The 144179-nt window shown below is 35.6% G+C and overlaps 1 long non-coding RNA gene across 1 annotated transcript; it reads left to right on the top strand.

Annotated features, from left to right (window-relative positions):
• The first annotated feature begins 60458 nt into the window (after positions 1 to 60458).
• On the top strand, positions 60459 to 141785 carry LOC141507297 (uncharacterized). The gene is made up of 4 exons (XR_012474116.1): positions 60459 to 63545; positions 64029 to 64222; positions 107841 to 107872; positions 139401 to 141785. It is a non-coding gene; the product is annotated as an uncharacterized LOC141507297 (long non-coding RNA).
• The last annotated feature ends 2394 nt before the right edge of the window (positions 141786 to 144179 follow it).

Genomic DNA, 144179 nt, shown 5'->3' with positions numbered 1-144179 from the left:
TTCCTTTTAAGTTTTCCATGTGAAGTTTATATCTATCTACACCTTATCAGGTATGTTTAAATCTGTTTTTGTATGAGAAAAATAGGGAATAACTACTACCTGAATCCATTCTTGTTTTTACACTTCTTTTATGACTTAATTAAATGCTTTTGTTATTCAGTTGGTTTCATCTAGCTATCTTTCTATCAATCCATTTATTATTTATTTATTCATTCATTTGTTTGTTTATTTATTTACTTATTAAATTGGTCCCTGGCACAGTTTTATAAGAGAGTATTATACTAGATGGAGGTTCAGGCTATTGTCTGCAAAACTGATCTATAAATGGTCACACTGATCTTAGTAAAAGTAATAAGGAGCTCCAGAATCACAAAATTTTCAGGGACTCTATTACACAGGATAGTTAGAGAAATAAGAATATTGAGACTAATAAATGAGTCAACAAAAATATATTAATATAATATTCAAGTCAATGATTAATGTACAGAAAGGAATCAAGGTGATGGTCAATTCCCCCTGTAGGATAAGGGGAAAATCATCAGCTAGCTCTCAGTTTTGGGGTATAAAATCATCTCAAATGTCAAAAAAAATATATTATTCTAAGTTTAAAAATTGCCAAGATATAGGAATTCTGCCCCCCTTACCCGAGTAGAGCAAGAATTTGTTGGGGTTTTGCCCAACCTTAAGTTTAATAAAGCAGGAAGACTTCCATATTTTGTAAATAGAATTTTGCCCAGCTATTCATCTCTAATTAGCATGCCATACTGGATACATTTCCTCATTTCCTCAAATCAGACATCTTTGCAAGTGTCTTATATACATATGAAACCTGGTTTTACAAACTGTTGATTATGGCATTTCACTAAAACACCTTGATTGCCACCTGTACTTATTTGCTGAACTCCTTAAAAATTCTCTGATTGCTGCCAGAGTTATTCCTATTTTCTGTGTCTATTATAATTTAATTCCTGCTAGGAATTATGTTTTGTATATAAGGAGTATATATAGTATATGTAATACAAAGAATCCCTGTTTATAGTTTTTCTTATTTCAAATAAAATGAAAACCTCTTTTCACTTTTCCAGGCAGATTTCTCTCCCCTATTAAAATAATAAAAAAACCAACTTTCAGATCTTCACTTCAATTCTTTTGTCTTTCCTTAGATTTTCAATTCCCTGATGACAGCTCTGATTTCTCCTCTTATTTCTCTGGCTCAACACAAACAAAACAACCTTCTCTGGCATCTGTCTATTTTCCTTCATCTAGAGCCAACATTTCCTGAAAAGCTCAATAGTAAACTTGATCTTTGTCATTTTTGTCTTGATGCTTAACTCCTTTCGATGTCAACTTCTTAAATAAGAAAAACATTGTTCATTTAAGGTTTTCTATTATACTTTAAAAGGTTTATAAATCACTCTCCTTAGAAGAAATTGTGAAGTAGTTTTAAATAACTCCATTTTATAGTTTAGGAGAAGCTAGGTGGCACTGTTTTAGAGATCGAGCCTGGAGTTACATAGACCTGAATTCAAATGTGACCTGACATTTGCTAGCTGTGTGATCTGGGCAAATTTCTTAACCTCTTTTACCTCAGTTTTCTCATCTATAAGTTAGGGATAATAATTACTCTTATTTCCCAAGACTGTTGTGATGATCACATTTGTAAAGTACTCATCATCACAGTGCCTGCAGCTTAGAGAAGTTCAGTGAATCTTTAGAGATCATACAGCTAATTAGTCTCAGAAACAAAACCCATTTCTCCTGACTCTACGAATGGTATTGTTTTCAAAGTGGCTCTTAATTTGGAAAATGTCTGAATTTTTTAAAAAATATTTTGATAATTAAATGGCAATATATCTGGTTATTTTGTTATGCCTTACATTTTATCTTATATGTTTAAAAACACTATTCTGAGAAGGGGTCAATAGGATTCATCAGACTGCAAAGGGATCTAGGACACCCACAAAAGCTAACAATTCTGGGCTATGTTATGCTGTCCTTCATTTAAAAAGGAAATAAATAAACAACATTGTCTAATCCCTGCTCTAGCTGATGTGCACTGGATACAGAAGACAAGGCTATCATGAAAAAGAGTTAGCTGTGGCCCGGAGCCCAGTGAAAAGGGGTCTTTTGAAGCATGGATTACTTTGGTTCATAAGTGCCAATTGTAGGCATTACTTTTAGGCAATGTGATTGAAATTTACCTTTCTAAATCCCTTTCATTTAGATCACAGAGTATTTTTGGACAGGTGTTAGTAGTTAGAGGTAAATGGCATCTTCTTAATTTGACTTTGATTTGGGGACAAAAGGAGGCATTGTAAATATTTGACCATTAACAAAAGTTCCCTATTTTACTTCTGCAAGATTATACAAGAAAGATACAGTTACAGTGAGCTTCTCTAAAGGTGCCATCTTCACTGTGACTACATCTGGAACCAGGTGTGGTCAGAAGGCACGGTAATGTTACTAGAGTGGACTTCAAAAATACTCTAAGTGCAAAGGGCTTTGTTTCTTACTGGCTGGAATATTTTTATGCCCTGACATGGACCCTGTATGGGGGAAGCCAGGATCAATAAAATCCTCAGGATAGTTTTGTCTTAGGACTCTCCTACATTGCAGTCTAGGGATGGGGGTGGGCTGGAAGCTTAATCAGGCAAGCTGGGGTCAATTAGCTTCTGGCATCAACTTTGTCTTCTTTTAGGTAAAGCCTCTCTATATTGTGGATGGATGGAAGGAAAGAAACTGTTAGGGAAACAATGGTCCTATCACAGATGTTAGAATTCCTCACCTGTTCTCCTTGACTCCAGAGCTCAACCTTGGCTTGACTAAAACAGCATATTTCTATTTTTTAGTCTCATTCTCTAACTTTAGTTTGTATTCTTACTTAGCATTAACTGTCAACTCCCATGTCTAATTGTGTTGGCCTTAATTGGTCCTACTGCTACTAATGGTGACTAACTCTTTAGTCATGGGGTGGTCCCTGTACAACTGTGTTCAAAACATCCTTTAAGATATATTCTTATACAGTTGTGTGTGTGTGTGTGTGTGTGTGTGTGTGTGTATGTGTAAAATCTCACCTGTTTCAGAATTATTTGGAAGATGTTAGGTTGTAAAAACTCTTGGAACACTACTAACATAGTTAATAGATTAAGCAACTCAGTAGAAATTAGATTTGAAAAAAATCTGGGTTTCAAAAGGGTAGGGGATTAAGAAGGAGAGGAATAAAGTAGGCAGAAAATTTCTCCTCATTGGAAAACAATAGTCAGGGGAATACAGATGTGCAACATATACCCCAACATTCGTTATCCATAATCTTTCTTTTCCTTTAGTTCATTCAAAGCCACATGGAGCAGGGAGAAGTTTCTTTTGACTCAAAGAAGATATAGGGGAATCAGATGAGGACAATTAAATGAAGGCTTGGACAGTTAAATGAAGAGCAATTGGAAGACAAATGAATGCATTTCCAATGAGAAAGTATAAACAAATATTTAAGAATTTTAAATCTGTAACTACAAAAAAGTTCTAAAACACCAGAACCAAAAAGCCAAAAGTGTATATTAACTGCAGAAAACATTTTGGGTATAAAAAAAATTCATAGTAAGAAGGATAGTTTTCTGGTAGGTAGATAGTTTTCCTGGTAGAAAAAGCAATATCAGATTAAATAAATATAGATAACAGTTATCATTTAGTCAAGGACTAAAGTATATTTAATTGTGTTTCTTTAATTATTTCTCTAGTGTTATGCTTCTTTATTCATCTTAATTATTAAATAGGCATTTTAATTTTAATGATTTGGGGGCATAGAAAATATAATTACATTTAAATATGCTTAATAATAGTAAATCCAATTTTTCATATTCAGGGAAAGATGAATGGGTTAGTCTATATACTTATTAACTAAGATTCTACTGAATGCTTGGTGGCAGCTGCTGGAATTTCAAACCTAGTCTAGGAGTAAATAGTCAGTCTATAAGTGTCTGGGCTGGAAAATTCAAACCTATAAAATGATGGCACATGTCACAGGCTGGTATGTCTAGGGCCAATAGCTAGCTGTTGGTAGCTGCAAATGACTCTGTGGCAGTGCCAGTGATAAGTGGATATGAGAAAAGAACTGGAGGGTAGAAACTGGGATGGTAAGCAGGGAACTGGCCAGGTGGTAAATGGAGAATCCAGTTCATGGGCTATTTGGATTTTTGCTTTTTGATTTCTCATGGTCCTGACTGATCTAAATTATTAATGGTCTATTGAATAGATAATGCAAAATTTGAAATCTGAAAGTTAATTAAATAAGAATAAGGGCTTATGAAGAACAAAAGGGTAAATATAAGGTGAATCAAAAGATTCCAGCAGGGTATCTGTGTGTGTGTGAGGGAGTTAGATGGCTGTAAGCAGATTCATTTGAAAAATTCAGAATTTTGCCTTTTTATGGTTCTTAATATTTTACAAGTTATTTGAAATAGTCTTCATGCTGAACAGAATGTTGAGAGTTTTGATTAAATTATAATAATGCTTTGTTGTGGTATGAAAGTAATGCTGGGCTCTCACAAATCAGCCTGCAAGCTCTAACAGACCCTAAAAAGTAAGGATCATAGTAGCTAAATTTTGGGAAAATCATTTTCACAAGGTTGCTTACCATGTAGTGATTTTTTTGTTGTTGTTGGGAGGCAAGTGGTAGCAGATCTTAAAGACTTTTAAAACCTGGTAGATTTGCATTCTAGGCTGGTTGAGGAAGTACTCTTCACAATAATGTTGCAGGTTTTAAGTACTAGTAGTTCCCTGGTGCTTATATTTCTTTAAACCTTGTATGTATTTCTTCTTTTATTTTTCATGGATAAGTAGTTAACTGAAATCATTGAATCTTAGAGTTAGAAGAGACATTAAGAATCAACTGGCATTATACTTTTAAAGACTTTTATAGAAAAAACTCTGATTGAATTAAGTCTATATTACTCTCTGCTAAATTCTTCCATTCTTTTTTTTTCCCAAGGCAATGGGGTTAAGTGGCTTGCCCACGGCCACACAGCTAGGTAATTATTAAGTGTCTGAGGTTGGATTTGAACTCAGGTACTCCTGACTCCAGGATTGGTGCTCTACCCACTGTGCCACCTAGCTGCCCCTATTCTTCTATTCTTTATCATACTCATTGCCATTACCTTGGTACAGGTCATCACTATCTATTACCTGAATTATTTCAATTAACTCCTAAGTAATCACCATGCTTCTAGTCTCTTTCTCATTCCATTGAATGTTTTCAGATTAATATTCAGAGATTTCTTTTTATTACTCTTGTGTTCTAAAACATTCAATGGTACTTCATTGCTTATAGAATAACACTAACTTCCTCAATAAAGGTATTCAAGGGTCTTTATAATTTGACTCCTACTTATATCTCCATTTTCATGTCACAATAATGCCTTTCACATAGTCTATGCTTCAGTCAAATTAGATAATCCACCATTCCAGGAAGTGAATCTCCACTTTTCCACCTTCAGGTCATTCTCTACTGAAAAGTCTTTTTCTCAAACTCTAACTGCAAGAGACCTATTCTCTTACTTATTCTTATTTACTTATTCTTTGTCCTTCCTAAATTGGGATATTGTGTTGGGGACAGACTCCTTATGGCTCTGGAAAGACTATAAGAATTTTCTTTGGTGCTGATTTATATTATTTGGAGTCTTGCTGTCTGATTTCTTGGAGTGTTAAGTGCTGTATTTTTCAAAAATCTTATAGGCAGTGCAGGCCAGAGAACTGAAAACTTTTAGCCAACCCCAAATAGTTTGATCTAGGGTACATGTGAATTTGAAGGCTCTTGATCCTGGTTCAGGTCTGTCCACACAATTTCAGTCTTGTGTCTGTTTGTAGTTCAAGAAGATTGTGATTTGCCCTAGTCACTGGTGAGTTAGCTGAACAGGATTTGCAGGATCAGTGGGACAGAACCATAGAATTGGTCCTTGTCTTCATTCTGTATCCTGTTTACTTAGCTTCAGGCCCCTGCAGTCTTGGTATTTGGATTGAATCTGCAATCCTATTCTGAGGTGAGTGACAGAGTTCATCCATGTATTCTGACTCAGTTTTTTTTTCTTCAAATTTGCTCTGGGGTCAGAATAACACCAACTTGCCCCTGATCTGAATTATTTTGCCCTGAGACATAATTACAGGTCATTGGTCTTGGGTACAAGTCTGAGCTGCAATACTCTAGAACCCTGATCTGGATCCTGAGGTACTCAGATGCAGGTTCTCCTCCATTCCTGCTTCCTGACCCTGTACACAGTTGGAGGCTATTCATCTTTGATGGACCCAGGATCCCACTGAGACATCAGAGCTATAGAGTTATAGGGTTGCCTCCATCCTCCCACAGAAAGAAAAACCCAGCTCACCCTCTTTGTTGGAATGTAAAGTAAGTCTTTCTGGAAGGATTCTTCCCCAGGTCTTCTGGATAATTACTTAAACTGACATGGGCAGGGGGACAAAAATGACACACTGTGATTTCTCTTTGGATCTTATGATAACTTCTTGGTTATGCTCTTCCTTATTAATATTTTGAGGAATCATTGGAGAGAGCTAGATCACACAAAGAGGTGTGCTGGTAAACGTTTAACAATTGATTTTCTGGGGAGGAAAAAATAAATAAGCACACTTTTAAGCTTAATTTGCGTTATTATTATTCACTTCATTGTCTGTCTAAATCTAGACAGTCAATAAAACAATAAATCAAGCCTTTATTTTTAGCATTTGATAATTTTCATGGTATAAATATTTACACTAAAAATTTGGCAATAGGCTATACCCAACTAGTTTGAGTCAGCTCTAGAATAGCTGTGTTGTAATGTTTCCTCTAACTCTACCATCTCTGATGGTTTCCCAGTTCTACTCATTATTCAAAGACTAATTCAAATGCCACTTCTCTATGAATCCTTCTTTGATCGTTATAGTGCATTCTCTGTCCTCTGAACTGTCATGGTTTTTGTTTCATGTCCCTATTATATGTATATCATATTATATACATATTTTGCTTCATATTATAATCATTTATATCCTTATCTTCTCTGCCCTAGTAGACTATTCTTCTTGGCAGTTGTCCTTCACATTTTGCTATCTGACAATATCTTGGAAGTGGTTCTTAACAGATGTTTGCTAAATAAATGATTGATTGAATAAATAAGTCAGTGTCTTGATGTCATGTCTATCAATTGTCCAGGCACTATTGTTCAACTGGTCACTTGATGAAGGTTAACAGAATTTCAGTCCTATCAATCAGTCAATACTTATTAGCACTACTGTGCCAGATCCTGTCTTTAGTGCTAGAAACAGAAGGACAAAAATGAAATAGACTTTGACCTCAACTACTGTACAATATATAGACAGGATATTGCCAGGTAATGGAAAGTCTTGCCTGGCAATGGAGTTTGAACTTTATTCAGAAGGCTATGGGGAACCATTTCAGGATTTTGAGTAGCAGTGGATATGGATAAGTTAGTTTGATTTGGCAAAAATATGAAGGATAGATTTGAGGGAGCAGAGCTGTTTAGTAGTTTTGGTGATTGGGCCAAGCAGCACCAATTGAAACAAGGAGGAAATGTGTTCAAATTAATTTTTAAATTCATGATGTAAAAATAATATAAAAAATAATTAGGACAAATTTAGTGGAATGGGAAGGAGAATTAGTTATTAGTCACTAAAGACAGAGGTGACAAAAGCACTCTGCCTGCCAGAAGCAGTCTTCAGGGCCTCTGAATCAGATTTCAATGTAATTGGGAATTATTTGATGAAATAAATAAAATAGAACAGTAATGTTAATGTGTAGTTTTCTAAGGCAATATGTACTTAGCAGGAATTCTTATGGGGTAACTATATGTTATAGTGGATAAAACATTGGGCCTGGAGTCAGGAAGATTCATCTGAGCTGGAGGAAGAAATGACAAATTACTCCATTATTTTTGCCAAGAAAACCCCAAATGTGGACATGAAGAATTGGACAACTGAATGACTGAACAAAGGGATCATTATGAATAGTTTAATGTAAACTGTTTCTATTTGAGTTTGGCACTGCCTTAAGAAGAATCCAAGAGTTGGAAAAGACATGGTGGTTATTATCTAACCTATAGAATCTGGATTCTTCTGCCTTCTCTATTCTCCCAGAGTAGAGCTCTTCCCAGAAAGACCTCACTTGAGTTCCCTACTATAGAGTGAACTGAATGAAAAGAAATACTGTTATCATCATTACTCCCTCTCATTGGGAAATAAGGGTTTACTACTTTTAGTAAAAATGTTGGTCTCTCAGAAAGAACAGCTGGAATAGGGAAGGTTTGTGATTTCTTTATGAGAAAGAAGAAAGAATGCAGAGAGTTAAAAGGCTCTAGCCTATGTTTCTGGAGAATATTAACCTCTTCTTCCTTAGTCCTTGATTGGCGTCTGAGCTTATGCTTCACTGAACTACTTCTGCTTTGTGAAGGAGGGCATATATTAATTTGTTGAACTGATTGATTCATTGTTTGCATTTCCATTCCAATAGTATGGTGTCTGATATAATTTATTTGCTTAATAAATTCCTAATGATTACCTCTGGGATTGATGTTGCATGTCTGTGATCCTTGTTTCTGGAGAGGATGAGACTGGTGGATCTCTCTAGTTTGAGAGTTCTGAGATGAATTGAATTTTACTGATCCAGAGGCCACACAGATTTTGGCATTAATTCAGAGTATGGGGGAGCATACCAGGTTACTCAGGGTGGAGTAAACTGATTCAAGTTGAAAATGAAATAGGTCTGGGGGTGGAGCCAAGATGGCAGCAAGGAGAATAGCCTGTCAGGTGCTCTCTCCAAACTATTTCAAAAATCTTAAAATTATGACTCTAAATAAATTTTTGAGAGACAGAACCCACAGAAATATCCAGTGAGATTTCCAGTAACCTGGAAAATAGTGGGAAGGCTTTGTTCCACAGGGTTGGAAGGGGCAGCAGCAGGCAGAAGGGAAGGAGCTTCAGCCTTCCAGGAACAGCCATGGGATGCCTAGGTCCCTGGGAGTGAGGGCTCCTGGCAGGAGAAGCAGTTTTCTGAACTGCCACCCCAGGGAGCACCAAGCACAACTTGGAAGATCAGCAGGGTGACCTCTGCCAGAGCAAGCATGAATCCCAGGCCAGTGTGGCTCTCCTCAGCATGCCGAGGCCTTTAGTACAGCCCAGATCCCAAGAAATGGAAGCAGGCCTGTGGAGCCACCTAGCAGGAGCTACCTGTCAGCTGCTCCCCGATTACTCAGACTACAGAAGGTAAGGGATGGAGGGAGACTGCTGAGGTCTGTCCTCAGTTCTTGGAACAGGACTCTGGAGCTTTGATCAGATTCCAACCCTGATTGCAGTCTAGGGCCCCAGAGTGGTGAGCTTGTGGTCATACAACAGACCAGGAGAGCAGTCAGAGCTGCACATACTGAGGTCCATGTGGGGGTGTCCCAATAATACACAAAAACTCAGAAAGTACCCCCAAACCAGGCACAGGCTGGGGAAATGAGTAAACAGAATAATAAAAGGAACTTGACCATAGACAGTTACTTTGGTCCCATGGAGGACCTAAATACACAATCTGAAGATGAGCAAGTACAAGATTCTACATCTAAAGACTCCAAGAAATATATAATTTGGGCTCAAGCTATGATAGAGCTCAAAAAACATTTTGAAAATCAAGTAAGGGAGGTAGACGAAAAATTGGGAAAAGAAATGAGAGAGATGCAGGAAAAACGCGAAAATGAAGTCAGCAGCTTAGTCAAGGAGATCCAAAAAAATGTTGAAGAAAATAACATGTTAAAATCCAGTTTAGGTCAAATGGATGAAACAATGCAAAAAATTAATGAGAAGCAGAATGCCTTAAGAAGCAGAACTGGCCAAATGGAAAAGGAGATAAGAAAGTTCTCTGAGGAAAACAAATCCTTCAGATGTAGAATGGAGCTAAAGGAAGATGATGACTTTGAAAGAAATCAAGACACATTAATTCAACACCCAAAGAATGAAAAACTAGAAGAAAATGTGAAATATCTCATTGAAAAAAAGATCTGGAAAACAGATCCAGGAAAGATAATTTAAAAATTATTGGGTTATCTAAAAGTCATGATCAATAAAAATGTTGACCTCATTTTTTAAAGAATCTCTACAGGAAAATTGCCCTGATATCCTAGAAGCAGAGGACAAAATAGAAATTGAGAGAATTCACTGATCTGTCCCAGAAAGTGATCCCCTCAACACCCCCCCCCCCAGGAATATTATAGCCAAGTTCCAGAACTCCCAAGTCAAAGAGGAAATATTACAAGCAGCCAGAAGGAAACAATTCAAATATCTTGGAGTTACAGTCTGGATCACACAGGACTTAGAAGCATCTGCATTAAGGACTCGTAGGACTTGGAATATAATATTCTAGAAGGCAAAAGAGCTTAGAATGCAACCAAGAATCAACTACCCATCAAAACTGAATATCCTCTTCCAAGGGAAAAGACAGACTTTCAACAAAACAGGGGAATTTCAAATGTTCCTGTTGAAATGACCAGAGCTCAACAGAAAGTTTGATCTTCAAGAACAGGACTCAGGTAAAGCATAGAGAGTGGAGGAGAAGGGGAAAATATGAGGGACTTGATGATGATGAACTGCATTTATTCCTGCATGGAAAGATGATACTGATAATACTTATATGAACCTTCTCATTTAATAGAGCAGGTAGAAGGAGCTTTTATAGATGAGACACAGGAGAGACCTGACTTTGAAGATACAATATATTGTGTAATGGAGTCAATGGGTGAAAGGGAAATGTACTTGGAGAAAGAGAAAGGAGAGGTAGAATAGGCTAAGATATTTCATATAACTTTTGCAATGGTATGGAAGGGTGGAAGGCAAGGGGGAAATAAAGGAGCCTTCATTCTCACTGGAAATGGCTCAGAGAGGAAACAGCATACACACTCAATAGGGTATAGACATCTAGAAGAAAAAGGAGAGAAGGGGATGGGGGAGGGGAGGGGAGATATGGGTGATAGAGGAGAGGGTAGATCATAGGATAGGATAGTCAGATATAACACATTTTCTTTTTTACTTTTTGCAAGGTGGTTGGATTGGGTGGTCTGTCAGGTACCATGGGGTCAGGTGGTTGCTGGGTGGGGTATAAGTTTGGGGCCTCGACCCCAGGACCAGTGCTCTGTCCACTGTGCCAATTGGCTGCCCCACAGAATATTTCTGAAGTGGGACAGAATGAAAGGAGAGAGAAAATATGTTAGATGGTAGTGTGGAGGAATGGATGGAGGGAATTACAATCAGGAACAGCAACTGTGGAAAAATATGGAAGTAACTTCTATGATAGACTTATGATAAAGAATGTGATCTATCCAAGACAGCTGATGGTATCAGAACACAGACTGAAATACATTTTTTCCTCTTTCTTTCACTTTATGTCTCATGAGTTTTTATATTTTTGTGGGGGAGGGGGTATTATATTACTCCTAAACAAGAATATTTTAGTAATGTGTAAATAAATTAAGGAAAATTAAAAAAAAAAGAAAATGGAATAAGTCAAAATTGTCATACTGATCAGAGTGGAATCTGCCAATAAGTGACTCCTGAATTTCCACCTTGGGTAAAATAGGGACAACTAGGGTTAAATTTTTGGTTATTGTTGTTATCCAAAGTCAATGTTCTTTCCACTATCCTCTCTTTCAGCAAATACCTGGAGATTGAGACAAAGGTTGGATCAAGCCACAGAGATTTGGGAAGGATTGGCATTAGGCTATCTTAGGGTATTGAAACTATGGGAATACATGAGATTTATTCATTTTCTTAGCAACCATTAAGTACCCCCTAAGCAGAAAGTACTGTCAAGGATGCTGAAGATGAATGAGAGTGCTTTTTCTACCAACCTATTTAAAATCAAAAGATTTCTTGTAGGAACTTGTCTTTCTGCTTTCAAATAGAGCAACCTCTACTGAGCCATGATATCTCACTTGAGATTTCAGTTCTGGAGTCTCTGACTCTTTAAAAGTAGAATGAAATCAGTGCCATGTTTGCCTGCTTACTTCCCAGTTGTTGCCTGTGTCTGGAGTTCTTTCTCTCTTTTTCTCTCTCTGAACTTTAATATATGTTTAATGTGAATCTTAATGATTTGATTACAATGGCATAATTACATAATTGGAATGTATTGTGTATGCTGGTGGGAAGGAGTCCGGAAGGTACTTGGTGAGTGACGTTACATAAACAGAATAATAACAATGGAGAGATTGAGAATAAGCTTAATGTGAAAATAATTAGGGATATTTGTAAGAAATGGACACTCATAAAAATGAGAGGCAATATCTTCCCTTCTTTTAAGAAAAGACTGGGATGCACTTCTTCTCATGCTGTAGTATCAGCAAAAATAGATTTCAAGAAATGAATTTTTACAAAAGATTTTTAGAAGGATAGTCTCATAGGATCATAGGATTTCAAATATGAAAGGAGTTCAGAGGTCAATTAGTTTAACCCTTTGGTTGTTTGATGAATTGACTCTAAAACCTCTGAATATTTCTAGGGAGAAAGGATATACTTCTTCTTCATGATCTTTATTCCATTTTTATACCACTCAAATTATCAGGAATTTCTTTCTTAGATAGCTCTATGTCTGGTTCCTTATAGCTTCTATTAATGAATGAGGCTTAGCCCTATCCTCTAGGGACAACTTAAATAAAATCCCACCCTTCTTCCACAAGACTACTCTGTCCTCCCAAAAATTTCTCTTTTGCTAAACCTCTTGATATCCTTCAATCAATCCTCCCATGTAACATGATTTAAGTCTTACCATCTAGGTCACAGTACTAAGTCTAGACTACAGCTTGTTCATACCTTCCCTGTTAAATAGTGTTTAGAATTTAACATAGACCCCCAGATATTGTCCACCCAGGATGGAATGCATTAAATCTGTTTGGAATCATTATTTGAGGTGGTTCTCAATCTTATCTCTCAGGAAATAATGCAAATTAGACTCATTTATAAACCAGAATACTCTGTATCTCGGGGTGCATCAAAGCAGATTGCTAGATTTTTCCTTTTTTTATACAAAAAAACCCATCATCATTGCTTCAACATGTTTTATGAGACTTATTTACATATCTTCTGAACACTGAGTGCATCATTAATTTGGAGGGAACATTGTGAAAACTTCCCTCCCCAGTGCAAATTGCACTGTCTATATCTGTTATGTATCATTATAACAAAGAAAAGATATCAAGTCAACAACCATGATTACTGGGTCATTTGGATTCAAGAAAAAAAGTCTATCTCTGTGGTAACTTTCTGGATTAATTGACCTGTCAGATTTCATCCTTACTTGACATTTAGCATAACCATTCCCAAAATTTATTTGTATTATATATTATTGAATTATATATGAACAGATTCCTTCCTCCCTCCCTCCCTGCCTCCCTCATTTCCTTCCTTCCTTCCTTCCTTCCTTCCTTCCTTCCTTCCTTCCTTCCTTCCTTCCTTCCTTCCTTCCATCCCTCCTTCCTCCCTCCCTCTCTTCCTCCTTCCCTTCCTCCCTCTCTCCTTCTTTCTCTCCCTTCTTCCTTTCATCTCTTCCACCCTCCCTTTCTCCTTTCCTCCCTCCCTCCCTCTTTCCCTCCCTCCCTTTTATCCTTCCTTCCTTTTTTCCTTCCTTCCTCTCTTTTTTCACCCTCTTCTTTCCTCCTTCCTTTACTTTTTTCTTCCTTCCTTCCCTTCTTCCCTGTATACTGTGGTAACTCTGATTTGCTTGCTCAGATTACACCTGGCTTGTTTTCTCTGGTTTAGCCTGAAAACTTGCTACCTATAGATTCATGGCCTTCATCTCTTCACTCTTCCTGATTTGTATTCATTGACTCAGCATTGAACTCCTGCATTGGTCCTATAGTACTGTCCCAGCTCCTACACTTAGGCTCTCCTTGCCTGTCCTATTTCAATGTTGCCCCTAATTTTGTACCAACATCATGGAATTACTTTTTTCCTAATAAGAAGAATTTTCTTATTAGATATAGAAGGTACCTTAGGAATAACCTAATAATCCATTTCTTTTATATTAGAAGACCAGGAGACTCAGAGATAGGAAAGACTTAACCAAACATATAATTTTTGTATAACAAAGCACAAGTTTTCTTGCATTTTTACACTTATACCTAACAATTTCCTCTTTTTCTTTTTTTTATAAAATCTTAATTCTCTCTTTAATCATCTATTAGCATAGTTAACAGAGCACTAAGCCTGGAGTCAGGAAGACCTGAGTTCAAATCCAGGCTTTGATACTTAACTATCTGTGTGACCTGAACAAATCACCGAACCTCAGTTTCAGTTGTAATTTCCTCAGTTGTAAAATGGGGATAATAGTTCCTACTTCCAAGGATTTTTGTGAAGATAGTTATTAAAAAAACTTAGCACAGTGACTAAGCTCCAGCACACCCCTGATCACTTCCCACATTTACATGTTCAGACCATCTCTCTTCCAAGCTCCAGTTCAGGATCTCCAACTTCTGACTGACATCTCCATCATATCCCAAAGATATCTTAAACTAAACATGTCCAAAATGGAATTCACTATCCATGATCCTTCCCCAGTCCATCTCTTTCCCTAACTTCCCTATTTATGTAAAGGTCAATAAAATCCTCTATTCATCCAGTTTACCAATCTTGGAGTTAACTTCTACTCTTCACTTTCCATTACTGCTGCTCTCTCTCATGTCTAATCAGCTAACAAACCTTGTAGTTCATACCTCCAAAATACCTTTTGCTTCTATCCTCTTCTCTTGACTCACATAGAAAACATGAGTTCAGGGGCTCATCTTCTTTTGCAAAGAAGACTATAAAAGTTTCCTAAATGTGTTTCCTGCTTCCAGGCTCTCTCTTTTCTATATGACAATCTTAATTGACATTCCAAAAGCACAAATCTGAACACATCTCTCTCCTGCTTAAGAAGTTCCAATTGCTTCCTATTTCCTCTGGGATATACTTCTTGGCATTATGTTACATAATTTCAGTAACATTACTCTCCCTCATTAAGGGAGCCAACCAGACTTAACTACCTACTTCCTATCTGCCATGATCCTATCACCCTAAACAGACTGCCTCCATGTCTGGGAAACTCTTCCTACTCACTTCTTTCTCTTAGAATCTGTAGCTTTAAACAAGCCTTAGCTCAAGTGGCTTTCCTGATGCCTCCTGAATATTTTGGTGCATTTATTTTGTACATATTTTATGTTTTCTTCCCTCTATACATATTGTTCCCCCCACCCCAAGAATAAGCTTCCTGAGGGCAAAAAAACTATTATCCTTCTTGTCTTTGTATCCTTAGCACTGAACACAGCATCTAGTATATAGGAGATTTTAATAAACACTTGTTGAACTGAATTGCTCATTCAGTTTGATGAGTTTGATCCTATAGGTATAACCATATTCAAACTCTTTCATCATTCTGTACAGATCATGTAAAATGACAGCATTCAGAATTTCATCAAATGTGATTTCAGATGGAATCTTCTGATATATTTAAGCCAATTTCCTGTCAAATCTCAGCTTACCAAAGTAAGTCCATGGTCTGAATCATATCCTGGTGTGCCCATTTGTCTTTGTCCTCCCATAAGCTGAGGGAGTCCCACAGTACTGGCTGGAATTTCTCAAATAAGGGAGAAGAAAAAAATCTGTGATTAGGAAGTACCAGCTTAGGGGGAGGTAGGAAGCTATGATCTAGCCTAGAGGGATGGTATGTAGGGGCAAGGCTGCTGTTCTCCCCAAACTCCTCATCTGGTCAAGAATCATAAGAGTATAGAATAATAACAATAATAGTTAATAAATTTATAGAATACTTAGAAGAGCTTTCTTAATACCAGTCCTGTGGGAGTTGTGCTATAATACTATCATCATTTTTCACATGGAAAAACTGAGGATTTACTTGGCAAAGATACTGGAGTGGTTTGTCATTTCCTTCACCAGCTCATATCATAGATGAGGAAACTGAGGCAAACAGGGTTAAGAGACTTGCTCAAGTTCACAGAGCTAGTAAATGTCTGAGGTCAGGAAGATGAGCCTTCCTGACTACAGGCCCAATGCTCTATTTACTATTTTACCTAGTTGCCCAGTTCATACACATTCCTAGATACTAGTTACTGCTCAGGTACACCAGCCTTACTTGGAATTAAATCAGCTCTTTATTTATTTGTACACTTGTTTGTTTAAACTTTCATCCTTTACAGATTATTAATTTTGAAATATTTCTTGCTTCATATCTTAGGATACATGGCTGAGGAACAGCTCCAAGAACATAAAAGAAAAGTAAAGTGAGATCAAGATCAGTATGAATAGATTGATTCTAGTTCAGTTGTAGTGAATCCAAGACTAGAAGGTTTCCTCTTGACCTACTATGGGCTTCTTGCTAACAGCTTAGACAGTTCAGTTTCCTATTGAAATATTCAAGACATTAAGAAACTTATTTGGGAGAGAATAAGAATTTTTGCCACTGTGAGCTCTAAAGTTTGACTTTCAGGAATCAGGCCACACACTCATAGTAACTGAAGAAGTCATAATCAAATGAAAACAGTAAAAAATATATTAATGTGAAAAGGTATTTTTTTTGAACTTAGGATTTCCTGGAAATCTTTGTCTAGACAGGGTCTCTGCCTCCTGTATATACAAACTCATCAGTTAAATGGTTTTAGAGATTTTAATGACCTTAGAATAGGTGATTGATGAGAGGGTCACTCCTTTTTCTATTTCCAGATGTCTCCTTTGGATAATAGGGTCCTGTTGTTTCTACTTGCTGTCTTCCCAGTCTAGGAAAGTCTTTATTCATGGATCCCTGCAGTATTATCCCCTCCAAAGAAATCTTAGTTAACAAGTCATGTTGGAATTCTACCTCTTTGGGTGCTGTCAGAGGGAATTGGAGATATTAAGTAGGAGAGGAGGATATGATCTTCTTGCCTTCACCACCCTACTCATTCATCACTACTATTGTCTACCACTCTCCTTCCTTTCATTTGGATCAGAGCCATTTTTTACTTTGTTTTATGTCTTCCCTACTTGTTTGCCTTTTGGGGGGGCTCTATCCTTGGATCAGCCTCAAAGGAACCTGAGCAATCTTGTCAGTAACTGTTCTACTCTGATTTCATTGATCCTCTTTGAGTCTTTTGGCTGTTATCTCTGCTTTCTATTGACCACTCATCAAAAAGGTGTTACCACATATAGTCTTGGTCATTATATGGCATATAGTGGAAATACTTCAATATGGTTTGAATTCCAACCTTTTGAGTCTCAGTTTCCCATGTGGAAAGTGGGGATAGCAATACTTACTATATTTTAGGTATTAGGAAGGGCAGTACTAATAGAGATAGATGACCATAAAACCCTGACAGAACTAGGTATGGTTAAGAGCTTCAAAATTCATTGAGGTTAGAAATCAGGTCTTGGAGAAGAAATGAGCTAACCCACAAAGTTGCTGTTAGGAAAGCTATTTGCATTGTTTTAATTAATGTTTCTGGGTATGTATGTATGTGTGTATGTATACATGTGGGTATCTCCATTTGTGTATATATTCCAGAGGATTGATGATAAGACACACTATCCATTATAGAGTGATGATGGATTTAGAGTACAGAGTGAGAATATATACCCATATACATGCATATATTATATATATGCACCAAAATATATGAATTTATTACCTGTATGTACACAATGTACATATAGGCATGCATATAAGAATACATATATGTAAACATACATGTACATACTATATGTGTGTATATACATTTATATGTGTATATACACACACAAACAATGAATATCTGCATACATTTATGCTTGTATACAGTCACTAAGGAAATTTTCTTTTCTTTTATTGGTGAGGGTGAGGAGAGAAAATAGATTTCTAATTTTTTTAAAGAGAATTTGGCAAGCATGGAAGATTGAATGCATCTGGACTATTATCATTCTTTTTAGCTCTTAAGATTCTTGGTCAGATGTGGCATCTTTGGAAAATATCAGACTTGCCCACACCTACCACTGAAATCCTCTCCTGGATCAAAGAGACAGATTTTGGTATCTTAAAAATTGTCTTAACTAGTCCACTGTCTGTCCCAAGAAAGATCTCATAGTCTTTTAGCTCAGCCTCTTTCCTAAAGCTTTCTTTTTATCCCTAATATGCCCCTGAAGCTCCCAACTGTATCCAGTTCCCATGGGCCATTTACAGAATCTAGATTCATACCCATGTCCTTTTCACTCTGTGCTTTATGTTCATCTATATTAATGCAGAACTTCCCTAGTATCTTGCACTCATTTCTTTGACAGAGTCCTACATGATAACCTCCAAATTTGAATCATCATCCTTTCCATGGTTCCTGATCTAAGATAGCTGATTTTTTTTAGGTTTTTTCAAGGCAAATGGGTTTAAGTGGCTTGCCCAAGGCCACAAGTATTAAGTGTCTGAGGTCAGATTTGAACTCAAGTACTCCTGACTCCAGGGCTGGTGCTCTATCCACTGCACCACCTAGCCACCCAAGATAGCTGATTTGAGATGCCATAACAGGAAGCAGAAATTTCAATAAAGATCTGCAAGACAACAGTCAGTGATTAAGGTTTAAGTCATATTAAGTCAGGGTCAGAAATAAGGAGTTGAAGGGGGCATCAGGAAACGAGAGGTGAGCAAGGTCAGGTAAATCCCTGAATAGGGTAATCATGGGAACCAACTTGTAAGGGGAAATCCAATGAAAATCAGAATCTAAATCTGGGATCACAATTTGGAACAAAAGTCAAGGCAGGAAAAAATATGAGGAAAAAGCAAACAAACAAACAAAAATCAATGAGCCTACTCTGCCATTCTCTGGGCTTGGATGACCCTGAATTACTTTTATGCCTATACAGTTCAAAGGGCAGGTGGTGAGATTCTCCTTAATTCTCCTTCATTAATTCCCCTTCAAGCAGAACCTGAATTAATATTAGTTGGATGTGTTATAATGGGGATAATTTTAGGATAGAAGTTAGTCTAAATGGACATTTAAGATCCTTTCCAATTGTGCAGTTCTGTGAGCCTATGAGAACAAGAAAATAGAACATGATCTAGAACTGACTGCTTCCTTAACTTGTCCTACCTCACCCTCCATTCTTGGTAAGGGAAAAGTTTTGTAAATCAGCATGCTTATTCATTTCTACTACTGGGATCTTACCTCCCTGTGCCCAGGTAATTGCTTAGGATTTTCTCTAAAGGAAATGAGACTGATTGAGAACCAGGTGGACTGAAAACTTAGCATTTTTTTTTTCCTAGCCCAGACTTCAAATTCAGATTATTTCTGTGAACCTGTTAAAGATCACAGAAACCAACCAATACTAGGACATTGCTGTTGACATTTTCTATATTTAGTTTTTCCAATTCAACCTTGAAGATAAGTGTTTCCAATTGAAAAAAAACCTAATCCTATAATTATGGTATACTGATTCGAGATGGAAGCAGGAGCATTAGTTTCATGGGCACAATCTCCATGGATAAATCTGGAGCATTTTTTTTGTTTTTGTTTTTAATCTGAACCTAATATATCACTGGTGGGGAGGTTCTTCCTCATTGAAGCAAATGAATATTTTTGAATTACTCATTAATAGCTTATAGTCTTAGAATTGCCTGGAGCATTTAAAGAGTAATTGACTTGTTCACAGTTACACAGAGAGGATCATCTTTCCCAGTGGATAGAGAACAAACTTTGGAGCTAGGGAGATTCGGGTTCAAGTCTTAGCTCTTACATATTCTGGCTGTGACCAGGACTTGATCCCCTCAAAGCTCCAGACAATTCTCTACAGCTACAGATGGGGTAACCAAGTGGCACAATGAATAAAGCACTGAAAATAGAGTCAGGAACACTCATCTTCCTATGTTCAAATCTGGACTCAGACACTTACTAGCTCTGTAACTCTGGGCAAGTCACTTATCCTTATTTGCCTCAGTTTCCTCTTCTATATAATGAGCTAGAGAAGGAAATAGCAAACCACCCCCTTAACTTTCTCTTTTTAGAAAGATTTTATTTTTTTTGAATTTTATAATTTCCCCCCAATCTTGCTTCCTTCTCCCCAACCCCACAGAAGGCAGTCTGTTAATCTTTACATTGTTTCCATGGTATGCATTGATCTAAGTTGGATATGATGAGAGAGGAATCATATCCTTAAGGAAGAAACATAAATTATGAGATATAGCAAAATTACACACAAAAAAAACACTTTTTTAAAAAAAATTGAAGGTAATAGTCTTTGCTTTTGTTCAAATTCCACAATTCTTTCTCTGGATACAGATGGCATTCTTCATCACAGATACCCCCAAATTATGCCTGATTGTTGCACTGGTGGAATGAGCAAGTCCATTAAGGTTGACCATCACCCCCATGTTGTTGTTAGGGTGTACAGTGTTCTTCTGGTTCTGCTCATCTTGCTCAGCATCAGTTCATGCAAATCCCTCCAGACTTCCCTGAAATCCTGTCCCTCATGGTTTCTAATAGAACAATAGTGTTCCATGACATACATATACCACAGTTTGCTAAGCCATTCCCCAATTGAAGGACATTTACTTGATTTCCAATTCTTTGCCACCACAAACAGGGCTGGTATAAATATTTTTGTACAAGTGATGTTCATGCATATCCTCCCAGCCTTCCCTGAATTCCCATCTCTCCTGGTTTCTAATAGAACAATAGTGTTCCATGACATACATATACCACAGTTTATTAAGCCATTCCCCAAATGATGGACATTTGCTCAATTTCCAATCTTTGCCACCACAAATAGTGCTGCTATGAATATTTTTGTTCAAGTGATGTTTTTACCCTTTATCATAATTTCTTCAGGGTATAGACCCAGTAGTGGCATTGATGGATCAAAGGGTATGCATATTTTTGTTGCCTTTGGGCATAATTCCAAATTGATTTCCAGGAAGGCTGGATGAGTTCACAGCTCCACCAACATTGTATTAGTGTCCCAGTTTTACCACATCCCTTCCAACATTGATCATTGTCCTTTCTGGTCATATTGGTCAGTCTGAGAGGTGTGAGGTAGTACCCCAGAGATGCTTTAATTTGCATTTCTCTAATAAGTACTGATTTAGAGCAATTTTTCATATGGCTATGGATTGATTTGATTTCCTCATCTGTAAATCGCCTTTGCATATCCTTTGACCATTTGTCAATTGTGGGATGGCTTGTCTTTTTTTAAAAAAATTTGACTCAATTCTCTGTATATTTTAGAAATGAGTCCTTTGTCAGAAATACTAGTTGTGAAAATTGTTTCCCAATTTACTACTTTTCTTTTGATCTTGGTTACAGTAAGAAAACCCCAAAAGGGGTTGTGAATAATTGGACACACTGGGAAAGGACTGAACAACAACTAACGGCAGAGAAGATAATGAACTGAATTAGTAGAGGGAACTTACTTTAACACTGGAGTTCCTTGGGTGAAATCATGGGTCTATGTACTCACAGAGCTAACAAGTTCCAGAGGTAGCATTTAATCTAATACTGCTTCTGAAGTCAACTCTCTCCTATTCTAGTTTTCTTTTTCCAAAGGGATTGGCTAACAGATGGGCTAGCATATATTCCTAACTTAGAAATGGTGGCTTTTATTAGATCAAGTTCTACTTACTATCCTAGTGTTCAAGGCTATTTCTGTTTATTACCAACTTTCTCCAAACTGAGTTTCCTGCTCCATTTAAATGGTGTCCTGTGGCTTCACATTCATGCTTCTTCTCACTCCACCTGTCTAATTAGAATGTAAACTCCTTGAGGTCAGGAACCTTCAGTCATTTTTGTTTGTCTTTTATATCTCCAGGATTTAGCACAAAGTCTGATACATCATAAGTGCTCCATAAATGCTTATTGACTTAACTATAATTTAAGTTAAGTTATAAAATTTAAAAAAGTATCACTTGGACCTGACCTAACTTAGTTATTTAATATTCTGGTTATTCTTGAAGGAGAGATTATGATCAAAGTTTAGTTGCCTATATACCAACAATATTTTGTTCAGACCAGTTATTTGCAAATGATTTTGTTTTAAATTCCTCACTACTTTTCATTTTACAAATGAGAATTTTGCAAATTAAATGACCACTAAAAGGGAGCAGCTATCACAGGATGAAGAAATGTAAAAAAAAAGTCATTTTCCTGTGTTGAAAGTTAGACTTTGTATAACTATTAATCCATCCCTTGCTCTTCTAGTCTCATAGAGAAACCAAAAATTAAAACTTCAAACATGGTTAAATACACATCAAAAATTCATTTGGAAATAGTAGCAACCCTCTCTCTCTAATCTCTCACCCACCAATTTAATCAGACTGGGAGAGAGGTTATAAAAGCCCAGTCCTACCAACATTGTTCCAATACATAGTACACATCAGAGATTATTTTTTCTGAGTATTCACATCTTCTGCTCTTCAGCTCACTCTCTATCTTTCAGGAGCCACACTTAGGCTGCCTGTACATTGCAAATTATATGGATGAAAACTGAAAAAAAAATGATAGTCATTTTGATGCATCTGACTGTTTTGTCTATGGTACAGCAGGGCTCAAGACATCAAGCATCTGGTACTGAGGAAACAACCAAATGATAGCCTGCATTTCAATATTTGATATTCTGTGTTAACTAATCTTCAGATTTTCTAATAGATAAAAGAAACTATAATCTCAACCTAACATCCCACCTGAATGTTGTGCATTATAATTATTAATTTTTTTTATGATATTGCTCATAACACTGCCATGGACCTGGGAGGTGTTGTTAAATGTTTATTAAATGGATTAATTAATAAAAATAAGTAAGAGTTTAATTACTGCAAATCAGAATTGGAAGAAATCTTAGAAAAATCACCTGAAATAATCCTGCCATTTTACAAAGAAGAAAAATGAGGTCCAGAGATTTAAAAAAAACCCCCCAACTTTCCATATTTAGTAAGCAGTACTGCCTAAACTTGAATATGGGACTTTCAACTTTGATCCCAATGCTTTCTCTATTATATCCATTGTTTTCAACTTCTTTTTTATGTTCTTCAAATTCCTTTCAATAAGAACAACAACAATAGTGTTATGAATACCCAGGATAATATAATGTACTACTCATAATATTCTTTTACACTTAATTAAGTACTTACAATAAGTACAATAAAAACTTTTGCTCAAAAACTCCAATTAAAATGTACATTATATAATTATGAACTATAAATTTTTATTCTATTTATAATTATTAACAGTCTAAATATAAAATTATAAAACTAATTATAAAACAATTACATAAATACTAATGGCTATACCATGTTAATTTCATTTGCATCTACCACTTGAATTCTTTTAGGCCTTAGGCAGAATGGTATATTTAATTAAGTAACATGAACTTCATATTGTTGGTACCTGGAAGTGCTTCTGGGAAGAAGTCAAAAGTGAAAAGCAGATAAATCTTGCTACTGGGACTCAAAATATGCCCCGCTGGCAGCATGCAGAGGTGGTAAGAGGAAGCAAAAGATAATTTTGTAAAGGATGGATAAATCCACAGCAACCACACCCAAACATAGTGCTAGGTGGGAGTATAGCACATAAGGCAGTCCTGGAACGTTTTGTCAGAAGGTGATGAACTATATAGCCCTGATTTTATCATGCAGAAGTAGTAATGAATCAGCAATCTCCCTCCATCAAATGCATTGTGGACATGTTTTGAGATTGTCAGAGACATCAGGGGAATCCTATAGATACTTGGAAGAACTCAGGTATGATACAATGCAGAAGTAAAGACCTACAGGGGGAACCATGGGGAAACAAAATATCAGGAAAATGATTTTCTGTGTTGATGTGAAATGCTCCATCTAGGTGATGGAAGCAAAGAAACAAATCTTGATTTATCTGTTACCAGGATGAAAAAAATATGTATCTCCTTAATCTCTCTTAACCCATATTTTTCTTTACTATGCTTCTTTTGTCTGGAATCACAAGTTTGTCATTATTTTCTTCATCCTTTATGTCTTCCATCTTTCATGAACATTCTGGCCTCCTCTAGGCATCTCTTTCTTAATAGCTGGCTTGTATTTTTGTTGAACTTGTGAAAAACGATCCATCCAGAAGTATTTATTATATATATTCATAAGATTGCCAACTTCTTTAGGTCAGGAGCATTCAAGCTTCTTCAATCATGGTCCATATGACAAGAAATTTATGCTCATATGAGGGGAATACATGATTTAAAGCATTATAATCACTGATGCGGAGAAGTAATATGATATAAAGGTTGGAGATCTTGACTTTGTTACCCTAGGTAAGTTACTTAATGTCTTAGTGTCCTAAGTAACACTTAGAATTTAAATCTAACACTTAGACTCTAAATGCCAGAAAATGTGACAGCTTGCATCGGTTGAAGGATTTTCTCACATAGTGGTTTTCCACATCAATGAATTTTCAGTTCTGGTCTCTAAATACATATGTATAAATATGAATTCTAAGAACACATTATCTAACTATCTGTCTGTCTATCTATCTATCTATCTACCTATCTATCTATCTATCTATCTATCTATCTATCTATCTATTTATCTATCTTTTCTAAAAATCTAGGCCAGTTACACTCCATGGTTAGATGGACCTGTGGACTGGACTCCCTTTTGGATGTTTTAAATGTAGGAGATGCAATAGAACTATTATTATCCCTCACTTAAAGGGTTGTATAATCTATAAAGCAACTCAAAATTAACAGATAGACTAACAACAAATACTTGGTTAGGTCAAGTAAATTTTAAAAATTATGGGCTACTGATTATTATATTCATTAAATGCAGGTCTTCTAAATTATTGGCCTTATTTCTAAAAAGCAATCCCTTTGAAGGGCAAAAATAATGCATAGGTATAAACTGGAAAATTACACTGCTTATAGGTCATACTATTACAAAGTAGATTTTAGGGAAAATGTGGCTTCTTTTTAGATCAATAGAGTAAAAGTTTAAGCAAATTTTAGAGAAAGAAAAGTGAAAGTTTCATGGGAGAAGTTGGTTTAGGATTCTACTTTGAAAGATATTTGGATTTTGATAACTATAAAAAAGGAAAGAAAATATTTTAAAAGGAGTAAGAGTATATTTACAGAAATGAAGGGGAAGGAAGGGAGGATGATCATGGCATATGATAGAGTAAGATTGACTTAATTTAAGGGTACATTCTAGAGATGTATGAATTCAAGATTAATTATATTATATTGGATCAGATTAGGAAGAACCTTTTAAAGATAGTCAATGGATTTTTGACTTGATATGAAAAAGCAATAAGGAATCACTTAAAGTTCTTGCATGGAGCAGTTAAAGTCTCCCATCATCCATCCATTCATCCATCCATCCATCTAATCCATCCATCTATCCATTTATCAGAGTGCACAAAGTATTCACCTCCAAGGAACTTAAAAGCTAATAAAAAGACACAGTGAATTAAAGTGGTTTAGTTAGTTCTACAGGACAGTGATGAATTGTGCAGCTCTAAATTTATCCAGTAGGAAATACATATGATACAGCTGTCCAGAAAGCTAATTTAGTTTTAGGCTTCCTCGGTCTAGGACCTATGGAGATGATACTATTTTTATAATTTTCCCTGGTGAGTCCCTATCTGGAGTGTTCAGTTCTTTGGGTCATACTTTAGGAAGGTTAAATCAATGGATTTAGTCAGAAAGTTTCTAGAGGAAGGCAATTAGGATAATGGAAGGCCTTGAGATCATGCCATTTTAGGATCAGTTGAAAGAAATGGGGAAAGAAAATAATTCGAGGGGACACAATAGATGTCTCCTTTGTGTTGAAGTATTGAAGGACTGTCTATTGGAGGAGAGATTAGGTTTTTTCTGCATAGCTTAGGAGGAAAGAACTAGTCATTCTGAATGGAAGTTGCCAAAAGGCAAATTAAAGCTTGATTTAAGGAAAAGACAGCAACTTTCCAACAATTAAGGCTATTCAAAACAGTTACAGGCTACTTTAGGAGGCTGTAGTTTCCCCATCACTGGACATAAAGAAGGAAAAAAAAAGACTGTGATTGTATCAGGTAAACTAGGGGGGGGGGTCTTTTTTCAGATATAGGCTAGATTCATTGAATTCTTAGTTTCTGTAAATTTATTCTTAGATTTATATAATATTAAATATTAAAAACACATGTTGTGCTCTACCTGGTATTGTTTATTCTTTTGTGTCTTGATGTATTGTCCCTGCAAGGAAACTGAGGCTCTCTTAAGTGGGAAGGAATTGTGTCTTTTTTAGCCTTCTTTCTAGATAGTTAATAAGCACTTGTTGACCAACAATATAGTACAATACTAGAAAGTTTCATAAAAAGGCATAAAAGCAAACTTTTAGAAAGGTTAGCATGCCTCTTCCTTTACTCCAAAAAATCTAGAACTGTTTCAAACCAATTTTATTCTGTACCAGATTGCGTCTGGCTAGTTAAAGAATTAGTCTAAGGTGGCATATCCTTAAAGGATCTGGAGGCTAGGACAAATCATATAATGATTTTTTTCTGCCTTTCTGATAAGGAGTCATATAAAATAAGACTGGAAAAATGTGTAGGAACCAGATGATAGACTCATGGATTTAGAACTAGAAGGGACTTCAAAAATAATCAAGTCCAAGCTTTTCCTTTTATAGATAAGGAAAACTGTTACCCTTAGAGGTGAGGTGCCTTCCCTAAGGTTGTTGCAGGTAATATGCAAAGTCAGATTTGAATTTAGGTCAATCTGTCTTATTCTCTCTGTTTTAGAGAGTATAGAGTTGCTCTATATAGCCTAGGGGAAGATATTTTCCTGAATTCATGGGGATGATATTTTAAATTCTGGAGAATCATGTTTCTTTTTTAGTAGGGGGAAAAAAAACAAAGCTCTTCAGTTTTTGGAAGGCCTAAGGGGAAGAGTGGATTTTATCATAAAGCAAGAAGTAAAAGTTTTTGAGTTGTGTTGTGATATGATCAGATCTGTGCCTTAGGTTTATTAGAAATTAGGAATACTTAGGAATTTTGGCAGGTGTACGTACAACATTTTGGAGAAAAAAGAGAATGGAAGTAGGAAGATAAATTAAGAAGCTATTTTTGGTTGTTCAGTCATGTCTAGCTCTTTGTGATCCCATTTGGGGTTTTCATGCCAATGATACTGGAGGTGTTTCCTATTTCCTTTTCCAACTCATTTTTACAGATAAGGAAACTGAGACAGACAAAAGTCACATAGTAAGTATTTGCAATCAGTTTGATTTCATGAAGATGAGGCTTCCTAATCCTAAACTGAGTGCTCAATCTATGGCACCACCTAGCTTTTCCTAGGCTATTAAACTAATTTGAAAAGAAAGGAAGAAGGATAAAATTAGAATGGTGGTTATGTGAGTGGGAGGATGATAAAGAATAGTTGAGGTATTCTGTATATAAAAATAAAGTCTTGCCAATTGATTGAATATGTATGTTTAGAGAAAGAGGAATCAAGTCTATCCCTAATCTCAAGATAAAAAAACCCATACTAGATTAGAAACAGATTTTATCCCAAACAATATTGTAACTAGATAATATTGTGCATATTCTATATTATCTAGTTGCACATTGAGATTAAGAGCATACACCTAAGTGGTTATTGAAAGGATTATAGGGCCAGTTTTGCCAAAATTATCTTGCTCTGGGTCACTCCTTTCACTCTACTCTCATTTCTCTATAACTTGTCCTGAAAATACTGTCTCATGGTCCGGTGGAAAAAATCTGGCCCTTGAAGACTGGAGTGAACCCTTTTTCTCTGATATTTGCTACTTATATGAATTTGAGCAGCTCCCTCTGCTTTCCTAAACCTTGGTTTCCTTATCTACAGTATGAGAGGGTTGATGGCTTCTGAGGTCCTTTTCTGTTTTTTCTAGCTATATAATCCTTACTAAATCAGGAAATTTTTTTTTAATATTTCTTATATGGAAGTGGACATCAAATACATTTATAGGACTCTGTGCTCAAAAATTGCCTGGTTCTTCAGTACGGAATTGGTGGACTCATGCCCTCATCCTCTTTATCCCTTTTTCAGTTTCTCTAATGCCATTTCTATTCTATACCATTTTTTTTATCATTTCACAAAGTAATTTGCCATTGATAAAATGAAGGGTGTCCAGAGGAAGGCAACCTGGATGATAAAAGGCTTTGAGTTCATGTCAATGATGATTTGTTGAAAGTACTGATGATATTTAGTCTAGAGGAGAAAAGACTTTAGGATAGAAGGGCAATGTTTTTAAGTATTTAAAGGGTGTCATGTGGAGAAGGGATTGAACTCATTTCCTTTGGTTAGAGTGGTCAGTACCATGAACAATAAGCTAAAGTTTTAAGAGGGTCATTATAGGCTTTGTGTCAGGCAAGCTTCCTAACAATCAGATCTGTTTCAGACTGGAAAGATTTGCCTTGATAGGTGGAAGCTTCCCCCTCCTTGGACATTTTTCAAGTAGAGCCCACACAGCCATTGGTCAGGAATGTTATAGGGATTCCTTTTGGATATAGGTTTAACTAAATGGCTACTATGATTCCATCTCTAGTGGGAGCCTGCAACTTTGTAAGACCTGTCTATTTTCATTTTGCCACATGGAGGCCCCTACCAGATGCTGACAAACGTTTCTTAAAACTAAATACTTTATTATTCTTTTTTGAAGAATGACCATTGACATATTTTATTTTTATATCACCTGCTATTTTTGAATTCATCCTTTTCCCCCTCCTAACCTGGCAAACCAATCCTTTGTAACAAATATTTTTTTTAAAAAAGAGGGAGGAGGGGCGGAGCCAAGATGGTGACATGAAGGGATGGAGTTTTAGGAGCTCTCTGATAAAAACTCATAAAGGACTCTAACTAAACATTCGAGAGACAGAACCCACAGAGGGACCCAGTGAGGCAGTTCTCCTACTCAAGGTAACCTGGAAAACAGCAGAAAGGCTCTGCTCCCCGGGCTGGAGGGGCGGCCTGCCAGAGGGGTGGCCCGCCAGAGCCAAAGAACTTCAGCCTCCCGGAGGCAGCCCCAGGGTGCTGGGAGCCTCAGGGTACACAGCCAGCAGCCTGGTCTTTCCCCAGCCTAGACCTGGAAACAGAAGCAGGTGGAGCCAGTAAGCAGGAGCCCCCAGGGCATGAGCCCATTGAGCTGAGGGAGGGTAGTGAAGAGAGACTGCAGAGCTCTGTCCTCTGCCCTTGGAACAGGACTCTGGAGCTCTGACCACATTCAGATCCTGATCGGAGTCTAGGCCCCCCCACAGAACAGCAGGGCCCCCCCCACCTCAGCCCCGTGGCAGAGGGGGGGCACATATGGTCATTCACAGACCAGGAGGGAGCACAGAACCTCACACACTGAGACCCTTGTGGGAGTGACCCAAAAGCTCAGGAAGCACCCCTAAAAAACAGGCTTAGGCTGGGAAAATGAACAAACAAAGAAACAAGAGGAAGACCATTGAGAAATATTTTGCAAATGAGCCCAAGAAGGATCAAAATACTCAGTCTTAAGATGAGGAAGCACAAGCTCCTGCATCTAAAGACTCCAAGAAAAACAGAAATTGGGCTCAGGCTATGATAGAGCTCAAAAAAGACTTTGAAAATCAAATGAGGGAGTTGGAAGAAAAACTGGGAAAAGAAAGGAGAGAGATGCAGGAAAAACATGAAAATGAAGTCAGCAGCTTAGTCAAGGAAATCCAAAAAAATGCTGAAGAAAATAGCATGCTAAAAAACAGCTTAGGTCAAATGGATAAAACAGTTCAAAAAGTTATTGAGGAGAAGAATGCTTTAAAAAGCAAAATTGGCCAGATGGAAAAAAGAGATAAGAAAACTCTCTGAGGAGAATAAATCCTTCAGACAAAGAATAAAATTCAGGGAGATTGATGAATTTACCAGAAATCAGGAATCAATACTTCAAAACCAAAGAAATGAAAAATTAGAAAAAATGTGAAATATCTCATTGAAAAAACAACTGATATGGAAAACAGACTTAGGAAAGATAATTTGAAAATTATTGGAATACCTGAAAGTCATGATCAGGAAAAGAGCCTTGACATCATTTTCAAAGAATTACTACAGGAAAATTGCCCTGATATTCTAGAAGCAGAGGGCAAAATAGAAATGGAGAGAATCTACCGATCCCCCCGAGAAAGAGATCCCAAAAAACCAACCCCCAGGAATATTATAGCCAAGTTCCAGAACTCCCAAGTCAAAGAGAAAATATTACAAGCAGCCAGAAGGACACAGTTCAAATATCATGGAGCTGCAGTCAGGATCACACAGGACTTAGCAGCAGCTACATTGGAAGCTCGTAGGGCTTGGAATACAATATACTGGAAGGCAAAAGAGCTTAGAATGCAGCCAAGAAGGAACTACCCAGCAAGGCTGAATGTCCTCTTCCAGGGAAAAAGATGGACTTTCAATGAACCAAGGGAATTTCAAAGGTTCCTTTTGGAATGGCCAGAGCTGAACAGAAGGTTTGATCTTCAGATACAGGACTCAGGTGAAACATGGAGATTGGAGGAGAAGGGGGAAATATGAGGGACTTAATGAGAATGAACTGCATGTATAGAAAAATGATAGTGATAATATCCATATGAACCATCTCAGTTAATAGAGCATGTAGAGGGAGCTTTTATAGTTGAAGCACAGGAGAAAGCTGAATTCGAAGATAAAATATGGTGTAAAAATGAGTCAATAAGAAAAAAAGGGAAATGGAATGAGAGAAAGAAAAAGGAGAGGGGGAATAGTCTAAGCTATTTCACATAATAAGATTTTTTTATTACAATGAGCTATTGCAATGATATGGAAGTGGGGACATAAGGGGAATGAGGGAACCTTTGCTCTCATCAGAGATGGCTAGGAGAGGAAACAGCAAATATACTCAATGGGTTATAAACAACTGGAGTAAGAAGGAGGGGGGAGCAGAGGGAAGGGGTGGGGATGTGAATAAAGGAGGAGAGGATGGACCATGGGGGGACAGTGGTCAGATATAACACATTTTCTTTTTTTACTTCTTGCAAGGGGCTGGGATTGGATGGCCTGCCCAGGACCATAGGGCCAGGTGGATTCTGGGCCTAAGGGGTGGTATGGGGGATCAGGGCTTCTTGGCCCCAGGACCAGTGATCTGTTGGCTGCGCCACTCAGCAACCCTACAGCAGAGTCAGAGTGAAAGGAGAGAGAAAATAGAGTACATGGTAGTAGAGAAATAAGAAAGGAGGGAGTTGCGATCAGCAATGGCAACGTTGGATAAATATGGAAGTAACTTTTGTGATGTATTTATCATAAAGAATGTGATCCACTCATGACAGAGTTCATGGTGTTGGAACAAAGACTGAAACACATTTTTTTGTTATTATTATTTGGGGGGGAGGGTGCAGGGCAAGTGGGGCTGGGTGGCCTGCCTGGGGCCACCATAGCAGGGTGATCATTGGGTGTATGGGGCCAGATTCGGACCCAGGTGCTCCTGGGTCAAGGGCCAATGCTCTGTCTGCCACCCAGCCATTCCTACTATTATTACTATTTTATTTTATTTTGGGTCTTTTTTTTTCCTTCTTTTTGGTTTTTGCAAGGCAGTGGGGATCGGGTGGCTTGCATGTCACATGGCTGGGTGATTATTGAGTTTACGAGGCTGGATATGGACTCAGGTGCTCGTGGCTCCAGGGCTGGTGCCTCATCCATTGCACCACCTGGCCATACCTACAATTATTACTATTATTTTTTTTAATTTTAATTTTTTTCTCCCCCCTTTACTTTTTTGCTCAAGCAAGTCTATCTATATTCATGGGGGGAGGGGTATTTTGTTTACTTGTAAACAAGTGTATTTTATTAATGTAAAGAAAAACATTTGTACAAAATGAGAATAAAAAATAAATTTAAAAAAGAGAGAGAGGAAAAGGCAGTTCTTCAAATATAACAAATTAAATTATCAACTAAATTCAACAGCATAAGTAATATAATATACTTATAACAATCTACTTCCCCACTATCCCACCTCAACCAGGAAAGAACGAAGGTATATTTTCCCCCTTCTTCTTTTCTTCAGGGATAACTTTAGTTGTCATGATTATATAGTATTTGGTTTCCCAAAACAGGTTATTTGTTCAAGTGATCAGAAAATGACCTACTCAGAAGTGAATTATCTAAAGAAACTACCAAGTGCTTCTGTAATATTGTGATTTGTTGGTTGTTTTTTCACCTGATCCTTAGAGCATTCCAATTCTGCACCTCACTTGGGAAATTCAAAGACCACCAAGAAACAATGAACAAGGTTCAATCAAATGTATTTGTTCAAAAAATTCTTTAGCCTTGTCAGTTATCCTTAGAGAAATTACAAGATTATTCTTTAATCTTACTTCTAAGAATTATCTACTTAAAACACAATGTAAGTGATTTAGTTTTACATAAAATTAGGATCTCAATTGCTAAATTTGACTAAGAATTTTAAAAGAATCTGACCAACTTTCTTTTCTGATCATGGATGTTAAATAAAAGGGTAGCTAGTTGGTACAGTGAATAGAAAGCCAGTCCTACAGTCAGGAAGACTCATTGTCCTGAGTTCAAATCTGACCTCTGACACTACTCATTGTATAATTCTGAGTCAATTAACTCAGTTTCCTTATGTTTGTATTGAGTTGGAGAAGGAAATGGCAAACTACTCAATATCTTTGCAAAGAATACCCCATATGGGGTCACAGAAAGTCAGACATGACTGCACAACAACAAAGACACTGAACTAGTTTGCTCCTTATATGATCAAAAAAATTTCATATAATTAGAGATAGACAAGAGTTCAATGACCCTGTCTCAGCAGGTAATGGATTTCCTAGTTTGGAAATCTGGAAGTAAAATCTGTTTTTTTGGTAAGAGAAGTTTTTTTTTTTTTTGATCTTGATTACTTTGTTGAACTTGAGTTTCCTTTAGATTCTAAAGTGCTGTGATTCTACGAATGAAAGAAGAGAATTCATAAAGGTAGGAAAATAACTCTAGTGTCAAGGACAATAAAGGATTAAAGATTTCTATTGGAGGGATTTGCCATTAATGGGAAATGCTGAAGAGAGGTCTGTAGAATGAGGATTGAATAAAAGTCACTGAATTTAGTCATTGGTGACAGAAATGTCCCTCTTCTCACCCATTTCGAGGGAAGTAATATTCTCCATTTTTTCTCTTTAAAGGCTAGCATAAGTTTTTCTTCCTTTCTCCTTTTACCTTGGTAGAAATTTAAAATCTCTGATGAAAGACAGCTTTTTGGATACTTATTGTTTTACTTGTATTTGTGCTACAGAGCAGGTTAGAGTGCTTGGATGTGTCATGGCTTTATCACTGTCAGGCATATTCCTCTTAAATCACTTTGCATTTAGTATATCACTATTCAACATTATTGTATTTACTCAGAAATGCAAAGCTAAATTCATTTCAATTCAGCAAACATAAATTAAAAATCGAATATGTGCAAAGCACTGTACTAGAAACTTGAGAAAAACAAAATAAAGACAAAAAATTACAGTACTTGTTCCCAAGTAATTTATGTTTACTGAGGACTCTAGTATATAAAGACATAAATAAATATCAGGAAATTTGGAAAGAAGAAAGGATTACCAAACAGAGGGAGAATGTTGAGAAAGGTCTTAACTAGGAACTGATACCTGTGATGAACCTTATAGGAAGGTAAGGATAAAAAGAGGTAAAGATGAAGATTTAGGATATTCTAAGTTTTGAGACATGCATATTTCCCCCTCTCTTTCCTACCCCTAATAATCATAGGTTAACACAGATATTCATAATTGCTGGTCTACTTGTCTAAGACCATGCATACATTCTAATTCTCTCCAAGTCCCAAAGATAACCCTTTTGAGGGGGAATATAATCTTCAATTCGTCTTTGGGATGCACTGATACTCTGGACTTTCTTTACCATGCCACAGCAATCTCTACTCTCTGGAAGTTCATTTAACCCCTGTATTTCTCCCACTGAAAGTGTTACACTTCATGGTTCCTTCTTTTGTTTGGTTGTTTTTAGGAAAGTGTTCAAATCAGTCATATCTTCATTCCTATCTATGCTCTACTTCTGACTATTTGGACTTTCTATCATGTCTTTCCCCCCCTTAATCCCCTGGGATACTTTCTCATTATCCCATATTCAGCTTGTGTGTGTGTGTGTGTGTGTGTGTGTGTGTGTGTGTGTGTCTCTGTGTGTGTGTGTGTGCTATCTTCTCCCCATGAAATGTAAAAACCTTGAAGACAGGGAATTTCTGTTTTTATTAATATTCCCAGTGCTTATTATAGAGCCTGATATACAGTATGTATTTAATAAAAGCTTATTATTTCACTTCTTATTTACCATTTTGGTTCTTGAGCCCCCACTAATGTATTTCTATTAATATTAATTAAGAACAATAATGACACCTTTCTATCTTAAACATAACCATTTTCCTGGCAGTAATTTAAGAAAAATATCTGTACTATCACAGATATTTATATATTAAAACCAGTACATGAATAATAAAATATATCAAACTCTATACATGTCCCTCTGTTGTACTCAGTTTCTATGGGAGAGAAGAGGTAGATACTCAGAGGGATCTAGCAGGAAAATAGACTTTTGTGTCATTGGTCCATCAAAGAAAATCTATACCATACAAACCAAAACAAAGCAACCCCCCCGCCCCGGAAAACTCACTTATTTGCTGACTGCTTCTCTGCTGGTCCCCAATGGGTGGGCAAATGATCTTCCCTTTGACACTTGAATTGATGTAGTATTTTCAAACTCTTTCAATCACTCTTTTTGCTTTTGTTGTTGCTATTGTTGTTGCGTATAAGGCAATGATGTTTCAAGTATTTGAGGCAGGATTTGAACTCAGGACCTCCAGACTGCAGGACCAGTACTCTATCCACTGTGCCACCTAGCTGCCCTCAATCACTCTTAACAATTCTGGAAAGGACACTGAAAAAATATTACCTCTTAATTTGGATAGAAGTTTCCTTTAAGTCAGAGAACTGAAACTCTTCTGGAAGGCTATCTCTGGGCTATACAGGGTAGCTAGTCCAGGTCTTTACTCACCAGGATGTTATCTCATCTAGTTAGAACACAGTAAAGAGTTCAGTTTGACTTTCTGAGAAAGGCAAACCAGCATAGTTAGCTCTTTTTATTCAGCAAAGTAGTAGCATTTATCCTTTTTTTGCTTTTCCCCAGATGAGTACAAAGGGGCAATACTTCTGAGATTCATTGCAGTTTAGCTCTAGGGGGAGGGTCACCAAAGAGCAAAGTTTCAAACTCAGACTTTTGTTCAATGAAGTTTGCCTTCCTCTATCAATCAACAAGTTTCCTGTCAACCAACAGCTCTTGTTGCTTATCTTTTCAAACATCTTAGAGAAAATTGCTATTTCTTCAATCTTCGCTTTCTAGAGCCCATATCTCTTATTCCATACATTTCAGTGGCTTGAATTAGTCTTTTGGCAGTCAATGACTCACCTTTCACTTAAAAGGTACCAGCTTCCAAAATATTCCCCAAGAAAATGACAGTTCTATTAAAATAATATTTCAGCTTTCAAATAGTTGTATGGTTCCTCTGTTTTCAGTTTTATCTTCTTATGTCTTAAAAAGACAATATGGAAATGAATTGAGGAACCATAATGCCTTGTAAGCTCCCAGTTTTCAACGTGATTCTTATGTCATTTTTTGATTTTGAAACTGTTTATTTGAGCTCTCAATTTTTTGTTTTTAATAAAAGTTAAATCTTTGTTCCCTTTAAACCATCATAATGTTTCTATACATCATTCAACATACACTATAATGTCATAAATTATTTTTAAAATGTTTTTAAAAAATAAAAATACTTTATATTCATGCCAGTTTGTTTTATGCCCCAAACATTTCAAATAACATCTGAAAAATCAATTTCTTCATACATATATTTGACCAATTTTTATTAGATCAAAATTTTTCTCCTTCCCCTACTCACTTTTGGCATGTTCATCTAATAGCAAAATATCTTCTATTCTTTAACAATTGATTTTGTTATATTCTTTTATGTTAAAATGCCCCCCCCATTCATTTTTAGCACTAAACACATGAAGAGGGCCTTAAAGGTATAGGATCTTAAGTAAGCATAATGAATAGGTAAAATTAGGTAAAAAAAATTAGGTAAATACAGGGAGGCAGGAGATGGAGTACTGTCCAGTTTGACTGAAATTAGAGTGTGAAGGGAAGCAGTGTAAAGATAGGAAGGGAGGTAGGAGCTAGATCATAGACTTCAACATCAGGTTGTATACTTTGTATTTATTGCAGGAGCTCTAAGAAGAGTAGGACAGTTGATATGCTTAAGTCTTGTAGCTTTAAAAAGATGATTCTGGCAGTTATGCCAAGGATGGATTGTGGAGGGAAGTTTGGATAAGCAGTGGGTGACAGAAAATTATTGAAGTAATTCAAGAAAGAGACAAGGGACTTAACTAGAGGGAGACTGTTTGAATAGAAAGGAGACTGTGAATATGAGATTGATAAGACCTGTGGGACTTATTGAATGTGAAAGTGAGGGAGAGAGAAGGGTTTAAGACCCTTATGAGGGTATGAATTTGGATGACTAGGAGTTTGATAGTGCTCTCAATAGAAATGGAGACATTCAGAAATGGGATAGATTTAGGAAGAGTAATGATGAAAGTGCTTCAAATATATTTGTGCTCATCTGATAACACCAAATCTGTGAGGTATATTTCCTGAAGATTAGTTCTTTTCTTTTTAGGTTTTTGCAAGGCAAATGGGGTTAAGTGGCTTGCCCAAGGCCACACAGCTAGGTAATTATTAAGTGTCTGAGACCGGATTTGAACCCAGGTACTCCTGACGCCAGGGCCAGTGCTTTATCCACTGTGCCACCTAGCTGCCCCTAGATTAGTTCTTCTTAAACAATGTTTTTGACAATTTGGGTAGGTAACTGGACTGAAATAAGAACCACAAGAGAAACTATTCTTAAGCATGATTACTCAGGAAGATAAGAAATCGATGTAGTACATGTTAATCTTGTATAATATTTTGTATAAATAATTAAATGAATACTATAAATATTACTATCATATTATACTGTATTTTTTGTTTTATGGTGTACTTATGGTATACTTTCCTCACAACAACCCAATTATTATTCATATTTAACAGATTAAAAAACTGTGGCTTAGAATATAAAAGTGATTTGTCTTTGATTACAGATTTAAAGCTATCCAGCAAAATTTAGGGGATCTACAATACCAGAAGGTTTTAGTAAATGCTTATTGAATGGCTGAATAAGGACAAAAGTTTAATTATAGAATATTAGAAGATCCTTACATCTAAATACCAAACATTTCATTTTGCAAAAGAGGAAAATGAGGTCCAGAGAGATGAAGTAAATTGCCCAAAGTCATACTATTAGTAAATGACTGAGATGGATCTTTGGACTCCAAGTTTAGCGTTATGTCGACTAAATCAACTTAATTCAATTCAGCACACATTTATTAATGAGAGTAATTCTAGGAATTGAAGATACCAAGAAAGAGATGACAGTCCCTTCTCTTAAAGAACTTGCAATTTTCTTTGGAGAGAGGCATACAATAACTATATTATAAGGATAGCAAAACCTGGGAAAAGAAGGTTAGGCAAAGTGTTATGAGAAATTTGAAGAACAGAGATTACATTTTCTGCAGGTGAGAGAGAGACTGGATTCAGAGGTTTTTATCCAGATAGTGGCATAAAATAGAAGATATAGGTGGGGCTAGGGAGCGTGCTCTTTGAGAAAACACAGGGAAGAAAAAATAAACATGAAGAGCACAGAGAAAGTTCATACTCCATGAGAATATTGATCATGTTATTATCAAAAGAACTGAATAAAAGCTGGAGTCATTATCCAAACACCGCTTGAAAATCTATTTAACTAACATGATATCTAGGCATATGTTGTTGTCATCTCTTCAGTTGTAACCATATGCAACCTATGTTTAATTTACCTGACTCAGGATTTTGCTTTCTATTCTAAGTAATAACTGTTCTCAACTCACTCTGAAATATTTTCTTATGTCAGAGCTGTTTAGAACACATATACTGCTTGTATACTCCTACTTTGGACTAGAGATAAGCTCGATTTTAAATCATAGACTGCCACTGCTTCTCACTACTTCATGCAACCTGCAGCAGTCCACAGAATCTGAGGCACCATCAAAGCTTTTCTTTCTAGTCTTGTCAATGAAGAGTTGTTAACTGCCTGGTGCTACCTTATATTACTTATCCAGGAAGTGTGACCCCCTAATAAAAGCTTCCTGCTCTCTGTCTGGATTTCTCAAATTATTCCTTAGCTGTGATTTTTCCGATTTCAGGTCAGAACAAGAAGATATACACAAAAAAATCATTTCTGATCTTCCTCCCTGCCTTCCCCCTCTTTGCCCTCCCCCCACACCTGTGAAGATCTGCTTCTGACCAGGAGAGATAATCTGAATGTTCTGTCAGTCACCCAATCCTATTTCTATCAAGCTCATTATTCAAGATTTTATAAGGAATTCATTCTTGTTTTCATTAAATTGTTTTTTTATTAAAGATATTATTTGAGTTTTACAATTTTCCCCCCAATCTTACTTCCCTCCCCCCCACGGAAAGCAATCTGTCAGTCTTTACTTTGTTTCCATGTTGTACATTGATCCAAATTGAGTGTGATGAGAGAGAAATCATATCCTTAAGGAAGAGAGAGACAAGAAGTCTAAGAGGTAACAAGATCAGACGATAAGATATGTTTTTTCCTAAATTAAGGGGAATAGTCCTTGAAATTTGTTCAAACTCCATGACTCTTTATCTGGATACAGATGGCACTCTGCTTTGCAGACAGCCCAAAATTGTTCCTGATTGTTGCACTGATGGAATTAGCAAGTCCTTCAAGGTTGAACATCACCCCCATGTTGCTGTTAGGGTATACAGTGTTTTTCTGGTTCTGCTCATCTCACTCAGCATCAGTTCATGCAAATCCCTCCAGACTTCCCTGAAATCCTGTCCCTCATGGTTTCTAATAGAACAATAGTGTTCCATGACATACATATACCACAGTTTGCTAAGCCATTCCCCAATTGAAGGACATTTACTTGATTTCCAATTCTTTGCCACCACAAGCAGGGCTGCTATAAATATTTTTATACAAGTGATGTTTTTACCCTTTTTTATCATCTCTTCAGGGTATAGACCCAGTAGTGGTATTGCTGGATCAAAGGGTATGCACATTTTTTGTTGCCCTTTGGGCATAGTTCCAAATAGCTCTCCAGAAAGGTTGGATGAGTTCACAGCTCCACCAACAATGTAATAGTGTCCCAGATTTCCCACAACCCTTCCAACAGTGATCATTAACCTTTCTGGTCATATTAGCCAATCTGAGAGGTGTGAGGTGGGACCTCAGAGAAGCTTTAATTTGCATTTCTCTAATAATTAATGATTTAGAGCAATTTTTCATATGGCTATGGATTGCTTTGATCTCCTCATCTGTAAATTGCCTTTGCATATCCTTTGACAATTTGTCAATTGGGGAATGGCTTTTTGTTTTAAAAATATGACTCAGTTCTCTGTATATTTTAGAAATGAGTCTTTTGTCAGAATCATTAGTTGTAAAGATTGTCTCCCAATTTACTACATTTCTTTTGATCTTGGTTATTTTGCTACATTTCTTTTGATCTTTTCTTTTGATCTTGGTTACAGTAGTTTTATCTGTGCAAAAGCTTTTTAATTTAATGTAATTGAAATCATCTAGGTAGTTTTGGTAATGTTCTCCAACTCTTCCTTAGTCATAAACTGCTCCCCCTTTCCATAGATCTGACAGGTAAACTAGTCCTTGATCTTCTAATTTGCTTAGAGTATTCTTTTTTATGTCTAAGTCCTGTAACCATTTGGATCTTATCTTGGTAAAGGGTGTTAGGTGTTGGGCTAATCTAAGTTTCTTCCATACTAACTTCCATTTATCCCAGCAGTTTTTATCAAAGAGGGAGTTTTTATCCCAATAGCTGGACTCTTTGTTTATCAAACAGAAGATTACTATAATCATCTCCTGCTTTTGCACCTAGTCTATTCCACTGGTCCACCACTATATTTCTTAGCCAGTACTAAGTAGTTTTGATGACTGATGCTTTATAATATAATTTTAGATCAGGTAGGGCTAAGCCCCCATCTTTTGCACTTTTTTTCATTAAGATCCTAGAAATTCTTGACTTTTTATTTCTCCATATGAATTTACTTACAATTTTTTCTAACTCATTAAAGTAATTTTTTTGGAATTTTGATTGGTAGGGCACTAAACAGGTAGTTTAGTTTTGGTAGAATTGTCATTTTTATTATATTAGCTCTACCTGTCCATGAGCATTTGATATTTGTCCAGTTATTTCAATCTGATTTAATTTCTGTGAGAAGTGTTTTATAACTGTTTTCAAAAAGATTCTGAGTCTGTCTTGGCAAATGGACTCCCAGGTATCTTATATTTTCTGAGGTTACTTTGAATGGGATTTCTCTTTTTAGCTCTTCCTGCTGTATCTTGCTAGACATATATAGAAAACTTGAGGATTTATGAGGGTTTATTTTATAACCTGCAACTTTGCTAAAATTGATAATTGTTTCCAGTAGTTTTTTGGATGATTTCTTGGGATTCTTTTGGTAGACCATCATGTCATCTGCAAAGAGTGAGAGTTTTGCTTCTTCCTTTCCAATTCTAATTCCTTCAATTTCTTTTTCTTCTCTAATTGCTGAAGCTAACATTTCTAATACGATATTGAATAGTAGTGGTGATAATGGACACCCTTGTTTCACCCCTGATCTTATTGGGAATGCCTCTAGCCTCTCCCCATTGAATATAATGCTTGTTGATGGTTTCAGATAGATACTGCTAATTATTATAAGGACCAGTCCATTTATTCCTACACTCTCTAGTGTTTTTAGTAGGAATGTATTTTGTCAAAAGCTTTTTCAGCATCTATTGGTATGATTATATGATTTCTGACAGGTTTGTTGTTGATATAATTGAGTATACTAACAGTTTTCCTAATATTGAACCAATCCTGCATTCCTGGGATAAATCCCAGTTGATCATAATTTATTATCCTAGTGACTACTTGTTGTAATCATTTTGCTAATATTTTATTTAAGATTTTTGTGTCTATATTCTTCAGGGAGATAGATCTATAATTTTCTTTCTCTGTTTTAATTCTTCCTGGTTTAGGTAACAGCACCATATTAGTTTCATAGAAAGAGTTAGGCAGAGTCCCATCTTTACCTATTTTTCAAAGAGTTTATGTAGAATTGGAACCAATTGTTCCTTAAATGTTTGGTAGAATTCACTTGTGAATCAATCAGGCCCTGTAGATTTTTTCTTGGAGTGTTCAATGACGGTTTGTTGAATTTCTTTTTCTGAGATAGGGTTGTTTAGGTATTTAATCTCCTCTTCATTTAATGTAGGCAACTTATATTTTTTGTAAATATTCATCCACTTCACTTAGATTATCAAATTTATTGGCATAGAGTTGGGTAAAATAATTTCAAATTATTACTTTAATTTCCTCCTCATCGGTGGTGAGTTCACCTTTTTCAATTATGATACTAGCAATTTGGTTTTTCTTCTTTCTTTTTTTTAAAATCAAATTGACCAAGGGTTTTATCAATTTTATTTTTTTTCATAATACCAACTTTTGGTTTTATTTATTAATTCAATAGTTTTTTTTGCTTTTGATTTTATTAATTTCTCCCTTAATTTTTTAGAATTTCTAATTTGGTATTTAATTGGGGATTTTTAATTTGTTCTTTCTCTAATTTTTTTTAGTTGTATGTTTAGTTCATTGATTTTCTCTTTCTCCAATTTATTCATGTAAGCATTTAAAGCTATAATATATTCTCCTGAGAGCTGCTCTGAGTGAATCCCATAGGTTTTGGTATGTTGCTTCATTATTATCATTATCTAGGATAAAATGGTTAATACTTTCTATAATTTGTTTTTTGGTCCACTCATTCTTTAAAATAAGGTTATTCAGTTTCCAATTGCTTCTGGGTCTATATCTCCTTGGCCCAATATTGCATATGACTTTTATTGTATTGTGATCTGAGAAAGATGTATTCACTATTTCTGCCTTTCTGCAGTTGATTAGGTTTTTATGTCCCAGTACTTGGTCAATTTTTGTATAAGTTCCATGTACTACAGAGAAAAAGGTATATTCCTTTTCTATCTCCATTCTGTTTCCTCCATAAGTCTACCATATCTAATTTTTCTAACAATCTATTTACCTCCTTAACTTCTTTCTTGTTTATTTTATGATTTGATTTATCTAGATCTGAGAGTGGGAGGTTGAGGTCTCTCACTAGTAGAGTTTTGCAGTCTATGTGTTCCTGTAGTTCTTGCAGCTTCTCCTCTAAGAGTTTGGATGCTGTTCCATTGGGTGCATATACATTCAGAATTGAAATAGCTTTATTGTCTATGGTACACTTTAGGAGGATAAAGTTTCCTTCCTTATCTCTTTTAACACTATCTATTTTTTGCTGCTACTTTGTCTGAGATAAGGATTGCTACCCCTGCTTTTTTACTTCAGTTGAAGCAAAATATATTTTGCTCCAACCTTTTACCTTTACTCTATATGTATCTGTCTGCTTTAAATGAGTTTCTTGTAAGCAGCATATTGTAGGATTGTGGTTTTTAATCCATTCTGCTATTCGCTTACATTTTAAGGGAGAGTTCATACCATTCACATTCAAGGTTATTATGACTAAATCTTTAGTGCCCTCCATACTTTCTTCCCTCTGTTTGTATTTTCCCCCTTCCCCCCCTTATCTGTATTCCCCAGTATTTTGTTTCTGAATCCCACCCCCTTCAGTGTGTTTGCCCTCCTATATCACATGCTCCCCTTTCTTTCCCCTTTCTCTTTTTCCCTTTGTTAGTTCCCCCTTTTCCCCCACTCCCCCTCTATTTCTCTGTCCCCCCTCCCCTTTTCACCTTTTAATCCTTGAAAGGTTAGATGTTTTTAAATTAACTAAATTTGTGTAAATTGACTTTAAGCCAAGTCTGATGAGAAGAAGATTCAGGTGTTTCTCCTCTGCTCCCCTCTTCCCCTCTATTACCATAGGTATTTTGTACCTCTTAGTGTAATGAGATTTACCCCATTCAATTCCCTCCCTCCTCCCATCTCCTTCCTCTCCTCCTTTTTAAGGAGGTAGTGTTTTTTAGATCATTCTGAGTCATAGAAAATTATGAGTATTTGTCACTTCTAGCTAAGTACATTCTGTCAAATAGAGTTAAAATTCTTGAGAGTTATTAGAGTCTTTCTCCCAAGTGGGGTGAAAGCCAGTTACATCCCATTGGATAGCAGTCTCATGAATAGATCATGAATGTCCATCACTTCTGGCTAGCTATATTCTCTCTGTTAGAGTTACAATTCCCAAGATTTATGAGAATCTTTTTCCCTATGATGGAATATAGCCAGTTTCGACTTATTGGATTGAAATTTTTTTTTACCACCCCCTCTTTTTTTTTTTTTACCTTTTCATGTGTCTCTTGAACCTCCTGTTTGATGTCCAAATTTTCTATTTAGCTCTGGTCTTTTCATCAGGAATTTTTGGAATTCTGCCATTTTTTTAAATGTCCCTCTTTTTAACCTGGAAGAGAAGGCTCAGCTTTGGGGGAAAGTAGATTCTTGGCTGCATTCCAAACTCCCTTGTTCTTCGAAATATCTCATTCCAGGCACTTCGATCCCTTAATGTTGATGCAGCCAGGTCCTGAGTAATCCTTACTTGGCTCCTTGATATTTAAATAATTTAAATTGTTTCTTTCTGGCTGCTTGCATGATTTTCTCTTTTAACTTATAGTTCTGGAATTTGGCCACAACATTCCTTGGTGTTTTCATTTTAGGATCTTTTTCTGGAGGGGATCAATGTATTCTTTCAATAACTACTTTGCCCTCTGGTTCCATGATATTGGGGCAGTTTTCCATCACTAGATCCTGTAATATTAAGTCCAGGCTTTTTTTTCTCTTCAATGTTTTCAGGAAGTCCAATAATTTTCAGGTTGCCCCTCCTCGACCTATTCTCAAGTGCAGTGGTTTTGCTGATGAGGTATTTTACATTTTCTTCTATTTTTTTCTATTTTTTGGTTTTATTTAAATGGCTCTTGCTGTTTCATGGAGTCATTAGTTTCTGCAGATGCCATTTTTTTTAGAGAGGAGTTTTCTTTATTAACCTTTTGCAACTCCTTTTCCAATTGGTCCATTCTTCTTTTGAAAGAGCTTTCTATTTGACCAATTGAGGTTTTGAGAGAATATTTTCTTTTTGCATTTGCCTAATTGATGATCTTAGAGAATTATTCTCATTTTGTATTTATCCAATTGAGGATCTGACAGATTTATTCTCATTTTATTTGTCCAATTGTATTTTTTAAGATTTGTTTTCTTGTTGCAAGGTATTGTTTCTCCAAGATTTTCCAGTTGATTTTTAAACTCCTTCCTTATTTCTTCAAGGAAGTCTTTCTGTGTTGAAGACCAGGTCATATTCTCCTCAGAGGTTCTAGGTCTCTCTGAGTTAGGGTCTTTCCCTTCCAAGAATTTTTTTATGGATTCACCTTTCTGCTGACCCTTCTTCATTTTGGTAAGACCTTGAGTTGGGGAGGGGATGGTTCCTAGGGGCTTGGGATCAATAGAGGCTTCACTCACTGAGTGCAATTTCTCTGGATGGCCAGTAGGAGGTGCTGGTTGCTTTCTTTGAAGTGTCTGTGACCTTGATTGAGGCCTTCTCCCTTAGCTTGAAGGGAGGAATTGGAGCTAATGAATCTTTTTGCCTTCAATCAGTGGTGGGCTTTGCCCTGCCCTGAGGTCATCCCTCTCCCTCTTGTCAGTTGGGTTGGTTCTTCTGCTCACATACCTGTGCCTGAGGCAGAAGTAGTCTTCAATTGTTCTGGGAAGAGGCCTCAGAAGCAATGGAGGCGTGGACTCAGAGTTCCTCAGACCAGAGGAACCCAGTGATGGTATGTCTGCAGCTCTCCTGCCCTGGAACTCTCCCCCCCAGCCCTTTTGGCAAGCTCCAGAGGGTCAGCGCACCCCTGCTCCCTAGTTGACTCAAGCCCCTGCCATCTAGCCCCACTGGTGATCCAGTGGGTCCAACTCTTGGGCCCTCAGACTCCCCGGCTCCAATTCAGCTGGTAACCTGACTGACCCGGGGCTGATCCGTCCTCTGTGCCCAGACTCATCCACCTGAATACATCCAGTCCTGCTGAGGGACACAAATCCAGAGGGAGATATTCTTTCTCCTGGCTTTTCTTTCTGGGTTTTGTGGGTCAGATTTCTTTTAAGAGGTTTGTTTTATATGATAGATGGGGGAAAGATAAGGAGACTTGAGAATTGTGCCTGTCTTCTCTCTGCCATCTTGGCCAGAAGTCCTAAGGAATTCATTCTGATACCTTCTGTAGTCTCACCTTTTCTATCACTAGATTCTTAAAGGGGATTTATTGTTTTCTTATTCTGAACATTTAAAAACATTTAAAAATGTAATAGAAACCTTTAAAGAATACACTTCTCTGCCCCACCCCCTTTTCATAACAGGCCCAACTGAAGAGTATAGGATTTAGTTTTTAAATAGTTTTTTATTTTAAAACTGATTATCTCTAGGGAAAAGGCATTTTTTAGTTGAATTAGCACAGGATCTGGAATCAGGAGACCTGGGTTCAAGTCCTGAATTGATACCTACTAAATGTGTGATCCTGATCAAGTTGCTTCTACTTTCTAAACCTTAGTTTTCTGATCTATAAAATGTGATAAATAATATACCACCTACCTCAGAGACTTGTAGGGAGAACACTTGGAAAACCTTAAAGTGTTTACTGTCATTTCTCTCTGACATTCATTTATCTGCTCCTTATAAGACCCCCTTTTAAAAAAAAACTACTCTGGGATCAAACTGCCTAAACTATTCATTATTTTAGTCTAGTTACCTTAAAAATATTTTTCTTTCCCCTGTCATTTGCTTATTGTTCTTTCCAAGACTTTGACACTAAGAGACTTTGTTTTTTTATCGACCTGGTCAGACAAAGAGAGTGATCCTTTCCTTCTCTGATGTAATCTAACCAATCCCACCATATCATCTACAACCTTTGTAGGCTTTGATCTTTTAAAATATATTTTGTGTTTTTTTTAAAGTTGTGTTCTAAATTCTATTCCTCGTTCTTTCCCCTTCCCATTCTCTGAGTTAGTAAACAGTTATAGGTTATGTGTGTACTATCATGTAAACATTTCCAAATTAGTCATTTTGAAAAATAACACTAATAAAAGAAATAGAATGAAAGAAAATTATGAATATTATGCTTTAATCTCTATTCAAATATCAGTTCTTTCTCTGGAGATGGATATATGCTTCATTATTATTAGTTCTTTGGGATTGTCTTGAATATTGTATGACTGAAAATAGTTCATTCATTCATAATTCTTCATCAAAACTATTGCTGATTTTTTCATTTCCCTTTGCTTCAGTTCAACTTAGTCTTCACAAGTTTTTCTGAAATCATCCTGCTTGTCATTTCTTATAGCATAATAATATTCTATTGCAATCATATTCCACAGCTGTTTAGTCATTCCTGAATTGATGAGCGTCACTTTGATTTTGAACTCTTAACTATCACAAAAAGAACTGCTATAAATATTTTTGTACAAATAGACTCTCCCTTTCCCCTTTTCTGGGGTATTTTTGGAGTACAGACCTAGCAATAGCATTGATGGATCAAATATTTTGTACTTTTTATAGCCCTTTAAGTATAGTTCTAAATTGTTCTCCAGAATGGTTGAATCAGTTCAAGACTACATCAATAGTGGTAAGCCTCGATGTTATTAACCATTTCTCAGAGTTTAGACTCAGATTCTATTTTAAAGTTACTTTCAAGTTTGCAGCCTCACCTCCTACTACATACTTTATCTGTGATTCACAAGCTTTGGCTAAACATAATAATGAGAAGGAAATCTAGTTTTCTGGGAGATTTATACCAGGTTATCTTTCTATTTATCTTGACATAGTTAGAAAGGGTAATTTTTAAGTACTTGAACTAACAATGAAAACTAGACTTTGCAAGCTTGTTCCTGTTGGTTTAACAGTGGCAGACTGAGTTCATCAAGGAGCCCTTGGAGTTCACCAATGGTATCAGGGTTGATACCAGTGTAGGATAAAAGCACTGAATCTGGAGGCTGATATGGCAATTTTTGGTAGTTGCTCAGACACTTTTCAGTTGCATCTGGATCTTCATGATCCCACTGAAGGTTTTATTGACAAAGATAATAGAGTATTTTCCATTTCCTTTCCAGCTTATTTTGCAGATGAGGAAATTAAGGTAAGAAGGGTTTATTGATTTGCTCAGAATCACACAGCTAGTAAATGAAAGGCTAAGAATCTTCAGAAAACTGGATTTGAACTCACAATGATAAGTCTTCCTGATTCCAGGCCAAGCACCCTATCCACTATGCCATGTCCTTCCTGTGACAAATTTAGGAAAGATTAATAAGAATAGAGAAACAGAGTGGCATAAGGGCAGTGAACTAGCCTCAAAGAAAGACCTGAGATGATGAAAAAGGGTAAAAACATTACTTGTACAAAAATATTTATAGCAGCCATGTTTGTGGTGGCAAAGAATTGGAAATCAAGTAAATGCCCTTCAATTAGGAAATGGCTTAGCAAACTGTGGTATATGTATGTCATGTAACACTATTGTTCTATTAGAAACCAGGAGGGACAGGATTTCAGGGAAGCCTGGAGGGATTTGCATGAACTGATGCTGAGTGAGATGAGCAGAACCAGAAAAACACTGTATACTCTTAACAGCAACATGGGGGTGATGACCAACCTTGATGGACTTGCTCATTCCATCAGTGCAACAATCAGGGACAATTTTGGGCTGTCTGCAAAGGAGAGTGCCATCTGTATCCAGATAAGGAGCTGTGGAGTTTGAACAAAGTTCAAGGACTATTCCCTTTAATTTAGGAAAAAACAGATATCTTATTGTCTGATCTTGTTACCTCTTAGACTTCTTGTCTCTTCTCTAAGGATATGATTTCTCTCTCATAACACCCAATTTAGATCAAGGTACAACATGGAAACAAAGTAAAGACTGACAGATTGCTTTCCGTGGTGGGGAGGGAAGTAAGATTTGGGGGAAAATTGTAAAACTCAAATAATATCTTTAATAAAAATAAATTAAAAAAAAGATCTACCTCTGATACATGGTATTTTTAGACCTTGGTTCTCCCTTAATTTCCCAGTGCCCAAGGCAACTCTCTAAGATCCTAAATCGCTGAGAATGGTAAATGAAATTCCTCACAGGAACTCCTAACAGTGATTGTTATATGTACACACACTCCTCTACCATTGCTTATAATACACAGAATATCCATCATTTCAATCTTTAATTTCTTTCCTTCTCCTTCTTTCTCTCCTAGGCTAAACATTTATGAACCAAATTTGGTGACCAGCAGGATGTTTTCCCTTTCTAACATTTTATGAAGCTAACTGCTTTTCTTAATGATCTTTTGCCTAAAGTCTTGTATTTGTGGAACTAGTTAATGACCATAAATGGAATATGATTGTATTGCATGAGCATAGGAAAATGGAATCCACATATACTTCACAATTTTACTTACTCCATTGATTTTAGCCTTTCCACAGAACTAATACACAAAGTGCTAATAAGGAAAAAAAATGACCTAATTTTAGCTGCTCTTCCTTATCCCACTTGGCTTCAAGCAGAAATACTAATGAATAGGAAAAAGACCACAGGTGTCTCAGAAGAAAAGGAAAGAGGAGCAGCAAAGAGTATGGATAATGCAAAAGCTGAGTAATTTTCCTGGTAAATCTCAAAGTTGATATGCTGATTACTTAAGGTCTTTTTGATTTAAAATATCAGCCCAGGCACTTTCCTTCCAAGGATTTGCCTTATGTCCTTTCCCTCTCTTGCTTTTAAGTTAGAGATGATGATGTGACCTGCATAAATCTTCCTATACCGCCAATTAATTTCATGACCTGATTCTTTGGAGAGCAATGGAAACATTCTTCAGTGAGGTTTCTGCTCATCAACAAATGCAGGGCCTGGTTCTTTTAGCCATATGTAATCCAATCAACCTACTGATCAATGACTGGAAAAGAAATCTATTTTCTATAGGTAACTGGCTTGCTATGAAAGCATTAAATATCAATTACACAAGAAACCATGCAGTGTTTTAATTATAGCAATGAAAAACTACCCTATTAATCAAATGTCTAATCACCTAGTGCTTTGTAATATGATGGTAAGTATTATTTTATTGATTAACTCTTAGAAAGTCATTGAACAAAATCACTCTCATGTATATTTTGCAAAGGGAAAGTGTCCTCATTTTCTTCATTGCTCAACCATAAAAAAATTTCAATTTTGTTTGTTTTTCTCTTCTTCCATGTTCTACTTTTAATGCAACACACTTACAGATAATAGAAGCTGGGAAATCCTGAAAATATGGCAGAGTAAGAGATTTTCTAGGGACAAATCATATAGAACAATTGCCCAGGGAATTTTGGAAGCAAATTGCAAAATGCAAAGTTTAGATTAAGAAAATATATAGTACATCAGCATAAATCCTCAAAGTTTAAATCACAAAGAAACACTAAGTCAAATTTCAGAACTTTAACACCAAGACAAATTTTACTAACAGTAAAACAAAACCTTTGTGCTCTAAGTATATAAAAAAAATCAGAATAGCACAATTTTTATGAAATTTTGAATATCTTATTATGAAAAGCAAAAAAATTCAACTGTCAATCGTATAAAACTGAAAATAAATATCAAAGAAAATAGCTGGTATGCTCAGTAAAGAGAAGAATTTGAATGTTTTCTTCAAAAGGATCCAGAAGTGAGCATTCATCCTTCAAATTGACCAAATAGCATAAAGTTAAATATTTTCAGATAGATATGAAAGATTAAGAAATGGAATGTTTATTTTCCTGTGGTTAGGCCTAGATAAGTATAAGAATGTTGAGTTTGTTACTTGATTTTCTTTTTTAAATTATCTAACATTTTGGTCAGTGACAAAGAGAAGACAAAATGAACAGAAAGAAGATAGTGACTCTGAGGAGTAAAAGATGCAAAGAGAAAAATCAATAGGAAAGTAGACAGATGAAGAAAATATTTTATATGAAAAATTTTTATTTTTCCTAAAAAATTGATATTGCATAACATGGAACAGTGGATCCATTCTTAATGGATCATACAAAAACAGGAGGTACAGATTAGTCTGTGGGCTTAAATTAGGGAAGCAATCTTGTATAGAAAAGGAGAGGGTAGGATCAGGACCCAGATAAGGACTGATGGTAGATGAGAGATTTTGAGTTTCCTCCCTTTCTTCTGATTGATGGAGGAAGATTAAGACAGAATAAACTCATACCTGGATAAATTGAATAGGAAGATAAAGGAGAAGGAAAATATAAAGAGGAAGTAATTATTGGATAAACCCAATTTTGTAAACGTATGATTTCTTCCTTCCCTTGTTTTATATTTTTCATGATGAGTTTTTTTGAATTATGCTGGTTCATTGTGTTGATCTGAGTTACTAAGTCTTTCATATTAAAGCATTGCTCATATGGGGTATTTTGTTCTTTTTTATTCTGTTCACTTCACTTTTAATCAGTTTATAAAAGTTTTTCCAGGTTTTTCTGAAACCATCCCCTTCATCATTTCATTTTTTTGTTGTTTTTGTAAGGCATTGGGACTAAGTGACTTGCCTAAGGTCACACAGCTCAGTAATTATTAAGTGTTTGAGGTCAGATTTGAACTCAGGTCCTCCTCATTACAGAGTCAGTGCTCTATCCACTGCACCACCTAGCTGCCCTCCTTCATCATTTCTTATAGCATAACAGTATTCCATCACATTCACATAGCTTAACTTGTTGAGCCATTCTTTAACTGATGAACATTCCCTCAGTTTCTAATTCATTGACACCATAAAATAAACTATTCTAAATATTTTCATATGCATAGGTACTTTTCTTTTTTCCTTTGATCTCTTAGGGAGTTTAGCTCTAGAAGCAGTTTTATAGCCATTTGGATAGTTGGCTTATCTCAGTTCCACCAACAGTACTTTTAATGTACTCATTTTCTCATATTCATTCTGAAATTTGTCATTTTATTCTATCATTTTTATCATTTTAGCCAATATGATGAGATGAGTTGTTTTGATTTGCAATTCTCTAATTATGTGATGAATATTTTTTCATATGACTATTGATAGCTTTGATTTCTTCCTCTGAAAACTGCCTGTTATTTTCATTACCATTTATTAATTGAGAAAAGGGTTATTTTAAAACAGATTTTGCTCAGTTTCAGATATTTTTGATAAGTCATATCTTTTTTAGAGAAACTAGTTGTAAGAAAATGTTTTCCCCATTTTTAATTTCTCTTCTAATATTGGCAGCATTTTGTGCAAAAACTTTTTAATTTTATGAAATCGAAATTGTTCATTTTCTCTCCCATGACCCCCTTAATCTCTTGTTAGGTCATGAACTCTTTCCCATCCCTAGATATGACAAATGATTTTTTTTCCCTGCTCCCATAATTTGTTTATGATACCGCCCTTAATATAATAACCATTTTAACCTTATCTTGGTATATCATGTAAGATGTTGTCTGCCTAGTTTTAGCCAGTCAATTTTCTAGTTTTTTCAGCAGTTTTTAATCAAATAGACAATTCTTGCCCATCTGAGATCTTCATTTTTTTTTAAACACTGGATTTTTGTGCCTTTTACTTTCTATATCTTATATACCTATCTATTTCATTGATTATCAAGTCTGTTTCTTATCCACTACCAAATTGTTTTTTATGACTATGAGTGTAGTAGAGTTTGAGATCTGGTGCTGTTAGATCCTTTACCTTTGAATTAAAAAAAATGATTCCCTAGATATTCATGACATTTCCTTCCTTCAGGCGAATTTTGTTATTTCTAGTTCTACAGAGGAATTTTTTGGTAGTTTAATTGTTATGACACAGAATAAGTAAATTAATTTACATAATATTGCTATTTTTATTATATTGACTCACCCTACCCATGAGCAATTAATATTTCTCCAATTATTTTGATCTTTATTTATGTGGAGTGTATTTTGTATTTTTGTATTCATATAATTCCTGTGTGTGCCTTGGCAAATAGACTTCTAAGTATTTTCTATTATCTGTAGTTATTTTACATTTTCTTTCTATCTCTTCCTTTCTATCTCTTTCTATCTGGTGGGTTTTGTTGGTGATATATAAAAATGTTGCTAATTTGTGTGAATATATTTTTTATTCTGCAATTTAGTTGAAATTAATTGTTTTGATTAGTTTCTTAGTTTATTCTCTAGGTAAAACCATGCTATCATCTCCAACAAGTAACATTTTCCCTTTTCTTTGCCAATAGTCACTCTTTCAATTTCTTTTATTTTCTTACTGCTATGGTTAGCATCATCTAGTACGATATTAAATAGTTATGTTGATCATGGATATTTTTGCTTCACCAGTGATCTTACTGGAAAGGCTTCTTATTTGTATTTGATACAGATAATACTTGCTCTTGGTTTTAGCTATCATTTTAAGAAAAAAGTTCCATTTTTCCTGTACTTTCTATTGTTTTTTATAGGAATAGGTATTGTATTTTGCCAAGTTTTTTCCCCTGCATCAATTAAAATAATCATATGACTTTTGCTGTTTTGTTATTTAAAAAATCAATTATGGCAGGTGGCATAGTGGAGTAAAGAAAACCTGACTTATAATCCAATCTCAGACACTTACTAGCTACTAGACTCTAAGTCACTTTAACCCTGTTTGTCTCACTTTCCTAATCTGTAAAATGAGCTGATGAAGGAAATGATAAGCCATTCTAGTACCTTTGCCAGGAAAACCCTTATTTGGGTCATGATGTCAGATATGACTGATATGACTGAAAAACAGCCATAATCATGGTATAAGTTTAGCCTGGTCAAAATATATGATCTTTTTGACATATTACTGCAAACTCTTTGCTTGTGGTTTTTTTCTCTGTTTTGACTTTAAAACATTATTAAAACATTATTTGTGTCATAGAAAGCATTTGATAGGACTCATTTTCCTATTTTTAAAAATAGTTTCTATAAGTTTGGAATAAATTGCTCTTTAAAAACTTGGTACATGATGCTTGTAAAGTCATTTGGCACTGGCATGTTTTTTTTTAACTTGCAAATTTTAATATTTTATTTTTCAATTAAATGTAAAAATAATTTTAACATTCATTAAAAAAGAGTTCCAAATTCTCTGCCTCTATTCTCCCCTCTCCACTCTTTGAGAAGACAAGCAATTTGATACAGATTATATATATATATATGCAGACATGTGAAATATAAATATATTTCTACATTAACCTTGTTGCAAAAGAACACTGACAAAAAAAGGAAATAGAAAAAAATGAAAACCTTTTTAAAATTACTGTTTTTCCTTTCTGATGAGTTGTCTCTTTTGTTTGATTCTTCTTTCACAACATGACTAATTTGGAAATATGTTTAACATATTTGTAGATGTATAACCTATATCAGATTACTCACTTTCATGTGGAGTGAAACAGATTCATTCAGTCCTTTCTTTGTAAGATGATAGAATTTTTTATTATAAGTCCTTTGGAATTGTCTTATATCATTGCATTGCTAAAAATAACTAAATCATTTCCGAGTTGATCATATTAATATTTGTTAAGGGGAATTTTAAAAAATACACCTACTTAACATTCCAAAATATCTTTCCAAAAGTTGATCATGGTCAAAAGTATAAAAAAATGAACAAATCTCTGATAAACACATTCCTTACAGATCATAATGCAATAAAATTAATAAGGAATAAACATAACAGCAACAATAATAATGACAACTAGCATTTACATAGGGCTTATTACATGTCAAGTACTTTGCCAAGGACTTTACAATTATTATCTCACACAATGTTAGGAGGTATTTCTTATTTTATCCCCACTTTATGGAAAAGAAAATTAATGTAATATGAAGTGACTTGAGCATGGTCACACAGTTGGTATGTCTGAGTTCAAATTTGTGATCAACTGCACACTTTGTACTCTATCCCAGTCTACCATCTTCTTGCTCCTGGGTGAACTAAATAATGATATCTTGATAAATCATTAAGACAAAGGACAAATCATAGAAATAATAAACTAATTCTTAAATTTTGGATATAGTCCTTTGAGAAAAATTTGTTTCTCTGAAAATGGGAGAGCCAATAAACTGAACATATGATAAGAAGAATGGTTCAATAAATGAATTAGCAACTCTCAAATGCAAAAAAGAGAAATCTTTAAAATTGAGAAGAAATTGAGAAACTTGAATATAGAGAAATTATAAAAATTAGGTTTTCTTAAAGATCAAAAGAATCCATAAATCATCAGTCAAGCTAATTAAGAAAAAGGGAGAGGACAATTACATTTCCTTCTTTCTCCCCACCTGCAAATTAACAGATTGAATTTACAATAAAGAGAAAATAAAAAGAATGATCACAAACTACTACATACAATTAAATTCCAGAAAAACTGTGAATTCAAAGGAAGTTAATGAGTATCTATTAAAAATATAACTAAATTGGAATAGAACTCATGTAGATTCCAATATAAGAAAAATAAATTGAGCAAACCATAAATGATTCATCAAGGGAAAAAACCTCACATACCAGATGCATTCAAAATTAAATTATTTCCATCAGAAACTATATCCATCATATAAAGAGTAATTAATACTTATGTTGCAAAAATATTCTCAAAATAGACAGAAGACATTGTACAATGCTCCTATGATGAGACAAATTGGATCTCCATACTCAAATATGAAGTAAAAAGGCAGAGAAAGAGAACTATGGACCAATCTCACTAATGAATATTGATGCAAAAATTTTCAATGAAATCCTTGCAAGTGAAGTGCAAGAAATGTATTTAGAAAAATCATTCCACATTGAGCAATGTAGAATACAAGGATTGTCCTACATTAGGAAAACAATTAGCATAACTAATCACATAAACAGTAAAGATAACAAAAACAGTTGTTTATTTCAAAGTATGCAGAAAAAACTGAAAAAATGCATCACATAGAATACATAAAAAGCACTAGAAAGCTTAGACAAGGAAGTATAATTCTTTAATGTGTTTAAATTGTATGTTGAAAAGCAAAAGAAGTTAGGATAAGGATTCATAAGTATTTAGGGAGGATGTTAAAATGAAGAAAACTAAGAATTTTTCTTAAGACAGAGGGGAAAAAAGGATACCTGATGTTCCCTATTTTTGACTTAATTCTTGACATAAGATAAAAGAGGAAAATAAAAACATGAACATCAGCAAAAAGGGGAGAAAACTATTTGAATTTGCAGATGTATCTTAAAAACTCCAGAAAATCATCAAAAACCCCCCAACTGAATCAACTGATATCATAGTAGAGAAGCAAGATAAAAAATAAATCCACAAAATAATCAGCATTTCTATACCATAACAAAAAAATACAAAGGAAACATAAGATAAATACTTTATAAAATCTTTTAAATAGTAAAATACCTGTAAGTTAACTTACCATGATGCATTAAAGTCATAAATACAACTACAAAGAAGTGGGACGTTGCTCACTCTCATTGTTGGGCTGTTAATATAATAAAAATAAAAATATTGTGTAAATGAATTTGCATATCAAGCCTTATGCTAAATAAATTTCTAAGGGAATATCCTTTGTAAATGAATAAAATAATATTAAAATTCATTTGGAGGAGCAAAAGTCCTAGAAAAGTCAAGAGAAATAATAATAGAAAGTATTAAGGAAGTAGACAAAAATAAAACAATGAATATAAAGTCAAAATGTTCGTAGCAGCATTATATGTAGTGATAAGGAAAGGAAAGAAAGAGGATATTCTAACTCTGGGTAATTGGTGAAAAAATTATGATATATGAATATGATATATTATTATTTGGTAAGAAAAGATGATTATGAGAAATTATGAAAGATATGAATAAAACAATCCATAGTGAGAGTCAGCTAGGTGGTATAGTATTAGAGTTGTGGGCCTGGAGTCAGGAAGATCTGAGTTTAAATCAGACTCTAGTTATCTGACTCACTTCACCCTGTTTACCTCAGAGCTAGGAAGGAAAATCGCAAATGCTCCAGAATCTTTGCCAAAAAATTCCACAAATGGTGTCATGAAGAGTAGGATACAACTGAAATGACGGAACAACAAAATCCAGAGTGAAATATGAAAACCAAGGGAACCACAAACACAATAATTAGAACAATATAAACAATGATAATATCCAGCACTTATATGATGCTTTAAAGTTTATAAAGTGTTTTTATAAATATCATCTCATTTCATCCTAAAAATAACTCATAGAAGTGGGTACTATTATTATTCTCATTTTATAGATGAGGAAACTGAAACTTACAGAGGTTAAGTGACTTACCCAGAGTCACACAGCTGGTAAATATCTAAGGTCAAATTTGAACTCAGGACTTTCTGACTCAAAGTCCCATGCTCTATCTGCTGAAATACAAATAGTAAGTAAACTGAATAATTGAAAATAAATGAAGGTTGCAAATGAAAAAGTAATGATACATACCTTCTTCCTCATGCAAGAGATATTTTATGAATTATCAGAGATGATTTATAACATGATAGTTTGGTTTAATGTTTTCTTTTTTGTCTCAAAAGATGTTTCATTCTGGAATTGGTAGGGAATAGAAAAAGATTAAGAAAAAAATAAAAGACATTAACAATGTTTGAAATCAAACCTCACAAAAAGTGAGTAGAGAAACAGGCCAAAGGAAACTATTTAAATGTTTCTCTTGGCTCCTCTATCCCTCGCCAATTTCTAATCATAAATAAAATACATTTGCAACAATCATAATAAATTAATTTTGTTTTCCTTTAAAGTTGTAGTTTTAAATCTTTCCCCCTTGCCTACTCATTTTAGACACTCCAGAGTATGCAATCACTCTCTCTTTTGGTATTGTACATATTCCCCATTGGAGTTGAAGATATATATAGTGAAGGTTAAGTGGAATAGGAAAAGGAAGAAATAATAAAGAATAAATAAGCCAGGGTCAGACTAGCCAGAATGACCTATTAAAACTTGAGGTTTGGGTATGGGGAATTCTGTCTGTGGCGATGATTTGCAGGGTAAGAAACCCATTTTATGGACTTCAGAAGCTTTTTTTTGTTAAGAGGAATTCCTTCTTTTCATATAAATTTCATACCTATGCCTGGTAAATTTGTAGAAAAATGCAATCTGGATTTTTTTAGATAATCCTGAAGTATTTTAAATAAGGATTTCCTAATTGGTTCAGAGAATGATGACATAACTGTTCATGACTTTGTGAGGGACAGAGTTGGTGCTAGAACTTTTGAGAGGAAAGAAATTTTTCTTTTCTTCTTCTCTATTTATATATCCAAGACTTTTTTTGAGGAGAGTAGTGGAAAGAGTGGAAGACTTTGGAAGCAGGAGACAGTTACGGGAAGTCTGCTTCTCAATAATGTTTCTGGTTTCCAGCTTGACTTCCCTGAGATTTTGGAGGGTTTCTTTTTTGTTAAAAACAAGGTGTCTTTCTTGAGGTCTTGATCCAAAATGTCATCATGAGCCTTTTTAAAGAATTTGCTCATGTTTGTGCATCTTCTGCTTTGCTCTAATTTATAAAACTTCTTTAATTTCTGTTTGCCATTTACTTGGATGTATGGGGTTTCTCATAATTTATGATTGTTTTTGTGTAACTGGTGTTTGTTGGAAAGGGGTCAAGGCAGTGGATATGAGTCTAGGAAGCATCTTTCTATTGTCAGTCATAGCTCTAAGACCAGCAATAGTTTGAGGGAGAGAAGTGGAACAGATAGCTATAATTCTACTCTGCTATACTTAGAAAATATAGCACTTGGCCTTAAAGTTCTTCTGCTCTTTTTACTGTAGGAAAGACAATTTCCTTTGGAGAGAGATAAGCAAGATTCCAGATATGTCTATGAATAAGTATTTACTACATTTAATAACTCATGTGGGTAGATATATACATGTCTATCTATCTATCTATCTATCTATCTATCTATCTATCTATCTATCTATCATCTGTCTATCTATCTATCTTACCTAAGAAGCACACACCTTTTTTTTTTGTGAACAGAGGGATATAAGGAAAAAGAAAAGGAAGGAGAGCATGAAGGAAGATGGAAGCTAAGCAGGGGAAAAACGATGAAGAGGGAGGAAGAAAATAGAGGGTAGAAGGAATTGATATTCACTATTTGATGAAAGTCCATTTTGGGGAGGCAGAACCCTAAAGACTTTGACATTGGCAATAAAGAAACCATCTCTAAGTGCATTACTGGAACAGAAGAACACAGATTGATGAGAACATTAAAATATTTTCAGATTCTCTGGCCATAGAGACAGCAGGTGTGCAGAGGAAGCAGCATTAATTTTGCCAGATTGGGAAGAAAAATTTATCAGTGCTTGGGAACTGATTAGCCAGAGCATCATGCTCACCTTGCCAGCAAAGAGTATCCAGATATCCTGAGCTTCAAGCTTTAACCATTATAACCTCTACAAACCAATGCCATCAGAAAAGCAAGATGTACTCAAACCCAGGGAGGAAGAAGACTCAAGATTCCTGAAATTCAGACCAGGGAGGACTTCTTAGAACTGGTTGATATGGATTTGGGCTCTGACAAATGAGATATGGGCAGTTGAGTGAATGAAAATTTAGGTTCCATTTTATGTGTAGGGGAGAGTGAAGAATCTGGGCTGTATGACCTGAAGAAGGAAACTTCCATTTTTCATTGGCTGGAGGCAGGTACAGTGATCTGCAGCTCCTGGAAACTACCACACAGAATTTTTCTTAGCATTCCTTGTGTAGGTTTACCCATCCTGTTGGGAAGACATTCTAATTCACAATGGAGAAATGATTTGGTGGAGAATGGAAAGACCTGAGGACTTTATTAATTTCTTCCCTTGAAATAGCTCAAACTTTAATAATCTGATCACAGGACATTTATAAGAATGGAAAGACCAAAAATTATCAAGTGAAAGTGACATATCCTTTGTTCACCTTCAATTTTCCAGAGACAGAAGTTGGAAAGAATAAGAAAAGAACAGTTAAGAGGCTCTGAGAAACTCCAGCAGAAATAAAGTAATGAAAATTATCAAACCAAAGAGTCTAGAATAAGTGTATTTACTATCTTTGATTTTCTCTTTTCCCTTTCTCATCCCCACCACCTGTTATGGCTGTCTAGAAAGCTTAAGAGGTTCCCATAACAGGATAGAGAAACATTAATAGAAATCTAATATAGAAATCTAATCAGACTTCCCCCCCTCTCTAGTTTAGGGCTCCCTTCTTTTATACTTTAGTAGTCTAAACTATCTTGACCTGGAATATGATTTATAGTGTGAGGCCTTTGGTGGGAAGGGAATAAATACTTGGGAATAAATGAATCCTTTTTAGTAAGTTTTTTTTAAACTTTGGCCTTAGATCTGATTTGTTTCTTGGGCTTTAGGAGCTTCCTTTTCCTAAGACTGGGACAATTCATATTCCTGGATGTTTCTAGGGAAACACACCCCAAATTCAAACATCATTCAGGAAAGATATCTATATCTATATCTATCTAGCTATATTGATATATAGATAGATCTCTCTATATATGCATACATGTATATTTTTCTCATGGGAGTGTTAACATATTTTATACTAAATTTCCTCAGGCCATGAAATTATTTGGTAGATCAATATTCTTGTTTTGAGTTAAACATTTCCCAAAGTTATAAATTAGCATTTAAATTTTGCATATTCAATAAACACATCTACCTTATTTTGAAGGAGCAATCTGTGTGTATGTGTGTGATTTATAGGATACAACTTGCGAAAATATGTTATTGCCAAATACAAACTACCCCAAGCTCACAAAAATATTAAGTCTATTAAGGAAATGAACAGAAGAGTTTTGGCAATACTAATGGTGAAGAAAGTTGTAGAAAGGATAAATTTCTTTGGGATCACAAAACAGCCATAGCTATATCATCTCCATCTCTATCTTTATTGCATAAATAAAATTAATTTAGTTAAGATTAGAAGGGAAATAATTAACTAGAAAAACATCTAAAGCAAGCTTCTCTGATAAAAAGTCTCATTTTTAACATATGGAAGGAACTGATTAAAATGAAAAGAATAAGAGCCATATTCCACCTGATAAATGGTCAAAGGAAATGAATAAATAGTCTCAAGGGAAGAAACACAGGTTATCTAGAGCCCTATGAAAAACCCTACAAATAATTTATAGAGACATGTAAATAAAATCAAACTCTCAGGTTGTACTTTGTACTCATTAGATTGGCAGAGAGGAGCAAACATGAAAAAATAGGCAAAATTTATTCAAGGTGCAGAAAAAGGCAAATATTTTTGGATATGATCAATATCTGAATTTCTTTTGATTGGATGTCATATTTATGACCAAGGCTTTGTTTTACTTGGGAGAGAGAAAAATAGATGCTTATTAACTGAAAAATAAAACATTTAAGAATAAAATAAAATTGAGTATATCTTATGTATTGAATGAATCAAATTATACAAAACGATTTGAAGAAATTGTTTTGATACTTTGAATTTTGAAATCTTGCCTAACTTTGCCTCATTTTCCTGGTTTCTCAGTCATATTGACTATCTTCTCTATTTTACATACTTATTTTGGTGAACCTTCATGTTGTTCCCCTATAAAGTGATCTTTTATCTGTACAAAGCATACTCTTATTTCTGGTCTTTCTACAAACTAAAGCATGACTTTGTTGGACTGTGATAAACTGATCAAGTCAGCTTTACTGTGCCAGATTGATGACAGTGAGAGAGAAGAAAGTGGATCACATACAAGAGTTATTGAGAAGAAATAAATGATTGGACTTGGCAACTGATTTAATATCAGAAATATGTGAGAGAGGAGTTGAGGAATATACCTCATTTACAAGCCTGGGTGAATGGTAGGATGGGGGTACATCAGGCAATTAAGAAGAGAGGAAGATTTAGGGAAAAGATAATGAGTAACTTTGGGGTATGTTGAATTTAAGAGGTCTATGAGATATCCAATTTGAGATATCCAATAAACAGAGATACTGAAGGTCAGCAGAGAGATTAGAGCTGGACAAATAAATCTTAGAATCATATACACAGTGATCATAGTTGAATCTGATGATCTTAGATGAGATCACTAAGGGAAATAATAGAGAGGGAGAGAAGAAGGCATAAAAGTTTTTTGCATATGTTTTCAGTGAAGAACATATTGGTAAAAGGGACTTGGGTTGCTTAACATGAACACAGGAGAGTTTGGTTGAGATGATATTGGGAATGAAGTCTGTGTGTGTGTGTGTGTGTGTGTGTGTGTGTGTGTGTGTGTATGTAGGGCCTGGACTTGGCATCTCTTTGTAAGTATTTGAAAGGTTATTATCTGGAAATGGGAATTTTTTTGGTTTTCCTTTTGACTTCTCATTGCTTCTAGGAAAATTTTCCTAATAAGGATGTCTATCCAACAGTGAATTAGTATGCTTTCACAAAGACTAGGTTTCCTGATTCTTCTGCCCTCCACACCCTGAGGAGCACTTATTAGCAGTATCATATAGATTATCTAGAACTATAGAATGGATTGGTTAGTCCCTGAGAATTCTGAGCAGTATAATTCAGTGTTACAAAGTTGTCCCAATGGGTATCTAATCAATCAATAAGAGGAAGGAAGTTGAGTTGCATGCTGCATTCTTCTTGAGGTTTAATTATGGGGCTTGCTGCCCACACAATCATTCATTACTTATCACAACTTAATGTTCTCCCCCTTCATTCTCTTCTTGCTGCCATGAAAACTACTAATTTTTGTTCCCTTTTCAGAATGACATTGACCTCCCAAACTCCAAGTTGGATTATAATCTAACTCCAATTAAGGCACCCAGAGCATGCACTGCTGCCATGGGGAAAATTCTGACCCTCCCTCTCCCTTCCCTGCCTACCCACCAGTACACACACACACACACACACACACACACACACACACACACAGACACTAACTCACTTATACACATACACAATACTCTCTCACACACACATATATTCACACAGTATACACATTCACACACACACACACATATATATATATACACACACAAACACACACACACATACATACACACATATATACACACACAAACATACACACAAAAAAATTACCCAAATGAACCCATGGTTAAAAAGTTTGGAAACCACTGGCTTATTGGATAGAATATTAGACTTTGAATCCTATCTTAGACTCTTGTTCTCAGTGAGCACATGGGCCAGTCACTTAATCTGTGAAATCCTTAAATTCATTTTTGTTAACTACTATATTTCCCCCAAACTAGGGAATATAGCCCTAGTATGCTTTTTTCCCCAGGATGCTTGTAATATAAGTCCTACTCCTAAAATAAACCCCAGTTAAGTTTGTCAGTCAGATGGATGCATTTAGAACATCCATTGCAACATACATCTAATCATCACTAAGGACAAGAGAGATAAGATTGAACGTGGTTCAGGCATTTATGTTTTTGAAACCAAAAATGTCTGGTGTATACAAGCAATTCTAAGGAAGTGGGTTTCTTTAATGTGGTCATTTGCTTTGTGAGATTCCCAAAGAGGTCCACTAGTCTGGGACTCAGCCAGTCCTTACTGATGTGAAAAATTTCCTTGAAGAGAGAAGACTAGATCAAATAATGATTCCCACAGGAATGACTGACTATCTTGATATTGCAATAAACAAGCTATTCAAGAACCATTTGTGCATTGATATCAATGATTATTTTGAAAATTGAATGGAGAGAAGTCAAAGTGGAAACTTTGGGAAGTCAAGACTATAAGAGATGGTGACTTGGGTGAGGAATTCATAGGATAAAATCACTGACAGCTATCTTGCTAATGAACTATGAATGGGCTCCATGGGCAAAAAGTGCTCATTTAAGGAGAGATCTATTACTAGACATGAGAGATTAGGACCAATGGTTGTATAGGAAATTGAGTTGCAAGAAATTCAGGATAAAATTTGGGGTTTGGAGGGTTATGATGATGTTCCAGAAGATGATATGACTATATTTGGATAAATGTAAATTCTCCTACATAAAAAAATAGACATTCCCTGAAAATAAGCTCTAACGTGGCTTTTGGAGCAAAAAAATAACGTAAGAACTGATATCATAAGACCATATTTTGGAGAAATATGATATAAAGAATAGGGGACAAGAGGACAAAGAAAGCCAAGCCAGGGCATTACCTGGAACAAATCAAGATTCTTTTCCATAGTTCTATCAATCACAAGGAAGTGCAACTAAATGTGATATGCCAGGAGGAAAAGACAAGGAATATCAATTTATTTATCACAATAAGTATTGAATATAGACAAGTCATAAGGAAGCCTGGGGAAAGACAAGAGGGTAGAAGAAATTTATTAACTCCCAAATTTTCAGAAGCCATTCACTCCGTTCACTTTTCAAGCCTGTCTTATTCAAACAGGAATGGGAGTCACGCAGCTCTTGAAAGTCATTCCATCATGTTGTTTCAGGTAATTAAAAATGACTTATCTCCAGAACTTAAAAGATGTTTTTGTTTTTGTTTGACTTAAAGATTTCTGTGATAATAGGATATTTAATATTATTCATTTTGCTGTGTATGAAAAGCAAAGAATTTGACCTTTAAAAATGTACTTGTCAGTTCTGATCAGTGCTGGGATTCCAAGTGCCCAGTCCTAGTTCCTCTACTTGAATCTACACTCTCAAATATCCTTATCCCCAGTTTCACTCAGTCTCCTCACGCAGTACTCAGGGAGGTACCTTTTGGTTTGTTCTCCTGCCCTTCACTTCTGCCCATTCATTTTTGCCTGTCTAGTGCTTTTTAAGAGATTTGCCAAAGGTAAATAAAATATAGTACTAAAAGGAATCCACAGTAATTTATAGATATTTAAATTGCCATGAATCTTGCAATGTATCTTTTCCTCTCTATTGTTAAGTATAATAAGACATTTCCTTGAATAAAAATCTGCTTCTAGTGCTTGAGTCATCATGATGCTGAGATCTATAAAGCCATGCCTACCTCTGATTGGTCCTGAACCTGGAAGATGTACCCTATGAGGACCTGTGTAACAAAATTCAGAGATTTACCATTCTGCTGTCTGCAGAATGATGAATTATTTGTCACAACAACTCACAAAGGTCACCTGGACAGGTTGCAGCCAGTATCAATGTAAGTAGAAACTTATGCCCATGTTATATGTAGAAACACATGCTGATGTAACCCAGAAGAAATCATGTATAGAGTCTTGAACTGACATGCTGAAACTTATCTAAAATAAATTAATTTCTCTAAGTACATCTAATCTTTCCAAGACTGAAGATACAATAAACAACCCTCACTCTCTTCCAATCTTTCTCTTTTCTCCTCTTGACCATTTTTTCTCTTCTTTGCATTTTCTCTTCTTCCTACTCTTTTATCTTTCTCTAACAATTCCTTCTGCTCTCACTATTCTCCCTCTAATTCCATTGATCCCTCTTCTTTTTATTTCCTTTGTTCCTCAGGTAGATGTTGTAAGAATCAAATGAGATAATATACATAAAGTGCTTAGTAAACCTTAAAATACCAGACAATTGCAAATTATTTACTACCATTATTATTATTTCCCCTTTCTCTCCTTGTCTCCACATCTTATCCAACTTTCTTCACCATCTAATACTTGTCTCCCACAACTGACCTTAAATATAACTATTTTGGGGGAAAATTTGCATGGTGTAAATTTAAATTCTGAGTTTTCAAGTGATGTTTCTTAAAAGATGCCTCTTCTTTTATTAGGAATAATATGCAAAGATTGCTATGTACTTGGGTTGAAAAACAGAGACCCCTTGACTACTCTTTCCAACAAGAGCTTTTGTACTAGAGTTCATACCCAGTATTCCATTGACTGCCTAAAATAAACAGATTGGTGACATTTCTGTTAGTGCTTGCTCCATTAACACCCTTTGTAATTTCTGAAGCACTTGCCCTTGAGAATTTTTTTTGAATGATTAGTCATTGACTAAGTTTAGGTCTTAATATAAGTCATTTACCACAGTCTCATTTGTTTTCTTTTTATTATTATTATTATTCTGACTAATTCGTTGGGCTCAAAAGAAAATAACAGTGAGAGGCATTATTACCCCTTCTGTAACACCCAGAGGACCCATAATACTAATTCTTGCTCTTATTTCTTTCATAATGAAAAAAGCAGGGCAAAGAAAGGAGAATGAAGGAAAGGCAGCATGGAAATAAATTCTCCTTTTTCTGTTTAAATTCAAATGAGCATAATAAATACTCATTATTATTTATCCCTTAGAATGCCCAGAAGCTATTTTGTGACTGACAATGATATTAGTAACATTTTAGAAGTAGAAACAAAGCAAGAAACCCTCCTATTAGGATTCCCTTCCATTCTGAAGAAGGGTTCAAAAATAGAATCCTGGGTGGGGGGGGAAGGTAGATATGCTGAAGGCCACTATGGATCTATTGTCATACTATCCCCTCCGAAGTTTTCATACTCCAAAATCAGATCTAATTAAAGAAAAATGAAAAAAAAAGACTCGCAATCTTTTCAGCTCTGGAGAACATGCAGACAAATAAATTAAAAAGTGGGAGAAGTGGAACTAACCCAATAATCCGTGAAAACCTAATTTCCCTCGCTACCACCACTGACGCAACAGTGTCCTTTCTCCCTTCCCGTTCTCTAGTTCAGGGGCAGTGAGTGAAGAAATTGGCTAACAAGATCAGAAAATTTAATTACAGTTCTCCCTCCCCCTTTCAAAAAATTGGATGTCACACTTCCCTGTTGCCTATTTTCTTTGAGACGTGCTGTCTCTGATTTTCACATGATTTGATCCCCATTTTCTCCTCCCTTTTCCTCATCTCCTCCACCACGATCTCAGCTTTCCTTTTAGCATCTTTTATAGACTATAAATGCAAATACTTTCATTTGGAGCTTTAGAAAAATCCAACATGAAAACTTGAAAGGGACAGCTTTAAAATAGAAAGTCATTGTCCCTTATTTTTGTTGATATTGGTGAAGCACTGTTATTTTGTTTCATTTGGTTTCATTTCATTTGATTTGATTTTTATTGAAATAGAAGGACTGATAGTTTCAAGTGTGCCTGCATAACCAAACTTAAAGAAATCTTAATACATTTATCTAGTAACATAGTTTGGCATAATTGTTAGACTACTGGATTTGGCACTGAAATGTCTAGTATAAAATCCCACCCCTGTCTTTTAGTGATTCAGGATCATTGTTACAATGGAATAAGATAACTGACACTTTTATAATTATTTAAGTCTAAATAATACTAAGCTATTTTGTTTATTTGCTTTCTTCATATTGCTTTATATTCTCAGGTGCCCCTGAATAGTAGAGGTAAAGAGACAAAGGAAGAGAAACAGAGAAATGCTTCCTATGAGATGGAACATTGCTATTTCTCTTCAGCTTTTGCACAACTCTCTAGGTCATTTACTGCAAATCTTTACAGAGGTCCTGGTAAATTAAATAAAAAAAGAAAAATGTGCAATGGAGGTTTAACACATATTATTGATGGCATCATCCATATGGAAGGTGTGGAATTTGCTTCTGGGAGACCAAAAGACTGGGAAATAAATGCACATTCTTTGTTGAGAATCTTTCCCTAAAACTGTGATTGACTCAGCAACAAGAAACTGCAATCATGTCCGAGAGAGGACTAGTTGGGTGCCTCTTTCACCCAGTGCACAAAGTTGAGAATGGACCTAGGTCTTTGGACTTTTCATTGATTCTTTTTCATTCTACATATAAGAGCCAGGTGTTGAGCCACTGGGGGCAGAATTCCAGGTATCCAGGCTATTATTACAGCTTAACCCACTAGCTTTTGGAACTTGTATCTAGGTACTAACATTGCCAATAGGTTTGAATTTGTTGGGATTAATACTAAGAGGGAACCAAACTATGACTTCTATCTTGTCTCTCACCTCATGATATGAAGGGTGAAGTTGGGGTATTATGTCACCAAGATATTGGGAGAAGTATTTATTTGTTCTTTTATATCTTTTAAGTAAATGTTGTTTTGTAAAAAAATTATCCAACATTATGTGGTTAATTGGAATTGAATTGTTAGTCAGTGGATTCCTAAAATAGGGGAACCTATTTTCCAGTAGGAAAAATTCCTCAACCCTCTGGTGCCTGAGAAACCTGTGGTAGGTAAAATGTAAAAGGCCTGGTCTCCTGCAAGTGGGAGCCAGAGTCAGCTATGGCACACAATCCCAAATAAGCTCAAAGTACCAATATTATCAGGTTTTGGTGCAGCAAAGGCCTGGAATCAGGAAGACTCATCTTCCTAAGTTCAAATCTGGCCTCAGACTTGAATTGGTAGTGTGATCTTGGGCAAGTCACTTAACCCTGTTTACTTTAGTTTCTTCAGCTCTAAAATAAGCTGGAATAGGAAATGTCAAAACCACTCCAGGATCCTTGCCAAAAAAACACCAATAAAAAGGGTCATGAAGGACTGAACATGCCTAAAAAAAAGATGATTGAACAATAAAATAGAGATCATTATAATTTGGTACAGTTAATTTTTCTTCAATATATGGTCCTGCAGTTTCATTGGTCATACTGGAGGTAAAATTTGAACCCATGTCCTCTAATTACAGAACTAATTTTTCTTCTCATTGAACTAATTTCACATTTGCAGACTCAGAAACTAAAATTTATTAGTTATGATTAGACACTTGTGAATTAATTCAAGGTGTAAAAATATAACAAGAGACTGATTTATAGACGAGAAAGCTAATGAGTTAATTTGAAATGGGAAATATATCTGGCCCAATAATCAGAACCAGGGCATTTCCAGTAGTGGGTATTTTCCTCTCAGTGGGGTGACAGACTTAGAAAACCAAATTTTAGATTAAAAGACTGTTCCTCACATGGAATTGGAGCTAAGGGAGTGTGATGGTCTTAAAGGGTATTGTAGAGAATCAAAAATGTTAAGAATTGGGAGAGACTTTAGAGATGATCTAGTCGAACTTATTTCTTTTACAGAGGAGCTAGCCAATGACTAGAGAGTTGAAGTGGTTCTCCAAAGTTCACTATTAACATCTGGGTATTAGAGCAGCCCAGGTCTCTTGATTACTGCTGCATTATTCTAACACACCAATCTGAGTTTTATAAAATTCTCTGCTCCATGTCCATTAGTCTTGTCTCCTCAGTGATGTTGGAAGTTTTTAAATGGAAAGGGTCATGCTATATAATTCTTTTGAATCTGTACCTAGTCCCACCAAATGATGCCTGTCTGAAATATTCTCTTATTTTTAAGGCTAAAAACTGGGACTGGTCATTTGAAATCATAGCATTCTCTTGCTTGTACTGTAAAACAGAAAAACTGAAAAATTCTTATGCTACCATCTTTTTTTTTCTAAATTCCATATTGACCCATACTTTTCATTTTTTATGTCTTGACTTTATTGAGATACTTTCATGACATCTTTGTAATAAAATTTCATTTTCTTCATAGATCTAGCTGGAAGGGACTATATCAGTTTTATAGTATAAGTTCTTCATTTTGCATGTAGAAACTAGGGCTCAAAAAAATTTAAGGAAAAAACCAGAGGTTCAGAAAAGTTTAATGTATTTCCTAGGATTACTCAGGTGACCAGGGTTTTTCTCCTTCATTAGACAGTATCCTGAAGGAATGTATATCTTCTCAGGGACTATTTCCCTGTTGCAGGGAATTTTTAATTTACCCTGTAATTTCAGCCATGGCAAATAGATTCTGCTCTACTCAGTTCACAAAGATTCCCATTTTTTTTTGCTTTTTTCATAATGTTCAGCTCAGTGTCATATATGAAAAACAAGGAATGGTAAAAAGATTGGTATTCTAAGAGCTGCAAGATGTTGAGTGGATGTCCTATCAAATATTTTGGGGAAGATACAAACCAAACTTACACTGACTGAGAATCTATCAGTGGGTTGAAATATGTAAGATAGAAAATATATGACATAGAATAAACCCACATCAACAACCCATATCCCTTTGAGTACTGAAATATGTATCTGCATGTGCCTAGTGTCTATTTCTTACAAATGCATTTTTGTTAGAATTAGTTCTTTCATAAGTCCTTACCAGTCTTAGTCAGCTCTTGCTCCACTATGTTCAAAAATGATTGGAAACTCAAGGTCATTGGGGATCATAGACTTAGAGCAGAAAGGTTTCCCAGAGATCATTTGAATCAGCCCCTTTATTTCACAGATGAGAAAACTGGAACCTTAAGGAAATTGGTTGTTGTCCAAGGTTATTTTAGGTAGTAAATATCTAAGGTAGGATTTGAAGCCAAGTTCTTATACTCCAGAAGTACGTTCAAACACACTGACTGTTTCCCTAAGATGTTAAACTTCAAATAAAAGTCTTTAATTTAAGCCCACACCCCAAATGTCTTCTGAGATTCAGCTAAGTGACATTATAGTTAGATTTTGGATTTGGAGCTAAGAAGACCTCAATTCAATTCTGTCTTAGATTCTCCCTATGTCTGAAGCCTTGGGCAGGTCACTTAACCTTTCTCAGTTTCAATTTCCTCATCTGTAAAATGAGGATAATAATATTTACTTCACCAGGGTTGTTGTGAGGTTCAAATAATATAACCTATATGAAGCACTTTGTAAATCTTAAAGCTTTATATGAATACTAGCTAGCTCTGACAAAATAAGCTGGAACCTACAACAGAATTTCACTCTACAAGGGACAGAGATGAAACAATCCTATCCTGAGCCAGGGACCAGAGTGCCAGAGCTTAGATATAATCCATGAAACTCACACAATGGAGAATGAGAAATAATTCATCTGCGGTTCAAAGAGGGATGGCTTTTGAATCCTTTCTTCCTTCTGGTTAGTCACAGTACAAACATGGTCAAGGACCATTGCCAGTGTATTAAACAACCACAACAAGTTGAGATATGCAAAAAATGATAGCCAGAAATTAATGCTGTGTCTTTTTCTTAATCACCATCAGGCAACCATCAGGTGTCATCAGGTGCTTTGTTGATAATCGGAACTGCCCAGCTTATGCCTTCCACTCTATAGCACTGTAGCACTTAATTCCAGAAATGTGCATGGTCTGTGGTAGACAGCTAAATGATGAAGTGGTTAGAGTGCTCAATATGAAATCTGTAGAAATCTGGATTTATATTTTACCCCAGACACTAGCTGTGTGATTCCTGGGGGGGGGGGGTGTCACTTAATCTCTCAGACTCAGTTTCTTCTTCTATAAAATATTTATTATAATTAATTATTAATTAGTATTAATTAATAGTTAATCATAAAATGAAATATAATTAACAGAGATTTTGTAAGAATCAACTGAGAAAACATATTTAAAGTGCACTGCAAATTTTTGGCCATTATATAAATATGAGCTATTATTATTTGTCCTGCTAGGTCATCAGCAGAGCTTCAAAAACATATCAAACCCATTGCACTTGATTCAAACAGCAGAATCTCTGATGCTGGCCTTTCCCAGTGCTATTATATCTTATTTATTCTTAGTTCCAGAAAAATTCCTTTATTTTTTACTGCCTTCCTTCTTAATTCTCTTCCCTCTGAATCTGTGATCCTATGATCCTATGATCCTCCCTAGGCATTTTATCAAAGCTCATCATTCCAGTCATGTTTTGATCATGTTCTGCTATCAGACTTCTAACCTATCTCTATTACTGCTTGTTAATACCAATTCAGATAGCTATAGCTTAAAAAAAGCACTTTTAGAAAATTTGAAATTCTGAGCATTGAGAAAAGAAGGCTTCAACCAAATAATGTTAGACCAGTGATTTCCAAAATGGGAACTGTAACACTTTTGGGGACCAGGGCTAAACTCCCAAGGATGTAGGATGGACCAATTGAAGTGTTGACTTGCTCATCACAAATGTTCACTATATGTCTGTTGATTTGAATTGAACATATCTTCAGTTTTATAAGGGAAAACAATGATAGAAACAGTTACATTACAAAAATTCATTTAACAGGTAATTTTTCTGAAATGTAACTACTCTAAAATCAAGGGTGTTTGTAATTGACTGAGTACCTTAAATGTGGCCTGTCTGAAAACAGAGGAATAGGAAAAAATTTTTTAACTATCTCCCTCTTGTTCTCTGGTGCTAATATTTGAAATCTATGGATTATATTGAAATAAAAGCACAATAAACAGAAACAATACTTTGACATCCCAATTTCATATCTGAATTATAGCCTAAAGTTTGCCTTAATTTATTTTTATTAAAAAAGCCAGCCTGAAGAAACTATCATCATTTAAAAGAATATGACTAGGGTAAGAAATAGACAATTTTTATTTTGAAAATTATAAGAGAAAAAAAACTTAATTTACTATTTTCTTTGTCATTATAAACATGCCTTGTGCATTTTGGATATCCTTGTTCTGCAGTTTGGACATATTTACCCAGATTCTGAGATAAGGAGTGAATATATTTATTCACACAACATTAATTGAGGGATAATTATGTATGGCCACCACATACAGTCCTTGTCTCAAGATGTAGACATGCAAAAAATTAAATAAAACTATGTAAATATGTGATGTATCTATAGACTCATCTATGTAGGACTGACCTTTCTGTGTTGGAACTCCTTCCACCAATTCTGATCACAACCTATCTATGATAATTGCTAATTATAATAATTGCTAGTGTTGGTCTAGTGCTTTCAGGTTTACAAAAAAAGTGCATTAGAAATATTCTCATTTTATCCTCTTAACATTCCTGGGAGGTAGATTTTATTATTGTCATCCCCATTCTATAGATGGGGAAACTGAGACAAAAAGAGATCTTAATTGACAGACACCTGGACACAAAGTAAGTGAGACCAGTTTTGAACCCAGGCCTTTCTAACTCTAAGGTCTTTCTTGCCCCAGGGCATAGCCTCTATCCTCAGGATGACCTAGCAGCCAGCTAAGACCAAAAAAGTCTGAGGGAACTTGTCTGTAGCACTTACATATAATGGGAATTCTCAAAGTGACCTGAATTTTGTCAAAGATGAGGTTAGAATTCAAGTCTTCCTTACTTTAACCCCAACACTCTCCATCTTGTTAAATTACCTTCAAATTATATAAAAAAACATGAGCTAAATAGCAAGACAAATCAAGATAATGCAGGAACCAGCTCAAGGTAGTAAGCATATAATGAATGCTAAGTATATGATATAGGCAATTTGATTAGAAGAATTCACAGTAGGTTTCCAGCCAAGATGGTGGAGAGAAGACAGGCACTGTGTTAAGTGCTCCCCTTTCTCCTCAAAAGCAGCATGAAAGAAACCTCTTAATGGAAATTCGATCAACAAAAACTCAGAAAGAGAAGCTAGGAGAAGAACACTTACCAAGAAGGTCTATCTCAGGGGACTGTGGGTGAACAGGGAGATGAGAGCAGAGGGGCAGCTTGGGGACAGCAGCTGGGGGAAGCCAGAGTGCCAGCCTCAGCCTGAGAGACTTTGGTGAGTGTCAGGTGTGAGATACAACTTTAGCTGCAGAGTCTTTGGAGAGAGGAGGTATGGGAGGGTGAGTTCCAGCACAGAGTGTTTCAGAGGACACCTGGAGAAAAACGACCTGGGCCAGAGACCTGAGCTCCATACTTTCTGCAGAGCCCTTTTCCCAGAACAAACAATAAACAACCCCCCACCCTCTCAGGGCAATAGAGTTCACTCAACTGAAAGAGATTAACTCCCTCCCCCAGGGCTCAGCACATTGTTGGTCAAATCATACCCTGCTGCTGAGGAACCCAAGCACTTCAGAGAAAGCAACCAGTGCTCCCTGCAAGCTGGCCCTTGGAATTATTAAACCAAGTGAACAAAGCCTTTAGGATCTTCAAAAGCAAATCTCTGAGAGCCAGCCCCCCCTAACACAAGGTCCTAGAAATATGAAGAAAGGCCAGCAAAAAAGGGGGCCCATGGAGAAATACTTAGAAGGGACAGATTCTAACCCAGAGAGATCTAGCACTTCTGAGGAGAATGTGAATTGGTCTCCAGCACAGAAAGACTTCCTTGAAGATATCAGAAATGATTTTAAAAATCAATTGGAAAAATTGGGAAAAGAAACTCAAGAGAAAATTAAAACCTTGCAACAAAAAAAAAAATCCTTGGAAAATACAATTGGACAAATACAAAATGAGAATAATTCTCTCATATCTTCAATTAGGTAAATTCAAAAAGAAAATGATTCTCTTAAATCCTCAAATGGGTAAATGCAAAAAGAAAATGATTCTCTCAAAACTACACTTGGGCAAATGGAAAACTCCTTCAAAAATAGAATTGACCAAGACTTCTGGCCAAGATGGCAGAGAGAAGACAGGCACTGTGATAGGTGCTCTCTCTTTCCCCTCAGAAATAACATGAGAGAAACATCTTAACAGAAATTCGATCAACAAAACCCAGAAAGAGAAGCTAGGAGAAGAACACCTACCAAGAAGGTCTGTCTCCGGGGACCATGGGTGAACCAGGAGATGAGAGCAGAGGATCATCTTGGGAGAGGAGCTATGGGGAGGGTGAGTTCCAGCACAGAGTCTCAGAGCATGCCTAGAGAACAACCACTGGGCCAGAGACCTGAGCTCCATACTTTCAGCAGAGCCCTTTGCCCAGAACAAACAATAAACAACCCCCCAACCCCCTCAGGGCAACAGAGTTCACTCAACAGAAAGAGATTAGCTCCTTCCCCCCAGGGCCCAGCCCAGTGTTCAAAGTCAACTCAGACCCTGCTGCTGAGGACCTCACTCCAGAGTTCACAATCAGCACCCCCTACTGACTGACCCTTGGAATTACTAAGCTACATGAACAAAGCCTCTAGGATCTTCAAAAGCAAACCTTTGAGAACCAGCTCTCCTCCCCCCCACAACACAAGATGAGAAAAGGCCAAAGAAAATGGGGGCCCATGGAGAAATACTTAGAAGAGACAGATCCTAACCCAGAGAGATCTAGCACTGCTGAGGAGAATATGAATTGGTCTTCAGCCCAGAAAGACTTCCTTGAAGAAATCAGGAAGGCATTTAAAAATCAATTTGAAAAATTGGGGAAAGAAACTCAAGAGAAAATTAACACATTGCAAGAGAAAATTAACATCATGCAACAAGAAAAAAATCCTTGGAAAATGCAATTGGAAAAATACAAAATGAGAATAACTCTCTCAGATCTTCAAAGGGGCAAATGGAAAAAGGAAATGATTGTCTCAAATACTCAATTGGGCAAATGCAAAAAAGGAAATGATTCTCTCAAAACATTTGGTCAAATAGAAAAGTCCTTAAAAATAGAATGAACTAACTGGAAAAGGAGTTGCAAAACATAAATGAAGAAAAATCTTCTCTGATAAAAAGAATGCAATTGGCGGAAACTAACGACTTCATGAGAGAACAAGATTGTGTTAAACAAAACCAAAAGATCGAAAAAATAGAAAAAATGTAAAATAACTAATCATCAAAACCACTGATCTCAATAACAGACGAAGAAGGGAGAATCTGAGAATTATTAGCCTCCCTGAAAACACTGAAGAGAAAAAAAGCCTAGACTTAATATTAGGATTTAGTGATGAAAAATTGCTCTGATATCATGGAACCAGAGGGCAAACAAAAGAGGTATTGAAAGAATATATTGATCCCCTCCAGAAAGAGATTCTAAAATGAAAACACCAAGGAATGTTATGGCCAAATTCCAGGACTATCAGATAAAAGAAAAAAATAAATACCAAGGAGCCACAGTAAGGATTACAAAGGACCTGGCCACAGCAACATTAAGGGATTGAAAGGCCTGGAATGGGAAATTCCAAAGAGCAAGGGAGCTTGGAATGCAGCCAAGAATCCACTACCAGGCAAAACTGAGCCTTCTCTTCCAGGGAAAAAGATGTACATTTAATTAAATGGGAGACTTCCAAGATTTCATGATAAAAAGAGCAGAGCTAAATAGAAAATTTGGACATCAGACAGTAGGCTAAAGAGACACAAGAAAAGGTAAAAAAATCTGCTATCCAATAAGATGAAACTGGCTATATACCCACTTGGGAGAGTTTCATATATCTTGAGAATTGTAACTCTATTAGAGAGAATATACATAACCAGAAGTGATGGACACTCATAACATTTCTGTGACTCAGAATGATTTAAAAACAATACCTCCTTAAAAGGGGGGAGCAATAAGGAGAAGGGCGGTTGGAAGAAGACTGAAAAGGATAAATCTCATTACATCAAGAGGTACAAAAGACCTATTGTAATTGAGGGGAAGAAGGGAGGAAGTGAGAAACACCTGAATCTTCAGGTCATCAGACTTGGCTTAAAGTTAACTTAGACATACTTGAATTAAGAAACTTATCTTACCTTTCAAGCATTAAAAGGGGCAAAGGGGAGGGGGGGATGGGGAGGGGGAGGGGGAATAAAAAAGGGTAAATAATAGAAGGAAGGGAAGAAGGGGAAAGGGAAAGAGGAAAAAAGAGGAGGGGATTGATATAAGAGGGCAAACACACTGAAGATGGCAGTATTCAGAAACAAAACACCAGGGAATATGGATAAAGGGAAAAAAATGGAAAAATACAAACAGAGGGAAGATAGCATGGAGGGTAATAAAGAGTTAGTAATTACAACTTTGAATGTGAATGGGATGAATAGTCCCTTAAAATATAAGCAAATAGCAGACTGCATTTAAAAACTAGAATCCTGCAGTATGCTGTTTACAAGGAACTTGTTTGAAACAGAGAGATACATATAGAGAAAAGGTAAATGACTGGAGCAAAATATATTTTATTTCAGCTGAAGTGAAAAAAAAAGGGGTAGAAATCCTTATCTCAGACAAAGCAGCTGCATAAATAGATAGAATTAAAAGAGATAAGGAAGGAAACTATATTCTCCTAAAAAGAACCATAGACAATAAAGTAATTTCCATACTAAATATGTATACACCCAATGGGCCAGCATCCAAATTCTTAGAGGAGAAGTTGAAAGAGCTACAGAAAGACATAGAGAGCAAAACTCTACTAGTGGGAGACCTAAAGTGTCTGCTCTCAGATTTAGATAAATTAAATGATAAAATAAACAAGAAGGAAGGTAAGGAGGTAAAAAGATTGTCAGAAAACCTAGATATGATAGACCTATGGAGGAAATTGAATGGGGATAGTAAGGAATATACTTTTTTTTTTCTGAAGGACATGGCACTTACACAAAAAGTAGTCATGTACTAGGACATAAAAACCTAATAATAATTTGCAGAAAGGCAGAAATAGTAATACATCTTTCTCAGATCATAATGCAATAAAACTCATATGCAATACTGGGCCAGGGAGATATGGACCCAAAAGTAATTGGAAACTAAATAACCTCATTTTAAAGAATGAGAGGATCAAACAACAAATTACAGAAACTATTAATTATTTCAACCTAGATAATGACAATAATGATATAACATACCAAAACCTATGGGATACACTCAAAGCAGCTGTCAGGGGATACATTATATCTTTAAATGCTTACATGAATAAATTAGAGAAAGAGGAAATCAATGAACTAAATATGCAACTAAAAAAATTAGAGAAAGAACAAATTAAAACCCCCAATTAAATACCACATTAGAAATTCTAAAAATTAATGGAGAATTTAATAAAATTGAAAGCAAGAAAACTATTGAACTAATAAAACCGAGTGCTGGTTTTATAACAAAACCAATAAAATTGATAAACTTCTGGTCAATTTGATTAAAAAAATAAAGAAGAAAACCAAATTGTTAGTATCATAAAAGAAAAAATTGAACTCACCACCAATGAGGAAGAAATTAAAGTAATAATTCAGAATTATTTTGCCCAACTCTATGTCAAATTTGGCAATCTAAGTGAAATGGACAAATATTTACAAAAATATATTGCCCAGATTAAATGAAGTGGAAATTAAAAACCAAAATAACTATCTCAGAAAAAGAAATTCAACAAGCCATTATTGAACTCTCTAAGAAAAAGTCTCCAGGGCCAGATGTATTCACAAATGAATTCTATCAATCATTTAAGGAACAATTGGTTCCAATTCTATATAAACTATTTGGGAAAATAGTTGAAGATGGAACTCTGCTTAACTCTTTCTATGACACCAATATGGTGCTGATACCTAAACCAGAAAGAGTTAAAACAGAGAAAGAAAATTATAGACCTATCTGGGTAATGAATATAGATGCAAAAATCTTAAATAAAAATCTTAGCAAAATGATTATCACTAGTATAATACATTATGACCAAGTAGGATTTATACCAGGAATGCAGGGTTGGTTCAAGATTAGGAAAACTGTTAGTATAATTAATCATTTCAACAACAAACCTATCAGAAATTATATGATTAAATCATTAGGTGCTGAAAAAGTTTTTTGACAAAATACAGCACCCATTCCTCCTAAAAACACTAGAGAGTGTAAGAATAAATGGACTGTTCCTTAGAATAATATGCAGTATCTATCTGAAACCATCAACAAGCATTGCATTCAATGGGGAGAGGCTAGAGGCATTCCCAATAAGATCAAGGGTGAAACAAGGGTGCCCATTATCACCACTACTATTCAATATCAGATTAGAAATGTTAGCTTCAGCAATTAGAGAAGAAAAACAGAAATTGAAGGAAATAGAATTGGGAAGGAAGAGGCAAAACTCTCACTCTTTGCAGATGACATGATGGTCTACCTAGAGAATCCCAAGAAATCATCCAAAAAAACTACTGGAAACAATTAGCAACTTTAACAAAGTAGCAGGATATAAAATAAACCCTCTTAATTCCTCAATCATTCTATCTATGACTAGCAAGTTACAGCAGAAAGAGCTAGAAAGACAAAACCCATTCAAAGTAACCTCAGACAAAATAAAATACCTGGGAGTCTATCTGCCAAGGCAGACTCAAAAACTTTTTGAAAACAATTACAAAACTCTTCACAAGCAAATAAAATCAGATTTAAATACCTGGGTAAACATCAACTGTTCATGGATAGGTTGAGCTAATGTAAAAAAAATGACAATTCTACCAAATTAAACTACTTGTTTGGCACCTACCAATCAAAATTCCAAAAATTTACTTTAACTTGTTAGAAAATGTTGTAAATAAATTTATATGGAGATATGTATAAATTTATATGGAGATATGTAAATAAATGTTGTAAATAAATTTATATGGAGAAATAAAAAGTCAAGAATTTCCAGGGATTCAATGAAAAAAAGGCAGCTTAGCCTTACCAGATCTAAAATTATATTTTAAAGCATCAGTCATCAAAATTTTCTGGTATTAGCTAAGAAATAGAGTCGTGGATCAATGGAATAGACTAAGTGCAGTAGCAGGAAATGATTATAGTAATCTGCTGTTTGATAAACCCAAAGAGTCCAGCTATTGGGATAAAAACTCTCTCTTTGATAAACACTGTTGGGAAAAATGATAGTTAGTATGGATGAAACTTAGATTAGAAGAACACCTCACACCCTCTACCAAGATAAGATCCAAATGGATACTGGATTCAGACCTAAAAAAAACAATGCCATAAGCAAACTAGAAGATCAAGGAGTAGTTTACCAGCCAGATCTATAGGAAGGGAAACAGTTTACGACTAAGGAAAACAGTTTATGACCAAGGAATAGATGGAGAACATTCAAAACAAACTATATTGAATATTGACTATATTGACTATATTAAATTAAAAAGCTTTTGCACAGAAAAAACCACTGTAACCAGGATCAAAAGATATATAGTAAATTGGGAAACAATTTTTGTGACTAGTTTTTCTGACAAAGGACTCATTTCTAAAATATACAGAGAACTGAGTCAAATTTTTTAAAAGCTATCCCCCAATTGACAAATGGTCAAATGATAGGCAAAGGCAATTTACAGCTGAGGAAATCAAAGCAATCTATAGTCATATGAAGAGTTGCTCCAAATCATTGAGTATTAATTGAAATTAATTGCAAATTACAACTTTTCTGAGATACTACCTCACACCTCTCAGACTGGCCAATATGACCAGAAAGAACAATGATCAATGTTGGAAGGGATGTGGGAAATCTGGGACACTAATACCTTGTTGTTGGAGCTGTGAACTCATCCAACCTTTCTGGAGAGCAATTTGGAATTATGCCCAAAGGGCAAAAAAAATGTGCATACCATTTGACCCAGTCATACAAATAATGGGTCTATACTGTGAAGAGATTATGAAAAAGTGTAAAAACATCACTTGCACAAAAATATTTATAGCAGCCCTGTTTGTATGGCAAAAATTTAGAAATTAAGTGAATGTCCTTCAATTGGGGCATGGCTTAATAAATTGTGTTAAATGTATATCATGGAACACTATTGTTCTATTAGAAACCAGGAGCAATGGGAATTCAGGGAAGCCTGGAAAGATTTGCATGAACTGATATTGAGTGAGATGAGCAGAACCAGAAAAACATTGTACATCCTAACAGCACCACAGGGATGATGATCAAACTTGATGAACTTGGTCATCACTTCCTTGCAACAACCAGGGACAATTTTCAGCTATTTGCAATGGAGAATACCATCTGTATCCAGAGAAAGAATTGTGGACTTTGAACAAAAATCAAAGTCTATTACCATAAAATTAGGGAAAAAAGTTATATTATTATGCAATTTTACTATCTCATACTTTTTTATTTCTTCCTTAAGGATGTGATTTCTCTGTCACCACATTCAGCTGAGATCAATGTCTAACATGGAACCAATGGTGGAACCCAGTCATACAACATGGAACCAACAGAATTGCCTTCTATGGGGGATGGGGGGAGGGAAGCAAGAATGGGGGGGAAAATTGTAAAACTCAAAATAAATAAAGTCTTTCTTAAAAAATAGAATTGACCTACTGGAAAATGATTTGCAAAAGGTAAATGAATAAAATTCTTCTCTAAAAAAAAGAATGGAATCAATGGAAACTAACTACTTCATGAGACACCAAGATTCTTTTAAACTAAACCAAAAGAACAAAAAACCAGAAGAAAATGTAAAATACATCATTAGTAAAAGCACTGACCTAGAGAACAAATGAAGAAGGGGCAACCTGGGAATTATTGGCCTCCCTGAAAACATTGAAGAGAAAAAATGCCTGGACTTCATATTACAGGACTTAGTGATGGAAAATTGCTCTGATATCATGAAACCAGGGGGCAAAAGAGTTATTGAAAGAATACATTAATTCTCTCCAGAAAGAGAAAAAATGAAAACACCAGTGAGTGTTGTGACAAAATTCCCAAACTATCAAAGAGAAAATTCTGTAAGCAGCTAGAAAGAAACAATTTAAATTCCAAGGAGCCACAGTAAGGATTACACAGGACCTGGTGGTAACAACATTAAGGGACCGAAGGTCCTGGAATGAGATATTCTAAAGAGCAAGGGAGCTTGGAATACAGCCAAGAATCCACTTCCTGTCAAAGGTGAACCTTCACTTCCAGGGGCAAAGATGGACATTTAATGAAATGGGAGACATCCAATATTTCCTGATGAAAAGATCAGAGCTAAATAGAAAATTTGAACATCAAACGGGAGGCTCAAGAGACACATAAAAAGGTAAAAAAAAAGTGTAAAGAAAAAAGGTGTTATCCAATAAGATGAAATTCTCTATATACCCACTTGGGAGAAAGAGTCTCATAACTCATGACAATTGTAACTATTAGAGAGAATATACTTAGCCAGAAGTGATGGACGCTCATAACTTTTCACATAGAATTCTTTAAACACAATGCTTCCTTTAAAAGGGGAATACTAAGGAAAAAGGAGGATGGAGGATACTAAATGTGGTAAATCTCATTACATCAAGAGTTACAAAAGACCCATTGTAATAGAGGGGAAGAAGGGAGGAGGTGAGATGCACCCGAATCTTCATCTCATCAGACTTGGCTTAAAGTTAACTTAGACACATTCAGTTAAGTTAAGAAACTTATCTTACTTTTCAAGTATTAAAAGGGGGAAACATCAACTGTTCATGAATAGGTTGAACTAATATAATAAAAATGACAATTCTACCAAAGCTAAACTACTTGTTTAGCACCCTACCAATCAAAATTCCAACACTATTTTTCTATTAGAAACCAGGAGGGGTGGGAATTCTGGGAAACCTGGAGGGATTTGCATGAACTGATGCTGAGTGAGAGGAGAAGAACCAGAAAAACACTGTATACCCTAACAGCAACATGAGGGTGATGATCAACCTTGATTGATTTGCTCATTCCATCAGTACAACAACCAGGGACAATTTTGGACTATCTGCAATGGAGAATACCATCTATATCCAGAGAAAGTATTGTGGACTTTAAAGAAAGACCAAAGATAATTTAGATAAAACATATCTTATTATGATATTTTGCTATATTTATACTTTACTTTTCTTCCTTAAGGTATGATTTCTCTCTCATCACATTCAATTGAGATCAATGTATACCATGGAAACAATGTAAAAACTAACAGAATGCCTTCTGTGAGGGGTGGGGGGAGGGAAGCAAGACTTCGTGAAAAATTGTAAAACTCAAAATAAATAAAATCATTCTAAAAAAAAGAAAAATTCACAGAAGAGTGATCCCTGTGAATAGGGTGAACTGGAAATAGACTTGAGTGCATAGGATTTCAGCAGAAAGTTGGCAGAGTTCACATGAAAGGTAGAAAAGTGTGAAGGGGTTTAACATTGAAGAGGACTTCTGTGGATACATCTTGTTTTCCTATTAATCAACGAGTTCCATGAAGAAAGGAGGCCTTATCTAAATTTCATACCTCTACCAGTGTCTCTTTTGTCAAATTAAATAATTTATTCTTTATTCACTGGGGTACTATCAAAGATTTTTTTAAATCATAAAATGATACCGTAAAAGCCAGATTTAAGCATCTTAACTGGGTGTTAATTGTTAGGGACTGTTGTGTGTGGGAGTACTGTAAACTTTCATCACCTGGTATCCTCAAGCACTGAAGCACTATTTTAGTGGTTGATTGAAGAGTGCCATGGGAGTGGGAGTGGAACAGGGACTGGGGAGGATATTTAAGCACTTGTATTCTTTTTAATAAACAGAGATCTTGGAGATCTAGGAAATCTTGGAGAACTTTCCATCCTTGTCTCCCATACCTCAAAATTCGCCTGGGTAAGGATAAACTAGGCAGCAAGGAACCTAACACATCCTGAGCAGCTAGTCTAACAGGAATATAACAGGTGTTGTGTAGGATAGATTGTCAAGGTAATAGAGCAGGGAAGAAATATAGTAAAACATGCACATGTGGTAGAATATATTATGGCATTATATCTAGTTTCTAGTCAGAGGTGGGCAAAATATTGATCATATTCATAGAATCTTTGAGTTGGAAGGAATTACAAAGGTCATATTTTCTAACCCATACATAAATTGGAATAACCTCTACATCATTTCAGTCAAATTGTCCTCCAGACAACATTGGAAAATCCCCAGTGATGAAGAACCTGCAGCCTTCTGGAACCAGCCACTTCTTCTTTTAGGTAATTCTAATCATATGGAAGTTTTTAATCTTTTTACACACATAAAATTGTTACTTTGCAACTTGGTCCTTTGTTACTAGGTTTTTTTGTTAGCCAAGCAAATCAAAACTAATTCCCTCTTCTAGTAATTGCTTCCTCAAATATCTGAAGGCAGAAAGCATGCCCTTTTCTATATCTCATCTTCCTTAGGCTAAATATTCCCATTTCCTTCAACTGATCTTTGTATGACCTGATTTCCAATTTTCTCATAATCCTAAACAACCTCTTCTATTTCTACCCAAGTTTATCAATATTCTTTCTATAATTAGTTGCTTCAAAGTGAACAGAATGCTCCAGATATGGATAAAACATTGCAGTACACTATCATTTTCTGAGGTATGGACACCAATTAGGGCAGTCTACAATTGGGATAGCCACTTTTGGCTGCCATGTCACAGGATTGACTAATAATAAGACTGCAAAACCCTCAATCCTCAAATTCTTTTTTCTGTGAACTGTTAGCAAGTCATTCTTCTTCCATCCTATGCCTAAAAACTTGACTTTTTAAGTGTAGGATTTATATTTTTTCCTTATTAAATTTCATCTTTTTATATATAGCCTAGGCTTTTATTCCCCACTGTTGCTCAGGTAACTACTCATTTTCATTTCATTTGAAGAAAAACAGAGGATAAGCTTCCTTAACTTTGAAACCCTATCACATACCATCATCATCATCAGTATTATTATTATTATTACTATTGCTATTATTAGTATTATTATTATTATTATTCAGATATATCCAACTCTTCTTGCCTCATTTGGGGCTTTCTTGGTAGGGATATTGAAATGGTCTGCCATTTCCTTCTCTAGGACATTTGAGGAAAACAGAAGCAAACCCGAGTTAAAATAAGTTTTCCTGACTCCAGATCTAACCATTCACTGCTCTGTCTTAACACATATTTTTGACTCCCATGAATTTTACATTCTTTGTTGAACTGTTTTATGTCTACCATCATTTCAAAATACAATAATGCCTTCTCTTGCCTCTGTCTGTGAAATCAGTATCCCTTATGTCTGGAATGTTTTTCTCTCCATATGAAATTCCTTCCTATACTTTAAAGAGCAAGTTACCACATCCTACATGAAGATATTTAAAAAATTTTTTCTTCCAACATGGCCTTCTTTCTTAGACCTTACACAATAAGTTTGTCTCCCTAATATTTAATGTTTCATGAGAGCAAGAGGTCTTATCTAATTTTCACAAATTCTCAATGTTTTCTGTATACAGTAGATGTTTAAAGTTTTTAAAATTTTTGAAAATAATATTGCATTAGTATCTGATATAGCAATACAAGCACTATTTTAATATCCTATCAAAAGTTTCTTCAATAAAAAGTTTCTCTTCCACCTGTACCCTCAGAGTTGGGTTATTGACTTGAAAGATTGTTAAACTAGAGTGATTTGTTTGACAGTGTATAGCAGGTAGGGAAGTAAATAAATCAGGGCAACAGAAACAGAAATCCCACCAAAACTCCTCTTGTCATCTGTGCTCTTTTGAGTCACAAGAATTGCTAGCTTATTCATCCAAACTGATGACCTAACCTTTAAGCTCTGCCTCACTAGAATTTGGTCTTCCCCTTGCAAAGGTTAGAAGACATTCCCTGGGAGGCCCTTCCAAGGATGGCATATCTTTAATCCTTTTTCTTGCTACAGACATATCCTGTATAATAACATGTTCTTCCCATCCCTGGTTCAGAGCGGCTCAAATACCACTCAGGTTTCTGGTTGCTAAGGAGACTTGCTGCCTGAACCATGTCAAGTGTTTGTTCACAGAAAGAAAAGGCAGGTAGTGCTTTGTTTTCCAATAACTTGCAAAGAGACACAAATCTTTAAAAAGGAATTGTGGTAAAATATGCTTCCTACTCTCTTTTCAATGACACAATAGCAAAGGGTTGCCTGTTAGAGCAAAAGAAAAAAAAAAGATGACTGAACGATCAGTTAGGAAATGAGTGGTGAAAATTTAAATACTATTTTGCCTGTATTTTGCAGCTTCTTCACTTATTCAAGTTTATACTAATGATATTTTCTTTCTGAACTTTACTTATTATATTATCATGTTTTAGATATTTGCTATGTTCAATTGTGCTCCATAGATACTACATATTTATCTGTAATATTATACTTAATATTTTATATATTTTTAAAGATTTTATTTTTATTTACATATTACTAAAATATTCTTGTTTAAGAGTAAACATAATACCCCTCCCTCACAAAAATATAAAACCTCATGAGAAATAAAGTAAAAGAAAGAGAAAAAATGTCTGTGTTCTGATACCATCAGCTCTGTCTCAGGTAGATCACATTATCATAAGTCCATCATAGAAATTACTGTTGCTGTTGCTGATTGTAATTCCCTCCATCCATTCCTCCTCACTATGATCTATTATAGTTTTCTCTCTCCTTTCACTCTGTCACTCTTCAAAAATGTGCTGTAGGACAGCTTAGTGGTGCAGTGGACAGAGCACCAGCTCTGGGGCCAAAAGGCCCCAAGTTGACATCCCACCCCAGAGACCCAGCAACCACCTGGCCCTGTGGTACCTGAGAGACCACCCAATCCCAGCACCTTGCAAAAAGTAAAAAAAAAGATAATGTATTATATCTGACTATTGTCTCCTATTATCTACCCTCTCCTCTATCACCCATATCCCCACCCCTTCCTCCTGTCCCACTTCTCTCTGTTTTCCTGTAGATGTCTATAACCTATTGAGTGTGTATGCTGTTTCCTCTCTAAGCCATTTCTGGTGAGAATGAAGGCTCCCTCATTTCCCCTCTCCTTCATCCTTTCCATACCATTGCAAAAGCTACATGAAATATCTTTTATATGAAATATCCTAGCCTATTCTACTTCTCCTTTGTCTTACTCCCAGTACATTTACCTTGCACCCATTGACTCCATTTTTACAATATATTATATCTTCAAATTCAACTCTCTCCTGTGCTTCATCTATAAAAGTTCCTTCTACCTGCTCTGTTAAATGAGAAGATTCATATGCGTATTATCAGTATCATTTTTCCATGCAGGAATACATGCAGTTCATCATCATTAAGTCCCTCATAATTTACCCTTCCTTTCCATTCTCTATGCTTCACCTGAGTCCTGTACTTGAAGGTCAAACTTTCTGTTCAGCTCTGGTCATTTCAAAAAGAACATTTGAAATTCCCATTTCATTGAAAGTCCATTTTTTATCCTGTAAGAGGATGTTCAGTTTTTCTGGGTAGTTAATTTTTGGTTGCATTACAAGCTCTTTTGCCTTCTGGAATATTATGTTCCAAGCCCTATGAACCCTTCATATAGTTGTCACTAAGTTCTGTGTGAACATCACTGCAGCTCCATGATATTTGAATTGTTTCCTTCTGGCTGCTTGTAATATTTTCTCTTTGACTTGTGAGTTCTGGGGGGGGGTCATTTTATTTTGGATCTCTTTTGGGGGGAGATTGGTGGATTATCTCAATTTCTATTTTACTCTCTGCTTCTAGGATTTCAGGGCACTTTTCCTGTAGAAATTCTTTAAAAATGACGTCAAGGCACTTTTCCTGATCATGACTTTCAGGTATCCCAATAATTTTTAAATTATCTTTCCTGAATTTCTTTTCCAGTTCAGTTGTTTTTTCAATGAGATATTTCACATTTTCTTCTATTTTTTCATTCCTTTCGTGTTGAACTATTGTATCTTGATTTCTTGCAATGTCATCATCTTTCTTTAGCTCCATTCTATATCTGAAGGATTTATTTTCCTCAGAGAGCTTTCTTATCTCCTTTTCCATCTGGTCAGTTCTGCTTTTTAAAGCATTCTTCTTTTCAATCACTTTTTGAACTGTTTTATCCATTTAACCTATTCTGGATTTAACATGTTATTTTCTTCAGCATTATTTTGCATCTCCTTGACTAAATTGCTGACTTCATTTCCATGTTTTTCCTGTATCTCTCTCATTTCTTTTCCCAATTTTTCTTCTATCTCCCTTATATTTGATTTTCAAAATCTTTTTTGAGCTCTGTCATTGCCTGAGCCCAACTTCTATATTTCTTGGAATCTTTAGATGCAGAAGCTTGAACTTTCTCATCTTCAGATTGAGTATTTTGGTCTTCCATGGGACCAAAGTAATTGTCTATGGTTAGGTTCTTTTTTTTATCCTCTTTACTCATTTCCCCAGCCTGTACCTGATTTGGGGGTGCTTTCTGAGCTTTTGAGTATTATTGGGACATTGCCTCAAGGACCTCAGTTTGTGAGGCTCTGACTGCTCTCCTAGCCTGTGAATGACCACAAGCTCTTCCCCTCTGCCACAAGGCTGTGAGGTGGGGGAGTCCCTGCTCTATGGGGGGAACCTAGACTGTGACCAGGGTCTGAATGTGGTCAAAGCCCCAGTGTCCTGTTCCAGGGACAGAAGACAGGCCTCAGAAAATCTCCCTCTACTCCCTTAACTTCAGTGGGCTGAGCACTCAGGGCTCAGTTGCCTGGAAGCTCCTGCTGGGCAACTCCATGGGCCTACTTCTGTTTCCTGGATTTGGGCTGCCGCTACCACACTGTGTGCTGCAAACATGCTGAGGGCCTGGGCTTTGTGCTTGCTCTGGCAGAAGTCTCCCTGCTGATCTTCCAAGTTGTGTGTGGTGTTCCCTGGGGTACAAGTTAAGAAACTGCTTCTGCTGCTGGGAACCACGGCTCCCAGGAGCCCTGGGGCTGTTCCCTGTAGGCTGAAGTTCCTTCACTCTGGAGGACCACCACTCCAACCCCATGGAACAGAGTTTTTCCACTATTTTTTATTTTACCTTGGGGTGGAGAATTGCCTCACTGGATCTTTCTGTGGGTTCTGTCTCTTTAAAATTTAGAGCCATAATTTTAATGTTTTTGAATTATTTTGGAGAGATTACCTAAGAGAGGCTCTCCTCCTGCCACCATCTTGGCTGCGACTCCCCAAGCACATGTATAATATATTTAATGTAATATTTCATATTGTGTATATTCCATTGTAAAATGAGCTGGAGAAGGAAATATTTTAGCATGGAGCATGCTGGATAAATGTGGGACAAGCATACCTCTTTGGTCACCTTGCAAAAGAAGTGGCCACATTAAATCAATCTAACTTCCTTATAACTACTGGGGTGCACCAGGCTTTTTTGATTTTAACACCATCAATCCCTGAAAAAAGATCAATCTTAATCTTTCTTGCTCTAAGTGATGATTAGAGGTGGGGCTTTCTTTCCATCCTGAAGTTATCAAGTGTAAGTTATTCATGAATTGTGTCTGTAGTCCAACTGGTCATTCAGCAATAAATTTCGAGGTCTTCTGTTTACAAAGGCGTATACCTCTGTCCAAAGTCCCCTGCTTAAGTCTTTACAAATACTTAATTATACTGTATATTATCATTTATTTTTAAGTATTTAATATCAATAATACTATTCATATTTAATTGTATATTAATATTATTTTGTAATTCAATGAATCCATTGTGCTTTGCAAAGGATATACTTAATGCTTTTATCTGATTGACAATCTTAACTGGGGCTTATTTTGGGTGTAGAACTGATTTTTTCAAGCATCCTGAAAAATCATGCTAAGGCTTATTTTGGAGAAATATGGTAGCTTATGTAGTATGGGAGATGGCTCTTGAGAGCCAACTGTTAACTTTTTCAGTGTGAACATTTACACTTTGAAAATTAACAAACACTGCAAATAAGGGCTTTACTTTTTTTCTTTTATTAATTTTTCTAGACTTAAGAAAGTAATAATAATATCAATTATACTTAAAAGTATCACGATACTCCCCTACCCCCCCCCCCCACCTTTTTCAGGGAGTTGATTGTTGCAAGGAAACCCTTCAGATCCCTTATAAACAACTTTTGGACCATCTTAGAACCCTGACTTGAGGCATTTTTCCTGTCACTCAAATTGCCATATTGGCTAGGTAGTGCCAGAAAATTTGGAGTGTTATCAGAACTTAAAAGGACATGAAAACTGATCTACAACTTATATTCATAGAATTATATGAAAAGAGAAAGAGTGTGTGTGAGAGTCACATACTATGAGAGACCAACTTCAGTATAAATTTTCTAGTTATATAACACTTCATAGCATTTCTACAGGTGAATAAACAATCAAGTTTCTTACAAACACCAACAAAACTGAACAGAAAGATTTCATTGGCTACATTTTTTGCAAACAATTTTTTAGCTTATCAGTTAGCACAATGAATCCTATTCTTTTAGCTTTCCTGGCATAATTTGAATTTATACTACCATAAATCAGTGCTCAAGGACTCATCCGTGTTGACTGATGCAAAAAGAAATCCCATTGTTTTCAAAAAGCTTGTAGCAGAAGAAATCTAAGAAATATAGCATATGTGGTGATTGATAACTCTCTAGAGGATTAAAAATGATTAAACTTTAGCTGAATGTGTTGTGCCAAGTGCTAAAATCTCGACTTTGAGAGCATACATAAGATTTAATTATTCCAATTCATCTCTTTGTTCTTCTTTGACCTGGAACTTGGTTCAATCCAGTTTAGATTCTGAAACCTGAGGGTGAATGTTAACATAATAGAGAAATGTTTGTAGGAATACTTAATTCTATCTACAATGAATAGAGTGGAAAAGGAAATGAAATTTACATTTTTCCTTCTTTCCCTCTCTCCTGCCCTCTCCCCCTCCCCACTACTCTACTTCCATAGACCCTTCAGGGACAAGTAAAGTGGGCAAAACTGATTCTAGTGCTTATACTGAAGCTAAATCTTCTTGAAGGCAACATTTCAAATTTGACTTCCCAATACAAACTCTTTCTTTATGTGTAAGTATCATCATAACCATTCCCTTCTCATTCCACAACTGAAGGGAATCTATATGAGGCATGTACATAAAAAAGAATGTGGTAACTCTCTTATTCTAAACTTCTCCTTTCTAGGATTTTCCAGCACTTATTCATCCTAATAGACTCTTTCATTACTCTGGAAACTGAAAACTCACCTTAAAGAGAGGAAATATTAGGTATAGGGACAGAGAAAGAGCAAATTAAGGTCTCTGCTTCAAGGAGGGATGAGTTAATACAGGGTGAGTGCATGGAACTGAGAAGCTATAAAGGGAATGGAAATCCTAAATTACACATCCCGGAAATTTATGATGCATGTTTTTGAGATTGGATTTCCTTTGAAGATTTCCATTTATCTCCTTCCTCCTTATCTATGTAGATTAGCAATTCCTCTGAATTCAGAACTCAAACCTGTATCTCATTGCCCATAGTCTTTCTACCTATTCCAACCTCACCAAATATTCACAATTAGTTGAATTTAATATAGCTGGGCAAAACTCCTAATCCAGCTTTCTTCTGCCACTCTGCCCATGGATAGGTTGTTGCAAGTGAAAGGACACTCCTTCCAGAAAGAGAAGAGTAGGAATTGGAGAGCTGGATAAATCTGCTCCTAGCTAATTTAATTTAATATTATTTAATATTCCCTAAATCATTTAATATATTAAAGTAGACTATGTATGACTTTTTTTTTTGTTGTTGTTGTTCAAATATTCAGTTGTGTCCAACTCTTTGTGGCTTCTTTCCCTGGACTTACAGCCAGAAATTTTCTGAATTTTATTTGAACTCAGATCTTCCTAATGCTGAATCTAGCATTCTATCTACTATGCCATCTAGATCTTATCTGTTCTTAATCCCTCCTGTTTTTCTTTCTGGATCCTAGTTCTATTCTCTGCTAGTCACAGTGCAAGAAGACATAAAAAACTCTATAAGAGCCTCCTTGACCCTCATGCTAGTAAATAATTCATTGTTTCTCTGCTCCTTTATCTGCTCTCAATCCCAGGAACATTAACTCAGACCAGGTTGTTCTCCCAATTGACAATGTTCTTCAAATCCATTCTCTGGAACTATTTTAGAGTTCTGATTTGGTTATTTAATTAGAATTTTGAAGATAAGGAAGTTTTGCACATATTCCTTAATCATTAAGAAAAATAAACACTCATTCACTGACTGGTCTAATGAGGTTCAGCTACAGAGAGAGCTGTTATAGTAGCCATCTTCTCTGTTCATAGCCCTTCACTATTGTTGACAGACCCCACTGTATTTTTAACTTGCTTCTCAAAGTTCTTAAAAGTCACCAATGATATTACTGAATTAACAAATATTTTAAATTTTTTCACTCCTAAACCTTTCTGTAGCATCATAGTCTTGAAGTTCTATTTTTTGCTTGGTAGACATAACATACCTACATTTTGACTTTCCCTTGTTTCTTTACCATCCCCTCTTTTTTTTATGGCTCTTCTTCCTTCCTCTGCTTCTAACTAGGTACAGTACTCAAAGATTCATCTTTGTTCTCTGTATTCTGAGAAGCCTCTCTATCCTTCCCCCCCGATTCTTCAGATTACAGTCTTCCTTATATCTTCAATATTTATATTTATATAGAGACTAGATATTTCTCAAATAAACACTGCATCCTTTCAATTTCTTTTGAGTATCATCTCTACACATGATTACTAAATTGATTAAAAGTTGGTATCCAACTCAAAAAGAAACAGGGAGCAATACACAAGGATTGTTTGGTGGCTATAGTTCACCTTAGAAAATCTCATTTTAACACTACCTATATTTTGTTGTATTTTTATTTTGTTAAGTATTTTCTGTTTATGTTTTAATCTGGTCCCTGCTATATTCAGGAGTGTTGTGAGCTATATGCAGCTGAGGATTGCCTGTCTGGCACCTATGGATTAAATTGTAAGTAATTCTTGTATATAGTCTCTGAAGTGGGTAGCAGTTAGACCATCTGAGAAGCATGCTTTCCTCTAACAAATGATGATGTGAATTTAGGATAGGCTTAAGGAGGGAGATCATCTCATAGGAGGTAGAGGAAGAAGAACAGAGAAGTAGTGAATGGTGATCGCCTTTTGCATTACAGATGAATTGTAGTAAGGTTTCTAGTTTTCCTAGGTCACATACACAGGATTTGGTAGATAAGCTCTCCAAACTGATTTAAATGTTATGATTATGATTCATTTCTGGTAATACATGTGTTAAAAGGGGGGGAAAAGAATGTTAGAAGGAAAGAAATGACAAGATTTATGAAGGTTTGGGCAAGAAGCTGAAGACCTCAGGTGAATATTTGCTATTTTCATTACTGCTGCCCATGGACAGTAAGGTGTTTTTTTAAATTTTTATTTATTTTTTAGATTTTTTCAAGGCAATGGGGTTAAGTGGCTTGCCCAAGGCCACAATGGCTAGGTAATTATCAAGTGTCTGAGGTTGGATTTGAACCCAGGTACTCCTGACTCCAAGGCCGGTGCTCTATTCACTGTGACACCTAGCTGCCCCCGACACTAAGGGTTTTTAAAGAAAAAAATTATATATATATACATATATATGTATATATACATATATATATTATATATAACATATATTTGGGAAGTGAAAGTTATATAATATATCTGAAAATGGGCTTTAAGTTTCTACACCACAACTTAACATTAAGGAATTATGGAAAACTGTGGGAATTATTTAATGGGGGCTGATATTTTCCTGGAACCTTGAAAATTTAATAAAAAAATAAAACTGTGAATGAAAGAAGGAAAATGAAAAACAAAACTTCCTATATATACTTTTCAGGCTAGATATAAGTAGTAAATATTTACAATGAAGCAAAAAAGAAGCAAGAGGGATACAGGAATCCAGGAAAAGAACTGGCAATAAAACCCCTGACCTAGCTATGTCTACAAACACAAAACTGTATAAAATATAAGTAGCAAGCAGAATGAACTAGAGATTAATTCAAAGAGACTAATTTGATCCAATGAAGGTAGGGGGCATTTTGACTCCAGAGAGCTATTACTTCAGGTTCAAACTTTGGAACTGAATCAGGTTCTCATAAGTTTTTGACCAGTAAAAAAAAATAAAGGAGACTTACTTTGACCTAAAAACAAGGATATACAACAAGGATACAGAGGGATTTAATTACTGTAGATATAGTTCTAGAAATGCATCAGGTCAGCAGGGTATGGTGGTTGTTGAGTGATCTTTAGACAACTATCAAATTGGACTCTAATTCCATGTGGTTGGGGCTTTTCAATGCCATTAGGTGAATAAGAATATGGTACATGGATACAAAGATCAATCAGGTCCTGGAATGGGACTTACTGTCTTTTAGAGAAAACTAATCTCTATAGTGAGGAAATGGGAATTGGGGACTATCATACATATATAACATGAAACCTAATTGAATATGATCCATAACAAGAATATGGAACAGAAGGATATTTGTCATTGATTATCTGATTGATCCATGATTTCATCAATGGGCATCTCAAGTGGAATAGAACATCTATTCCACATCTTCTCATCCTATGAAACAAGGTCCCCCCAACATGTTAAAAATCTTCCTCTTGATTATTTTGACTGCTTTTCCTTTTTAAGCTTTGAACTACAAATTCTCTCCCTCCATCTCAACCCTACAACCTACTGAGAATGTCAACAAATGATATGTTAAGCTTGTGAAACAATAAAAACAGTTTGTTATTAGCCATATAGTTCTTAAAAAGAAAAAAAATAAAGTAATAAAATGCTACTTCAATTTGGACTCTGAGTTCATCAGTTCTCTCTCAGAAGGTATATAGCTTTTTTTTCCATCATAAATCCTCTGGAATTGTCTTGGGTTTGATCAAAGCAGACAAATCTTTCACTGTTGATCATCATTACAACATTGTTTTTACAGTGCATAATGAGCTTTCAATTATTTTTACCTAAATTTGCATCAGTTCATATAGAACTTGTCATGCTTTTCTAAAATCACCCCCATCATTTCCTCTAGCATAATCTTATTCTATAACTTATTTAGTCATTCCCCAAAATGATAAGCATCCTCTCAATTTCCATTTCTTTGCCAGCATAAAAAGAGCTGCTATAAATAATTTTGTACACATAGGTCCCTTTCATTTCTTTGATATCTTTGGGATATAGGCTTGATAGTGGTATTGCTGAGTCAAAGGTTATGTAATTTTATAACCTTTTGGTACAGTTCCAAATTATTTGTTAGAATGTTTTGACCAGTTCACAGCAAATATAAGCATTTATTAGTGTACTTATTTCCCTCATTTCTTACAACATTTGTCATTTCTGATAGGTGTGAGGTAGTACCACAGAGTTGTTTTAATATACATTTCCCTAATCAACAGTGATATAACTTTTTAAAATATGTCTATAGATAGCTTTGATTTCTTCTTCTGAAAACTGCCTGTTCATATCCTTTGAGCATTTATTAATAGAAGAATAACTTTTATTTTTCATAAATTTGACTCCATTATCTACATATTTGAGAAATGAGAACTTTTTCAGAGAACATTATCTAGAAACTTGCTGAATTTTTAAAATATTGCTTCATTATTTATGGTCCTTTTGAATAAAATATATATATATACCCTGATTATCTCTTTTAATTATGTCTCATTTTTGCTTTTGCTTTGCCTGAGATATGCTTAATACTCTTGCCTTTTTTTTCAGCTGAATCATAATAGATTCTAATTTATTACTTTATTATAACTCTGTATGTGTGATTCTTTTTTAAATGTGTCTCATTTGAACAACTTACTGTCAGATTATGTTTTTTAATCCAATATGTTATTTGCTTCATTTTATGAGTTGTCATCACATTCACATTCAAAGTTATGATTACTAATTGTGTATTTCCTCCCATCCTGTTTTCTTCTATTTCTTCTTCTTTTTTTATCCTGTCCTTCCTCAAAATTCTGTTTTATTTCTTATCACTGCCTCCCTTAATCCACCCTTTCTTTCATCACTGCTCTCCACCTATCTCTATTGCATCTCTTATTCTTTTTCTCTTCCTATGCCCTATTGGATAAGATAAAGTTCTGTACCCATCTGAATGTGTGTATGTGTATATATTTTAACAGATAGCTTTATATCTCTTTGAATCAATTATGATGAGAGTGAGTTTCAAGTACTGTTGGCCACTCCCTCCTCATCTTCCCCTGCATGCCTCTTTAATGTGAGAAAAATTTCACTATTCCCATTTCTCTTGTCCCAGTGCATCTCTCTTTCTTGCCTTTTTACTTTTTCAAGATCATCCCAACATAACATATTCACATTTATGCCCTCTGTCTATATAGACTCCTTCTAACTGCTCTAACAAATGACACAGTTCTTAGGAGTTAGATAAATAATTTTTCCACATAAGAATGTAAGAAGTTTGACATTATTGAACCCCTTTATGATTACTTTTTTTGTGTTTGCCTTCTTATGCTTCTCTTGAGTCCTGTGTTTGAAAGTCAAATTTTATATTTAGCACCAGTCTTTTCATTTAGAATGTTCAAAAATCCTACATTTCATTAAATGTCCATTTTTAATCCATGGAACTATACTCAGTTTTGTTGGGAAGGTCATTTTTGGTTCTGTTACTATCTCTTTTGCCTTCTGGAATAGCATATTTCAAGTCATCTTCTTTAGCATAGAAGCTGCTAAGTCTTATGAAATTCTGACTGTGGCTGTCATAATATTTGAATTATTTCTTTCTGGTTGTTTTTAATTTTTCCTTAATTGAAGTGCTCTGGAATTTGGCTATAATATTTTTGAGATTTTCATTTTGGGATTTTTTTAGGTGAGTTGATAAGTGAATTTTTAAAATTTCTGTTTTACTCTCTGTATCTAAGACATTAGGATGGTTTTCCTTTATAATTTCTTAAAAGATGATTTTTCTGGTTATTTTTTTGAACATGACTTTCAGGTAGTAGTCTAATAATACTTAAATCATCTCCTTGATTTATTTTCCATGTCATTTTTATCTGAAGAGATATTTATCTTTTCCTCTTTCTTTCATTCTTTTGACTTTATTTTATTATTTCTTGATGTATCATGGAGTCATTAGCTTTTATTTGTCCAACTCTAATTTTAGGAACTATTTTCTTCAGTGAATTTTTGTACCTCCTTTTCCATTTGGTCTATTCTGAATTTAAAGAAGTTGTTTTCTTCAATACTTTTTCTGTTTCATTTTTACCTTTAGGCCAATTCTGTTTTTAAGTTATTTTTTCAGTATATTTTGTTGAGTTTTTTGGATTTAATGATTCATTGATTTTCATATTATTATGATAATCTTGTTGTGAAAGTAAACATATATCTCCCTTCCCCCCCAAAAAGATAGAGAAACCTCAAGAGAAATGAAGTGAGGAAAAAAAGGTGTACTTCAGTCTGTGTTCAGATTCCACTGGCTCTGACTGTGGGATGAGTTACCTTCTTAAGTCAATCAGAGAAATTGTCTCAATATCTTTTCCCATAGTTGCTATTACTAGTTGTATTTCCCTATATTCTATTTCTTCCCACTCCTATTTATTCTATTCTCTCTCTCTCTCCTTTCAGCCTGATCCTCCCTCTCTTATATCACCTACTTCCTCCTCCTCTCACCCTTCCCCCTTATTCTATCACTTTACTCTCATTTTTCTCTAGGGTAAGATTGATTTTTATATCATATTAAGTGTGTATGTTATTTCTTCACTGAGTCATTTCGGATGAGCCTGCTCATTCATTTCCCCCTTGACTTCCCCCTCCTTTCATTCTATTACAAAACCTTTTTTCTTTACTCTTTTGTGTGAAATATCTTATTCTACCTAATCTGTCCCTTTCTCCCAGTACTTTCTTTTATTACCCATTGACTCCATCTTATTACTATATTACACCATTCAACTCCCTCCTATGCTTCTTCTAACTGCTCTTATAAATGAGAAGGTTCATATGAGTCATCATTATCTTCTTCCCATGCAGGAATACAAGCAGTTCAATATAGCATAAATTTTCTCATAATTAGTCTTTCCCATCCATCCTCTCTATGTTTCACCTGAGTCCTGTTCATGGAGATCAAACTTCCTGTTCAGTTTTGGTACTTTCAACAGGAAAGTTTGTAAGTCCCCTGTTTCGTTGAAAGTCTCTTTTCTCCTGAAAGTTTTTCTGCGTAATTGATTCTCATTTGTAAATCAAATTCTTTTGCCTTCTGGAAAATCATATTCCAAGCCCTATAAGACCTTAATATTAGATGCTGCCAAATGCCATATAATCCTGACTGCAACACCATGGTAGTTTAAATTTTTTTCTGGCAGTGCAGTATTTTCTCTTTGACTTGGGAGTTTGGGAATTTGGCTATAATATTCCTGGGAGTTTTTTTTGGGGGAAGGCAGGGATCTATTTCAGGAGATTATTGATGTATTCCCTCAATTTCTATTCTACCCTCTAGGATCTTATTTCTTGAAAATGTAACCTAGGGTCTTTTCCTGGTTATGACTTTCAGGTAACCCAGTGATTTTTAAATTATCTTTAAATAATCTGTTTTCCAGGTCAGCTGATTTTCCAATGAGATATCTCACATTTTCTTCTAATTTTTTGTTCTTTTAATAGTTTTATTGTTTCTTGATTTCTCACAAAGTTATAAGCTTCTTTAGCTCCAATCAACATTTGAAGGAGTTATTTTCTTCAGAGAGTTTTTTTATCTCCTTTTCCAACTGGCCTATTCTACTTTGTAAATCATTTTTTAATATTTGTCTTTTTAGTTGCTTTTTCCATTTGTCCTAAACTGGTTTTTAAACATGTTATTTTCTTCAATTTTTTGTATTTCCTTCACCAAACTGCTTTCTTAGTTTCATGATTTACCTGCATCACTCTTATTTCTCTTTCCAATGTTTCCTCTGTTTCCCTTACTTGCTTTTCAAAGTCTTTTCTGAGTTCAACCATACTGAGCCCATTTCCTATTTCTCTAGGCTTTGCCATTTTCTGAATGTATATTCTGATCCTTCATGGGACCAAAGAAATTTTCTTTGGTCAGTTTCTTCTTTTTCTGCTTTTTGCCCATTTCCTCAGCCTATGACTGATTTACAGCACTTCCAAGACTTTGGAGCAACCTTAATTCCTCCATGGTCTTATGACAGACTATGACTGCTCTCCTGGTCTGTGTTCTGGTCTGTTGATGACCACAAGCACTTCCTTCTGCTCTGGAGCTGTGAGGGTGGTCCTTGCTCTTCTATGGTAGTATGGGGCCCCAGACAGCAACCTGGATCCTAGTGTAGGAAAAATACAGAGTCTTACCCCAGAGATAGCAGAGGGACCTTTGCAGGCTATCCCCACCTCCTTACCATCTGTGGGCTGGGAGCTCTGGAAGTGTTGGCAGGCACTGCAGGTTCCTGCTGGACCTGCCTAAAGGCTGCCCCTAGGCTACCACTGGCTCCGACTCCACACTCACTCTGGTGTGGCAGTGTTTTCTCACTGCCCCTTCGAGTCTTTCTGGTGATCCCTGGGCCAAGAGTTCTGAAAACCACCCCCTCTGCCATGAACCCAAGCACCCTCAGGGATCCCTCAGGCTGTCAGGCTGTTCCTTAAAGTCTGGATTTGGTTTTCTCTGGAATGACTGCAACCCAGCTGTGCTGAAGCTCTTTCCAATCCCTGGTGCCAGTGAAATAGACTTTATCTGCAGATCTTCTAAGTTTTCTTGGATGGGGTACTTTTTTTTTAGGTTTTTGCAAGGCAAATGGAGTTAAGTGGCTTGCCCAAGGCCACACAGCTAGGTAATTATTAAGTGTCTGAGACCGGATTTGAACCCAGGTACTCCTGACTCCAGGGTCGGTGCTTTATCCACTGCACCACCTAGCCGCCCCATACGGGATACTTTTTTCACTTAATCTTTTTGTGATTTCTACCCCTCTAAATTTTTGCTTAGAGTCATAATTTGACAGCTTTGGAGTTTTCTGGGGATGAGTTTTTGGGAATCTCTGCCCTCACATCACCATCTTCAATTTTGGTGGTTTTTAGCTAAGTGGTTACTTCTCTTTTCATAATTCTCTTACTTCACTCTCAGTTCTTTTTTTCCATTTTCCCCTCTACTACTCCTATATCTTTAACTCTTCCAGAAAGTCTTGTTCTGTTTAGATCCAATGCATTGTTTTTGAGACTTTGTTTGTAGCTGTTTTTGTATTGTTGTCTTTGTTTTCCCTGCTACCATAGTAACTTTTTATAGTCATATACACTTTTTTGTTTGTTTATTTTTCACAGTGTATTTCTTGACTTTAAACTTCATGTTAAAGTGAGATTCTGCTCACCTGGGGATAAGGAGGAACTGTCTCATGTTTCACTTTTTTTTGCTGCTGTTTGAGAGCTAATTCTAGGGGATCTACAAGTTTTGATGCTTCCAAGGTGGTGTGATCCTGGGAGAGTGGTTGTCACTGCTCTCCTGGTCTGTACTCTGATGTTTTCTTAGAAAAGATATCAATTCCCTTGCAACCACAAATAATTTTGAACTACTCCCTTGCGGCCCATGAGAAGCACTCCTCTGTGCCTTAGAACTGCAATTCAGAACTTCCCTAGAGTTTTCATTCAGTACCAACTGGGCCCAGTGCCAGCAAAAAGGTATCGTGTAATTCTTTCTGACCAACCATCTCACCCATTCACGATCTATGAACTGAGAGCTCTTAAAGCTGCTGATGCTACTGTGGCAGTTACCTCCAAGACCTTATGCCACTGATGTGCTCAGGGCTAGCTCTCACTGCAGTGTCATAGACTTTTCCTGCTGATCTCCTAAGTTTCCCTAGGCTGAAAATCATACAAAAACCAATTGGACTTATAGTCTATTAACCACAAAAGTTGGGAGACTTCAGCTAGTTTGCGGACTACTCTCCATCATTTTAGCTTCACCTCTACATTTCTTTTATATCTCTTTTTTTTAAAAAAAAATTAATTTATTTAAACAATGTTGTAAATGTAAACATAATTCCCCCTCCCCCCCACAAAAATATAAAATCTCATGAGGAAATAAAGTGAAAGAAAGAGGAAAAAATGACCTTCAATCTGTATTCTGATACCATCAGCTCTGTCTTTGGGGTGAATTGCATTCTTTATCATAAGTCCATCAGAGAAGTTACTTTCATAGTTTTCCACAGTTGCTGTGGTTAATTGTAATTCCCTCTGTCCATTCCTCCCCACTACCATTCATTAAATTTTCTCTCTCCTTACACTCTGTCCCTCTTCACAAATGTTCTGTGGGACAGCTGAGTGGCACAGTGGACAGAAGACTAGCCCTGGGGCAAGGAGGCCCCCAACCTACATCCCACCCCAGAGACCCAGCAACCACATGACCCCATGGTCCCAGACAGTTTACCTAATCCCACTACCTTGCAAAAAGTAAAAAAGAAAATGCGTTATATCTGACTATCCTCTCCTATGATCTGCCCCCTCCTCTGTCACCTATATCCCCCCTCTCCTTTCCTTGTCCCCTTTCTCTCCTTTTTCTTCTAGATTTCTGTACTCTATTGAGTGTGCATGCTGTTTCCTCTCTGAGCCATTTCTAGTGAGAATGAAGACTCCTTCCTTCCCTCTCACCTTCCCCCCTTCCATACCAAGCTATTTCTTGACTCTTATATGTGAAATATCTTAGCCTATTCTCCTTATCCTTTCCCTTTCTCCCAATGACTCCATTTTTACAATATATTATAACTTCAAATGCAGTTCTTTCCTATGCCTTTCTATATATGCTCCTTCTAACTGCTCTAATAAATGAGAAGGTTCATATGAGTATTATCAGTATCATCTTCCCATGCAGGAATACCCACAGTTCATCATCATTAATTCCATCATAATTTACCCTTCTCCTCCACTATCTATGCTTCACCTGAGTCCTGTAGTTGAAGATCAGATGTTATTGTAGAGCTCTGGTCATTTCAACAGGAACATTTGAAATTCCTCTGTTTCATTGAAAGTCCATCTTTTCCCCTGAAAGAGGATGTTCAGTTTTGTTGGGTAGTTGATTCTTGTTTGCATTCCAAACTCTTTTGACTTGCAGAATATTCTATTCCAAGCCCCATGAGCCCTTAATGTGGATGCTGCTAAGTCCTGTGTGATCTTGACTATAGCTCCACAATATTTGAATTGTATCCTTCTGGCTTCTTGTAATATTTTCTCTTTAACTTGGGAATTCTGGAACTTGCCTATAAAATTGCTGGGTATTATTTTTTTGTATCTCTTTCAGGAGGAGATCAGTAGATTCTCTCAATTTATATTTTGCCCTCTGCTTCTAGGATATCAGAGCATTTTTCCTGTAGAAATTCTTTAAAACTGAAGTCAAGGCTCTTTCCCTGATCAATGACTTTCAGGTAGCCTAATAATTTATAAATTATCTCTTCTGGATCTTTTTCCAAACCAGTTGCTTTTTTCAGTGGGATATTTCACATTTTCTTCTAGTTTTTCATTCTTTTGGTGTTGAATTATTGTGTCTTGATTCCTCAAAAAGTCATCAGCTTCCTTTGGTTCCATTCTACATTTGAAGGATTTATTTTCCTCAGAGAGCTTTCTTATCTCTTTTTTCCATCTGGTCAATTATGCTTCTTAAGGCATTCTTCCCCTCATTAACTTTTTGGATTGCTTTATCCATTTGGGCTAAACTGGTTTTTAACATGTTGTTTTCTTTACCATTTTTTGGATCTCCTTGACTAAGCTGCTGGCTTCATTTTCATCTTTTTCCTGCACCTCTCTCATTTCTCTTCCCAATTTTTCCTCTACCTCTCTTACTTGATTTTAGAAATCTTTTTGGGGGGCTCTATCATAGCCTGAGCCCAAATTTCAAATTTCTTGGAGTCTTTAGATGCAGAAGCTTGGATCTTTTCATCTTCTGAGTGCGTACTTTGATCCTCCAGGGGACCAAAGTAATTGTCTGTGTTTAGGTTCCATTTTTTCTGTTTCCTCATTTCCCAGCCTGTGCCCTGCTTTTGAGGTGCTTCCTGAGCTTTTGAGTGTTATTGGGATACCCCAGCAAGGACCTAAGTTCCTTCAAGATCTTATGAGGGTCTCTGACTGCTCTCCTGCCTCTGCTCTGGTCTGTGAATGACCACAAGCACACCCCTCTGCCTTGGAGCTGTGAGAAAGGTCCCTGCTGTATGATAGTATGGGGGCCCCAGACTGGTGACCAAGGTCTGAATATGGACAAAGCCCCAGAGTCCTGTCCCAGGGAAAGAGGAGAGACCTCAGTATCTCCCTCCACCCCCTTACCTTCTGTGGGCTGAGCAATCTGGAAACAGCTGCTGGGGAGTAATCTGCTGGGCAGCACTTTGCACCTGCTTCTGTTTCCTGGGATCTGGGCTTCACTGAGGGCCATGGCCACGCTGATGAGGACCCCTCTGGCCTGGGCTTTGCACATGCTCTGGCAGAGGTTTCCCCCACCGATCTTCCAAGTTGTGCTTCATGCTGCCTGGTTTGCCAGGTCAGGAAACTGCTTCTGCTGCCAAAAGCTGGGGCTCCCAGGAACCTAAGCACCCTGGGGCTATTCCCAGAAGGCTGGAGTTCCTTTGCTCTACCATGCTGTCACCCCCTCCAACCATGTGGAACAGAGCTTTCCCACTATTTTCCAGGTATCCGTAGGTTGGAGAATTGCCTTACTGGATCTTTCTGTGGATTCTGTCTCTCAAAAATTTAGTTAGAGACATAATTTTAAGGTTTTTGAAATACTTTGGAGAGAAACTCTGTTCTCCTGCCATCATCCCTATATTTCTTGATACTATGTGAATGCCCAGGCTGCAATGGGAACTCCATCAATTATGTAATTTCACTCAATTGAGGGTTGATGGTCTTGAAAGTCTTAGTGTTAGAGAGAACATCCACATGCATATTAAAGTACTCAAGTCTAAGGACAGGAGATGGGATAAATAAGTAAACTATGAACCAGAGACCAAATTCCTTGAGAAAAAGTTAAGACTAATTGGGAGTTTGATAGAGATTAGTAACTATGATCTGAATAGCATAACAGATAGAGACACTTTAAAGAGGACAGGCTGCCAAGTAATAGAAGCAAAGGAAGTATCTTGGAAGAACATCTTGACAGGAATAAGAAGTGGTGATGGTGTTGGTGAAAAATATCAAAACAGAATATTAGATAGTATGACTAGGGATAAAGTTTTTTCTTGGAAAATCAAGTTTCCATACATGCAAGTGATGAATGTAAAAAGGAAATTTCTAGCAAAAGGGATGCTTGTTAAAAGAATAGGAGTTCCAAAGACCATAATAGAAGATGATACAGAGCAGTATAGGTATTTCTGATGCATTAGGGACTAAGGTGAATAATGGTGCTTTTTTTTTTACCCTAGATAACCTGTGGGTTATCTAGATAACAGCAATTTGGGGAGGCTAAGAAGGAATTATTTGCATAGATCAAAGTCTGTACTCTAAATTTGGACTTGACTCTTAAAAGAAATGTTGAATTTCTTACTCTCCTGGTTGGTTGAGGCTCTTATCTTTTGCCTAGATAAAGCTAGATTGCTTTTTACCCTGCTTTGAATTAATAGAGTATACTGATATTTCTGGTGTTAGACTTCTGGTAACTCTATTTTTCCTGGAAAAAAGACTTTGTTATAACAATTTTTTATGTCTTCATTTTTTTTATTTGTTGGTCTCCTTTCATTGTTACCCCTAGCTGCACTTGGGATTATAAATTAAATTAAATAATAAACAATAATAGCATCAATAATTAATAATAAATAAATAATAAATTAAATTGAATTAAATCTCCCCCTAAGCTTTTTTTGAAAGCTTAGGTTTTGGGGCTATTTTCCCTTGTTTTTTTTTTTTTGATGAGGTGTAACTGTTCATTATTTTTCATCATTATCCTTAAGAATTTTGATTGTTCTTAGCTGCCCTTTCAAGGTTTTACTAGTTGTGATCATTTTCAGACTTTTTGGTCTCCTCAATGTGGTGATTGATTTACATTTTTAAAAGTTTCTTAGGAGGTTTTTTTTTTTTTGGTTGTGTCTTCTTTTTAATTTCCCCACCTCTCCAATATTTGACAGTAGCAACTTTTTTTAAAAACGATGAAGTTTAGGTTTTCTTAACTGCATGCCACCTTTTCTAATTGTTATTCTCTTAATTTGATATTGAGTTTGATGTTTTCTTGTTCTTTTTTCTTTTCTTTTTTATATATTATAAAGATTTTATTTATTTTGAGTTTTACAATTTTCTCCTATTGATATTTTCTTTAATGATTCAATGCACTAATAACTCAGATAGCTGATTCCGAAATGACTGATGTAGTCTTCTCTATGAGTGAATAGAAGGAATATATAAATCGGGATGGCTTTAGACTGATGAATGAATCCATAATTGAAACCTCTGACATGAAAGTGTTTATTATCCTTTGAGTTTATCCTTCTCTGACCTACTCGTGATTTGTGTCAAAACATTCCTTGGCTACACCTATACTAAATAGATATATTTGTAAGAATACCTACCTTTTTCTTTTTCAAACAGTCTTATAATTCCTTACACTTATGAACTATTAAAAAATTAAGGTATTTGTGCATATTCTCATTGTCATCTTCCTGGTATTATACCTTCATTTCCTACTGCCAGATTGTTAGAGCATACATATATTATATATATAATATATATATATATATATATATATATATATATATGTGTGTGTGTGTGTGTGTGTGTGTGTGTGTGTGTGTGTGTGTGTGTGTATGAATATCCATGTATTTCCTGCATGAGTGAGTATTCTCTTGGTAGTTTATATGCTATCAATAACTTTTGCAGTTACCTAAAGTAGATATGACTTCCTCACACACTAGTTGTACTTTCCCTTTTGTGGTGATATTTTACAGTTTCTAATTCTAATAATATATATTCAAGAAAAAGTACATCCTTCTTAAGGATAACCCTTCTGTAATTTCTGGTGAGGATGATCTGATCCTGAGTTGCTATCATATCTCTTGAGGTTAATAAACAAATCTGCTTGATTCATCCATTTATTCAGTTATTCTTTGAAATGTATTATTGGTAGAGTTCATATGGATATTGTCAAAGTAGATTATTTGGATTCTACACTTGTATCTTAAGTGCTGGAGCCTTTCATAGGCTCCGTTTAGAAACAAACACTTCGATTATAGGCAACAAATTGATACTGTACCATTGTTTAGATAGAAATGGTCCCCAGACAATTTGCTATTCTGTTTTGTTTTATTTTTAAGATTCAGTGTTCTGGGTACTATTGCAAAGGTGTGTAAAATAACTATTTTTTTCAATTGAATAAAACTAAATTCATCTTCTATAAGCTCATTGAAAATAGAAGACTGGATTATGGGATTGATTTGTCATCCTGTTCTCATATAATTTTGATTTCCTCTAATATGTTTCTATTTTGAAAACTTTTTTCATTCTGTGTCATTTGGCGATTATAAGCATTTGGTAGGACAACATCTAATATAAATGTTCTTAAGTTTTTATTGATCAGTGCTATATGTAGGTGCTTGTAGGCAATGATTTTTATTTGGGTCATGTTCTATTCAGTGCAAAATTTATTTTTCAAAGATATTTTAAGGTCTGTATTTTTAGCATGGAGATGTATCATCTGATCATTCATGAAAGAGATGTGTTTAACGAGTAATTTTAACCACCATGTTATATCTTGCTAGATATTTAGTGAATATTGAATTTTTGTGGTATATTATTATTGTTCATGGAGGAAAACATCATAAATAGATACAGAGTTGCAGCTCGCTCAAGATTGTGCAGTCCTTCCTTGAAGGCCAACCCTTTTAGACCAAGATACTAGCAAAGCTAAGGAAGACTTAAAGATATTTTGAAATTTGTTCATTTATAGTTGGATAAACATAAAAAAAATCATCCCTTAATGAGCAGCCATGACACTGCAAGGTGGTAGCCCACAATGTGTGAGAGAGAAACCCATTTAAATCAATACCCAGTATTGTTTATCATGCTTATAAATCATTCATTAGGGAAAAACCTAAATGAAAGCACTAGTAGAAACAGTAAATGATTTTTAGACAAATATTAAATGTGTAGCTACTGATTTCAGATTGGACTATTAAAAGAGCACGATTTAAATACCCCAGAGCTAACAAAGACATTTCAGCTGTGCTCAATGAGAGTTTATTAGAAAATGGGTTATACTGTAGATACACCAACATTTTTTCTGCCTAGTGAAGTACGATCTGCCCATTAAGGGGACAGTGAAATCAAATGTAAAGCTGAATATCTATTTAGAGATATTTCTAATAATTTACCTTTTCATCACCTTGTGTTAAATAGCTGTAAATGACCCAGACAAATGGAGGAGATTTTTCCTTGGGGGAGAAAACATATTTCCCCTTTTATCTTACATGCAATTACAGTATCATCTTCTTTTACAAAAGTGAACTCACTGGAAGTTACTAAGAAAATCTCATCCTATCATCTGAAGGTGGCAAAGGAGGAATCTGATAGAGTATAAGAAGTCTCCAAACATAAAAATTAAAAAAATATTTACAATAATTTCAGAGAAAGCAAAGTCAAAAAAGACATAAGAAGAATAGACTAGTTACCAAAATTTAGAAATGACAATACTTGGGTGATATTTCTGAAATAAAAAATACTAAGGTCAGTATTTCAAGGATACATGGTTTGGGCATTACCTACAATTACACAGGTCATAACCTCTCCTGCCTTAGCAGATGTGTGAATTACTATGATTATTCCACTGCTGCTGAGCCTCAGTAAACCAAGGATTCTTAGCATGTGATCCATTGACCCCTCAGGAGTTTGTGAAAAGATTTTATTGGAATAGGAAAAAAATGACATCTCTATCTTCCACTAAACTTTGATTTCTTTTATGATCAAAGATACTTAAAAACATTATTCAGAAGAGTAAATAGACTTCACCAGACTTCCAAGTGGGGTCTGTGACACCAAAAAAAAATTAAGAATCCCTAGTCTAAGCTTAACTAGACTGATTCTTGGAGAATCAACAAACAGTTCATCATTGGGCTCATTCTCAAAGTTTTATGAGTTTTGTAGGACAAATAAGCTGCAACTGGCATCAAATCTACAAAAAATGATGAGACAATAGATTAACAATCTAGTGGAGAATAATGAAATTACTTTAGGATGAAAAGGATTTATAAAAATTATTTGCAACAATTCTATTAAAGAAAAGACCCAGTAACATAATTGTGGTAGAATTATTTGAATGATATTGGTAGAATGGGTAGAACCTTTTAATGGATGTCATAAATTTTTACAAGAGATATTTTACATAGTGAACAGTAAAATCAAATGTTCTTTTTAAAGAAGTGGCAGCAGTTGTAAATATGTTATCACAGTTCATCTTTTCTCCATTAAATCCCACTGGAAGAAGGAAACTGAAACTGCAAATATGACTGACTTGGTGCCCTATGTTGAGACCTTGTCCTTATTTGAGTTGCATATGTTTATGGGGTTTGTGGACAAATCTTATTTCTGATCTTAAAGAGATTTTTGGATAGAATCAAGAAAGGAGTGGAGGAGTATGTGTGGCCACAAGATGGGCCAGTTGTGGAGTTCACAAATCAAATTATTGCCGCTTAAGAAAATAAGAGATTAACCTAAATACCTCAAAGTGCACCACTGTCCTTCTAGAGTAGACAAAATTCAGTTTTGATAGTCATTTTCGTTAAAGTGAGAAAAGAGAATCCCAAATGTTCAAAATATGTAGATCTTTCTTTTAAGATAGTCTGTAATTTTATTGTTCCATTTCTCATCACATCTTTTATCCTTTCTGGTCTAAAATTCCTATGTCTTTCTTTAAATGACAATTACATTATATAGTAATATCTGAAAGAAAAATGTGATGTAATGTAAAGGTTTATTTTTTAGGAGTTCATGGAATAGAAAATTAATTCTAACACCTCCAATTTTCCTAGAGCATATTATTTAGTTCTCTCCTTTGCCTTATATTCTATCTTGCATTATAGTTATTTTGTATATATGTCATGTCCTTCCTATTATATTGCAAGGTCTTTGGAGATGGAAACTTTATGTGGTTCTAACCACAAAGTGTCTTTCACATAGTGGGTAATTGATGAATATTGGTTGTACTGATGATGAACCCATCTCCTGATAAAGAGGTGATGTACTCAAGATGAAAAATGAGATAAATGTTTTTGAAAATGGCCAAAATGATAATTTGTTTTACTTAATTGTGTATTTTTGTGAAGATTTTGTACTTTTATTATTTTTTTTCAATTGGGGAAATGTAAGAGAGAGAGAGAAAAGTATTTTTTGTTAATTGAAAAAAACAACCAAATGCATGAACAAATAAATTAGTGTTCTTTGAATTTAATTGAATTGGGTTCTGAAGTATACAGATGGTGAAGGAAGTTGGTAACCTAGGCCCTCCAGTCCTCCTTTGAAGAAATTTACATGTACAGCAAAATATAATATGACTCAAAATGGTAGATGCCCAGAATATTCTCTGATAACTTCTTTCACTAATTAGAAATTTTTATTCAATTCATTTTATTCCTTTCAGATCAACATGACCCAAGAGCATGACTTTCAAAGGTAAGTGAAGAAAAAAAATTCTTAACATTAAACATTAAACATTAGCATTAAAAATGTGAATGATTCACAAATATCACTGCATCTTCACCACCAACTGGAACATATCTACTTTTGGTGTTATTGGTATTACTGGTATATACATATATACATATATATATCACTTGTACTCCGTATGTAAAAACTAGCTTGATTAGACCTTTATAAAAATTTCTTGGAAAGATGACAAGGCTAGAGAGCCCTGGATCTCCAATCTTCCTGAGAATATTGTGAGGATCACAAGTTTGTGAGTGGGTATTTCCTTGCAGAAATTGTCATATATTTCTAAAATGGACCAGGTTATAATATTTCTCTTAAACCTTTTTCATGGAATATTGGGAGATATAACTCCCTTTCCTCCCTATTTGTTGTAATAAAAAAGGGATGGTTTATCCTAGATCAGAAAATCAAGCCAGCTATGATCAAGAAATGGCTATAGATGCATCATTTATGTGGGGACAATGAGGAGTGGGGACAATGAGTAATCAATGGAGGAAATCTCACCTCAGTTATCATTATATAGGAAAAGATTTTTATAAGAAGAATAATTCCTCCCAGTGCCTGTCAGTGGCATTTTGTGGCTTTTATGACTTTAGAACAGTATGTTTTCTTTTGCTTTATGTTTATTTATGACAGACTTCTCCCTCTCCCAGTACCATCCCTTTCTCTTTTGTGAATTTTAAGTGGGACACAGATATCAGTGGAAAAACAGTCTGACTTTGATCTCCACTGTAAACAGGTTGAAGTTGGATAATGGCAGTCTTTAATGTGACACTTGAAATGCTTTCCTCAAACTATATTCACTAAATAGTATAAAATATTTTCCAGGAAAGCATATGTATTTGTTTTTTGGTTTGTTTTGTTCTTGGTTTATTCTGACATGGCCAAGGTCAGTTCAAAATAGCCAAGCTTTAGTTTGTAAAATTAATGATAAATTCAGATCAGAACTTTGAAAGACAGTAGTACAGCCTCAGTCAACAGTTTTTTTCCCACCAATCCTGCAACTTCCAATTTCTTATATAGAAACAGAAATTGTAAGAGTATAACTTTATTTTATATATCCATAAAATATATATAATTTATATATGTATATGTGTATAAACACACATATACTCACCTTTATCTTAGCTGCCAGCAACTTTTTCTTTTCTTCCTCTCCTCTTTTTTCTCTCTGCTCTTCTCCATGCCCTCTTCCTTCTCCTCCTCTTTGTCCTCATCCTTGTCGTCCTCTTCTTTCTTCCTCCTCCCCTCCTCCTCCTCCTTCTTCTTCTTCATCCTTCTTCCTTTTCTCCTCCTCATCCTCCTTCTTTTCTTCCTCCCCTTTTCCCTCTCTTTACAACTACATATTAATAAAAGATCATAGAATTATAGAGTATGGGATCATAGTTTTAGAACTGAAAAGATCAGGTTAACAACCTGGATTCAAATCTCGCCTCTGATCTTAATACCTATGTGACTTTGAGAAAAAAGTCACTTAATTCCTCTGAGACTCAAATGACATATCTAAAAAGAGATGATGGGGGAGTAAATAGGGCACTAAAATTGACATCAGGAAGACCTGGAATCATATCCTTCTTTTGATGCTTAACTCTGGAAGTTTTGAATAACTTTGGAAAAGTCATTAACTCTCTTTACCTCAGTATTCTCATCCAGAAAATAAAGATATTGTATTTAATGGCCTCTGAGGTCTCATCAAACTCTAAATCTGTGAACCTAGGATTTGTACAGTCAGCATGCTAGATTAAATGGTCTCTGAGATTGCTCCTGATCGCCATTTATGACTTTAAGATCCAAAGAAATCTGAAGGAGTGGGCATCAGTAAAGGAAGGCAGGCATTTAGTCACATCTCCTCAGGCTGTTTTCTATAGACAATGAATGGAATGGTCTTACTGACCCAATAGATTTTCCACATCACTTCAATGTTTTCCTCAGTCTTTGAAAAATTACAATTCTAGAATCATGGAATATTATAGTTAGAAAGGATATTGGAAAATTGAGGAAATGGAACCCTGGAGAAGGTGTGACAATATTACTTTGCTATTATGGAGATTTGTATGGATTGGACTGAATGACCTCTGATGTATCCAGTGCTTTCAAAGAAGATTTGTATGGATTGGACTGAATGACCTCTGATGTATCCAGTGCTCTCAAGCTATCCCCCTACTCTTCATCAAAACAGTTTAGGGCTTGGTTTATAGTTTTGCTGATCATCTATATGAAATATGCAGATTAAACTTAAAAGTGAGTTGTGGATAGTTTTTTCAGAACTGGTTATTAAACATTAACTAGCATACTACTGTCTTTTGCTCTCCTTAATCAGATTCATTTGTGAGGTAATATCAGACAACTAAAAGGGATAGGATGAGGGTATAAGAAAGGGTAGATCAGACCTATAGAACTATTTAAATGATTTTTTTGACCTTCTCTTTCCCTGAAATAAGTCTGGGTTTGAAGTAGAAAGCAAACAAATAACAAGGTTTTCTGAGGGAGTTTCTACATTCGGGGGCAAAAGTATCTCCAAATGAATGATTATGTAATGGCAACTTAGAATCTGCAATAGCACCAAAAAAGGCTCATGGAAGCACAAATAAGACTCCTATAGACAAAATCATTAATTAAAGGATGTTCTATATAGCAAGGAGACCTCTGGAGGACTGAAGGTGGTACCAGGATGCTGTGTTCTTTCAATTTGGTTCCAAACTGAGGTGGGGGTGTTACAGCACTCCAGACTGGGGTAATGGTATAGCAACCATAAAGATGTCTTCCTGGCTTTTCCTTTATATACACAAGTAGCTTCTCTGTCCTGTGTTAGAGACACCCTCTAATTTTGTGGGTTCAATATTCATGCTTGATGGTCAGCAATGTAGTAATAGTAGTAGTAGTAGTAGTTGTTGTTGTTGAGTCATTTTAGTTGTATCTGACTTTGGGATTTTTTTCCCAATGCAATGGGGTTAAGTGACTTGCCCAAGGTCACATAGCTAAGTAATTATTTTTTTCTTTTCATTTATTTATTTTTTCATCCATATACACATGTATACTCACCCTCCCCTCAATGGCAAACAGTCAGGTTAGCATTGTACTTACATATTTTTTGAAAAACATGTTTACTGATTAATCATTTTCAGTATGAGGAATTAGGATTAATGGAAAGAGATATATAAGAGATAATTTTTAAAAAGTGTTCACATTCTGAAGTGTTGTTTTTTTGGCAGGGGGTTTGTCTTGTTTTGTTTTGCTTTGTTTTGCTTTCTCTGGATGGGGAAAATGTTTCCCATAGCCAGTCTAATATAGTTGTCTTAACTCTCTGAACTACCGAGCAGAACTACTTCCATCAAGTTTTATCTTCTCACAATGTTGTTCTTAATGTGTACCTTGTTCTCTTGGTCCTGCTCCCTTTGCTCAGCATCAAATCCTGTAACTCATTCCATTCTTCTTTAGAATCTGACCATTTATGGTTTCTTAGAGAACAAAAATATTACATAGCATTCAAGTACCATAATTTACTTAGCCATTCTCTATTTGATTGGCATCCCTACTTTCCAATTCTTTGCCACTACAAAAAGAATGGCTATGAATATTTTGGAACATATAGGACTTTCCTCTTTTTTTACAATTTCTTCTGGATATAGTCCTAGAATTGGAATTGCTAGGCCAAAGGGTATGAACATCTTTATTGCCCTTTGGGCATAATTCTATATTGCTCTCCAGAATGTTTGGATCTGTTTACAACTTCACCAGCAATGCATCAATGTCCCAATCCTCCCACAACCACTCCAACATTGATCATTTTCCCTTTTTCTTAACTTGGCCAATCTGATGGGTGTGAGGTGATACCTCACTGTTATTTTAATTTGAATTTCTCTAATCAATAATGATTTGGAGCATTTTTCATATACTTATATATAGCTTTAATTTCTACATTTGAAAATTATCTATTCATATCCTTTGACCATTTATCAATTGTGGAATGTCTTATAACCTTATAAATTTGATTTAATTCTCTACATATTTAGGAAATGAGACCTTTATCAGAACTCCTACTTGTGAAGATTGTTTCCCAACTTTCTGCTTTCCTTCTAATTTTGGCAGCATTGATTTTATTCGTTCAAAAACTTTTTAAATTTAATATAGTCAAAATCATTAATTTTGCAGTTTATAATGTACTTTATTTACTTGGTTAGCCATAAATTTATCCCCTTTCCATAGATCTGGTCGAGTATTTTTTGGTCTATTAATTTATCTATGATGGTATCCTCTATGTCTAAATCTCTAAATCCTGTACCTTATTTTGAAATAGGGTGTAAGATGTGGGTCTATGCCTAGATTTTGGCCATACTATTTTCCAGTTTTCCCCAAATTTTTTGTCAAATAGTGAGTTCTTATCCTAGAAGTTGATGTCTTTGGGTTTGTCAAACAGTAGATTGCTGTAGTCATTTACTGTGGTTTCTTTTGAACCTATCCTAATTCACTGGTTCATTACTCATTTCTTAACCAGTCCCAGGTGGTTTTGATGACTACCATTTTATAGTATAGTTTTAGATCTGGTAGGACTAGACCACCCTCCTTTATATTTTGTTTTCATCAGTACTCTTGCTATTATTGACCTGTTGTTGCTCCAGATGAATTTTGTTATTTTTTTCCCTAGCTTGATAAAGTAGTTATTTGATAGTTTGATTGTTATGGCACTGAATAAGTAATTTGATTTGGGTAGAATTGTCATTTTTATTATATTAGCTTGACCTAACCATAAGCAATGAATATTTTTCCAGTTATTTAGATCTGACTTTATTTGGGTGAGCAACTTCATAATTATTGTCTGAGATCAAATTTGAACTCAGGTCCTTCTGACTCCAGTGTCAGTGCTCTATTCATTGTACCACCTAACTGCCTCTGTATCTTTGTGAATCTATTTTGGATATTCTTGGCAAAACACTGGGATGTTTTGCAATTTCCTTCTCTAGCTCATTTTACAGATGAGGAACTGAGGCGAACAGGGTGAAGTGACTTTCCCAGTGTCACAAAACTAGGAAGTGTCTTGAATAGAACAAGAGGATCATGACATCAGGAAGGTGATATTGTGACTTGCAAGTGAATTGGATTCAAGTAAATGAGGGCTGTATAAAGTCACCAGCCTCTTTCTCCTCCAGGAACCATCTGGATCTAGAAACTAGATATAGATCAGGACAACTGGAGATGGCCCAAGATGTAGTGAGAAACCTTGGATTTTTTTAAATTTAGGTTTTAATAGCTCTTGGTTTGACTGAGACAATGCCATTCAGTGATTAAGACTAGATAATAAATGAAACAAAGAATGCCTTTTTCACTTAATCAAAAAAAAATTAATCTGAGAGAGTCTCTGTCAAAATGGAAATAATTTCTATTTACATTCACTATGAGTCATCAATATTCAAATAATGACTTACAGAGGTTTGGGCTGGGATTTACTGGTCAATCAATGACAGCCAGAGAGATTTGGCTGGGTGCAGTTATGTAGCACAGCAGACAGCATTCTGGACTTGAAGTTTGGAAGACTCATATTTCTTAATCAAATTCAACTTCAGACACTTTCTGTGTGACCTGTGACCTTGGACAAACCTGGTTGCCTTAGTTTCCTCATCTACAAAATGGTTTAGAGAAGGAAATGGCAAACTATTGCAATATCTCTGCCAAGATAACCCCAAATGAAGAGTCAGATATGACTGAAAAGGTCTGAGCAAGATTCATAGAGTTATTTGAATCTGAGATAATTTTACTTTAATGGGCTCACTGAGGGAATTAGATGGTGCCCTTAAGGGTTACATTACTAACCTTATTTTGCAGTTTAGGAGATTGAGGTTCAGAAAAGCAAGTGAATTTGGCTCTGGGATGAATAGCTTCTGAGCATCAGACCTGGAAATAGGGGACTTCTAATTCGAAGAGCAAAGCCTTTCTCACCACTCTCTTTGTCATTCTAAACCTAATTGACCTTCCCAGGGTAGTAAAGGAATTAAAAAGAACCATGGAGAATGGACAAAAGCATGGCAAGATGTAAACTATTAGAATTAAACTTATTCCATCTTCTCACCATTACCAGTCAGCATCTGGCACCTGACTTTGCAATGAGTTGTCAAAGTTTTGAAAATTTGAAATAAGAGAATTCCTAAATCAGGAAACCTGGAGCCCTTCCATTCTAATAGGAGTCTGGGGAGTCCCCATCATGCTGAAGAAGACAGGAAGGGAGAAACAAAAATTGCAAGGTTTCTGAGTATTCAGTTTGAACTTTATTAAATGGGAAAAAAATAACCTTCTGAGGGAAATGTTTGTTCTAGATTGAGCTACACTGTAGCTCCCAGAATGGCCTTTGGGGATGGATCCATTGGAGCTAGTGCAGGGGTCTGATTTAAGATAGGGGACTTTCTCCAGCTTGTTTGTCTGTCAATCACTTTTGTAATTTAAGTTTATCTTGACCTAAGCATTTGTCTGCTCTCCTGGAGGAACCCAAATGTCTGAGATCTATCAGAACAAACTCATAATTAAAAGTGTTTTTGCCAGCTCACATGACTGTAATCTAGGGATGGATTTGGCAGTGGGTTCCCTCTGTCCATAACAATGGAGAAGGAGAGAATAATTATCCAATTTCTTCAAGGTTTCAGGGCAAGCTTGGGAGATGATCACCTTAGTATTTTGTTTACCATTTACTTACACACCATTATAGAGCAACATGCTTGTAGATTCTCTTACTTATTTGAATGACCTTAGAATAGAAATGGGCTCATTGAGAAGAGTCTACAGCACTGTTAAGTCCAAGAAGTCTATCCACTAACAGAAATGTTAACCAGATAGCAAAATGTTGAGCTCATCTCAAATATTATCCCTTATGTGAACCCTTTCCTGATTCCCACAGTTGCTAGTATTGCCCCTGCAAAATTACATTGTTTAAAATTATATATGTATGCATATAATACACATACGTATGTATGTGTGTACATTTATTTATGTACCTAAATATGCATATATATATATATATATATATATATATATATATATATATATACATACAACTAGATAGTTCAGTGGAAAAAGTTCTGGGTCTGAATTCAGAAAGACTTGTCTTTCTGAGTTAAAATATGATCTCAGATTCTTACTAGCTGTATGATCCTGGGCAAGTCAATTAATCCTGTTTGCCTCAGTTTCTTCATCTGTAAATGAACTGGAGAAGGAAATGGCAAACCACTACAATATCTTTGTCACGAAAACCTTAAATGAGGCCATGAAAAGTTGGACATGACTCAAAAACAACTGAACAACTACATCTGCCTATCTGTCTATCTATCTATCTATCTATCTATCTATCTATCTATCTACCCATCCATCCATTAATCCATCCATCATCCATCCATCCATCCATCCATCCATCCATCCATCCATCCATTCATCCATCATCCATCCATCCATCCATCATCCATCCATCCGTCCATCCATCCATGCTTTGCAAGCACTAAAGTGCTATGTAATACTAGCTGTTATAATTTATTTTAAAATATTTTATAATACTCCTATATGTACAGATAATCTATGGGGCAAGGACTGTTTAATTTCATTTTGATGATATGGCCTGGGGTCAGGTAGACATGAGTTCAAATCTGGTATCGGGTACTTATTAGCTTTGTGACCCTTAATTAACTTGTTTAACTTCTGTCTTCCTCAGTTTCCTCAATGATAAAATGGGGATAATATTATCACCTCTTATTTTTTTAATTCATCCACTCCCCTTCCTAATTTAGAAAGCCATCTTTTGTAATAAAGAATTTTTAAACTGAGAGAAAAAGGCTATCCTTCAAATATAACCAACTAATGAACTGGATTTAACAGCTTAAAAGAATATGCAGTATTTTATACCCATAGCAACATTCCTCACCACTCCCGCCACCAACATTGCAACATTTGCAACATTTTTATCTCTCTTTGTTTTTTCTTTTGGAACAAGCTTGGTCATCATAATTACACAGCATTTGGTTTCACAAAATAGATCAGTTTTATCAACATTGTCCAAGTAATCAGGAAAAAGGCTTATCTCTTCCTGTATAAATTTACAAACATCTAAAAATATGCTATAATGCAAGAAAATGTAAAGAAGTGGAAAAAATATGTTAATTACTTTTATTGTCTATAGGACTCCAGGATTCATAGATCTAGAACCATAAAGGACCTTAAAATCATCAAGTTTATTCTTTTCCTTTTACAGAGGAATAAACTGAGGCTCAAAGGGGACAAGAGTAGACTTGCCTGAAGTTACATAGGTAATAAACAGGAGAGTCATTATTGGAATTCTGATCCTGGGAGCACAAGCTGTTAACAGTTTTGTTTCACTGAATTAACTGAATCTGTCAGTTTAGGTGGTGCAGTGGATAGAGCACCAGTCCTGTAGTAAAGAAGACCGGAGGTAAAATCTGGCCTCAGTCACTTAAAAGCTGTGTGACCCTGATGAATCACTTATCCCTCACATCCAGGGTCATCTCCAGTCATTCTGTTTATATCTGGGCCCTGTACCCGGATGGCTCTTGAGGAGAAAGTGAGACTGGTGACAGTACAGAACCCCCTCAGTCAAATCCAATTCATGTGCTTATCATGGAATTATATCTTTGATGTCATGGTGTTCTTTGGAAATGAAGGATAAACATCATCAATCATTAATAGAGAGAATAGTGCTGTAACCCAGAGTTCCCTGGAATCTTCTCCACTATACCTCAGCTACTCTGTCTAGTTTCACCTCCACAGAACAAGATGCCCCTCCCAGGTTAAGCTCATGATCTCTAACATCATGCCAGTCTTGACTGACCCCCTTAATCTTCTCTCCTCTATGATTGGAGGGCTAGAGGTTAGAGGATCAAACTCCTCATGATACCTTCCTTTAAAGAGGGTAGAAACTTGACTTTCAGTTCACTCTACTCTGCATCTACTATTTTGAACTCCATGGAATAAGATGCATCCCTTGGTATCCCTCCTTTCTTTCCTCTGATTTCTCTCCCCTCCATTAGATTGTAAGCTCCTTGAGAGTAGAGTCTGTTTTTTTTTTAATTAATTGCATCTCCAGTGATTAACAGAATGTCTGGCACATAGTAGATGCTAAATAAATGTTTCTCGGATTTAATTGGATTTAATTGGTGGTAACAAAGTTGAGGGAAACCTTTGCACAGGGGACTTAGGAAGTTTGATAATGGAAAGGAAGACTGGAGTATCATTGATGGGGCCAATCTATATATTCACAATGTGAGTTGAGAGCCAGTGGATTAAGTAGAAGGAAAAACTTCTTGGGGTAATTGCATGCCCAACTTCCTTTTAGTTATATTTGTGGTGAATTAGGGTATTTATATATCTCTCTGCATTGGTCTGGGATTGAAAATCATGCTTTTTCAAATTATGCCAGACATAGGGGAGTAAGTTAGGTTCAAATTCAGTCTGAAGTTGTACTCTGAATTATGCCAGCTGAGTTGTAGAGAAAAGGCTTTCAATTATAGGCTTGAAGGCAAAGGACAGTGTTCTTTAACCAAAGCAATTGAGTCTTTTTTCTGTCATGTCCAACTCTCTATGACCCCATTTTGGAATTTTCTTGGCAAATATACTGCTCATCTATTTCTTTTTCCAGTTTATTTTACAGATGAGGAAATTGAAGCAAACAGGGTTAAGTGGCTTGCCCAGGGTCACACAGCTGACAGGTGTCTGAGACTGGATTTGAACTCATAAAGCTGAATTTTTCTGATTCTCTCTACTGTGTCACCTTGTTGCTCAAAGTCAAAACTATAGTTAAGATAATTATTTACAACAACTAGAAGGAGAGCCAAGATGAAGAAGAGAAGATGGACAGTTGTCAGAGCTCTCCCAGTTTCCCTCAGAAATCAAGTCTTCTAAAAGAATTCTTGAGTGACAGAATCCGCAAAAAAAGATGAAATTAAACAGTTTTCTAGACCAAGAGAACTTAGAAAGACTTCAGGAAAGGCCTGTTTCACTTGGGTAAAGGGGAGTGTGGCCCAGTTCAGGTGGTGACTGGACAAACTAGAGGAAGGCTGTTAGCCACAACATAGATCAGTAACTGAGGGCCCATGGTTCTGGCTTAGCAGACCATCTTTGAGACTTCCAGTCTCAGTGCAGGAGGCAAATTGCCAACCCCCAAGTCCAGGGCACAACAGATAAGACTAGCTTGGACCAACCTAGTTCAATGAATAAGCTGTCTTTACTAGTGGTCCCAGTTCAGAAAGCCAGTGACCAGACCCCTGGGCCTCAGTGCAAGAAGCTGGGGAAAGCACTCCTATGATCCAAAAGCAGAGCTCAATATTTTAAAAATGAGCAAAAAACCAAAAAATAACCCTGACCATAGAAAGCTACTTTGCCAACATGGACGATCAAAACCGAAATTCAGAAGAGGACAACAATATCAAAATGCCCATGTAAGAAGTCTCAAAGTGAAATATGAATTGGTCTCAAGACCAAAAAGTCCTCTTTGAAGAGTTAAAAAAAGATTTTAAAAATCAAGTAAGGAAGGTAAAAGAAAATTGGAAAAAAGAAATGAGACTTATGAAAGAGAACTATGAAAGAAAATCACCAGTGAAAAAGAAAGAACAAAAATTGACTGAACAAAACAGTTTCTTAAAATTTGAATTGGCCAAATGGGAAAAAAATCCACTAAAGAAAACAATTCCTTTAAATTAGAATTGAGCAAATGAAAATAGAGGTACAAAGGCTAACTAAAGAAAACAATTCTTTAAAAATTAAAATTAAGCAACTGGAAGCTAATGGCTATTAGACATCATGAATGAGTCAAATAAAAACAAAAGAATGAAAAAATGCGAAATGCCTCATTGTGAGAGACAATTCACCTGGAAAATAGGTCTGGGAGAAGTAATTTAAGAATTATTGTGCTGTAAATAAAAGAAATTTCAAGAAATTATCAAGGAAACTGCCTTCATATCCTGTAAAGAGTAAAATTGCCATTAAAAGAATTCATCAATCTCCTCCTTTTAGGATTCCAAAATCAAAAGGCCAAGGAATATTGTAGCCAAATTCTAGAACAATCAGATTAAGAAAAAATATTGCAAGAAACCAGAAGGAAATATCAAGGAGCTACAGTCAAAATTACATAGGATTTAGCAACTTCTATATTAAGGAGTTGGAGGCCTTGGAATATCCCAGAAGGCAAAGAGTATGGATTAAAACCAAAACTCAACTACCTAGCAGAACTGAGCATAATCTTTCAGGGGAAAAGATAAACATTCAATGATATAGGGACTTTGATGAAAAGAATAGAATTGGGATGGCTAGGTGGCATAGTGGATAGAGTACTGGCCCTGGAGTTAGGAGTAACTGAGTTCAAATCCGGCCTCAGATACTTAATAATTTACCTAGCTGTGTGGCCTTGGGCAAGCCACTTAACCCCATTGCCTTGTAAAAACTAAAAAAAAAAAAGAATAGAACAGAAAATTTGATCTTCAAATTCAATACTCAAGATAACTTAAAAACTGTATATCTGTAAGGATAGTTTGAAGGAGCAAACTTTATACAGAAATAGTAGGTATAAATTGAATCTAATGAAATGATAAAAAATCCTGATTAAGCAATAAAAAAATTGTACTAGGAGAAGAAAAGGGGAGGCAGAATGCAGTAAATTATATTAAATGAGGAGGCATTAAAGACACTACAGTTGTTCTTATTTGTCCTTCATTCTTGAAGAGAACCATTACAGTAGAGGGAAAGTGGGGGGGGGGTGAGCATTATTTGAATTTTACTCTCACTGAATTTGGTTCAAAGAGGGAATAACACACACACACTCAGTTGGGTAAGTAAATATCCACTACCCTATAAGGAAGAAAAGTGAAAATATGAAAGAAGAGGAAGAGGGGGACTGTAAGAAGGGAGGGTAAATTGAGAAAGGTGGAAGTCAGTAGCAAAATACTGGTGAGGAGGGACAGGGTGAAAGAAGAAAGTATAAAAAGGGGGAAATGAATGCAGGCAATACACAGTAATCATAACTGTGAATGTGAATGGGATGAACTCTTTCTTAAAACAAAAACATATTGCAGAATGAATTTAAAACTAGAATCCTACAATAGGTTGTTTATAAAACAACTTCTAGATATCCTGGAATATTCCTGTTATTTTCTTTCTTTCTTCTTCCCTTCTATTCCTAGTCCTCTTTTCTCTTGATCCTCAAAGTTAATGGGGGTGTCAAGTATTGAAAGTATAGAAGAATAGGAACCATTTCAATTTTGTTTCTTACTCTCTTTTCCCCTTCTCCCAAGATGGAAAGATACTTGCTTACAGTAACCATTTGGAAGATTTGGATAAAAAACTCTTAGAAATTTGCCTCATGCCTGATATTTCATTTAAAAAGAATGAAGAGGGTTATTTAAAAAAAGTATTTTCTTAACATGTTTTTACATCAACAACAGAAAATACAGTAAAATTTTTATTAGAATGAAGCCACTATTAATCTCAATTGGGATGCCATGGCTTTTCCAAATAACTGCATTGCCCTAGAAATTTGGTTACTTCTGAAAAGTACATATGAGCAAAAATATGAATATTTTAAAAATTGCATATCTTGATAAGGTAAATGCAAAATATTTATTATGTGTTTGGATACTACGGGATCTTTGGTCATGGATCCAATTATATTTTGGGTTGCAATTTATAATACTTAAATATTTTAAGAAATCCAAAATTAATGGTTAAGATCTTTTCAATCAGTCAGTAAAGTATTAATTAAGCAACAACCATTCATTTTGGACTTGTAATGTAATAAATCATTCATTATTGAGTCTTTGTATGGAAAAAGACTTTAAGACTAGACCATTCATTGGACTATCTTGGACTGGTTCTTCTATGTCCTATCAGGACAGCTAGGTGGCCCAGTGAATACTGTGTCTGGAGTCAAGAAGTCTCATCTTTCTGAGTTCAAATCTGGCATTTTCACACTTACTGTCTGTGGTAAGTCACTTAACTCTGTTTGCCTCAGTGTTCTGTTATGCAAAATGAGATAGAGAATGAAATGGCAAATCACTCTACTATCTCTGCCAAGAAAACACCAATTTGGGTTGTGAAGAGTTACATTCAATGGAAACATTTTAACAACAACAATCTATCCCAAACATGTAGATTTCAGTCTATTTCTTAAACCTTTTGAGGAAGAAGATTCTCTGTCATCCCCTCTATTACGCTTGACAACTTTTACTATTGGTAAATTTTCTTTATTTCTGTGAAGACACAATGTCACAGTGTCCTTCAAGTGCCCACTCAACTTTCCCTTTCTTCCTGTTCTTATTGAATCCATCTCCCTGGAGTATACGTTCAGGTTTAGGAACAGCCTCGAAGAAGAGCATTAATAAACCAGTTTATCCAGAAAATCTTGTCAAGGATGGCAAAGATCATGGAAACCTTCTTGTGGCTGGGAGTTGGGGGGGAAGTACTTGAAAGAGCTGGGTATTTTTAGCCTGGAGAAGAGGACTTAAGAGGAATATGAAAATTATTTGAAGTATTTGATGAATTAGGTGACATTGATGAATGTCATATATGCTCTTTAACTTCAGAGTGCAGAAGTAAGACCAGAGGTTGTTCTAGAAGATACTGTGTTTCTTGTCACTGGGAATATCCAAGTGGAGGATAAATGATGAGGGATATTAGAAAGAATTCTTGTGTTAGATGCATCTTGAGTTAGATGACTTCTAATCCTATTTTACATTTAGAATAGTATTTATATAGCAATTTAAGATTTGCAAAGCACTTTAGAAGTTATTTCATTAAATACAATAACTCTTAAAGATAGATACCATTATTATCTGTCCACATCCATAGAGAAGGGAAGTCTATGAAGTGTCTTATCTTGGTGATGTTTGAGTGGCATTGAATTCAAAGTTTAGTAGAATGTTGATTAACCAGCAAGAATTTATAGTATGTATAGATGTGTGTGTTAAGCTAGGTTGGGAGGATGGAGTAGTGAAGTAAAAACCCAAAATTTATAATTTCTTGGATAAAAGATTATGTTTGAAAGCAGAGGACATAGGTTCAAAGTCTCATTTTGATATAGTTGTATGATCTTGAGCAATTCATCTTCTGGGCTCAGTTTTTTTGAAAAAAAAGAGAAGATTGGATTACAGCTTCTGAGTTTCCTTCCTTTTCCAAATATGTGAACCTATAATCTTCTTAGGGAGAGAAGACTCATGAAACAGAAAATGTCTAAAATCAAACACTAATCAATGTGCAAATACTAATGGAGTTCAGAAAAGGGAAAAGGCAGTTAGAGAATCTGAGAATCTGAAGCAACTTTAAAGACCATAGTCCAGTCATTTGCAACATACCTGGAAAGTGATCACTTGATCTTTGTATGAAATTCTCCTTTTTGGGGAAAATAATTGCCATCTCAGGCAACCCAATTCTATATTTTGATAGAACTCATTTGTCAGACAGTATTTTTATATCAAACTCAAATGTGCCTCTTTGCAACTTCTATACATTGTAACTGGTTCTACTCTTTCTCCATGACCAAGCAAAACAAATCCATTATCTCATCTAGCAGCTCTTCAAACACTTGAAGACTGTTTCCCTGTTCCCTCACTAAACTTTTTATTCTCCAGGCTAAACATTTGATTTCTTTCAAAAGATTCTACTATGGCACATAACAATTATAGTAGTGGTAGTAGCAGTAGTAGTAATAGTACTAATAGTAGAGTAGTAGTGGTAGTAGTAGTAGTAGTAGTAGTAGTAGTAGTCGTAGTCATAGTTGTAGTCGTAGTAGTAGTAGTAGTAGTAGTAGTGATGGCAGCTGCAGCAGCAGCAGCAGTTGGCATTTATTTTATTCTTCAAAGTTGGCAAAGTACTTTATATCTCTTATCTCAGTTGACATTTAACAGCCCTTTGAGTTAAGAACTATTATTATTATTCCCATTTACAAAGGAGGAAACTGAGAGAGGCTGAGTGACTTGCTCAGTGTCCCAAATGTATCTGTGGGAAGATTCAAGATTCAAGATCCCAGTCTAACTCTTTCCCCATTGCACCTCCAGGCTGCTCCAGGAAGCAGAAACTTTTTTTTCTTTGTAGCCACAGTAAAATATTATCATAGGCACATTGATAAATGCTTGTTGATGGATAAGCCTGAGATCCTTTGTCATCCTTTTTACCCTCTTCTGGACACTCTCCATCTAATCAATGTCCTTTCTAGACTAGTGGACATAAAACTGAACATAATATTCCAGATGTGCTCTGACTATGGCAGAGCACAAAAGGACTTAAGTCCTTAGACCTTCATACTATGACTCCTTTGAAATGCAGTCTTTTTTTTGTTTGTTTTGCAAGGCAAATGGAGTTAAGTGGCTTGGCCAAGGCCACACAGCTAGGTAATTATTAAGTGTCTGAGACCGGATTTGAACCCAGGTACTCCTGACTCCAGGACTGGTGCTTTATCTACTGCACCACCTAGCCACCCCTGAAATGCAGTCTTAAGATCACCTTAATTCATTGAACATAAGATGAGAAATGTAGAGCTGGAAAGAACTCTATAAGGCAAACAGGTAAAATGAGGGAGGTGTTTTCAAGCCAAGTACTCATTCTCCATGTCCAGGATAATTTCCATTGGAATTGTGAAGGTTCCTGGGAGGAGGCAGTCAAAGGGAAATGTTAATATTTCATTCTTGCCTTCTTTTGGACCTAAAATAGGGAGGGGTTTCTGAAACTTTGTGGAATGGACAACATTGATAATCCTTCAGCAGTAAAGAAGCATTAGAACTTAGCACCTTGATAGTAAGAGTACTTTAAATAAAAAGCTGTGGGACAGAAGACTGATGTGACCTACTCACCTTCTCCTATCTTCTCTTTAACCTTCTCCTCCATTAACTCAGCTCACTTTGGTGCAGCCAAGTTTATACTATTGATCACAGGTAGAAAAATTCCCACTCACATATCTGCATACTTTAAAGTAGCAATTTACAGAACTGATCTGAGACATCTCAGCCTAAGTATTTATGGCAGCAGGGCATTTTCTGTTCTTGTTAATTTTCTCAAACCAGAATCCCCCCTGCCTGGAGAGTGTGAACAGGTAGGAGTTTGCAAATGCTCCCCCATGGTTGTCAAGGAGGTATTATAGTCAGCTCGCTCTCTCTCTCTCTCTCTCTCTCTCTCTCTCTCTCTCCCCCCCCCTCTGTGTGTGTGTGTGTGTGTGTGTGTGTGTGTGTGTGTGTGTGTGTGTGTGTGTAATGACTTGATTATGTCACAATACAAATGTACGAACTGACCCAAATTGTATTTGCTTGGCCCCTCTAACTGATGGGCTTACAGCCTGAAAAAGAAGATTGCAAGAAATTGTCATGGGGACACATATGAGCCTCTGGTCTCTGAGTTATCAATGCTGGTGCAGGCTGGTGTAGATCTGTGCCAGGCAGGCACATTTCCGACTGTGAGGAAGCAGCACCTGCAACCTGATTCAGGCATGATGAACGAAATGCCAAGGCAAAGATGCCCGGGTCTTAGTTGCTCCTGTGTACTAAATCAAGGCAGAGGGTTTACAGCAAATTAATGAAACTAATTTTCTGACTGGAATCATCTTCTGTGAATTATCATGTCTTTACTCATTAAATAAATTATCTGTGTCTTCCAAGGCATTATGAATGCATTGTAAATTAGGGCCCTTCATAAATAATTTGTTTCTACTTGTATTTAAAATGAGGAGAGGAGCAGGAAAGCAGCAAAGATGAAGGGTTTAGAGAAAGGAAGAGATGCAACAGAGACATAAAGAATGAAGGCCATTGACTCCAAATGGAGGAAATGGGAAAAGAGTAGAAATGAAATTAGACTTGAATAAAAAAGACTAAGGAAAAAAACAAAATGAGAAGAAAAAAAGGAAGCCTGTCAATCAGCAGTCATTTATTAAGCACTTATGTATACACACATATATGCATGTATATATACATATATGCACACACATTTATATACACACATGAATATGTATGCAACCATATATATATATACACATATAAAAAGTCAAGAAAATATATCACAAAGAAAGGTAAAAAGTTGCTATAGTTAAAGAAGTGCACTTTCTAATGGGAGAGGCAACTTACAAATTCTAAATATATCCAGTGAAAATGTTAGAGACCATGGTGGAAAGGGGAAGCTTAGAAAACCTGATTAAGACCCTGAATTACTGCAGCCCACTGGTTGGTCTCTCTGCCTCCAATCTCTCTCCACTTCAGTCTATCCTCCACTCAGTTACCAAAGCTATTATTTTTCTATCATTTCAGCTAGATGACTCAAAGAAATCAAAAAACCATTTTGAAAATATTTTATACATTTCTATATATTGTGTATTTTCTATATTAGGAATATTTAAAAGAAATTTCTAATGACCCTGTACTATTCAGGATTACTTGATCTTGCCTTCACCCATCTGTGTTCTTGACCTTACTGTGACCTCCAATACTTCTATCCTTCAGTTCTTCCTCATACTATTATCTGACTCTGGCTATACTTTCTTCCTTTTCTCATCTTGTCTCTGTGAACAGTTCATCTTTATGAAGTTCTCTTCTTGGGAGTCTCTTGCACCTATATCCTTTCCGAGATCTTGCTCTGCTAATACTCAACTGTAGATTACTTCCACCATCTCCCACTTAAGTGCCTACTCATCTACTGCTGAACAAAGCTGAAGAAAACCACAAAAATGTGCTTACTGAATCCACTACTAATTTATGTAAATTAATTTCAAATCCAGTCATGGCTGCAACAGGGCAATCCCTCTGTACTGCCCACCTGATTCACTCTCTTACTTACTGTAGCAGCTTTTCATTTGTTAGGTTGTAAAAATCAAGAGATAGAAATTAACTCAAGTTAATGGATTGTTCTACATATTGATTAGACAGAATATGCACATGTAAGCTGAATATACAGGTAAGCATGCAAAAGATTACATAATTTCCTCTATATTGCTCTAAATTTTATTTCCTTGATCAAACACTGTAGCTTCTTTTCTTTACCAAACATTGTTCCCCAGGTGACATAGTATTGATGTAAATCTTTTTCCTTATCTGGAAGACATTTTATTTTTGAGACTATCCTGAGGTCTCTTATACAACAATGTAGCTTATCAGGTATTCTGTGACCTACTTTTCCTGTATTGCAACCTGTTGAGTTGGACTGAATTACTTTCCCTTAAAACAGCATTCTGTTATAGTCATACATAAAAATTTAACCCTTCATATTCCTCCTCATAGCTCCCATAGCTCCCCATCCTTTCATTTTCTCAGTTAAAAATCTTATCTCATATTTCATTGAAAACATTGAGACGATTTCTTGAGAGTACCTTCTTCTCTCCTCATACTCATTGCAAATCACCTAGAAGCCTTCTATTAGTAATTTATTCTTTATTTCTCTCTTATATGAAGATGTCCTTGTCTTGTTTATAAAAAAAAGTAATTATATTTTCCAGCAAATTGTCCCTATATCATCTCTATTCTCTCATTCTCTTCAGTTTCTCCCTGTCTACTACCTGCTTCTCTACTGCCTACAGACTTGTGCTGGTATTTCCTATAGGGCAGCTAGGTGATGCAGTGGATAGAGTAATGGCCTTGGATTCAGAAGGATGGAAGTTCAAATCAGCCTTAGACCCTTGACTCTAACTAGCTGGATGACCTTGGGCAAGTCACTTAACCCTGACTGCCTCATATCCAGGACCATCTCCAGGCATCCTGATTTATATCTGGCCACTAGACTCATGGTTCAGGAGGACAAAGTGAGGTTGGTGACTTAACGCAACACCCCTCACTCAAATCCAATTCATGTGCTTGCTTGTCATGGCATCTTCTTTGAAAATGAAGGACTAAATAAACAAAAAGATAATGAAGGACCGACAATATTATTAGTAGCAGCATTTCCCATAATCAAAAATTCCTACTTAATTCACCTATTCCCATTATTTATTGTCCCACATCTCTCCTCCTTTTTGTGATTAAATTCCTTGAGAAAGTCTTTTACAGGTGGATACCTCCACATTGCTTCTTTTCATTCTTAATTCTCTGCAGTCTAGCTTCCACCATCCTTCTAACTTAAATTTCTCTTTTCCAAGTTATCTATGATATTTTAAATGCCAACTCTCATGATCTTCTCTCAATCCTCATCCTTCATGACTTTTCTACAGCTTTTGAAACTGTCATTCACCCTCATCATCTTGATGCTCTCTTCTCTCTAGGTTTTCATGATACTGATCTCTCCTGTTCTCCTCCTATTGTTCAACCACTCAAACTTATCCTCCTTTGCTTGATCTTCATCATGATCATATCTACTAAGTGAATGTCCCTCAGGGCTCTTTCATGGATCATCTTCTCTTCCCTTTCTATATACTATTTCACTTGGTGAGCTTCTAGCTTCCATAGATTCAAATATGATCTCTATACTATTTATTCTCTTGTCTATGTGTTTATTCCTAATTTTTTTGACCTACAGTCTTATTTTTCACTAATGACCTGTGGACATTTCTAATTAGATATGTCTTTTCTTCTTTCTCAATCATGTACCAACCTAAATTCACTATCTTTTACTCCCAAATCCTCCCCTCTTCCCAATTTCTTTATAATCTAGAGGGTACCACTAGCTTTCCAGTCCACCAAGATGTCACCCAATGTGTCTCAACTTCTCTCTCTCCTTTATCTTCCCAAATGCAATCTGTTGCCCAATGCTATCACTTTTTATCTTTGTAACATCTCTTGTATACATCTTCTCTTCTCTGATACTGGCAACATCTTGGTGCAAGCTCTCATCTCTTCACTCCTAGACTATGACAATAGTATGCTATTTCATCTCCCTGACTGAAATTTCTCCCCACTGCATTCCATCTTCCATTCAGCTGTCATATCAATCTTCCAGGTCTGGGCCATCATGTCCTATTTAAAAAACATCACAGGGAGGAGGAAGAAAAGAGAGAGAGAGAGGGAAGGATAGAATTTGAAACTCAAAACAAAAAGTTTAAAAATTGTTTTATCCTTTAATTAGGGAAAATAAAATCTCATTTAAACAATTAAACTCCAATGACTATCTTTTCCAGAAAAGTATAGAAATTTCTCTTTTCTATTTAAAACTCTTTATAAACTATCTTCCTTCTACCCTTCTTCCTTTTTCACCCCATATACTCTCTGATCCAATGATACTGACCTCCTTGCTGTGCCTCACACAACTTTTACATGTTTTGCAGTATATATTCACTAGTTTGTCCCCATTCCTGGAATTCTCCCTCCTTGTCTTTACTTCTTGGCTTCCTTCAAGACTCAACTAAAATCCCACATTGTATAAGAAGCTTTTCCAAATCCCTCTTAATGCTAATGGATTTGCTCTGGGATAAATTCTAATTTATCCTGTAAAAATCTTGTATATGCATAATTGTTTATCCATTGTCTTTCCCATTAGGCTATAATCTCCTTGGGAGCAGGAAATATCTTTTATTTATTTATTTATTTTTTGGTTTCTCTAGCACTAAGTATGGTGTATGGCAAATAGTAGGCAATAAATAAATGCATATATTTCATTTACTGACTGACTACTGATTTTAAATCACAGAAAAACATAATCACTGAATTCTAGAATTAGAAGGGATATTAATAGTCATCTATTTCAACTAATCATTGAAAAAGAATCCATATTATGTCAAACCAGCTTTTTTCTTGGATACCTCCAGGGAAGTGGCTTGAGGCAGCCTTTGCCACATTTGTATATCTCTAATTATTAGTAAAAATTTTCCTTCTATGAAAGCTAAATATGCCTCTTTGCCATTTCTATTCATTATTCCTGGTTCTGTCCTCTGATGCAAAAAAAGAAAAAAATCTAATTCATCTTCTACATGATGCACTTTTAAATAGCCATTATTTCCTTCTAAATCTTTTTTCAAAATAAAGACTTTTAGTTCCTTTAAGTCACTGATTATATAGAATGAACCAGTCACCATTTTTGACTCTGGTTGCCTACCTGCATCTAGTTGCCCATCTGCATCCAGATTATCAATGTCCTTTCTAAAATGAACTTCCCAGACCTTAACCTAATCTTCTAGATTTGTGTTTACTAGATCAGAATACATCAAGACTCTTATCAACTTGTTCCTTGAAGGTATGCAACCTATTGGTTGTTGATTACAAAGTTAGACTACTGATTCAGTGAATTTGCAGTCCATTAAAAGCATTAAGTTATTCTGAAACAAACTGCTGTCTAACTCTACTTTCTCCATCTTTATATTTGTGAAATTGATTTTTTAAATCCAAGGATATGACTACACATTTATTCTTAACAAATTGTATCTTATTAAATCCAGTCCATTGATTCTTCTTTGTGCTCTTGCATGAAAAACTTGTTACAACTTTTTCTTTTATGCCATCCCTTCTGGATTCAGTCCTCATGTCTCACTCACAGGGGCAGGTTGACTCTCTTACTGTATTTTTTTGTTTTGTTTTAGAATCCTAGGAAAAAACTCTAAAGGGTTAGTACTAGGTAGTACACTTCCCCTCAATTATTGGTTAGAAGTAATTAATTAATTATATAACAAAGGGCACTCAGGTGGCTCCATGAAGTGCAGAAACTGGAGTCATCCAAAAACATCTTACTGTGAATTCAAATCTAGCCTCTAACACTAATTAGCTGTGTGACCCTGGGAAAGTCACTTATCCCTGATTGCCTCTGTTTTTTCATCTGTAAAATGAACTGGAGAAATGGCAAATAGCTCCAGTATCTTTGTTAGGAATACCCCAACTGGGGACACTATGGGTTGGACATGACTGGAAAATGACTAAACAGCAGCAACAGAATTAACTAGCTTTTAGAAGTGGGTATATTCTGAGTGGATCTTGTTATAAAACATCCATACAGATTATAAGGGAAAGTGGGATCAAGTTTAGAAAGCATATATAGAAAATAAGTAAATCACACTCCTAGTTGGAAAAAGGTCTTTGCCTCCCTTCACAAATTCCTCATGAAATTCTCCTGAGTTGTTTGTGGCTATCTATTTGCTCTGAAGTTTTTGACCCTTGGAGATCCCTGATCCCTGAATCTTTAATCCTCAACCGCAAAAAGTCAGATTCACCAAAACTACCATTTCTCTCTCTCTCTCTCTCTCTCTCTCTCTCTCTCTCTCTCTCTCTCTCTCTGTCTCTCTCTGTCTCTCTGTCTCTCTGTCTCCATATATATATATATATATATATATATATATATATATATATATATATATATATATATATAGTTTGTCCCTTCCCAGCTGGATACATTGTTTTTATTGATCTAATTTCTTTCCAGACACATTAATCATAACAAGGAAGTGAGGGAAGTGTGACATTCCCTCTGGGATTACTTATGCTTGCTTCTTGCAGCCTTCTGAGACAGGTAAAAAAGATTCAGAAAATGCTGGTGAAATTTGACTCTTGGAGGAGTTGTTGAAATATTTCTTATTGAATCTTCTTTTCTGATATGTAGAAGCCTAAAGGTATGTCTAATTTTATTAATCAATGTCAACATATTTTTTAAAGATTTTATTTATTTTGAGTTTTACAATTTTTCTCCTAATCTTACTTCCATCCTCCCACCCCCACATAATGCAATTTGCCAGTCTTTACATGGTATCCATGGTATACATTGATCCAAATTGAATGTGATGAGAGAGAAATGATATCCTTAAGGAAGAAATATAAAGTATAAGAGATAGCAAGAAGAGACAATAAGATATCAGTTTTTTCCTAAATTAATAGTCCTTGGTCTTTGTTCAAACTCCACAGTTCTTTTGCTGGGTACAAGTGGTATTCTCTGTCACAGACAGTTCCAAAGTGTCCCTGATTGTTGCACTGATGCAATGAGCAAGTCCATCAAGATTGATCATCATTCCCATGGTGCTGTTAGGGTGTACAATGTTTTTTTGGTTCTGCTCATCTCACTCAGCATCAGTTCATGCAAATCCCTCCAGGCTTTCCTGAATCCCCATCCTTCCTGGTTTCTAATAGAGCAATAATGTTTCAGGACATACATATACCACAGTTTGCTAAGCCATTAACCAATTGAAGGACATTTACTTGATTTCCAATTCTTTGCCATCACAAACAGGGCTGCTATGAAAATCTTTGTACAAGTGATGTTTTAACCCTTTTTCATCATCTCTTCAGGGCATAGACCCAGTAGTAATATTGCTGGGTCAAAGGGTATGCACATTTTGGCTGCCCTTTTGGAAAAAATTCCAAATTGCTCTCCAGAAAGGTTGGATGAGTTCACAGCTCCACCAACAATGTATTAGTGTCCTAGATTTCCCACAACCCTTCCAACATTGATCATTGTCCTTTATGGCCATATTGATCAGTTTGAGAGGTATAAGGTGGTATCTCAGAGATGCTTTAATTTGCATTTTTCTAATAATGATTTAGAGCAATTTTTCATATGACTATGCATCACTTTGTTTTCCTCAGCCATAAATTGTATTTACATATCCTTTGACCATTTGTCAATTGGGAAATGACTTTTTTAAAAAATTTGACTCAGTTCTCTGTATATTTCAGAAATGAGTCCTTTGTCAGAAATACTAGTTGTAAAGATTGTTTCCCAGTTTACTACATTTCTTTTGATCTTGGTTACAGTGGTTTTGTCTGTGTAAAAGCTTTTTAATTTAATGTAATCAAAATCATCTAGTTTGTTTTTATTGATGTTCTCCATCTCTTCCTTAGTCATAAACTGCTTCTGGTTCCATAGATCTGACAGGTAAATTACTCCTTGATCTTCCAATTTGCTTATAATATTTGTTTTGTCTAAATCCTGTATCATTTTGATCTTATCTTAGTATGGGGTATGAGGTGTTGGTCTAATCTAAGTTTCTTCCAACTAACTTTCAATTTTACCAAGAGTTTTTATCAAAGAGAGAATTTTTATCCCAATAGTTGGGCTCTTAGCATTTATCAAACAGCAGATTACTATAATCATTTCCTGCTATTGTCCCCAGTCTATTCCACTGATCCACCACTTTATTTCTTAGCCAATACCAGATAGTTTTGATGACTGATGCTTTATAATATAATTTTAGATTTGGTAGGACTAAGCCACCTTCTTTTACACTTTTTTTTCATTGAATCCTTGGAAATTCTTGACTTTTAATTTCTCCATATGGATTTACTTGCAACTTTTCCTAACTCATTAAAGTAATTTTTTGGAATTTTGATTGGCAGGGCACTAAAGAGGTAGTTTAGTTTTTGGTAGAATTGTTATTTTTATTATATTAGTGTGACCTATCCATGAGCAGTTGATATTTGCCTGGTTATTTAAATCTGATATTATTTGTGTGAGAAGTGTTTTGTAATTGTTTTCAAAAACTTTCTGAGTTTGCCTTGGCAAATAGACTTCCAGGTATTTTATATTGTCTGAGGTTATTTTGAATGGGATTTCTCTTTCTAGATCTTCCTGCCGTATTTTTCTAGTCATATATAGAAAAGTTAAGCATTAATGAGGGTTTATTTTATATCCTGCAATTGCTAATTGTTTACTGTAGTTTTTTAAATGATTTCTTGTGATTCTCTAGGTATACCATCATGTCATCTGCAAAGAGTCAGAGTTTTGTCTCTTTCTTCCCAATTCTAATTCCTCCAATTTCTTTTTCTTATCATTTTAGGTTTTTTACAAGGAAATGGGGTTAAGTGGCTTGCCCAAGGCCACACAGCTAGGTAACTATTAAGTGTCTGAGGTTGGATTTGAACTCAGGTACTCCTGACTCCAGGGCCAGTGCTCTATTCACTGTGCCACCTAGCTGCCCCTTTTTCTTCTCTTATTGCTGAAGCTAACATTTCTAATATGATATTGAATAGTAGTGGTGAAAATGAGCATCTTTGTTTCACCCCTGATCTTATTGGGAATGACTCTAGCCTCTCCCTATTGAATGTAATACTTGTTGATGGGTTCAGATAGATACTGCTTATTATTCTAAGGAGCAGTCCATTTATTCCTACACTCTAGTGCTTTTAGTAGGAATGGGTGCTGTATTTTGTCAAAAATTTTTCAGCATCTAGTGATTTAATCATATATTTTCTGATAGGTTTGTTGTTGATATAATTGAGTATACTAACAGTTTTCCTAATATTGAACCAACCCTGCACTCCTGGGATAAATCCTAATTGATCAAAATGTATTATCCTAGTGATAACTTGTAATCATTTTGCTAAGATTTTATTTAAGATTTTTGCATCTATAGTCATCAAGGAGATAGCTCTATAATTTTCTTTCTCTGTTTTAACACTTCTTGGTTTAGGTATCAGCACCATATTGGTGTCATAGAAAGGGTAAGGCAAGAGTTCTGTCTTTAGCTATTTTTCCAAAGAGTTTATATAGAATTGGAGCCAATTATTCCTTAAATGTTTGGTAGAATTCACTTTTCAATCCATCAGGCCCTGGAGATTTTTTCTTAGGCAGTTCAATGACAGCTTGTTGAATTTCTTTTTCTGAGATAGGGTTGTTTAGGTATTTAATCTCTTCTTCATATAACCTGGGAAACTTATATTTTTGTAAATATTTATCCACTTCACTTACATTGTCAAATTTATTGGCATAGATTTGGGCAAAATAATTCTAAATTATTACTTTAATTTCTTCCTTACTGGTGGTGAGTTCACCTTTGTCATTTATGATACTAGCAATTTGGTTTTCTTCTTACTTTTTTTAAATCAAATTGACCAGAGGTTTATTAATTTTGTTTTTTTCTCATAAAACCAATTCTTGGGTTTATTTATTAATTCATTAGTTTATTTTGCTTTGGATTTTATTCATTTCTCCTTAAAGTTTTAGAATTTCTAATTTGGTATTTAATTGGGGGTTTGTAATTTGTTTTTTCTCTTATTTTTAGTTGCATATTTAGTTCATTGATTTCTTCTTTCTCTAATTTATTAATGTAAGCATTTAAAGATAAAATATATCCCATGACAGCTACTTTGAGTGAATCCCATAGGTTTTGGCAAGTTGTTTCATTATTGTCATTATCGAGGATAAAATAATTAATTCTTTTTATAATTTGTTGTTTGATCCACTCATTCTTTAAAATGAGGTTATTCAGTTTCCAATTAGTTCTAGGTCTATATCTCCCTAGCCCAATATTGCATATGATTTTCATTGCATTTTGATCTGAGAAAGATGTATTCACTATTTTTGCCTTTCTCCAATTTATTTTTAGGTTTTATGCCCTAGTACATGGTCAATTTTTGTGTAAGTGCCATGAACTGCACAAAAAAGGTATATTCATTTCTATCCCCATTCAATTCCTTCTATAAGTCTATCATATCTAGGTTTTCTAACAATCTATTTACATCCTTAATTTCTTTCTTTTTTATTTTATGATTTATCTAAATCTGAGAGAAAGAGGTTGAAGTCTCCCACTAGTAGACTTTTGCTGTCTATGTCTTCCTGTAGTTCCTTCAGCTTCTCCTCTAAGAATTTGGATGCTATTCCATTGGATGCATACATATTTAGCGTTGAATCACTTTATCATCTATAGTACCTTTTAGGAGGATACAGTTTCCTTCTGTATTTCTTTTAACACTATCTATTTTTGCAGTTGCTTTTTCTGAGATGAGGATTTCCACCTCTGTTTTTTTTTTCACTTCAGGTGAAGGAAAATATATTTTGATCCAACGTTTTACTTTTACTCTATGTTTATCTCTCTGCTTCAATTGAGTTTCTTTTAAGCAGCATATTGTAAGATTCTGTTTTTTAATCCACTCTGCTATTCCCTTACATTTTATGGGAGAGTTCATCCCATTCACATTCAAACTCTTTATTGCCTTCCATGCTATCTTCCCTCTGTTTGTATTTTTCCCCTTTTGCCCCTTTATCCATATTCCCCAGCATTTTGTTTCTGAATACCATCCCTTTCAGTGTGTTTGTTCTCCTACATCACCCCACTCCTTTCTTTCCCTTTCCCTTTTCCCCTTTTTCCTTCTCCTCCTTCTGCTAGTTCCCTTTTTTGTCCCCCTCCCCTTTTCTCCTTTTCCCCTTTTTTATACTTGAAAGGCAAGATTTTTTTAAGTTAACCGAGTGTGTGTGTGTGTGTGTGTGTGTGTGTGTGTGTGTGTGCATGCGTGTGTGTGTGTGTGTGTGTGTGTGTGTGTGTGTGTGTGTAAGTTAACCTTAAGCCAAGTCTGATGAGATGAAGATTCAATTGTTTCTAACTGTGCTTGTTTTCTCTCCACAATCTTGGCTGGAAGTCATTAACATATTTTTATTTGATTTCAGCTAATGACTGAGGCACCTTATTCTTTAAACCTCGTATAGATCTTTCATTGATGAATTGATTCAATAAAGGTGTTTAGGAATTGTTCATACTAAATTTGCACATTTCATTGATTCTTTTAACTCAATGTAAGAGGGATTCTCAACTGATAAAGATAACAGAGTGTAGAATAATTTCTTGGTTATGTTAATTAGAGTCCGGAGGTGGAGAATATCCTTCTTATCTTTCTAGATGGAGATAAGCTTAACTATCATATTAGGACAAGGTCAAATGTCACTCCATCTAATTGGTAGTAACATCAGGGGTACACAAATGGGAGAAACTTAGAGAAAGATCATAACCCATCCTTACAGGAACTCTTTGAGGATAGCTATAATCCACTATTAGAAATTTGGTTCACTAGATTATGTACTTCTGTAGACAGAAGGTAGGTACATACTAGACTAGTCTTAGCAATCAGACTTGTACAGTCTCATACATCTAAGTACATCACATATCTGGTACACCTTAATCTTTGTTGTTAAAAGATCACTTGTCCTTCTAAGAAACTGGGATCTTGAACACTTTTGGACCATATAAATAGTTATCATATCAGAATCTTGTTTGCTTTTGGAAGTAGCCAAATAAATTACTCTATCAACTAAGAGGGCAGTTAAGTAGCAAGGTAGATAGAAACACTGGACCTGAAATCAGGAAGATTCCTCTTATCAAGTTCAAATCCAGCTTCAGACACTATTTGTGTGACTTTGGGCAAATCATTTAGCCCTGATTGGCTCAGTTTGCTCATCTGTAAAATGAGCTGAACAAGGAAATGCCAACCACTCCAGTGTCTCTGCAAAGAAAATACTAACTACATTCATGAAGTCTCTGATATGACTGAAAATTGACATAGCAACCAAGAACAGCTGTATAACACTACCCACAAATTTGAGAAATTGTCAACCTGTCCATCACTTCTGTGTCCTTCCTATCACTTTTATTTTGACAAAACAGACTAGTCATTCCCCTCAAGCATCTAATCTGAATGGTTTTTTTGCACTGTAAATAACAATGCAAGGCTGGCCATCACACTGATTAGTCATTTAAATTTACTGAATTGATTTCCTCATTTAGTACATATAGATAAAACCTTTCCTGACCATTTCAGCCACATTCTCTTTCTCCATCACCCTTTTCTCTTTCTTTCCTTCTCCACTTTTTTCCCCTTTCCCTTCTCCTCCCCTCTCTTTTCTCTTGAATTGGACAATCTGAGTATTTATCATCTGTCTAATCCTAACCTAAAGTTTGAATCTCTTCTATAATGTCCTGGGTAGCTTCTGCTTGAAGGCCTATCAGTGATCCATGACTTGAAGCAGCTTAATTTATCACTTATTGTGTACCAATTGATTAATCAATTAAAGTTTCTTTCATACTATCCTTTTTTGCCTTGCCTGAAAAATGAAGGATTTAGACTGGATGATTTCTAAGATTTCAAAAAATTTAAAAATATCTTATCTCTTACTAGACAATCTCAGAAAGATGAGCTGATATCTAATCCAAATCCTTTCTGCTGAACTTTTTAAAAACCATTTGGTTGACTATTTTTGCAGAATGTTAACCTAGTTGCTGGCTGTCTTTCAGTCTTTCTGAGAAAGTCTAATATTCCATAAGCATAGCAAATATCAAATCAAATCAAACAGCCACCCAATATATATGATAAGAAAGAATTACATATGGTATGAAACCACCTACTATCACTAAGTACCCAACAGAGTGAAATCTGTAAGAGTTGTAGGAATCATTAAGGATGGTACAAAGAGCAGTGTGTGAAACCAAGAAATTAGGTTGAATCTTGGGGAACATTTCCAAGGAATGAGGTCTATTAGTATCAACTCTCATGAGGAGTACTGTGATAGAAAACCCATTGCTATAGTTATTTAAAAATGAATGGCACAAAGCACTTCAGGGAACAATCTTGGATTGATAGGGGATGGACAAGATAACTTAATAGGTCATTTCAATCTCTTATTCCTGTAATGACTATACTTCTTATTGCACATCAAGATTCTAGATGAATTTCAATTTCTTCTTAAGTATCAAACAAATTTCCAGCACTGATCTGGGAGGATGAAAGATATATTGAACTCCTGGATAATAAAGAAAATCTTAGCATTTAGTCAGGTAGATTTTCTCCTTCACAGTTTTGCCAGTATCTATACTGATATCTATCTGTGTGTCTATGTGGATAGATAGATAAGATAGGCAGACAGATAGATAGATAGACAGATTCAACTATCAATATCTCTATTTATATATATACACACACACATACATATATACATGTATGTGTATAATACACACACACACATATATGTATGTATATATCAGAATTCTTATTCTTGGTGAGCCTAGAGGGAGTAGGAGAACAAACTCTTAAACTTTTTTGTTTATGCAGACAATTCTGCCAAAAACCAGAGTCAAAATGATCTTTGATCTTAACCCTGATCCTGTAATGGTGGTTTCTTCATTGTGCAGGACTCAGTAAAAGGCCCAAGGGAAGCTGGTTAGATAGACATATGTTAAATATTCTGAGTTCTCCTAAAGTCTGAGTAGGAAAGATGAACTGTACATAAAATCCCTCCCTATGATCTGATTTCTCCATATGTTCTGTGAGGTGTTTATTTGGTTTCAGCTTGCAGAGTACAGAGGGAGCAGGACTTAATTGTATTGTTTGCTGAGTTAATTGTGCTGTTTGATTTGCCTTTCTTCTAGGATGCCAAGGGAAATGAGGAGTTTTGCCAGGGTTTTCCAGTGGAACAAAGTTTTATATAATACTAGAAAATAGAAAAGAAGGAAAAAGGGAAGGAGAGATGTCACTAAGAATTTTGGTACTTGGTATGAGTTCAGTTGAGCAATTCAGTGGGGTGGAAAGAAGATATCCAGGATAGTTTGTCTACAAGTCAAGTACAGTTATGCCAGGTAAACATCACAGTGATGGTGGTGTTGGTGGGGGTGGGGAGGGGAGTTGATAGAGAGGCAGGACATTTGGGAGAACTGGTGTGTGACTGGTAGTCCAAAAGCTTAATTTAAAAATGAAAGAAGGAATGAAAGAAAAAAAAAGACTGAAAGAGGCAAAGGAGGGTGGGAGAGAGAAAAAGAAGGACTAAAAATGAGAAGAGGGATAAAAGAATGCAGGGGATTGGGGAGAGGAAAGAGCAAAGGGAGGGACAAGAAAGAAAGGGAGAAGGAAACAGCCTACCATCAATAGTTATGTATAGGACTGAAGGTTTGTGAACATAAATATGTAAATGAGTCAGGACTAGGACAGACATGAAATCAAACTAAGGTAAGATAAAGAACAAATAATTTAATGGTTGGATTTTAAAGAGAAACCATGGTTATATTGGGCTTTCTGGACATATTGTTGCCTTGCTGCCTTTTGCTATAAATTCATTATCAATTTTATTTATGCCCCTGGCATGAAGAATCCACAATATCTGACCCAAAATGGAACATGTTTAATTAGATTCTAAATGTTTTGACAATTTAGTGATACATTCTTCTTCTCTGGCAATGGCATATCATTTACATATATGTAATATGAGGGGATAGAGAAATGATACTAATATATATTGATGAATTGATTGTCCCCCCCCCTTTCAAATTCTGGAAAGAATCCTTATATAATGTAAGATAGAAGCAGAGGAAAGGATTAAACCTTTTATTACCTAAACTAGAAGTATTCTATCCTTTCTTTCAACTTGTTAGCACTTTTTTGACAATACCCTTTTTCATGTAAAAGTTGTATATTGTTAGTTATATTTTCATGCCTTATTTTTCTCCCTAGACAAACACCAAGAGCATCTGGGACTGTATTTTCCTTAGTTTTTGTTATTCTTTATGCTTTATCATGTAATCCTGAACATTGTGTAACTGAATTAGGGAACTCTGTGTATTTGGTATCTCAGACCAGCACAGATTTATACTTCTTTAGGTGAGAAAATAATATATATATATATATATATATATGTATATATATATATATATATACATATATATATATGTATATATGGAGAAATGGATAGAAGAAATATTACAATTATCAAAGGAGGCAAAGAGAAAAGGAGACATGCATGTGAGATATTATTCTAGGATGCTGAATTACTTATAAATTCAGTCTTAGCTCTACCACATCATTTCCCCATAACTTTTTTGCAGTGTTTCTAAACTCAAGATTCAATATTTATATGCTTATTTGTTGCAATTTTTTTTTTTTAATTTCAGGAGAAAGATTCCAGGGGAAGAGAGGAATCAGCAACAAGGTTTCTTCCCACTGTACATCTTAGAAGAGAACTGAAGAAAGTTCAGAAAGAAACACAATCAAGCAGGACAGTTTTGAAAATAATATATTGAATTATGTACTTTAAAAAAGGAAGATATATGTAATACGAGGATATTTACACATAGATTTTTCTTTTTCACTTTTTATATGAGTATGTTCTTTTTTGGTGTTAAGTAAATTCAGGGTAATAAAATAAAATATATTGGCTAGTTTAATAAAATAGCTTTAACACAGAAATATCATGTGGGAAATTTAGAGATAGAAAATATTTATCTTCATGCTTGAGCTAAATATATAATTTGTGGGAGACAAAAAGTATGAGGGTAAGAGAGAGTGTTGTTGAGCAGCTGTGCCCTTTATGCACCAGTAAACTTATTTTCATCTCAGGATTGCCTGACTAACTGAAGAAGATACAATTAAGCCTTTCATTTCCTTTTGCTTCCAGATCTTACCAAACTTACCTATTGGGGAAGAAAAACAGAACTATTGTTGATGAGGTCCAGCAGAATGAAGCGGAAAATCTTTATAATTTTAACAGCATTGGCAACCAGAGGATCAGAATGAGAATGCTATTGATCTGAATGATTTAAACACGTGTTGATTTAATATTTTTGATTTTCCTTGGAAAGGAAAAGGGAATAGATATTTTGTAACATGTCAATATACCTGTCATTGTGCTCAACACTTTGTAGTTTTTATCCCATTTGATTCTCACAATAATCCTGGAAGTTAGGTGTTATTATGATTTTCATTTTATAATTTAGGAAACTGATAGAATTTTAACATGATGAATTACTTATTTCCCCACAACTTTTTAAAACCTTTTTCTAATCTCAAGATTCAAGATCTACTTAACTATTTTTATTTGTTACAAGGAGAAAGATTCCAGAGGAAGAGAGGAGATAGCAACAAGACTTCCTTCCATTTTACATCTTAAAAAAATACATAGAGGAGAACTGAAGGAAGTTCCGAAGGAAACAGTCAAGCAGGACAATTTTGAAAATAACATATCAAATGTGTTATGTACTTAAAAAAAAGATTACTGAGGTCACAAAACTAAGTATCTGTGGTTGGATTTGAGCTCAGGTCTTCCTCAGTAACACCTAGCAGCCTTGGCACTGTGAAGGGGTGACCACTACATAGGAGAAATTGTAAAGTTCCTTTCCATGAGAAATATTTAGACCAGGAAACAAAAATGAATTTGAAATAGGTATTAAAATAGATTAGTAAAAAAAATGAAAGTCATAATCAATAATCCTGGAGCATTCAAATAAGGAAAGCTATAATGTGAGTTGAAAAATGATCAATGGGAGGTAAGACTTCATAAAAGGAAGTAGGCTTAAATTGCACTTTAAATGATTGGGTGGGATTTAGTTTGTTGTTCATTCATTTCAGACTTGTCTGACACTTTGTGATCTTGTTTGTGTTTTTATTTTTTGGAAAAGGTTCTGGAGTAGTTTGCTATTTTCTTCTCCAGATGAAGAAATTGAGGCAAATAGGGTTAAGTCACTTGCACAGGGTCACACAGCTAGCAAATGTCTGAGGCTGGATTTGAGCTCAGGTTTTCTAAACTACAGTCTCAATGCTCAATTCACTATGCCAATTACATAGCTTTAGACAAATAGATGAAAAGAAGGGGACATTCCATGTGTGTGGAATGAATGACATGGACACAAGCACAGAGGAATGAGTAATCATGTTGTGTTTGTGTGATAATGAGATCAAACTGACTGAAATAGAAGGTTCACACTGAGAAGCAGTGGAGTTAACAATGATGATAGTTAAGAAAAATTATTGGGTGTTTAATGAGTCAGGCTGAAGAATATGATCTTTATTTTATAGGTAGGATGGAAATATTGAAATATTTTTATGAGTGGGTGAGGGGAAGAATTTATTAAAAGTGGATATGATATAAAATAAAAGACTATTAAAACTATATATGAATAAATTAACACAAGCACTTGCTCCTTTTTAGGCTTCAATAGTCATCAAACTGTTAATCCTGAGAAGCCCTGTTCTAGGACTTTAAAGGGGCTTTAGAATAGAATGAGAAGGGCTAAAGATGCAAAATACTCTATCATTTATCCTGCATTCTTTAATGGTCAAGGGAAGGTGATATGACCTAATTGGAAACACCCAAGTATTTGAAGCAGTTGAGCAAAGGAAGAAGGAACAAGGATTTTTCCAGAATCTAGAGGGTACAGAATATATAGAATCTGGATCATATTCACCACTAAACCAAGGTTATCCATGAAACCTAGAACCTAGAATCCAGAAAGAACCATCTCATTATCTGTAGATAGTGTTAGGATGGTCCTCTAGAGAAGTTGTTGCTATACCTCACTGCACCCCAGTTGCAGATTTCCAGTCCCTATTTGTATAGGAAATAGCTGGTTATAGATCTCTTGCCCAGGCAGAATGTGAAACTCCTATGCTAGTACTATTCATCAAACCCCTACATTACTTGGATAACAGATATCTTGGCTGAATTTCACATTCTAGGGCTTCTCCACATACTAAGATAGTCCACCTGCTGAGACAGTCATTCGTAGTTCATCTCTTCGAACATTTATAAGGGATGGAGCCAAGATAGTAGAGTAAGGGCAGAAATTCCCACAAGGTCTCCCCCAGACAATGACAAATATCTTTAAATAATCATTCTAGTCAAATTCTAGAGTGGCAGAACCCACTAAAAGTCTGAGTGAAACAATTCTCTAACCCAAGACATCTTGGAAAATGGAAAGGTCTTTTACAAAGGGTTAGAAAGGGCCCACAGCACAGCCATGCCAGAGCAAACCAGCTCCAATCATCCAAAAACAGTCCATGAGGCCCCTGGGTTTATGGGGGTGCCTGGGTTCGTGGAAACTGGGGAGGAGCAGCGGGTTTTCAGACTTCTTAGCCAAGGATTGCAAAGGACAATTTGGAAGCTTGGCAGAAAAACTCTGCTGTACCAGAGCAATCACAGAGACCAGTCAAGCTCAGAACTCAGTTCAAACCCATCCCCAGGGGCCCAAGAGCAGACATGCAGAGCCATCTGGCAGGGAGACACCTGCAATTGCTTCCAGGGTGCTCAGCCAATTGACAATAAAGAGGCTATGGAGAGAATGTAGAGGTCTCTCTGCTATCCCTTAGGCAGGACTCTGTGGCTTTGCCCCTACTCAGATCTAGATCATAGTCTGGGACCCTAATTCCAGAAGGAAAAGCAGAAGCATAACAGAACTTAGGGCCTAAAGCTGAACAGGGACTTTCCTCATGGTTTCAGGGTAGAAGGGAGTGGTTGTGGTCATCCACAGATCAGATCATAGGCTAGGATAGCAGTTAGAGCCTTTCATACGACTTTTGAAGGAATTGAGATCCCTGGGGGTGTCCTTAAAAATAGCTGCAAAATCCCTCAAAACCCTTGGAACAGTAAATCCTCCACCATGGAAAAAGAGCTCACCTTAACAAAGAGTTAAATTCAAGTAAGTAGCTAGGGAAATGAGCAAACAATAGAAAAAAATCCAACCACAATTACTTTGGTCTTATGGAGGATCAGAATATGCACTTAGAAAATAACAAGGTCAAGGATTCTGTATCCAAAGCCTCCAAGAAAACTATGAATTGATCTCATACTATGTAAGACCTCAAAAAACATTTTGAAAAATCACATAAGGGAGGTAGAGGAAAAATTGGGAAGAGAAATTAGAGAAATGTGGGAAAATCATGAAAACCAATTCAGCAACTTGATGAAGGAGATATAAAAATTACTGAAGAAAATAACCTCTTAAAAACCAGTTTAGGTCAAATGAAAAAAGGCATCTAAATGGTCAAGGATTGACCAGATGGAAGGGGAGATACAAAAGCTTTCTAAAGATAATAACTCCTTAAAATGTTGAATAGAGCTAAAGTAAGTGAATGACTTTGTGAGAAATCAATTAAACAATTAAAAAACCCCAAAGAGTGAAGAACTAGCTGAAAATGTGAAATATTTCCTTGGAAAAACAACTGACAGATCCAGTAGAGATAATTTAAAAATCACTGGGCTTCTTTAAAGTTATGACCAAGAAAAGAGCCTAGACTTCATTTTTCAAGAATAATCCAACAAAATTGCCCCGATATTCTAGAAGCATAGAGTAAAATAAAAATTGAAGGAATCCACTGATTACCTTCTGAAAGAGATTCCCCCCCCCAAAAAAACCTCCCAGGAATATTATAGCCAAATTCCAGGATCCCCAAGTCAGAGAAAATATTACAAGAAACCAGAAAGAAACAATTAAATTACTGTGGGGCTACAGTCAGGATTACACATAATTTGTCAGCATCTACATTAAGTGCATGTAGGGCTTGGAATATGATATTCCAGAAGGCAAAAGTGCTTGAATTACAACTGAGAATTAACTGCCCAGCAAAACTGAACATCCCCATTCAGGAGAAAAGATAGATTTTTTGTTGCTTTTTTGTTTTTGTTTTTTGTTTTTGCAAGGCAATGAGGTTAAGTGACTTGCCCAAGGTCATACAGCCAGGCAATTATTAAGTGTCTGAGGTTAAATTTCAACTCTGGCCCTCCTAACTCCAGGGCTGGTTCTCTATCTACTGCACCACCTAGCTGCCCCCAAAAGATGGATTTTCAATGAATCTGGAGACTTTCAACCTTTCTTGTTGAAATGACCAGAGTTGAACAGAAAGTTTGATCTTCAAGTAAAGGATTGAGGTGAAGCATAGAAAGAGTGATCACGAAGGGC

This window comes from Macrotis lagotis, chromosome 1 (genome assembly GCF_037893015.1).
Source record: "Macrotis lagotis isolate mMagLag1 chromosome 1, bilby.v1.9.chrom.fasta, whole genome shotgun sequence".
Classification (NCBI taxonomy): Eukaryota; Metazoa; Chordata; class Mammalia; order Peramelemorphia; family Peramelidae; genus Macrotis; species Macrotis lagotis.
This window is presented reverse-complemented; position numbering and strand designations above follow the sequence as displayed.